This window comes from Furipterus horrens, unplaced genomic scaffold (assembly GCF_987537825.1).
Source record: "Furipterus horrens unplaced genomic scaffold, mFurHor1.1.pri manual_scaffold_17, whole genome shotgun sequence".
Classification (NCBI taxonomy): Eukaryota; Metazoa; Chordata; class Mammalia; order Chiroptera; family Furipteridae; genus Furipterus; species Furipterus horrens.
Window position 1 is genome coordinate 87,563,238 of NW_028327187.1, and position 144,179 is coordinate 87,707,416.

Below are 144,179 nucleotides of genomic sequence, written 5' to 3' on the forward strand. Positions count from 1 at the left end.
TGGTGGGGGGGTAGCAATCAAGGAAAAAGTGGGACAATGTAATTCAAAAACAAAAATAGAATTCAAAAAGATGGACTTTGTGCAATCTCTTTAATGACAAGAACGTAATCTTAAGGAGAAAAATCATGATTTGAGGAAAATCACAATGCTCAGTGGTGGACTATAAACTAGTGCAGCTGTCTTTAAACATTTGTTTTCATTTAGAAGTTAAAACTATGTTTGTAACATCACCAAAATGTTCAATCTACAGGCAAATAGGACCTCCAAATGCCACTGTTAAAATGCCACTGTTAAATATCATTCCAGCAAAGGCCCTGTGACTGAATGTCTCCACAGTCTTACTGATTCAGAGGCTAGTTTGTGGGTTATGCTGTGTTAATTAACATACTATTCTTCCTTCTGTTTGCATAGGACATAAGCCTATAATCTCATTACCTGAGTAATTGTCTGTACATATAGACCTCACTTAAGAAGCCCATCTGCATCCTTGCCTCCTGAAACTCAATGGTTTGGCTAAACTAAGTGGTTGGGTTGGTAAAGTTTTGGGCAGTCTGTGGGCTTCACTTTAAAACTGGTTTCTCTTTTTCTGTCTCATAACTTGGACAGGAAGAGCCCAGTTCTGAGAAGAGGGAAATCTTAAAATATTCCCTTCGGCCCAAACTAAGTTTAGTGCACAAAATGGCTTTGAACAGGTGTGACATGCCTTGCACACGTTCTGCCAAAGAAGCCAATTTTTTTCCTAATGTAGGACATTAAACATTAATCCCTGCCTGTTGTCATCTAGTGGTTATAGTTTTAATTATGCCTTTTAATCCTGTTGCCAAATCTGTTGCCCCCAGAATACGACAAGGATGCCAGTTAATTCAGCATTGCCAGCCCTTGGAAACTGAGCATGCTGCTGCCCAGGGACAGACAATTGACCTGGACTTTACAAAATCCTTCCCCATGTGGGAAGGCCCCCCTCCCCTCCTCACTCCCACTCTATTAGGGATTTCTAGACCCAAGGGCAGGTAGGACAATGGCCATATCCAGCTTGAAGCAGCTAGAGGAGCATGAGACCCTTATCCATTGTCCTTTATAAGATTATAAAGGGTCTTAAGTCTGAGAGGAGGGAATTGTTACAAAGGAAGGTCCCCCAAAATTCCCCAGAGCCTACAGTTGGCGGGGGGGCGGTAAGAGGAGAGCTTTCAAGATGCCTTTGTATAGCCATGGCTGGTAGCTAGTATCTTAGTTATACAAATGGCTTTGGTTCTACCAAGGCCCCAAGGATATGGGAGAAATTTTGACTATAAAATGATAATGAAAAAGAGGTCAACAGCCCCTGGTGGATCATTCAATCCTCATATATATTGATGCCACTGGGGTCCCTAAAGTAGTTCCAGATAAGTTTAAGGCTAGGAATCAAATAACAGCAGTGTTTGAGTCAGTCCTCTTCTGGTGGTCAACAATTAATAAGACTGTTGATTGGGTAAACTATATTTATTGTAAGCAGCAGAGATTTATTAATTATACCAGGGATATTACAGAAGAAATACCTAAACAGTTAGATGCCACCCGTCGAATGACCTGGGAGAATAGGATGACACTGTATATGTTGCTAGCAGAAAAAGGTGTATATGTAATGCTCGGGGGACAGTGTTGCACTTTTATCCCCAATAATACAGCTCCTACAGGACTATTTTACTAAGGCTGTACAGGGACTGACCACCCAAGCAAATGAACTAGCAGAAAACTCAGACATGGACAATCCTATAACAGGATGGCTAGAAAACTGGTTTGGAAATTGGAAAGCAATGATCACATCAGCTTTTGTCTCCCCTCCTTCATTGTAGTAGCAGGCATCCTTACTGCTTTAGGATGCTGTATTATTCTGTGCATCAGAGGTTTAGTTCAGAGATTAATTGAGACTGCACTAACTAAACACGCCAGTAATTTACCAACAGAGTAATCTCCTCCTCCTGGAGGCTGAAGAAAATCCTTGCTATGAGCCAGATAATTGAGAAATCCTCACGAGTTTTGAAGGGACAAATTAGAGGTTTGAGTAGTCAATTTTCCAAGGGACATGGGGAATTGTTAGGGATAAAGAAGCAAGCCAGTAACTCTCAAACCAGTAGGAAATAATTAACAAATTAATTGTGGAAAAGGGTTAGGGAGTGGCATTCCACAGCTCCTCACACATATCTCTGGGATCAAAAGGAGGAAGATAGGAATATTGTTATCACCAAACACAGAAATGGGAAGATGTAGCTGGATAACTTTGCGAATAAGTTGGAGATAGACCTATAACTAGATTACCCTTAGTTAATCACTCCTTAGTTAAGTAGTTAATTGCCTTAGATTGTTAACCCAGGTTAACCAGTAATGGAGAAATGGGGGAGAAGGAAAGGAGAGGGGGTGCTAATTGCATTAGTATAAAAGCAGTTTTCTTTGTCTACTTCAAGCACACATGCTCCTGGCTGACATTGCGCCTGACTCTGCAGACTCGTGAATAAATGCCTCACTTTGCTGCTGAAGCCCTGTGTCCCAGTGATTTATTATGAGCATTGCTCACAAAAGGAATATTACATTTTGGTTGACCAAAACCAACTTTCAGTTATCTTTAACATTCTGCCCCTGTTCCAGACTTTTATTAAATCTTTTTTGAAATTACTTTTGAAGTGTACTTTTATTGAGAAAGCTGCCAAGGCCTTTGCCATAGCTGAAGCACCTCAAGTACACAATTACAGTACTAGTGTGCCAAATTTCATCTCCTTTTGTTACTACTAATTGTATCTCATCTCACCTTTCCATTGGGAGAATATACACATTTCCCAGTGACTTCTCTTTGCTTTCAATTTTAGGTGTGGTCATTGACCACTCTTTTTTTTTTTTTTATTGGAGTCATAGAAGTAAAGAAACAAGTGATAGAAACAAGGGAGACATTAGGTAAATCTGACAACTCCCACTAGGTCACATTTTGGAGAAATGGGTAGCTTGAAGTTCAAATAGAGGGCATGAAAACCCTGGCTATGACACATGTGAAATAGTTCTTCACAGTGTCTTGAGGCCATTTTTTTTTTTTTTAAAGGAGAAAACCAAGATAAAGGGCTATAAAAATCTTATAATTTCTGTGAAAGCGGAGGCTATGTTTTTTGTTTCTCTCCTATGATTCATTACTAAACTAGACTATAGCAGCCCAATTCCTCAGGTCAAACCAAGAAAACTATCTTCACCTAAATAAAACTAGTGAAAGGAAACCTCATGTTCCTCATGCTTTTCCTCTTCATATTGTCTTTCAGTGATATTTGTTGACTAATTATTTCATCAAATATTTATTAAGTGTCTTCTATATGGCACTTACCATAAAGATATAAACGAGATAAACTTGATTCTTACCTCAGGGTCTAGTCAAAGTTCAAGTCCTGCTCATCGTAGCTGCTGATTGGCTTAGATAGAACAGCTTCTGCCATGTGCAAAGGGCAAACCAAGTCTTTTGATGTATTTATGGGAAATGGTATTGCTCACATGTTTGTAAATCCTCTTATGTTTTTTAAAAGAATCAAAGTTCCTTGGATAAAGAACCCAAAATTAAAGCTCTGTTCATTTTAAATGCCTCTAAATAAGATGATTTAAATTGTCAGACTAATTTCAGTATGTACAAAACCAAGAAATTCTGGGGAAATATTTCTCAGTTTCCCCTACCCCCATCTCTAAACACCATATGTTCATTATGGAAACAGGAAGAAAAAAAATGCTACAAATGGTTCCACACAAAGAACAAATGGTGTTACTAGAGATTTTTACATATTCCCCAAGTCTATAAGTCAGTGATCTGCACAATAGCATGCTATGGATAGATTGATCATGCATGCAAAAGGAAGTGTTTGCAAAAATATCAGTCACTGGTTTATAACTGCAGAGGAATTTCTTAGGTAAAACACAATCTTTATTCGTATATAAACATTTGCCTCCTTCACTCCTTAGATGATTTCAATTGAATCCATTTTCAATGAGCTGTAATTTTCAGAGGCCAAGATGCATATTAGAGGGACTATTTTAGAAAAAAAGTAATTTGAACTTTTCCTATATTATGGGAAATAGATAATGCTCTTGAATTAAGATAATTTAAGGAAGGATTAATAAAGGCACTATTTACAAAGATATGGGTGGAATATAGGTGAACCATAAAAGATTCTGCAGGGGCCACATAATTCAGTGTTGGTAATTGAAAAGATATTAGTATTGCCTGACCTGAAGGAAGATGAGAAAGTACTTACTGGAGGGACAAATGGAAGATATTCTGGTGTGCTTTCCCTATTACGTAGTTATAAACCCTTCAATTTAGGCTGTAGCCAAGAGAGATGACAAAATTATCTTTTTGTTTGAGTCATACCTCCAATTTTATAGATTTATGTATGCCTCTATTGAGGCCCTGTTTTTCACCAGGTTCTCTTTGATATGAATAAAACAGACAAAATTCTTACCCTTATTGAACCTACATTCTATCAGTAACTATCAGTATTATTTAGGAGTCATTGAGTTATAAAACAAAATCATTCAAGTTAGAAATAAAACAATATATATCTTGTTAGAAATCCTTCTCAATTGTAAATCTGTCAGGCATCTACTCTCTGAGCTCTCTATTATACCTCTCTTCTTTCTCCTCTCTCCCCTCTCCCCACTCCCCTCTCTTCTTATTTACCTAATTACTTCAATCTCAATCCCTACATCTTGCATTCACTTGAAAAGACAAATGGTTTTGATTCTCTATAAATCCTTCTGAATATGTTCTCCTCTCCTCTGTATTAGGTAGGCTTCATTTTAAGGGCTCTTAATTTTCTACTTCCCCATATTTTTAAGTTTCATGTACCTTGGTATTCACTCTTGTATTTACTCTCTTTGGGTAACAGGTACTACATTACTTATTTCATTCCAGACCAGGTTTCTTAAACTTGGAGCACTCATGAACTGTCTGCATACCTTATTAGAAACACAGAAGTGTAAATGATATCCCCACAGACAAGGATCATAAATGTATTAGTTTCCCAAGACTGCCATAACAAAGTATTTAAAACTGGGTGGCTTAAACAAGAGAAATGTATTGTCTCGTAATTTTAGAGGCTAGCAGTCTGTGATCAAGATGTTAGCAGGACCATGTTTCCTCTAGGGAGCTAGAGAAGGATCTGTTCCTCTCTCTTAACCTTTGGTGTTTCCTTAGTTTGTGGCAGCATAACTACAGTCTTCACAGAGTTCTCTCCTTGTGTATGTGTTTGTGTCCAAATGTATCCTTTTTATAAGGATACCACTCATATTGGATTATGGGACCACCATATTCTTAAGTAACTTAAGAATTATTTAACTATATCTGTGATGGCCTTATTTCCAAATAACATCACGTTCTAAGGTACTGGGAGTTGGGACTTCAACATATGAATTATGAAGGGGACAGAATTCAACCCATAACCATAGATAGATTAGCAGAAACTGACATTTTTACATGCTGCATTGGAAACCTCTTAAACTGCTGCTTATAATTTTGGCCCCATCTTGGACTCTGGTAGCCTGATGCTAACCAGTTCTAAGCAGATTTTTATTCATTTCATAAAGGTGTACCTGGAGAGCACCTCACCCCTAGTCAGCATATCATACTTCTTGCCCCTGTTTTCTCTAACACAATAGCATGCAATGTCTGCTACAGCCCACTCAACAGTCACACATAAATAACTCAGAAGTATGGAAGAATTAATACCCCATTGGTGACCCTTGACCAGTGGGAGATGAAATACAATGAATAAAAGCTTCTCCTTCTCATCTTCAGGTAAACAGGTCTGAAATTCACTCTATTAGGGTTTTTGGAGATCTCTCCAAAATCAACCACCAGTCACCAATAGCAGTGTCCAACTTGATAATTCATCCTTGTATTGTTTTTTCCTCCTTCCTTTTTATTCCTTTAAATCCCAACCCCTTCTTCCTGAGTTCACATCTCAAATAAACTACCTGTATCAAAATCTTGGCATATGGGAGACACTGAACTAAGATACAAACTTTCCAGGTGATCCTGATTTAAGCAATACATGAACCAACCTTTGAGAAATTCTCCAAAATTCCATGCATAAAAAAATGGGTTAAAACTATACTTTAATGTATTTGTTAATCATAAATATGTAAGAAAGATCCTGAAGTTAGGAGGTATATGAGCAGAAGCCCAAAACAACAGTAAATCTCAGCATGAGGAGTAAACCACCTTCTGTGATGGAAGCCAACAAGTGCCCAGATACTATGGTAGCACTGTTTGTCCTCAGAAAATAATAATTGGGTGATGGGTCAATGTGGCTTAATTCTCAAAGCCTCATTGACTCTGTATACTGAAAAAATTTAGTTTGGGACCCTGTAATTGTGGGGCATATGCTGCCACCCCCTTCAATGAGGCAAGGTCTTTTGAGGCTTCAGAGGTGGCCAAGTGGTGGGAAGGTCATCAGGCTAATAGCCTGCAGGAAGTTTGTCACTGATAACTCTATACCAGTCTTGAAGCCTCATTTGAATTAACCACCAATTTTCAATACACTTTAACTTGGTGGAACAGATATTCTAACCTGGACTTTCTGTTTCTGCTACTAGGTTGACAGGAGGTCCAGTACTCTCTGACACTGACTTGCCAATTTAAAAAGCCAAACAATTACTAACCAGAATGACCAGCTGAGCAGAAAGAATGACAACTCTGGACTCTAAATATTAGGATTTAAAATCATGCCAGAGCAATCAGACACATTTTGGGGGGGGGGGGGAATCCCTGGGGAAAAGAGAAATACAGTTGGCCCTTGAATAGCAAAGGTGTGAACTGCATGAGTCCACTTATATATGTTTTTTTTTTCCAGTAAATATATAGACAGCCCTGGCCAGTGTAGTTCTGTTGGTTAGAGTGTCATCCTGTAACCGAAGGGTTGCAGGTTTGATCCCTGGTCAGGGTGCTATGGGAGGGAGCTAATCAATGTTTCTACCTCAGATTGATGTTTCTTTCTCTCCCTTCCTCTTTCCCTTCCTTTCTCTCTAAAAACAATGAAAAAGTGTCCTTGGGTGTACGTGTGTGCATATCTATCTATCATCTATCTATCTATCATCTATCAAGTATATATCTAGTTGACCCTATATCAGCCCAAGTTTCACATCTGTGGATTTAACCAACCATGGATCAAAAACATTGTTTTCAGTTTTCAGTCTGCAGATACAGAGACTCTACTGTATACATTGTTGCATCCCCTTTTTGTATAAGGGATTTGGGCTTCTATAAATTTTGAAATTCCTTGGGGGTCCTGGAAACAATTCCTCACTGACACTGAGGGACAATTGTAGTTAAGTTTTTGGGGAGTAAAAAGTTATATGCAGATTTTTTACTGCATGGGTTTGACATTTCTAACCTTTCCACCTGTTTTTCAAGGATCAACCATAAGAAAACTGAGGAAGATAAATTAAAACATTTAATTTACATGTATATATATGTGTGTGTACATTTCTGTGTTTATAAAATGGCAGCATTGTCTTAATAAAGGATGAAATGTTTAGTTTTCAGAATACTTGTTTGTGTATGGGTGGCTCAACATGGAGGAAAAGAATGAACAAGAATTTCCCTGGCTGGTGTGACTCAGTCGATTGAGCGTCAGCCTACAAACCAATTGTCACTGGTTCAATTCCCAGGGCACATAACTAGGTTGCACATCAGGTCTCCAGTTGGGGGCGTGAGTGAGAGGCAACCACACGGTGATGTTTCTCTCCCTCTCTTTCTCCTTTCCCCTCTCTCTAAAAATAAATAAATAAACAACAACAACAACAAAACAAACAAATAAATAAAAATTTTTTTAAAAAAAGAATGAATAAGAAAACATGAGAACATTACAAGAGCTGACCAGGGATTTTGTGCCTAAGCAAAGACTCTAAATCTACTGGGAATGAGTTTTATACTACTCATGTTACACTTGAAAGGTTTGGACTTGGGAAGATTTGGGCTTATATTGTTTCTCCCTCATTTACCAGCTGACTTAACCTCTCTGAAGGGTTGTGAGAATTAAATGAGAGATTGTATAAAAGACACACAGCTTAATTCTTGACCATTCGATAAATGATGTACATTATAGCAATTTTTATAAGAAAGATATTTTTGTGAACTATAGTATACACAGGTTGAGACAACTGTATGAGAACAATAAAAGTGATTTTAAAAACACCATTTACAACAACATTAAAAAATAATACTTAGGTGTAAAAACATATTCAGATTTTGTATAAGCAACCTGAGTTCCTAAAGTTGGGGTGGGATGGATGGAGGAGGGCAAAGGGGGGGGAATTGGGACAACTGTAATAAAATAACAATAAAAATGATTTAATAAAAATACGTTATCTAGATGAATTTGTTGAAGAGAATGAAATGGATTTTTTGTTTTGGGCTATGTACTTGAACTTGGGCTTCAGTGAAGCTACAATCATTGTCCCATATCTGATTAGAACATCTATGAGTGTTCCCTTTCATTAGCCTCTCATCTGACTAGTTTAATGAAATATGAAATGTCTTCATCTGGTGTTTCCTCTCAAGAATAAGTGATACAGAACAGTTAAATTCATGCTCCAGAATTGTTCCTAAATTCTGCTATGCCTAATAGTGTTAAACAGACAAATACAATGGCCAGAAAGGAAAAGACATTGATATGTGTGTACACACACACACTCAAGCTTTTTTTGATGCCTGGTATAGGCTGTGCTCTCATTTCTCATTCTGCTTACTGATCTGAACTTCAGTGGTCTGAAGGCAAACTCAAACACTCCCTGGTGATGAACCTGCCTATGCAAGCTGATTCTTATTTAGGCACATGTGTTTCAGTTTCCCCAGGAAGCTCAGCAAATACACGTTTAAAACCTGTGATCCAGACACATCCTTTTTGGAAAGTGCTGCCCCTGTTGCCCCTTCCCACAGTACATTGAAAACTCAGAGGAAGGTAGGACTAAAAAGCCCTTTTGGTCTATTCCAGGGTTGCTGTCATATTTTCCCACTGCCATTGCCAACCTATCATGTCTCCTTCTATTTTTTCACTTACATCCAGGAAAGAAAGAAATGAAAAATATTTCAGTTGTTTCTGAAGAACAAAATTTCTTAAGCTTGTTTACAATTTCTCCTCGTGTCTGAACCAATAAACTCCACCACATAATTCCTGAATAGAAGAAGCTGTCATTTAACCCCTCTGGGCTTCAGTTTTGCTATGACATAAGGAGTTGAGAATGTATGACCCCTTCAAATTTTTAATTGCTCTTTATCTCCTTGTACACTCAGAATGTACCAGGGAATATCAATATGCATAGATATTCTATTTTAGTAAACAAATAGAGAAGCAAGATATCGAAAAATTTCCCTGATTAGATTTTGCCAATAAGGAGGAAGTGGATGCAGAGAAAGAGGTGTGTTTTTTTTTCCTCCATACGGTATTGTTTTCTGCCTTTAGGAAAATAATTTAAGCTAGTTTAAAACAAAATGGGGACACACAATCCTGTGACCACACACATGGATTCTTCTGAGAGTTATGGTAGGGCACAGGTGATAGGAAGAGAGAGAACTAGAGCAGGGAGCTATTATGGTTGACTGAATGGCCAAGGTAAGTAAGAAAATTAAGATCAGAATGGGCATGGATCAGGAGTCAAGTTGAAAGAGGTTTTATCCTCTTTTCCCATAGGAACCTTTAGAAAGTTTAAGGGAAAGCAGAAGCATTGGCACCAGAGCACACAGCCTGCTGAGAGTTTCTAGTCCCAGAATAAGGCAGACCAGACGTAAAATGGTAAAGGGATGTAATAGTATGAGCTGAGGGCATGGAAGCCAGGCTTTCAATTTTGGTTCTACAACTCACTTGCTGAGTGATTTGACCAGATCTACCCTTCAAATTTCTCACTTGTAAGATTAGAAAATTGGATTACTACTCTCTAAGACCCTATAGATTTTTTAAAAATAACTTTTATTTTTCAGTTACAGTTGACATACAATATTATATTAGTTTCAGGTGTATAACCCAGTGATTAGACATTTATATAACTTACAAAGTGATCCCCCTGATAAATCTAATATTCATCTGACACCATACATAGTTATTGACTATGTTTTCTATGCTGTACTTTACATCTCCATGTCTATCCCAGAACTACCAACTTGTACTTTTAATTTCTTCACCTTTTCCACCCATCCCCCACCCCCATCTGGCAACAGTCAAAACGCTATCTATGAGTCTACTTCCCATCTCCTTGTTCACTTATCTTTTTTTTTTTTAGATTCCACATATAATTAAAATGATATGGTATGCTTTCTCTGTCTGATCTATTTCACTCAGCACAATACCCTCTAGGTTCATCCATATTGTTCAGATGGCAAATTTTATTCTTTCTTATGGCTGAATCTTATTTCATTGTCTGTGCACCACTTCTTTATACACTCATCTATAAATAGACACTTCGGTTCCTTCTATATCTTGGCTATTATAAATTGTCGTCGTCGGCAGCAGTCCGTCTCGAGAGACGATGGTGTAGCTTCTTAAGAGTCTATCTGCACCGCCGAGAATGGCTGTGCAGTCCGACTCGGGAGTGACACGGTATCTGTCTCCTCCCGTGTTGAATCGACATCTTGCGATGACGCTGGAGTGTCCTCTCCAGTGAAGCTGAAGCTACAGAGCCTGGGCAGGGTGATATGGAGGGTCTGCTGTTGCCCATGCAGCAGACACCCCCTCTCTTCGCAGCTGAAGGGTCCAAGGGAAAGACGGAGCCAATACAGCTTGGCTTCAGGTGCGCCGCAGGAGTTGCCGGTGTTGACTACAATGTCAAACCGCCTTAGGGACTCCGGCTCCGGATTTTCTCTCGGGGTTTACTCCCTTAGCCTTTCCCCTGAAGAGGTATGCCGCAAGGCAGCGGAGGTTTTTTGGAGTCAGAGTTTTCCTTCTCTGATGGGCCCTGACTGGAGGATCGAACCAGCGACACTTAGCTCGCAGGTCGACGCTCAATCCACTGAGCCAAACCAGCCTTCAGTGGTGAAGGAATCAGTGTGTGTAAGGGCATGGGAACCGCTGTGTTCTCAGATTAAGAATTGTAAGAAATAGTCTCTTGAGGCCAGAATTAGAGAAGATTAACCTGAAAAAGAGGATACATTACCCATGAAAATGGATTGGTTCCTACCTATTCAAAGTGTACTGTTTGTGTAGCCTTTACTTGTAAGGTTATAGAAATAGTCTATCTAAAGGGTGGTTTGTACCAAAGTCCACTATAGACATCTAGAGCAATTATTTTCTTCCCTGAACTGAGCCAAAGGAGAGCTCTCAATCAGTGCACCTCTAACCCCAGGGACAACTCAAGCATTGAAATAGAACTGAAGCACTGGTAGAGAATAACTTTTCAGGACCTCCTATTGGCAGTGTGTCCTCAGTGTAGCTAAATGTGGGTAATTTCCCTATGTGCTAGCTTACAAATAGATTGACGGTGGACTTGGGGAAAATGAAGGTACATCTAAAAATGTTGCTTCATTGGAGTTTAGAGATATGGTATTGAAGAAGGACCTGTGAACCTTGTGCTAGTTGTGTCTCCAACAGCACCAAGAGCACATTTTATTAACTTCCTGTTTGTTTTTTCTCTGGTTTGAGTTTCTTTCCTTGCTGTTGTTGCCACTTTCCCCTTTTCTCTCTGCACAATGCATCCTTTTTTGTGTGCCAGAGGTTGACCAGTGGCACTCAGGGTTAAAAAGTTGTAACTCCCCTTTGCTTTGTTTTGCTTTGTATTCAGAGATACTTTAAAATTCCTTTAAGTTCCAAGGTTACATTTGTTTATTAATTTTTGTCTTATACTGAAAGAGAATCAAATTCATTCTTCCTAAGAGGGGATATTTATACATATAGATATTGGCAGTTTACCCAAAAGACAACACAGGAAGAATTGTATTTAATAGGCTCGATGGTACTAGCCTTCTTAACTAAGATACTTTACAAAATAAAGTATAGCTGTATGTATGTTTTAAAATTTGTTCATATAAAGCAGATGTTCTGTGTACTTTGTATTTGTAAACAATAACCAGGTGTGGGTGGGAAGGAGAGCGCTTTGTACAAAAGGGTTGTTTCCTGGTTCCAAAGCTTTGTTGCTGGAGATGGTAAATAAATACTGTATTGCTTTGCTGTGTTTTTAAAAAGTGGATGAAGCCCTGGCTAGTGTGGCTCAGTGGAATTGACGCCGGCCTGTGAACCGAAAGGTCGCTGGTTCAATTCCCAGTCAGGGCACATTATTATAAATAATGCTGCAATAAACATATGGATATATGTCTTCTTTTAAGCTTTTTAAAAATATATATATTTTTTAGATTATTTGTTTATTTTTAGAGAGAGGGGAAGGAAAGGAGAAAGAGAGGGAGAGAAACATTGATGAGGGCGAGAAAGTTTGCCTCTTGCATACGCCCAATGGAGGACATGGCCTGCAACTCAGGCATGTGCCCTAAGCGGGAACTGAACCCACAACCCTTTGATTTGCAAGCCGATTCTCAACCCACTGAGCCACACCAGCCAGAGCTGTCTTTTCAATTTAGTATTTTGAATTTCTTTGGATAAATACCCAGAAGTGGACTTTCTGGGTCCTTTGTTGTCTCTTGTTACAGGCTTTGTTTTAAAATCTATCTTGTCTGGTTTAAGTATTACTACCCCAGCTTTGTTTTGTTTTGTTTTATTTCCACTTTAATGAAATATATTTTTCTATCTCTACTTTCAGTCTGTGTGTAAGACCCTATCATTTTAACATTCTCATAATTCTATGAAATGGAGAAAGAAGGGTTCTTCTATATTAGTGAAAAGGTAATCATTATTTTTTATAATAATAATACCAGTTACTACTATTAACTGGATGCTATAGGCTAGGCATTGAGCTTAGTATTTTATATACTTAACAACTTGTGCATAAATCTTTATCTGTAAAAAGCACAAGTAAATATTTTAACAAAATCGTATATCTAATAAGAGACAAAGGCACAACTTGAATTCAGTCTAAACCAACAGAGTAGTTATTACCTCAAATTTAAAGAGTATGTAAGCCAATAATCCCCTTTAATATATGAGAAAATAGAAGATGGGAATCTTTGTCCCAGTACTCATTACAGGTATAAACTTGAGGAAGTCACTCCTCTTCTCCAGTTTTGTGGGTCTTTAATTCCAAGTGCAGTATCTTTTCCAATGCTGTAGGCTTCCTCGCTCAATAAAAATGTGTCAAACTGGTCTGCAGCTGTCTCTTTTAAGAAATAACTGCTTATGGTACAAGAGAAGTAACCTGAGCTCCTTGGAAAAAGGCAGCCTTTCAGACAAGCTGGATTCAGTATGTTTGAAAGGTTCTTTGCTATGTATGTGACTTTAAGGCCTGATTGAATATTATTTTTGTTCTTAAACAAAACACTGTTTTCCATAATCTTATATTGTAGCCCTAACTCCATTCAAATTAGAGTATGTAGCTCCCATTTGTAGTGAGCAAGATTTGCCAGGTTGTTACTTGAGAAGATAACCTGTCTCACCTTATGAAAGTTTATGCAAAGTGTCAGCATTGCCAGAGGGCCAAACTTATACTTTCTTATATTTTTCCAGTGCATAGGTTCTTGCCCCCAGAGAGTGTTTACTGAAGGAGTCAAAACTGATGACTTTGTTATATTGTTTAATCTTGTACTGCCTTGGACCATTTCTGGAGTGAATAGCAAAATAGTGAGAGACTAAAACAGTTATGTAGCAAGTAAAGAAGGGGTAAATATAATAAAGCTATAAAAGCTTTCTTTTTAACTTGGATTTTACCTCATCAAATGCTCTCTTTTCAAACTGCCTTTTACTTTGTGATCCCTTTTATTTTAGATCAGGATGTTAAATGATATTTTAATACTTGATGTAAAATAAATTATAATACTATAATACAAAATTATATATTATGCTCCTCTCATGCAAAAATGAGCTTTCATAATGAAAAATAACTGGAAGGAAACATTTGGAAATAAAAATAGTTTTGAATTATGGGTGCTTGTATTTCCTGCCACCATGCTTATTGTTATATGGTTTTTTAATTAAACAAGCACAGAGCTTTAAAATGCGTCCTCCAATAGAAAAATGGGAAAAGGATATGAGCAGGCAATTCATAAAAGAAACAAAAAATACCAATACACATCAAAATCGCACAATTTTATTAATGCTAAATGCACACTTTAAATTTATTTATTTATTTTTAGTGAGAAGGGAAGGGAGAGAGAAAGAGAGGGAGAGAAACACCAATGTGTGGTTGCCTCTCACAGGCCCCCAACTGGGGACCTGGTCCATAACCCAGGCATGTGCTCTGACTGGGAATCAAACCAGCAACCCTTTTGTTCGCAGGCTGGTGCTCAATCCATTGAGCCATACCAGCTGGGGTTAAAATGTGCACTTTTGAAGATTAAGTTTATATGTCACCTCAACTAGGCTACAGAGTACCCAGCCATTTGGTCAAACGTTACTGTATTCTCAATATGTATGTTGTAGTGTGTTTCTATATTAGATTAACAATTCAACCACTAGACTGAGTAAAGCAGATTGCCCTCTTTAACGTGAGTCAGCCTCATCGAATCAATTAAAGACCTGAAGAGAACAAACGAGCTCGGTAAGAGGAAACTTCTCCTGCCTGCCTATTTGAGCTAGGAAATCCATCTTTTCCACTCTTTTGGACTGGAACTGCAACACTGGTTCTTCTTGGGTCTCCAGCCTGCTTTTAAATTGGAATTCACTCTATTGGTTCTCCTGGATCTTCAGCTTGTTGGCTAGAGATCTTGGGACTTCTCTGTTTCCATAACTGTGAGCCAATTCTTTATAATAAATCTCCCTCATCTCTGTGGAGAATCCTTACTAATATAGCATTGTAATAATAATACATTATTTTATGCTGATCATATTAGTGTGAAGGGGAAATTTTAACACAGACACACAGAGGGAGAATGCCATGTGAACATGAATGTAGAGGTAAAAGTGCTTCTATAAGACAAGAAATGCCAAAGATTGTCAGCAAACCAGCAGAAGCTAAGGGAGAGGCATAGATTAGATTATTCCTTATAGCCCTCAGAAAGAACCAACCCTCTGACAGCTTGATATCAGATATCTTGTCTCTAGAACATAAGATAATAAATTTCTGTTGTTTAAGCCATTCAATTTGCAGTACTGTGTTATGGCAGCCCTAGAAAACTATTATTAATATCAAATTGGAAAAAGTTAAAAATATGGATAAAATCTAGTGCTGATGTGAGGTACAGATAAAAGTGACACTCAAACCGGTAAGAAATGATTAGCAGCAAAAGAGAATGTGGTAACCAGGTTAAGAAAACTTTCAAAAGGGGCTAGAGACACAGATAATCAGAGTTAAGGAATATTTATCACCTGGGAAATTGTGGCTGGAGACATGAGACTGGGGACATAAACAGTCCAGAAATAACCCACAGTGTGAGGGCCACCCATCATGGAATATTTATCACCTGGGAATTATGCATGGTCAGCGAGTTAAGGAAATTTATTCATGAGTTAATTGCTACCCTTAGTTGATTTAGTCAATCGCATTAGATTGTAACTCCAGAATATCCAGTAGGGAAAAACTGGAGAGGAAGGGGGTGGGAGGAAAGGGGGGGGGGTTACGTGCATTAGGATAAAAGGTGGCCTGCTTTAGCCCTGGCGCACATCCTTTGTTAAACTGTGCCCAGACTTGCAAATCCGTGAATAAACAAATGCCTCATTTACTGCTTAAGTCCTGTGTCCCATTGTTTTATTGTGAGCATTTCTCATAATTTGGGGGCTCATCTGAGATCCTCCACCTGTGTGTGGGAAGGGGCTCTGAGCTGAGGTAGACAGATGCATCCTACCCGTTCTTGGGTGGCCCATTTGACCCAGGGCCCACCTGCCTCACAGTTTCCTGAAACAACCCGAGACTTCTTGTTGGGACAGCAGTGGATTGACGCAGGGAGGAAACGAAAGTGAGCACCATGGCAACCAGGCAACCTCATGCATGGGCCAAGGTAAGAAAATTGGACTTAAGTGCTGCCTTGGTGGCTGGGCATCCTCAGAGGGTCAAGTGAATATGTGTGGCTGAGACGTATCTCAAAATACAAAGTGAGTGTGGAGTCCCGATCCGTGGTTCTGTTCTCCCGTGAGGGAAACAGCCAGAGACAAACAAAGTGGCTCGGGCTGTGTACAATGTCTCTGGTAAGAGGGTTGAGCACACAGGACTGTATAGAAGAAACTTCCAGTAAGGGGGTTTGAGTATACAGGGCATGGGCAGGAATTCTCCAGTATAGGGGGATTGAGCTCAGCGGGTCTGTGTTCAATAAATCTCTGGAAAGGAGGTTGAGAACACAACCAGGTTCAACCACAGGAGTCGACTGAGGATGTGAAGTAAAAATTCTAGGCCTAGGGAAATTAAGTGGAGCCAAGGAAGGCCCCACAGACATTCTGCCCAATAGTCCATTAGGGAGAATGTACAGGGTGTGGACAAGAAACTTCCAGTGGTGGGGGTTGAGTTCACAGGCCATGGGAGGTTGAGCTCATGGCGGGGTTAGTGGGTAGAAGATCCCTAGACCCAAAATAAGGAGAAACAGAAAATGGTAAAATATTGTTGTCTCCTTTGGCCAAAAACACCCATTAGGGGACAATCTGTTTTTTGATCTTATATGTGAGTAATCAGGCATCAGCTTTTAAGTGTGAGAGGGAATATGCTTTCTGGTGATTACCACCTACCAGCAGATCCACAGGTCTCTTGCCTGTAAAAGAAAAAGAAGATAAAGTCTGGGACCCTCTCTCCATCTGCCCCTGCCTTATAGCCCTGGACCACAGGCGGCCAACTGGGCAGAGGCACCCCGACAGACAGTACAGATGGATCAGGCCGGGGACACCTAACAGGTGCTCAACCAGCAGGGCACCAGCAGAAATTTACTCTCAATTAAGAAAGGAATTAAAGCAATATAACAGGACCTTGAGAATTTCCCCAAAGCAATTGCTTGCAGCATTTCTTTCCACCCCAGGTAACTTCTAGCAATTCAATTTGCATCTGAATACTCCCTACTAGAGCTGCAAGAGGGGCAATGTTAGGTTTGCTAGCCAGGCAGCTATCTAATCCCCTGAAAAGCTACTAGGTCCTGAGAACAATAGGATAATTAACTTGCTACAGGTTACAGAAACAGCAGGATGTCAGCCTCTCAGACACAGGGAGAGGAGGGGGAAAAAAAGTGACACTTAAAACTCAGACCACTTTTCTTCAAACTGTGATAGAAGCGGCAGTGGTAGCGGCTAGGCTACCAATTGACACCACCTCTAGGGCTGTAACTGGAGGGCTCTCAACCTCCTCACTGCCTCAGCAGGGGGACATGCCTCTATCTTAAGGAAGAGTGTTGTTACACATGGGCAAAACTATCATCATTCTAGAAATCCTCTTCAATGTGAAAGGAAGAAGAATAATCAGACAGGCTGCTATAAGAATATGGGGAAGCAAGCACGCTCCTGGTCAGGGAATTGTCCTGGCCAAACAAAAGTTTCCCAATATAGATCCTAAATGGGATAACAATAGGCTGAAGAATAGGGCCCAGAGGAGAGAACTTAGGAATCTCCTCCTCAGGGGAATCAAGAAGTTCATTTCCCTGAACACAGAATGTCTCCAAGGCATTCAAAATACAGCAAGAAAGAGATTGAACTCCATCAGCATTCCTACAGAAGCTCAGGAACCAAGTGAGAAAGTACTCTGGTCTAGATCCAGAGAACAAACGCTGTAGGGCAGGGACTCTTAAAAGTCATCTTTGTAACAAAGGCTGACAAGATATTAGTAAAAAACTGCAGAAGCTAAATAAATGGGCCATATAGAACAATTGAAAAACTTCTCAGGAAAGGTCAAAGGTGTAGGTTAGAAAAGAGAAGCAAAAACTTCAAAAAGCTGCAAAATATCTCTGTGAATCTAGAAACTTTTAGTTGCCAAATACTGAGTTTGAGTAGTCCTTCACAATGTGGAAAGAACAAGGATTGGAAGCATGTTATGGTTAAATCTAAAGAAGTAAAAGGTATTTAGAACCTTTGTAAATGTTACAGAAGATTTGTGAAAAGTTGTTACAGAAGGAACCTGGCTACAGGTTCTATTAGTTCCATCTGGGGTCGCCAAAACTGTTACAGAGCCAAAGAGGGTTCTTTCGTGTGGTGACTTGGTGTAAAACCCAACAACTAGTGTTGAGGAAAACAGGTCTTTGTTTACAGTATTCCAACCTGGGAAGGGCAGTGAGCACTTCAGCTCAGAGCCCTGTTCTCCCACAGGACCCAGCACTTCCCTTGCTCCCCAAAAGGCTAGAAGCCAAAAACATGCCCAGAAGTTCCCCATCCCTTATCTGTCAGCTGCCTCCTTCAGTATCTGGGGTACGATGTCATCAGTCTCCGTATAACAGTCCAGGAAAACATATGCCATGTTACACTGCATTACGCATGGTCCTCAAAGCCACATGGAGTACTTCCTTTCCTTTCCAAGCTGCATAAAGTTCTCTCCTTCTTGCAAACCATGTGGATCTCTCCTCCTCTTTTCCTCTCTAAAGTGGTTGCTGCCTATTTTTAAATCCCTGACTGCATCCTGTGATACAGTGGGCATGGCAACCAGTTCTGGCCATTCACAGAACCTTGTGCAGGCTCTGTATGCTCTTTCTGCACCATTCCATAGTCAAAACCCCTCCCATCTTCATGGGGCCTTGGAAGAACCAAAGCCATTTGCACAACTAAGACACTAGCTACTAGCCATAGCCATGCAAAGGTATCTTAAAAGCTGTTCCCTTTTCCCCATCCCCCAACCCGTAGGCTCTGGAGATTTTTGGAGACCTCCACTCTGTAACAAAGTAATAATAATAAAAAGGAAACAGTTATGAAAGCTTTAAACCTGGGAAAAGAAAACCTCAGCTGCCTGTGTGCTGATTTCATAAAAGTATATTTTGGTCTTTTCTGTTGTGGAATTCTCTATATCTGTTTTTGACCAATAAGATCTGGGAAAGATAGTCTGTAAACTGGTGGAGGAGAATTCCTTTTGAAGGGTCATTCAGGGCTGATGAGCGTTTCAGCCTGAGCAAGTGAAGATGTCTCTGCCAAAGGCACATCTCTCTAGGAGGCCAGTAGACATACTGGAGAGAGAAGGCCTAACTGTCTGTGTATTGAATTATTGCTCTATTTACGCTTTGAAAGGAAAAATTGAAGTTTCCCAGGGAAAGTTAAAACTTCAAATAAAAAAGGGTAAATGAGGAAAAAGGTAAGGCATGGAAATGAAGAAAGTTTGTGAGAGGTATATAAAAGTTAGAAGTTTGTAAAAGTTTTGAAAGAAAATGTATGGTTTTAGTAATGAAAAATACAATCCATGGAAATGCAGTTTTGAAGGACAAGGATTTTCCTTCACACTATTTTTCTCCCTACCTGATCCCTCCAGTATTTGGCATTCTAAAGAAGTAAGCAATGACATAAGATTTCTTTGCATAAAACTAATAAGACCAGTTGCTAATGGTGGTTTTGTCAATCGAGGCTTTGACTGGGAAGTCATGCCCAAAGGAAGCATGCCTAGGCTCTGATTGTTACCAGAAATTCCTGGGGAATAGAAATTGACTTTCAGGGTTAACAAAAGTCAAGAAGGAAAAAGCCTGACACCGTGTTTGGTTGTGTGGTTTGTGGCAATCTTTCTAGGGAAGGAACAAAGGTTGCTTTCCTGAAGCATGGCTAGGAGAATCCTTAAGGCACAATGGAAAACCTAAAAGACTTATAAAAAGCATGGGTTTTACAGGCAAGGCCAGATGGCAAGTGTGTGGCTCAGCTTCTGGGCCCAGAAGGGCAGATGAAAGTCAACCTGAATGTTCCTAGTATGAGTTCCAGCAAAGGAGACTTAAAGATAATATATATAATCAATTGCTGCTCTTGTTGAGTTTGTGCAAATAAACGGGCTAAATTAACACTGGACTTAATGCAGTCCCTTTAATAACAAGGAGGGTAATCTTAGGGAGAAAAATCATGATTTAAGGAAAACCACAATGTTCGGTAGTAGACTATAAATTAGTAAAGCTGTCTTTAAAAGTTTGTTTTCTTTTTTTTAATGTTTTTTATTGATTATATTGTTACAACAGTTCCAATTTTCTCCCCTTTGCTCCCCTCCACACAGCATCTCCCTCCCCCAGCAAACCCCACCAACTCCATACCCCTGGTTCATAAAAAATAACTATCCCCCCCCCTCTCAGATATTAGGACCCTTTGTAATCTTGTAAAGAACAATGGGCGAAGGTCTCAAGCTCCTCTAGCTGCTTCAAGCTGGACATGGTCGTCGTCCTACCTACCCTTGGGTCCAGAAAACCCTAATAAGCGTCGGGGTGTGGAGGGGAGGGTGGCCTTCCCACATGGGGAAGGATCGTGCAGACTCCAGGTCAGTTGGCTGTCTCCAGTCAACGGCGTGATTGGTTTAACAGGCTGGCATCCTTGTTGTGTTCTGGGGGCAACAGATTTGACAAAAAGGGTTAAAAGACATCCATAACTACTAGATGACAAAAGGCAGGGATTAATTTTTCAATGTTCCATATTAGGAGAAAGAAAAAAAAGGGGGGGGGCTTCTTTGGATGAAGGTGTGCTAGGCACATCTCACCTGTCCAAAACCCTTTTGCCCATTATACTTAGTTTGGGCTGAGGGAAATAGTTTAGGTTTTCCCCCTCTCAGACCTCTGGGCCCTTTCTGTCCAAGCCATTAGGATAGAAAAGAGAAACCAGTTTTAAAGTGAAGCCCACAGACCACGCCATTCTTCACCAACCCAGCCATTTAGTTCAGCCAAACCATTGAGTCTCAGGAGGCAGCACTGCAGAGAGGATTAAGTGAGGCTTATGCATACAGACAATCACTCAGGTAATGCGATCATAGGCTTATGTCCTTTGAAAACAAAAAACATGTGTTAATTTATGTAACATAACCCACAAACAAGTCTCTAAATCTGTAAGACTGTCTTATTGGGAAGACATCCAGTTGCAAGGCACTTGAAATTCTATTTGCCTGCAACTTGAATATCTTTGATGATATCATAGACATGGTTTAATTTTCAAGTGAAACCATATTTTAAATGAGAAGAAACTTTTAAGACGGTTAGTTGCCCTATTTTATACTCTACTACTGATCATTGTGATTTTCGTTGAATAATGATTTTTCTCCCTGAGGTTACCCTCCTTTTCTTTAAAGGGACTACATTAAGTCCATTTTTAATTTATCCTGTTCATTTGCATAAACATAACAAGAGCAGCAAATGATCACTTATAATCTTTAGTTCTGCTTTGCTGGAACTTACCCAAGGAATATTTGGGGTGACCCTCAGTCTGTTCTTCAGGGCACAGAAGCTGAGCCACATATCTGGAATTCATCCTTGCCTGTACACACCTGTTTTTTTCCAACTTCTTCTGATTTTTCATTGTGCCTTAAGGTCCCTTCTAACCATCTTTCAGGAAAACAACCTTCGTTCCTTCCCTGGAAAGATTGCTGTGGACGGCACAACCAACCATGGTACCAGGCCTTTTATCTCATGGGCTTTTATTACCTTTGAAAGTCATTCCCAGTTACTCAGGGCTTTTTGGTAACAAATTGAGCCCAAGTATGTTTCCTTTAGGCTTGACATTCCAGTCAAAGACTTGGTCAAAAAAAAGGAACCTCTATTAACAACTGGTCTTATTAGTTCTATGCAAAGGAACTTATGTCATTACTTACTTGTTTAGAATGCCAAACTCTGTAGAGATCAAATAGGGAGAAAAATATACAACGTGAAGGAAAATCTTTGGCCTAATATTCACTGAACTGGCATTTCCATTCTTCATATTTTCATTTTTCAACCACTAAAAAAAATTTTTTTGTTTGTTTTTCCGTTACAGTTGTCTCACTTTTTTCCCCCTCTTGCTTCCCTGCACCCTGCCCCTCCCTTCCCCCACATACAGTCTCCACTGAGTTGCCCATGTCCGTGGGTCATTCATACATGTTTTTTTTTTTTTTACTTGACCCTTCCCCTTCTTACACCCTTCCCTTCCTCCCCCCTCCCCCCTTGTTACTGTTAGTCTACTTCTTGTTTACATACCTCTGGTTCAATTTTGCTCATTTGTCTCTGTTGTTCATTAGTTTCTTGTAATAGGTGACAGCATATGGTATTTTTCTTTTGTTGCCTGGCTTATTTCACTAAGCATAATTTTCTCTAGTTCCATCCATGTTGTTGCAAATGGTAGAAGTTCCTTCTTTCTTTCTGCTACATAGAACTCCAGTGTGTAAATGTACCACAGTTTTTTGATCCACTCATCTACAGATGGGCATTTATGTTGTTTCCAGCACTTGGCTATTGTAAATAGTGCTGCTATGAACATTGGAGTGCATAGGTTCTTTTGAATTGTTGTTTCAGGTTTTTACGGATATAATCCTAGCAATGGAATTTCTGGTTCAAAAGGCAGTTCCATTTTTAGTTTTTTGAGGAAATTCCAAACTGTTTTCCACAGTGGCTGCACCAGTCTGCATTCCCACCAGCAATTCACCAGGGTTCCCGTTTCTCCACATCCTCTCCAGCACAAGTTGTTGATTTGTTGATGATGGCCATTCTGACTGGTGTGAGGTGGTATCTCATTGTGGTTTTTATTTGCATCTCTCTGATGGATAGTGATGTTGAGCATACTTTCATATGTCTATGGGCCCTCTGTATATCTTCTTTGGAGAATTGTTTGTTCAGGTCCTTTGCCCATTTTTTAATTGGGTTGTCTGTCTTCTTGGTGTTGAGTCGTATGAGTTCTTTATATATTTTGGAGATCAATCCCTTGTCTGAGATATCATTGGCGAATATATTTTCCCATATGGTTGGTTTCCTTTTCATCTTGCTGATGTTTTCTTTAGTTGAGCAGAAACTTTTTAGTTTGATGTAGTCCCATTTGTTTATTCTTTTCTTTATTTCCCTTGCCTTAGGAGATATATCAGTGAAAATGTTGCTACGTGGGATATCTGAAATTTTCCTGCCTATTGTTTCCTCTAGGACTTTTATGATATCACGACTTACATTTAAGTCTTTGATCCATTTTGAGTTTATTCTGGTGTATGGTGTGAGTTGGTGGTCTAGTTTCATTTTTTTTTGCATGTCCCTGTCCATTTCTCCCAAAACCATTTGTTGAAGAGGCTCTTTTCACTCCATTTGATGTTCTTTCCCCCTTTGTCAAATATTAGTTGACCATATGAACCTGGGCTTATTTCTGGGCTCTCTATTCTGTTCCATTGATCTATATGTCTATTTTTATGCCAGTACCAGACTGTTTTGATTACCGTGGCCCTGTAGTATAGTTTGATATCAGGTATTGTGATTCCTCCTACAGTGTTCTTCCTCAAAATTGTGTGGCTATTCGGGGTCTTTTTTGGTTCCATATAAATTTTTGAAGTATTTGTTCTAGGTCTGTAAAATATGTTGCTGGTATTTTAATAGGGATTGCATTGAATCTATAAATTGCTTTGGGTAGTATGGACATTTTAATGATGTTGATTCTTCCCATCCATGAGCATGGTATATGCTTCCATTTATTTGTATCTTCCTTAATTTCTTTCTTCAGTGTTATGTAGTTTTCTGTGTACAGGTCTTTTACCTCCTCGGTTAAGTTTATTCTTAAGTATTTTATTTTTCTTGTTGCTATGGTAAATTGAATTTTTCTTTCAGTTTCTATCTCTGAGTTTTTATTGTTGGTGTATAAAAATGCCTTCGATTTCTTAATATTGACTTTGTATCCTGGTATTTTGCCAAATTCACTTATTAGGTTGAGTAGTTTTTTTGTGGAGTCTAAAGGATTTTCTATGTACACTATCATGTCATCTGCAAATAATGACAGTTTTACTTCCTCTTTTGAATTTGGATACCTTTTATTTCTCTTTCTTGTCTGATTGCGGTGGCTAGAACTTCCAAGACTATGTTGAATAGGAGCGAAGAGAGCGGACATCCTTGTCTTGTTCCTGATCTCAGGGAGAATGCTCGCAGTTTTTGCCCATTGAGTATGATGTTGGCTTCAGGTTTCTCATATATGGCCTTTATTATCTTGAGGTATGCTCCCTCTATTCCCATTTTGCTAAGAGTTTTTATCGTAAATGGCGTTGTACTTTATCAAATGCTTTTTCCGCATCTATTGATATGATCATGTGGTTTTTGTCTTTCATTTTGTTTATGTGGTGTATCACGTTTATTGATTTGCGAATATTAAACCATCCTTGCATCCCTGGGATGAATCCTACTTGATCATGGTGTATGATCTTCCTAATGTATTGCTGGATCCGGTTTGCCAATATTTTGTTGAGGATTTTAGCATCTATGTTCATCAGCAATATTGGCCTGTAGTTTTCTTTCTTTGTTGTGTCTTGACCTGGTTTTGGAATTAGGGTTATACTGGCTTCATAGAACAAGTTTGGGAGTCTTCCCTCTTCTTGTGTCTTTTGGAATAGTCTGAGGAGGATAGGAGTTAGTTCTTTCCTAAATGTTTTGTAGAATTCACTTGTGAAGCCATCCGGTCCTGAGCTTTTGTGTGTTGGGAGTTTTTTGATTAGTGCTTCAATTTCACTAGCTGTTATTGGTCTATTCAGACTTTCTGCTTCTTCTTGATTCAGTTTGGGAAGACTATAGTTTTCCAGGAATTTGTCCATTTCCTCTAGGTTGTCAAATTTCGTGCCATACAGTAGTTCGTAATAATTTCTTATAATCCTTTGTATTTCTGTTGTATCAGTTGTGATTTCTCCTCTTTCGTTTCTAATTTTATTTATTTGGGTCCTCTCTCTTTTTTTTCTTGATGAGCCTGGTTAAAGGCTTGTCAATTTTGTTTATCTTTTCAAAGAGCCAGCTCCTACTTTTGTTGATCTTTTGAATTGTTCCTTTAGACTCTATGTCATTTAATTCTGCTCTGATCTTGATGATTTCCTTTCTTCTACTTAATCTGGGTTTTGCTTGTTGTTCTTCCTCTAGTTCTTGTAGCTGTAGGGTTAAATTTTTTATTAGAGATTCTTCTAGCTTTTTTAGGTAGGCTTGTATTGCTATGAACTTTCCTCTCAGGACTACTTTCGCTGTATCCCATAGGTTTTGGGTTGTTGTGTGTTCATTATCATTGGTTTCCAGGAACTTTTTGATTTCTTCCTTGATGTCATTGTTAATCCATTCATTATTTAATAGCATGTTATTCATTATCCATGAGTTTGAATGTTTTTTGAGTTTTTTCCTGGAGGTTGATTTCCAATTTTAAGCCATTGTGATCTGAGAAGATGCTTTATATAATTTCAATTTTCTTGAATTTATTGAGGCTTGTTTTATGTCCTACCATGTGGTCTACCTTTGAAAATGTTCCATGTGCACTTGAGAAATATGTATATTTTGCTTCTTTGGGGTGAAAACTTCTATATATATCGACTAAGTCCATTTGATCTAAAGTGTTGTTCAGTGCCTCAATATCTTTGGTGTTTCTTTGCTTTGAAGATCTGTCCATTGTTGACATTGGGGTGTTAAAGTCCCCTACAATGAGTGTGTTGCTGTCTATATCTTTCTTGGAGTCTTTCAAAATTTTCCTTATATATTTGGGTGCTCCTAAGTTGAGTGCATATATATTTAAAAGGGTTATATCTTCTTCATGGATTTTTGCCTTAAGTATTATGAAATGCCCTTCTTTGTCTCTTTTTATGGACTTTGCTGTGAAATATGTTTTGTCTGATATAAGTATTGCTATCCCGGCATTTTTTCATGTCCATTTGCTTGAAATACTTTTTTCCGTCCCTTTACTTTCAGTCTGTGTAGATCTTTTGTTCTAAGGTGTGTCTCTTGTAGACAGCATATATGTGAGTCATTCTTTCTAATCCATTCAGCTACCCTATGTCTTTTAATTGGAGTGTTTAATCCATTTACATTTAAGGTAATTACTGATAAGTACTTATTCATTGTCATTTTTCCCCTTTGTACTCGTGTTCTTCTCTGTCTCTCTCTGTTTCTTTATCTTCTTAGAGCAGACCCTTTCGCATCTCTTGCATTGCTGGTTTGGTGGAGATGTATTCTTTTAGCCTTCTTTTGTCTTGGAAGCTCCTTATTTCACCCTCCATTTTGAAAGAGAGCTTTCCTGGGTATAGTATTCTAGGTGGTCAGCCTTTGTTTTTCATTGTTTGGAATGTTTTTTGCCATTCCCTTCTGGCTTGTAGTGTTTCTGCTGAGAAATCTGATGATAGCCTTACTGGAGCTCCCTTGTATGTTATTAGTTGTTTCTCTCTTGCTGCTTTTAGGATCCTCTCTTTGTCTTTTAATGTTGACGTTTTAATTATGATGTGTCTTGAGGTAGGCCTGTTGGGGTTCATCTTCATTGGGACTCTCTGTGCTTCCTGGACTTGCGTGACTCTTTCCCTCCTCATGTGAGGGAAGTTTTCTGTCATTAGTTTTTCAAAGAGGTTTCCTATCCCATGCTCTTCTTCTTCTCCTTCTGGAATTCCTATGATATGGATATTATTATGTTTCATGCTGTCCTGCAGCTGTCTTAGAACCTCTTCAGTCTTGTTCAGTCTTTTTTCATTTTGTTACATTGTCTGTGAGTTTTTGTGTAGGTTGTCCTCCAGCTCGCTGATCCGATCTTCTGCTTCCTCTAGCCTGCTTTTAATTCCTTCTACTGTGTTCTTCAATTCAGAGATCGTATTCTTCATTTCCTCCTGGCTCTTATTGATAGCTTCTATGTCCTTTTTCATGCTCGTGTAATTCTCTGTGAGTTCCTTGTAGTTTTTCAGGAGTTCCTTGTAGTTTCCCTGGAGTTCTTTGTAGTTTCCGCTGAGCTCATTTAGCTTCTCCATAATCCATGTTTTAAATTCCGTATCTGATAGTTTGCTCCCCTCTATTTCATTTAGCACTCTCTCTGGGGATTCTACCTTTCTGTTTGATGGGGGTTGTTTCTCTGTCTCCCCATTTTTGTGATTCCTATTGTTTGTTGATGCTCTTGGAATGATCTGCTCTTCCTGGATCTGCCTCTGGTAGCGTCAGTTCATGTACCAGGCTGGCCCTAGGCAGCCTATTGGGGACTTCCAGTGATCTACTGCCTTTGTCTCTCTTCTTTAGTTGTTACTATACTCAATCTGTGATCAGCCGTCAGGCTTAAGGACCGTGGGTGTGGCAGCTTAATTCCTGTAGGCAGGGCTTTTATTTCCCCTTAGTATGACGCCACTTGGAGGGGAATGGTCTGTCTGCTGTACTGAGGCTGAATCAGCACTGGCTGGTCCTTGGAGGAGGTTAGTGTAGCTTCCACTTACTCCTCCGCCCTCCGGGATCTCCGTCTGTGTTGTCGTTGATGATATTTCTTTAATCTGTCTGGTTGTATTTCAGCTACTTTTTGGTGGATCTTTTTCTCTGGTTAGTTGATTGAGAGTCACTCTGCCCACCTTGTCTAGAGATCTTTTGTGGAGGTGCTGCTAAAACATAATCACACAACCCAGGCAAGAAACCCACACCCTCCAATATCTCCCCCAACTACAATCTCACTATAGGCTGCAAATGAGCCCGTGTTAATATACTTGTGGAGATACTGGGACTCTTATTCGTAGGAGAAACAGAAAGGAGTTGTTTTAAATGAAGGAAGGGTAATTTTTGAGCTGGAAGTTGATAGAGTATTAATATTAGCAATTGGGATCAAGGTTATGTAAGAGAGCAATTAACACACTGTATGTTTGAAAAGGAGGGGAGGGTTACAGTATGGAGTGAGAAAGTGGAAGTGTATAGTATTAGGATTATATAATCGGTATATACTATATGATTAGCGTGGGAGGTAGGGTAGACACAACAGACATCCAGGTAGACAGACAGCCTGAAATTGAAAGAGAGGGGTGGGGAGGTTAGAAGGTAGGAAACAGATTGAGAAAGAATTTTTTAAGAATAAAAATACAGAGTAGAAAATAGCAAGACAGGAATGGAGAGAGGAAAGAGAGAGAGAAAGTAGAGAAGAGAAGGGTAGGAGAGAGAACGAAAGAAGAAAGGGAGGTAGAAGAGGGGGGACTGAATTAAAATTCTTTTTTAAATTATATATTGTAAAAAATATTAGGAGATTAAAACATGATATAAAGTTGCAAGATAGAGAGAAAGGGTGAATAGAGAGAGAGAGGAATAGGAGATAGGAAAGCAAGAGGATGTGGGAGGAAAAGAGCTCAGAGGAGGGAAGGAAATCAGGAGGAAGAGGATATATCAGGGAAGGGAGGATTGAAATTGAAGAGTTGACAAAAGATAGGATGAAGGAGAGAAATACAAGAGGTAGAGAAAGAAGTGGGGGGATGGGGTAGAAAAAGAGAAGGGGTAAGAATGGGAGAGTGAAGGGAGAGGGGGATAGATTAGAATTATAATTTGAATATTAAAAGATTAGAATATAAAGTGGAATATGGAGAGAGAGAGAATATGTATAGGGAGAGAAGGAAAATAAGGACAAGGGATGAAAGAAAAACGAATGTAGACTGAAGGGGGACAAAATAAAGATAGAAACTTAATAAAATTGAAGGTGCGTAGCACAGAGGAAGGAGAGGCTGAGAAAGGGAGAAAACTTAAAATTAAAAAAAAATTAACTGAGAATAGGATGCAGGGGAGACATGCTAAGGGGAGAGAAGGGAGAGAAGAGGAGGGGAGAAAAGGAGAGAGAATAATAAGGGACTGACGGTAGGGGCAGTTAGAGAGAGAGTGAGAGATAAAAGAATGAGGATTTTAACTCAATTCAACTTTTAGGCACAGTCTCTGGGTATTTTTGGTTTGTTTGTTTTTTGGTTTTTCCTTGCTTCCTTCCTGAGTCTGCTCCTATTCAAAATTCCATGACTTACAAATCTTTTCTGGTTGGTTGGCTGGCTGTGGGAGGGTTCTGCTTGATTCTGGGATTGCTAGTCTTTTTTTCATGGGCCTACCACTGCTCTGCTGTGGACTGCGTTTAGTTTTCCCCTCCTGAGGCACCCTCAGCCCTCCTCAGGCTTGTCCAGCTACTCCTTCCCTCTGTTGGTCCAGCCTGTGCCTGCCAGCAATCCCCGCCCAGCCTCCAGTCCTGTCTCTATTCCCAGGCTACAGCTTCTGCTCTCTTCCCTGTCTATATGCCTGCGCACCCTACCTCTCTCCCTGTCTCAAGATCGTCCTTTTGTTCTGCAGGACTCTGGCACAGTCGGTGGAAAGCGCTGGGCCCAGTGGCCCTTTCCTGCCCAGGGCCTCTCCCCTAGTCTGGAGCTTTGCAGCGGCTTTCCTGCGTGTGCTCTTCTCCTTGCCCCAAAACTGTCTCTATTCCGAGCTACAGCTTCCGCTGTCTTCCCTATCTATAGGCCTGCGCGCTCTATCTTTCTTCCCGCCCCAGCACCGTCCCTTTGCTCTGTAGGATTCTAGTGTGGTCGGTCAGCGCAGCGCTCTCCTACCCTGGAGCTCTCTGCCAGTCTGGGGCTCCACAGCAGCCCTTCCCTACGGCCCCTTCTCCCCGCCCTAAAACCGTCTCCCCTCCGGAACCTCCGCTCTCTTCCCTACTTACACACCCTGCACGTCCTATTTCTCTCCTAGCTCCAAACCCGCCTTTTGTTCTGTGAGATTCTAGCACGATTGCTCAATTCTCCCCCAGTCCGGAGTTCCGCAGCAGCTTTTCTGTGCTGACATCTCCTTGCCCCAAAACTGCTCCTTTGTTCTGTAGGGCCCTAGCGCTAGTGCTGTGCTTGCCCGGAGTGCCGAGCTTTCGGTCGGAGGTTGCAGCTGAGGAGGTTTCCCTCTAGACTCAGATCACACAGTTTCTCCCAGTCCTGATTGTTCACTGTTCTCTCCCTCCTCTGGCTTTTTCGGCCAAATCCTCTCCCTAACTCCCTACAAGAATTCACTCCCGGCTAGTGAGCTCTCAGGCTTGATACTGCAAACGCACGGAGTCTCAGAATGGCTCAGCCTGCAGTTCGTGGTAAACCCCTCCACCCCCCTCCACGCTGCTCCCACGATCTCCTCCCCGTTCACGCGATCAGAGATCCACACTCACTCAGTCACTCCTCTCCGCATTCATTCCTGGAGTCTCTCCTTAACAGGAGCGAGCTGAGAACACTGTCCCTACTTCACGGCCATCTTCCCCCTCCTAAAAGTTTGTTTTCATTTAAAGGTTAAAACTAGATTTGTGATATCACCTAAAATGTTCAATCTACAGGCAACGAGGACCTGTTAAATTGCCACTGTTAAATAACATTCCAGAAAAATCTCTGTAACTGAATGTCTCCACAGGAAAAATATACATGTTAATAGTCTTCCTCCTGTTTGCATGAGACATAAGCCTATAATCTCATTACCTGAATAATTTTCTGTATGTATAAGGCCTCACTTAAGAAGTCCATCTGCATCACTGCCCCTAAGACTCTAAGATTTGGCAGAACTAAGTGGTTGGATTGGTAAAGTGTGGGGCAGTCTATGAGCTTCACTTTCAAACTTGTTTCTCTCTTTCTGTCCCATAGCTTGGACAGAAAGGGTCCAGAAGTCTGAGAAGGGGGACATCCTAAAATATTTCTCTGAGCCCAAACTAAGTTCAGTGGGCAAAGGGCTTTGAAGAGGTGTGACATGCCTTACACACCTTCTGCCAAAGAAGCCAATTTCTTTTCCTATTGGGGGATCATATGAGGCTAGAGGAAATAGGCTGGCTGATAATGCAGCAAAGCAGGCTGAATTAGAAGGAGAAAGCAAAATCCTCTGTCTAGTTGCATGTCTCCCTCCAGTGTCAATAGCTCCCACCTTTTCCTTGGAGGAAACAAGGAGATTAACTCAGGTAGGAGCATCAAAGGATGCTACCAGGAAGTGGAAACTCCCAGATGGGAGGGAGATGCTGAATAAGCAGGTCCTCAGGGAAATTATGATAACACTGCATCAAGACAGCCATTGGGGACCTCAGGCCCTCTGTGATACAGTCCTCAGACAATATGGGGGATTCGAAATTTACACTATAGCTAAGCAGGTCTGCTATGGATGTCTTATATGCCAGAAGTAAACAAAAAGGCATTACATAAGGTGCAGACTGGAGGAAGGCCACCAGGACTCAGGCCCTTCCAAAACATTCAGATTGATTTTACTGAAATACCAAAGGTAGGTAATCAAAAATTCCTCTTGGTCATAGTAGATCATTTTTTCTGGGTGGATAGAGGCCTTTCCACTTCCATCGGCCATAGCAAGTAAGGAGGTTAAAGTAATTCTTGAACAAATTATCCCCAGATTTAGCTTAGTTGAAAACATTGTCTCAGACAATGGGAGACATTTTACATCCCAAGTGTTAAGAGGGGTCATGAATTGTCTGGATATCAAATGGGATTATCATACCTCCTGGCACCCTCCTTCCTCAGGCTGAGTAGAATGCATGAACCAGACTCTAAATAAACAACTAACTAAATTAAACTTGGAGACCAAGCTACTGTGGACCAAGTGTCTTCCATTGGCACTCCTCAGGATTAGGACAGCTCCTAGGAAAGATATTGGAATATCACCCTAAGAGTTCTTATATGGATTTCCTTACCTGGGAAGGGGGACTGAGCTACCCACCCTAGAGACCAAGGATCAATTCTTAAAGAATTATATATTGGATATTTCATCTACCCTTGCCTCCCTCAAGGTGAAAGGTCTCCTGGTCCAGACCCTACCGCTCGAGTTCGTGGTTCACTGCTTCCAGCCTGGTGACGAGGTCCTGATTAAGTCCTGGAAAGAAGAGAAACTTCAGCCCACGTGGGAGGGACCATTCCAAGTGCTCCTGACCACTGAGACTGCCGTGAGAACTGCTGAAAAAGGATGGACTCATTTCACTAGGGTAAAGGGACCCCTAGAAGAAAAGGCAGAGGTTAAGTGGGAAGTAACCTTGAAGCAGGGAAGGGACCCTCTGAAATTAACTCTCAGGAAAAAGTCATGTTCCCTAGGTGGTGGAGTGGGCCCTTTATAAGGCTCTGCTGGATGACAGTCTTCTTCCATGGCACTCTGGGCTGGGTTAGGCCTATAACTCTAATTATTAATGTAACTGAAATTACAAACCCCCAAACTTTGAAGTTTTATGCATGCCAAGTTTTGTCTTGTGGGGACCTTACTTATTAATGCTGGCTCTCATCTCAGGAAACATATCTCTGTCCCTATCTGGAAAATAATGAAATTTTTATGTATTTAGGGAAAGGCCCTTGTCCTACCAGGGATGATATCTGGTGGACAACCAAACCCAAGGGGCAAATGACCACTCCCCCTGAGCAAGTAAAACTGCTCCTGCCTAAAATAACTTTAAGCAAAGGAGCTCCTCCCCCAAACTGCCAGCCTCTCCAGTGCAACCCTCTTCTTCTAACACTTAACCAGCCACAGGCCTTAAGTCAGGAACCCCATGTGGCCACCAGAGTTTATGGCCTAGAATATGATGTATCTGGCATAGATCTAGTAGGGTGGCTAAGTCTTCACTTAGTGACAACTCCTTCCTTAGAAAATCTAACTTCCCCCACCCAGACTTCAGAAACACCTCAGAGAAGACCCCAGAATGATCCAACCAAGGTAAAAGTCTTTGAGGTATTAGATCTCATACAAATTCTAGAGACAGAGACTGGGTACAGGGATGCAAATGCTTGGGTAGAATGGGTTGAATTTACTGCTAAATTCCTAAATAAAAGTAACTGTTATGCTTATGTCTCAGGGAGACCCAGGCACAGGTCGTACCGTTTCCAATAGGCTGAGACTCTGACCCCTCTGGAATGGTCTGTATGTTTGCTCTCTACCAGGATGAGAATGCATGGGGAATTGAGACTTGCAAAAGCTTGTCTCTCCTCTTACCCTCTATAAGGAATGATGAAACTCAATCCCTCCCTTCATACTCAGTGGGACCCATGAGTTACTCTTCTTGCCTCTCTAGGTGGGAAACAAATTTGGGCACCCCTGTGGGAGAACTCCTAATATGCACTCATACCAGAAATGCGAGCTACCTCAACAGTGGGGCAGGCAACTATTCTCCCCTCCGAATCCCCAGAGCGGATGTCTGGTGGTATTGTGGGCAGAGGAGCCTCTGGAAAGTCCTGCCAGAAAGGTGGAGTGGAACCTGTGCCCTGGTTCAACTGGCTATCCTATTTACCCTAGCATTTCCAAAACTGGACCAGGCTAAAAGCTGCTAGGAAAAAGAGGTCAATGGCACCTGGTGGATCATTTGACCCTCATATTTACATTGATGCTATTGGGGTCCCTAGAGGAGTTCCGGATGAGTTTAAGGCTAGAAATCAGATAACAGCAGGGTTCGATTCAATCCTCTTCTGGTGGTTGACCATTAATAAAAATGTTGATTGGATAAACTATGTTTATTATAACTAGCAGAGATTTATCAATTATACTAGAAATTCTATAGGAGGAATAGCTCAACAACTAGATGCAACCAGTCGAGTGGCCTGGGAGAACAGGATGGCACTGGATATGATGCTGGCAGAAAAGGGAGGAGTATGTGTAATGCTCAGGGGGAAGTGTTGCACCTTCATCCCTAATAATACTGCTCCTGATGGATCTATCACTAAAGCTCTTCAGGGACTGACAACCCTAGCAAATTAATTAGCGTAAAACAGGTATAGACAATCCTATAACAGGATGGTTAGAGAATTAGTTTGGCAATTGGAAAGGAATGGTTTCTTCAGTTATAGTATCTCTCATAGTGGTAGCAGGCGTCCTCACAGCTTTAGAATGTTGTATTATTCCATGCATCAGAGGTTTAGTTCAAAGGCTGATTGAAACTGCACTAACTAAACAAATGTCAGCAATGTATAATAATCTCCTCCTCCTAGAGGACAGAGGAAACCCTTGCTATGAGAAAAAGTCAAGAAATCCTCCTTAGGTTTGACAGGGTGAATAAAAAGGTTTGAGTAGTCAATTTCCCAAAAGAGAGACAGGGGGAATTGTGAGGTACAGATAAAAGTGACACTCAAACCGGTAAGAAATGATTAGCAGCAAAAGAGAATGTGGTAACCAGGTTAAGAAAACTTTCAAAAGGGGCTAGAGACACAGATAATCAGAGTTAAGGAATATTTATTACCTGGGAAATTGTGGCTGGAGACATGAGACTGGGGACATAAACAGAGATAACCCAGAGTGTGAGGGCCACCCATCATGGAATATTTATCACCTGGGAATTATACATGGTCAGCGAGTTAAGGAAAGTTATTCATGAGCTAATTGCTACCCTTAGTTGATTTAGTCAATCGCATTAGATTGTAACTCCAGAATACCCAGTAGGGAAAAACCGGAGAGGAAGGGGAGGAGGAGGAAAGGGGGGTTTACTTGCATTAGTGTAACAGAACCCTTGGGCTGCTCCGATTGAAACAGAACCCACGGGCTGTTTAGTTAGGGGCCCAATTACCCGCCACCAGAATTATAACTCTCAATACCAGAGTTTGGCAAAAAGAAAAAGAATTGTTTATTTACACATAGTCCTGCCTCCCCCTCCCAGACCTGGCCAGTCTTAGGAAAGTCAGAAACACTGTTTCCCTACTTCCTAGGCACAGTTCAGCTTTACCAGTAGCTGCCAATCACTCAGTTCTGATTGAGGAGGTCCTTTCTGTGCTGTGGTGCCCTCCAGCTCTCAATGCAGGACCGTCTGGATTCTCAGCCTCCTTGTAAACTGCCTTCTTCCTGCAAACTGCATGGATCTCCTCTCCTTCTCAAAGCAGTCTGGCAAGAGCCTCTTCTTAAAGCAGCCTGGAGACCCCTTCTCCAAGCCAGATGGAGGGAGCCCACAAGAGCCAGAGAGTGAGGGCGTGAGGGCTAGAGAGAACCCGAGAGACAGAGCTTCCTAGAGCCAGAGCCAGCCCAAAATCTCCACAGCTCCTCTCTTCCTCCCTGCCTCCTCTCTCTCCCTCACTGCGTCCTCTCACACAGTGGGTGTTGCAAACAGTCCTGACCATTCACAGAACCCTACGTAGGTTCTGTCTGCTTCTTCCTACCAGCCCACAGTCCAAGATCCCTCCCATCTTCCTGAGTCTTGGAAGTAAAGCGGATCTTTGCAACAATGTTTCCAGCCACTAGCTCCAGGCATGCAAGGGCATCCTGAAAGCTGCTTCCTGCTCCCTATCTCCCAGCCCGAACTCTGGGGTTTGTTTTTGGACTCCCCTGTTTCTGTAACATTAGGATAAAAGATGGCCTGCTTTAAGCCCTGGCACATGCCCTTTGTTAGGCTGTGCCCAGACTTGCAAATCCGTGAATAAACAAATGCCTCATTTACTGCTTAAGTCCTGTGTCCTGGTGTTTTATTGTGAGCATTTCTCACACTAACACAGCTGTGGAGAAAAGGAAAACAGTGTGAATAGGTACCTCTTTGGAAGCATTTGGGAAATAAACAGCAACATAAAATTTCATGCCTCCATTCACTCAACAAATAATTATTAGAGAATTATTTAACAGGATTATAGTTAAAGAGCTGCTGATAAGTACAAAAATTTTAAACAATCAAAAATTTATATCAATAAACAGATGCTTAAAAGTTACTTTATGTTAATATTATAAAGTTAAAGCATCTAGTAAGAAGAATGAGACATGTCTAAATGAATTGCTAGGAAGGCTGTGCTTGATATGTTGGTTAGTGACTAAAGCAATTTGAAAAAGAGCATAAACTTATGGTCTCATCATTGTAAAAATCAAAATGAAATTTTAGAATATGTCTATATGATGCATAAATAAAAGTTAGCAAAATATACATATGTAGTACAACTATTAACAGTAGTTACCTTTGGGGAGAAAGGTTAGGTGCATAAAAGTAACTCTCTTTCTGCTGTATGTTATTTCATTCTTGTTTGTTTTGCAATAAGCAGGGATTACTTAAATAACCAAAAAATAATGACCAGGAACATTGTTTCAGAAAAAAAGTTCTTCTCGTTTGAATTCCTGCCAAAAAAAATTCCTGTAAAACATCCTGCCCTAGAAATTACTGCTGCTTCTTTTATGAGATCCTGGCCCCAGAGCACTCAATACTATTGCAGTTACCCCAACACTTGGACTCACACATTCTAAGTTTGTGCTGATCAAAACAGTGGTGCTGACCACCACTGCAGACTGAGTATTGAGGCTCTAGTTGTAGGTCTCTTAACACTTTAATTCCACAACATACCACTACCCAGCTATTAATAATTCCGTATTAATTCCAAGGCTCTCTTATAGTAGCATATCTTTTATTCTTCCTAATTTTACCCTTGTTAACAGCTTTGTTTAGAGGTTAATTCATAGAATGTAGTGCTCAGCAACACTTAGGTGTCTATTTTTTTTTTTTTTTTTTTTTTTGTTCTCCAGTTCTGGTGATGACACCAGAATTTTACCAACTATATCTTTTTATATTTTAAAAACGTTTATTTTGTGATATGATTGACATACAGTAGAACATATTTACAATGTACAATTAGATAAATTTTGGTACATGTATACACTTAGGAAATTATCACCACAATTAAGGTAAGAAACTTATCCATGGCTCTAAAATTTTCTCATGCTACTTTGTAACCACTCACTCTGGCTAGTTCCCAACCCACCACTCATTTCTTTCTGTCAATAAACTTTCTAGCAATGTAAATAAATGGAATCATATGGTATGCATTTTTTCACCTGGTTTCTCTCACTTGGAATAATGATTTTGAGATTTCAACCATTTTATGTGCTGCAACAGTTAATTCCTTTTTATTACAAGATAGTATTTCATTGTATGTGTGTGACACAATTTGTTAATCCATTCATCTGTTAATGGGCATTCAGGTTGTTTTATTTTTGCCTATTACAAATACACAGAGAAGGAAAACTCTGACTCCAAAAAACCTCCACTGCCTTGTGGCATACCTCTTCAGGGGAAAGGCTAAGGGAGTAAACCCCGACAGAAAATCCGGAGCCGGAGTCCCTAAGGCGGTTTGACGTTGTAGTCAACACCGGCAACTCCTGCAGCGCACCTGAAGCCAAGCTGTATTGACTCCGTCTTTCCCTTGGACCCTTCAGCTGCGAAGAGAGGGGGGGTCTGCTGCATGGGCAACAGCAGACCCTCCATATCACCCTGCCCAGGCTCTGTAGCTTCAGCTTCACTGGAGAGGACACTCCAGCGTCATCGCAAGATGTCGATTCAACACGGGAGGAGACAGATACCGTGTCACTCCCAAGTCGGACTGCACAGCCATTCTCGGCGGTGCAGATAGACTCTTAAGAAGCTACACCATCGTCTCTCGAGACAGAAGGCTGCCGACGACGACGACGACGATTACAAATACAGCTATTATGAACACAGTGTATGTTGGGGACTCCTGAACCACAGAGATCCCCTGGTTTCGCAGATGAAATGAAGACTTCCCAGGCAGCTTGTGCTAGGGGAAAGAAGGCTGGCAAATATCTGAGAAACAAATGCCCCATTTGCTTTCCTCCAAGGTCTTTTATTAAGTGCAGTAAGCTTAAGGGCACATAGCATGCAAGTAAAGCTCATTAATCAGTGTTAAACAGTGCAGATTACAGAAAACAGATATTGTTCAGGGATAACAATTGAAGGAACATTGAGATCTCCCTCAGGTCAGGGTGTGATGGACACAAAGACTTCAGATGGCCATAAAATAGGGAGGGTGAGTTCATTTTGAGTTAAAGTTAAAACCTCTGCTGCTGGTATGATAAAGTGATCAAGCAAGATAAAAGAATGTGGCAAGCTTCAAAGGATATACAGTTTTCCCTCACTTATCATGGGTATTATGTTCTAGACCCTCCCCCCACCATAGGTGAAAATCCGCGAAGTAGGAACCTTACATTTATTTTAGTATTTATATATATTTTAAGGCTTTATAAACCCTTCCCACACACTTATAAACTGTTTCCAGTCCATTATTAACCTTTCCTACTCCCTTATTAACCTTTTCCACATCTTTATAAACACTACTTATGTTCTTAAACATATTCTACACTCTTAAACCTACGTAACTTTTGACAACATACATATACAGTACCGCAAAATCCTGCGATATAGCGAAAAATCAGTGATAAATAATCAAATATAATATTTTTTTAACTCCCGCAATACAGTGAGGCTACAATAAGTGAACCGCGGTATAGAGAAGGACTACTTTACAGCATTTCCTCATGGCCCAATTCTCACCAGTGCCCACTGGCTATAGAATCGAGGCACATATGCACCCAGCTTTCCTGGTTTTCTGGTCAGGTCTTACAGGCTTCGTTTCCTTTGCCTGGCCTGTGTGGGGTTCCAAGTCTTGATACTTTCCCAGGGGGACCCCAACAAGTATAAAGTTGTCATGAATTCATATGGTTTCATTTCTCTTGAGTAAATATCCAGGAGTGAGATATCTGGGTAATACTTTAGGTATACGTTTAATGTTTTAAGAAACTGCCAAATGTTTTCCAAAGTGAATGTGCCATTTTACATTCTCATTAAGTGTTTATGGGAATTTAACTTACTCCACATCCTTGCTAACACTTGTTAACATGAGCATTCCTAATTTTAACCTTTCTAATAGTGTATAATGGTATCTTATTTCAGATTTAATTTGAATTTCTCTAATGACTAATGAAGTTGAACATCTTTTTGTGTGCTTATTTGACACCTATATTATTTGGTGAACTGCTTGTTCAAATCATTTTTTTCATTTTTAATTGGCTTTTTTTTTTATAACTGTGACATGAGAGTTTTTTTATATATATTATGGAGACGAGTTGTTGTTTTTATTAAATATATAATTGATGAATTTTCCCCCTAGTTTGTGGCTTGCCTTTTTATTCTTCAACAGTATTTTTTGAGGACAAGTTCTTAATTTTTGTGAATCTTTGTTTATCCAGTTTTTCTTTTATAAATTGTGCCTTTTGGTGTCATACTTAAGATATCTTTGTTTGTTTAATCCAAGTCACAGAGATTTTTCTTTTATATTTTCTTCTAGAAATTTTATAGTTTTAGTTTTTTACATCTAGGTCTATGAAACATTATGATTCAATTGTTATAATGGTAGAAGTTGTGTGTGACAGGCAAGATACTAAGTTGATTTCCCAGAGCTCTATATGCATATCCTTTCACATTTAATCAATCAAACACAAATCTGGGTGCTCCTGTGAAGAGATTTTGCAGATGTAATTAAGAACCCAAATAATTTGACCTTAAGATAGGGAGATGATCTTGATTAAACAAGTTCTTGAAAAGGCCTGGTATTTTTCTGAAGTAAAAGATTTAAAGTGAGTACGAAGAGTTGGACATAAGAGAGATATTCCATTGTCAGCTTTGCAGATGAAAGAGACTATGTGACAAAAACAAAAACAGAAACAAAAAAACAGACTCCTAGTTGCTGAGGGTACCTCCTGGTTTATAGCAAGGAAACAAAAACCTCAGTTCTACAATTGAAAGAAACTGAATTCTACCACAACCACATGTGCTTGGACAAGGACTTTGGGCTCCAAATGGCAATAGCACAGCTTGTCGGACACGTTGACAGAAAGGCCTCCCCAATCAGAGTCAAATGATTGGCAGCTACCAGTAAAGCTGAACTGCGTCTAGAAAGTAGGGAAATGGTATCTCTAACTTTTCTAAAACTAGCCTGGTTTGGTAGGGGGAGGCAGAAATATGTGTTTCTGGGTGTTTTAAGGAACATAAGACTTAACAGCAGAAATCCGCAAATAATCTAAATCTAGATAACTATTAAATAAACAATTCTTTTTCTTTTCACTAAACTCTGGTATTGAGAGTTATAATTCTGGCAGCGGGCAATCGGGCCCCTAACAAAAAAGCCTGTGGGTTCTGTTTCAATTGGAGAGCTCAGGGGTTCTGTTACAATTCTAGTACTTTTTAAAAAGATAATCTAGGGTTTTCTACATGGGCAATTATATCATCTGCTAATAAAAGTAGTTTTAATTCTTCTTTTCCAATCTTCATTTCCTTCCTTCCTTCTCTCCTTATTGCACTAGCTAGAACCACGAGGCTAATGTTAAATAGAGGTGGTGAGAGTAGATTATCATTTTTTTATGATCTGAGGGAGAAAAATTTATTTTTTTTACCACAAGTATAATATTAGCTATAGACTTCTCAAAGATGTTATTTGTAAGATTGAGACAGTTTTTTTTTCTATTCCTAGTTTACTGAGAGATTTTTTTATTATGAATGGTTGTTGGAATTTTCAGATTTTTTGCAACTATTGAGATTATCATAAGAATTTTATTTTTTAATCTGTAAAACCTAAATGTTAAACCAATGTCTACTCTGGGAATAATCCCTATTTGGTCATTATACATTAGTTTTTTATATATTATTGAATTAAATTTGTAAAACCTTGTTAAGGAGTTTTGTATCTATGTTCATGAGTGATATTATTCTGTAATTTTATTTTTAAAAACATTTTGCCTGGTTTTATCATCAAAATATTTCTTATCTCATTATAAGAGTTAGGAAATATTCCCTCCTTTTTAATTTTCTGGAAGAGCTATGCAGTAGTAATCTTATTTTGTCCTTAAATATTTGGTGTAATTCACCAGTAGAGCCGTCTGGGTGTAGTGGAGGGTTTTTTTTTTGTTTGTTTTGTGGAAAGTTTTTAAATTACAAATTCAATTTTTAAATATATATAAAGTTATTCTGATTATCTATTACTATTGCGTGATCATTGGTAATTATGTCTATCAAATCATTTGTCCATTTCATCTAAACTGTCAAATGTATTGGCATAAAATTGTTTACATTTACTTATTAAATATGGTGGTTTTAAATTATGTTCACAAATACTTTGGTTCTCCTCTTTTGAAAAGATGATAACTAATTTGTTTTCCCTATGTTTGAGCTGGACTGGGTGATTTGTTTCTAACAATTAAAATGTGGCAGAATTAAAATGGTGTGATGTCCAAGATTACAATATAAAATGCATTGTGACATCTTCTTTGATCTATGTTTTGTATTGTCTGGTGAGTGGAAGTCTGTTGTCATGTTGCAGTGACACTCAAGTGACCCCAAGAACAGCCTTCGGGGCAAGGAATTGTAGCCTCCTGCCAACAGATGTGCGAGTTAGTCATCTCAGATGCAAATCCTCTAGCCTCAAGATGACTCTAGCCCTGACTGACATCTTGGCTGCAACCTCACTATTAACCTTGATCTAGAAACAACCAGATAAAGTATTCTTACATTTCAGAACTACAAAAATTTTAAGATAATATGATTTGTTTAAGCATTTAGCTTGAGGGAAATTTGTTACATAGCAATTCAAACCTATTAAAAATTTTGATACTGTGAACGGAGTGCTGCCATAACAAAAACCTAAAAAACAGGAGTGGCTTTGGAACTGAGCAGTGGAAAGAACCTGGACGGACACTAAAGAGATAGTCCTTGAGAGATTAAAGATTTTTAAAGAAATTTGATTCCTGATTCTTAGAAACTGTGAGATAATAAATATTTGCTGGTTCGAGCCACCAATTTTTATGGTAATTACTATATAGTAATAGATAACTAAGGTACTTTCCCTTTAATATCAGGATCTGTGGTTATGTGATCTTTCTTTCTGATATTGGTATTTTTGGTCTTATTTCTTTTTTTCTGATTAGTCTGACTAGAGGTTTATCATTTTATTTTTAATCTCAAAAAACCAGCTTTTGGCTCTACTAGTGTTATCTATTTTTTTAGTTCTGTATTTTATTGATTTTTGCTATTTCTTGTATTATTTTGTTTTTAATTTTCTTTTTTGATTTTATATAATTTATTAATAAATTTCAGTACTTCATCAATAGAATTCTTAAGTAAAACCAGATGATGATGTGATGATGCTGATGATGATAGTGATGATGATCATTTTATTTCAAGTGATGATGATGAAAGTAAAGAAAACAATGACAACCGGGACAATTTGGTGCCACGACCTTGATTTGTGGTATATCACTACCACTTTCAACCACAATTGCTTTTGCATTGTCAGTACAAATAATACATTGAAAAAGGCAATTAGTACATAATATAGACCTAAGAATGGAATTGTTAGGGCCTAGAATATGTAAGTGTTCAATTATACTAGAAAACACTAAATTGCTCTTCAAAAAGGTTTACTCTTTTAGACACCTACCAGCAGAATATGAGAGTTCTTATTTATCCACAACCTGGCCAACATGGAACTTGTCTTTAACTGTGTTTTGGTGTCTTGGTACAGACACTTTTAATTCTGTTTTGAACATTCTGTTCTTAACAAGGCTTGCCTTCAAGAAAAACTTACTTTATCAGAGCCTAACTGACTGGGGATTTAGCAGAGATTAACCAACCTAAAGGAAAGGAAATACCCAACTCCAGCTCTCTCTAAGCTTCCTGTCTTACCTAAGGGGAAAAAAACAAAACAAAACAGAACAAAACCAAGGGACACTTGTGAAGGTCACAGCCCAGGAGGTATAGGCTCACTAGAAGTCTGATTTTATACTTACTGAAGTATTCACATAAAATACATTCTAACACCCCCTTGACCCACATCCAAAAGGTCTCTCTTTAATAACGGGAATATAGCTAAAAGGACTGCATGTCTCAGATGTTATTTAAGAAGTCTCCACAAACATCTAAAGCAACAGGACAGACAAATTTAAAGTAAAAGTTGGGGTCATTGATTTGAGACCTCTCTTCTTTCCTAAAATAGACATTTATTGCAACCCCCAAATTTTTATGTTGTGTTTTCATTTTCATTTCATTGAAAATTTCTTTTTTTTATGTCTTCTTGGACCTGTGGGTTAATAAGATCTGTGTTATTTAGTTTCTAAATATACAGTGATTTTTCTGGATATATTTCTGTTATTGATTTCTAATTTAATCTCACTGTGGTCAGGAAGATACTTGTGTATGATTTGAATATTTTAATATGCATTGAAACATTTTTATGTTAGGAATATGGTTAATATTGGTAAATATAAACTTGGTAAAATTAGTTATAAATGTTATTCATGTCCTTTATGTCCTTACTGTTTTTTTTAATTTGTTCTATCAAATATTGAGACAATAGTGTTGAAAATTTTTCTTATCATGGTGGATTTGTCTATTTCTCGTTTCAGTTCTATCAGGTTTTGCTGCATGTATTTTGAAACTCTATTATTAGGTAAATGCTTAGAATTGTTAAGTACTTTTGATAAATTGATGCAATTATTATTGTAAATGCCCCTCTTTACCCTAAGTAATATCTTTGCTCTGAAATCTACCTTATTATTTGATATTAATATAACCATTCTAACATTTCTTTGATTAACATTACCATATGTATTTTTTCTATCTAATTACTTTAACCTATCTGTTTTTATATTTAGGATGTATTTCTTGAAAGCATCATATAGGTAGTTGGTCATTGCTTCTCAATCCAGTTTGAAAACTTCTATCTTTTAATTGAGGTGCCTAGACCATTTACATTTAACATGATTATTGATATATTTAAATCTTCTGCCCTTCTTTTTTTTCTATTTGTCTCTCTGTTATTTGTTCCATTTTTTCCATTTTTCTTCCTGCTCTTTGTTTAATTGAGCAAGAAATTTAATTTTAAAATGTTGACACTACAATATATAAAAGTGTATTCTATAGCTTCCTGGTTTAATATTTTTACTTTTAGAAAACTGTAAGTTACACTGTTGTTAAGACTTGTATCTTCACCCTTAAAACCCACATTTTACATTTTATCACATTGATGTATGGTGAGACTTAACAGCCCCAATTGTTAAGCACTTGGATCAAGTCATAACAAGTTTTATTGCAAAAGTACCTTGTGCACATTTATCTATTTCAGTATCTTAATAGCTACCTAGGAAGTCATTAACATATAGAAACATGCATAGTGAAATGCAAGAAACATCACCCATTCCTTTTGCATATTAGCAAACTGTCATTCCTGAGCAACAGTGCTCGCATTACTGAGGTCTGTGAACAGTCACTTTTTGCATTCATTCAGAGTGAAAATTGAAATGGCTTAAGTACACATGCAATGCATTATAAATAATTTTTGCAAAAAAGTCACAAATTAAACTAAAATATTTTATACAATGTAATACAAAACACCATAAAAACTGCCTTCACTTAAACTCTCTCCCTAGATGTCTTTGGGCATGATGGTGACTCTCAGCATGGATGGAACATGGATTAATATCTTTAAATAAACCCATCAGGTATGCTATACTAGCCTTCTGAAGAGCATCAGTAGTGGTATTCTGAAACCTGTCAACTCTGAGAAAAAGGATGCCTACTAAGAGGGGCTTCTGGTGGCTAATTGGGTTCAAATGTAAAAGCAGAGCCAAGGAGACATTTCTAAACAGGGGCCTCTCATGTAAGCCATACTTTGGGGAGAAGCCTGCATTAACTGCCTGCCAACACTGTGTTACTGCCATCTGAGCCAGCCCTTTAAAAAGAGTTTCTGAAATTGTATTTCAATCAACAGGACTGAGACTTACCCCATTCCATCAGAGATGCACAGCTATATCCCTATCAACATCTTCACTGACCAATTAGAGTGGCTCCTTTCTGACTAGTCAAGACAGTGCCTTTTCGACCAATAAAACTGTGAGTTCTAATTTGCATGAGGACGGACAGATAATTAGGGGCCAGGAGCGGAGACTTCTCTATATACACATCAGTTCCACTCTGGCTCTGGGAGTCTACTTTCCCTTTCCACTGAAGACTGTTTCCCTGGCTGGAGCTGAAACACCAAAGAGAAGATGAAATACCAAAAATGTCTCACCAGAGCAGAGCGGAACAGATGGGTGGAGCAGTACAGAGCATAGCAGACCTATCTATCCCCATGGCCACCTCACCCCAGAGCCACCTCACAGTCTTGCTATTCCACAGATAGGCTGCTTCATAATTGAGCTCTAACACTATGAAACTGTTCAGTGCCTAGCCATGCTGTACTCACTGCTGTGCTGTATCACAATTGAGCTGTTCGCACTGAATAAAGTTTTCTTCTTCACTGTATCTCAAATTGGGAACTTTTCTTCGCATTGAATTGATGCCAATGACTATTGTTGACAAACAAACATCAACACAGTTTCGAAATCCTGAGGGAACTCTCTCATCAAGTTCTGGAAAGGCAGCTTCTGGGTCAGAAGCTTCAGGGATTTCTGGTAAGGACAGATTTCTCAAAGTGCAATGAGGTTTTTTCACCCTGCCAGTAGAGGGGGCACTTTTCCTGGCAGCTTTAGTGGCCAGCCATTTGTGGGGCATATTTCCATCTGTGAACTGACCAGCAGTCTGTTTCATTTGGGCCTTTTTCTTTTATCCAATGCCAAAGCTTTAGGCTTCTCCTCTGACCACTACACCTCTTCTGCTGCCCAATGAAGAACCACAGTCGCCAAGCAAAGAAAAGAAGCTCCCCTAATGAATAACCAAACTGTTCTGTGCTCTAATTGAGGATTTTTAAGTCACTTCATATCTCCTCTGTTAGATCATTTGCTATAATTTTACTTTGGTTTTCTTAGTTTATTTTTTTAATATGCTTTATTTATTATGCTAATACAGTTGTCCCAATTTTTTTACTTTTGTTCCCCTCGACCCAGTGACCCTACTCCCTCCAGTTGTCCCCGCCCCCTTAGTCACGTCCATTGGTTGTGCATATAGTTCTTCTCAGCATCTTCCTATCTACTCCATTCCCTCCTACTATGCTTCTTAATTCCCGTACCATTTCCCTCCCTTTTCCCCCTTTCCCCTCCCTGCTGACCTTGCCCCAAAATGTTCTCCATACCTATAATTCTTTCCCCACTCTTGTTGCCTACTTAGTTTGCCTTTGTTTCAATTCCCTAGTTTCTGTTGTTGGTTATTGTGATACAGTTTTCATTTTATTTTTTTTCCAGCTTTACTTTATTGATTATATTGTTACAATAGTTCCAATTTTCTTCTCTTTATTCCCCTCCACACAGCATCTCCCTCTCCCAGCACCCCCCCAAAGTCCATACCCATGGTTCGTAAAAAAAAACTATCCCTCCCTCTCAGATATTAAGACCCTTTGTAATCTTGTAAAGGACAATGGGCGAAGGTCTCAAGCTCCTCTAGCTGCTTCAAGCTGGACATGGTCGTCGTCCTACCTACCCTTGGGTCCAGAAAACCCTAATAAGAGTGGGGGTGTGGAGGGGAGGGTGGCCTTCCCACATGGGGAAGGATTGTGCAGACTCAAGGTCAGTTGGCTGTCTCCGGACAACGGCGTGCTTGGTTTAACAGGCTGGCATCCTTGTTGTGTTCTGGGGGCAACAGATTTGGCGAAAAGGGTTAAAAGACATCATTCACTCCATAACTACTATATAACAAAAGGCAGGGATTAATTTTTCAATGTTCCACATTAGGGAAAAAAAAAAAAAAAGAGCTTCTTTGGAGGAAGGTGTGCTAGGCACATCTCGCCTGTCCAAAACCCTTTTGCCCATTATATTTAGTTTGGGCTGAGGGAAATAGTTTATGTTTATCCCGTCTCAGACCTCTGGGCCCTTTCTGTCCAAGCCATTAGGATAGAAAAGAGAAACCAGTTTTAAAGTGAAGCCCACTGACCACCCCATTCTTCACCAACCCAGCCATTTAGTTCAGCCAAACCGTTGAGTCTCAGGAGGCAGCGCTGCAGAGAGGATTAAGTGAGGCTTATGCGTACAGACAATCACTCAGGTAATACAGTCATAGGCTTATGCCCTTTGAAAACAGAAAACACATGTTAATTTATGTAACATAACCAACAAACAAGTCTCTAAATCTGTAAGACGGTCTTATTGGGAAGACATCCAGTTGCAAGGCACTTGACATTCTGCTTGCCTGCAACTTGAATATCTTTGGTGATATGACAGATATGGTTTAATTTTCAAGTGAAACCATATTTTAAATGAGAAGAAACTTTTAAGATAGTTAGCTGACCTACTTTACAGTCTACTACTGATCATTGTGATTTTCCTTGAATAATGATTTTTCTCCCTAAGACTACCCTCCTTGTCTTTAAAGGGACTACATTAAGTCCATTTTTAATTTATCCTGTTCATTTGCATAAACATAACAAGAGCAGCAAATGATCCCTTATGATCTTTAGTTCTGTTTTGCTGGAACTTACCCAAGGAACATTTAGGGTGACCCTCAGTCTGCTCTTCAGGGCACAGAAGCTGAGCCACATACCTGGCATTCATCCTTGCCTGTACACACCTGTCCTTTCAAGTCTTTCCAGTTTTCCATTGTGCCTTAAGGTCCCTTCTAGCCGTCTTTCAGGAAAACAACCTTCGTTCCTTCCCTGGAGAGATTGCTGTGGACCGCACAACCAACCATGGTACCAGGCCTTTTATCTCGCGTGTTTTTATTACCTTTGAAAGTCATTCCCAGTTACTCAGGGCTTTTTGGTAACAACTTGAGCCCAAGTATGTCTCCTTTAGGCTTGACATTCCAGTCAAAGACTTGGTCAAAAAAAAGGAACCTCTATTAACAACTGGTCTTATTAGTTCTATGCAAAGAAACTTAAGTCACTACTTACTTGTTTAGAATGCCAAACTCTGTAGAGATCAAATAGGGAGAAAAATATACAACGTGAAGGAAAATCTTTGGCCTAATATTCACTGAACTGGCATTTCCATTCTTCATATTTTCATTTTTCAACCACTAAAAAAATTTTTTTGGTTGTTTTTCCATTACAGTTGTCTCACTTTTTTCCCCATCTTACTTCCCTGCACCCTGCCCCTCCCTTCCCCCACATTCAGTCCCTACTCAGTTGCCCATGTCCGTGGGTCATTTATACATGTTCTTTGACTTGACACTTCCCCTTCTTACCCCCTTCTCTCCCTCCCACCTCCCCCCTTCTTACTGTTAGTCTACTTCTTGTTTACATCCCTCTGGTTCAATTTTGCTCATCTGTTTGTGTTGTTCATTAGTTTCCTGTAATAGGTGACAGCATAAGGTATTTTTCTTTCATTGCCTGGCTTGTTTCACTAAGCATAATTATCTCTAGTTCCATCCACGTTGTTGCAAATGGTAGAAGTTCCTTCTTTCTTTCTGCTACATAGAACTCCAGTGTGTAAATGTACCACAGTTTTTTGATCCACTCATCTACAGACAGGCATTTAGGTTGTTTCCAGCACTTGGCTATTGTAAATAGTGCTGCTATGAACATTGGAGTGCATAGGTTCTTTTGAATTGGTGTTTCAGGATTTTTCGGATATAATCCTAGCAATGGAATTTCTGGTTCAAAAGGCAGTTCCATTTTTAGATTTTTGAGGAAATTCCAAACTGTTTTCCATAGTGGCTACACCAGTCTGCATTCCCACCAGCAATGCACCATGGTTCCCGTTTCTCCACATCCTCTCCAGCACAAGTTGTTTGTTGATTTGTTGATTATGGCCATTCTGACTGGTGTGAAGTGGTATCTCATTGTGGTTTTTATTTGCATCTCTCTGATGGCTAGTGATGTTGAGCATACTTTCATATGTCTATGGGCCCTCTGTATGTCTTCTTTGGAGAATTGTTTGTTCAGGTCCTTTGCCCATTTTTTAATTGAGTTCTCTGTCTTCTTGGTGTTGAGTCGTATGAGTTCTTTATATATTTTGGAGATCAATCCCTTGTCTGAGATGTCATTGGCGAATATATTTTCCCATGTGGTTGGTTTCCTTTTCATCTTGCTGATGTTTTCTTTAGCTGAGCAGAAACTTTTTAGTTTGATGTAGTCCCATTTGTTTATGCTTTCCTTTATTTCCCTTGCCTTAGGAGATATATCAGTGAAAAAGTTGCTACGTGGGATATCTAAAATTTTCCTGCCTATTTTTTCCTCTAGGACTTTTATGGTATCACGGCTTACATTTAAGTCTTTGATCCATTTTGAGTTTATTCTGGAGTATGGTGTAAGTTGGTGGTCTAGTTTCATTTTTTTGCATGTCCCTGTCCAGTTCTCCCAACACCATTTGTTGAAGAGGCTCTTTTCACTCCATTTGATGTTCTTTCCCCTTTGTCAAATATTAATTGACCATACGAACCTGGGTTTATTTCTGGGCTCTCTATTCTGTTCCATTGATCTATATGTCTGTTTTTATGCCAGTATCAGACTGTTTTGATTACCGTGGCCTTGTAGTATAGTTTGATATCAGGTATTGTGATTCCTCCTACTGTGTTCTTCCTCAAAATTGCTGTGGCTATTCGGGCTCTTTTTTGGTTCCATATAAATTTTTGAAGTATTTGTTCTAGGTCTGTAAAATATGTTGCTGGTATTTTAATAGGGATTGCATTGAATCTATAAATTGCTTTGGGTAGTATGGACATTTTAATGATGTTGATTCTTCCCATGGTATATGCTTCCATTTATTTGTATCTTCCTTAATTTCTTTCTTCAGTGTTATGTAGTTTTCTGTGTACAGGTCTTTTACCTCCTTGGTTAACTTTATTTCTAGGTACTTTATTTTTCCTGTCGCTATGGTAAATGGGATTTTTCTTTTAGTTTCTATTTATGAGATTTTATTATTGGTGTACAGAAATGCCTTTGATTTCTGAATATTGACTTTGTATCCTGCTATTTTGCCGAATTCACTTATTAGGTTGAGTAATTTTTTTGTGGAGTCTATAGGGTTTTCTATGTACACTATCATGTCATCTGCAAATAATGACAGTTTTACTTCCTCTTTTCCAATTTGGATGCCTTTTATTTCTCTTTCTTGTCTGATTGCGGTGGCTAGAACTTCCAAGACTATGTTGAATAGGAGTGGAGAGAGCGGATAACCTTGTCTTGTTCCTGATCTCAGGGGGAATGCTCTCAGTTTTTGCCCATTGAGTATGATGTTGGCTTCAGGTTTCTCATATATGGCCTTTATTATCTTGAGGTATGCTCCCTCTATTCCCATTTTGCTGAGAGTTTTTATCGTAAATGGCGTTGTACTTTATCAAATGCTTTTTCTGCATCTATTGATATTAGCATGTGGTTTTTGTCTTTCATTTTGTTTATGTGGTGTATCACGTTTATTGATTTGCGAATATTAAACCATCCTTGCATCCCTGGGATGAATCCTACTTGATCGTGGTGTATGATCTTTCTAATGTGTTGCTGGATCCGGTTTGCCAATATTTTGTTGAGGATTTTAGCATCTATGTTTATCAGCGATATTGACCTGTAGTTTTCTTTCTTTGTTGTGTCTTGACCTGGTTTTGGAATTAGGGTTATACTGGCTTCATAGAACAAGTTTGGGAGTCTTCCCTCTTCTTGTATCTTCTGGGATAGTCTGAGAAGAATAGGAGTTAGTTCTGTCCTAAATGTTTTGTAGAATTCACTTGTGAAGCCATCCGGTCCAGGGCTTTTGTGTGCTGGGAGTTTTTTGATTACTGCTTCAATTTCACTAGCTGTTATTGGTCTATTCAGACTTTCTGCTTCTTCTTGATTCCGTTTGGGAAGACTATAGGTTTCCGGGAATTTGTCTATTTCCTCTAGGTTGTCAAATTTCTTGCCATACAGTTGTTCGTAATAAGTTCTTATAATCCTTTGTATTTCTGTTGTATCAGTTGTGATTTCTCCTCTTTCGTTTCTGATTTTATTTATTTGGGTCCTCTCTCTTTTTTTCTTGATGAGCCTGGCTAAAGGCTTGTCAATTTTGTTTATCTTTTCAAAGAACCAGCTCCTACTTTTGTTGATCTTTTGAATTGTTAGTTTAGACTCTATGTCATTTACTTCTGCGTTGATCTTGATGATTTCCTTCCTTCTACTTGATCTGGGCTTTGCTTGTTGTTCTTCCTCTAATTCTTGTAGCTGTAGGGTTAAATTTCTTATTAGATATTCTTCTAGCTTTTTTAGGTAGGCCTGTATTGCTATGAACTTTCCTCTTAGGACAGCTTTCGCTGTAATCCATAGGTTTTAGGTTGTTGTGTGTTCATTATCATTAGTTTCCAGAAACTTTTTGATTTCTTCCTTGATGTCATTGTTAACCCATTCATTATTTAATAGCATGTTATTCATTCTCCATGAGTTTGAATGTTTTTGAGTTTTTTCCTTGAGGTTGATTTCCAATTTTAAGCCATTGTGATCTGAGAAGATGCTTTATATAATTTCAATTTTCTTGCATTTGTTAAGGCTTGTTTTGTGTCCTACCATGTGGTCTATCTTTGAAAATGTTCCATGTGCACTTGAGAAGTATGTGTATTTTGCTTCTTTGGGATGAAAACTTCTATATATATCGACTAAGTCCATTTGATCTAGAGTGTTTTTCAGTGCCTCAATATCTTTGGTGTTTCTTTGCTTCGAAGATCTGTCCATTGTTGACAATGGGGTGTTAAAGTCCCCTACGATGAGTGTGTTGCTGTCTATATCTTTCTTGGAGTCTTTTAAAATTTTCCTTATATATTTGGGTGCTCCTAAGTTGGGTGCATATATATTTATAAGGGTTATATCTTCTTGATGGATTTTTCCCTTAAGTATTATGAAATGCCCTTCTTTGTCTCTTTTTATGGACTTTGCTGTGAAATCTGTTTTGTCTGATATAAGTATTGCTACCCCGGCTTTTTTTTTCATGTCCATTTGCTTGAAATACTTTTTTCCTTCCCTTTACTTTCAGTCTGTGTAGATCTTTTGTTCTAAGGTGGGTCTCTTGTAGACAGAATATATGTGGGTCATTCTTTCTAATCCATTCAGCTACCCTATGTCTTTTAATTGGAGCATTTAATCCATTTACGTTTAAGGTTATTATTGATAAGTACTTATTCATTGTCATTTTTCCCCTTTGTACTCGTGTTCTTCTCTCTTTCTCTGTTTCTTTATCTTCTTAGAGCAGACCCTTTCGCATCTCTTGCATTGCTGGTTTGGTGGAGATGTATTCTTTTAGCCTTCTTTTGTCTTGGAAGCTCCTTATTTCACCCTCCATTTTGAAAGAGAGCTTTCCTGGGTATAGTATTCTTGGTGGTCGGCCTTTGTTTTTCATTGCTTGGAATGTTTTTTGCCATTCCCTTCTGGCTTGTAGTGTTTCTGCTGAGAAATCTGAGGATAGCCTTATTGGAGCTCCCTTGTATGTTATTAGTTGTTTCTCTCTTGCTGCTTTTAGGATCCTCTCTTTGTCTTTGAATGTTGCCATTTTAATTATGATGTGTCTTTAGGTGGACCTGTTAGGGTTCATCTTCATTAGGACCCTCTGTGCTTCCTGGACTTGCGTGACTCTTTCTCTCCTCATGTGAGGGAAGCTTTCTGTCATTAATTTTTCAAAGAGGTTTTCTATCCCTTGCTCTTCTTCTTCTCCTTCTGGAATTCCTATGATACGGATATTATTACGTTTGATGTTGTCCTGCAGCTGTCTTAGAACCTCTTCAGTCTTGTTCAGTCTTTTTTCATTTTGTTGCACTGTCTGTGAGTTTTTGTCTACATTGTCTTCCAGCTCGCTGATCCGATCTTCTGCTTCCTCTAGCCTGCTTTTAATTCCTTCTACTGTGTTCTTCAATTCAGAGATCGTATTCTTCATTTCCTCCTGGCTCTTATTGATAGCTTCTATGTCCTTTTTCATGCTCGTGTAATTCTCTATGAGTTCCTTGTAGTTTTTCTGGAGTTCCTTGTAGTTTCCCTGGAGTTCTTTGTCGTTTCCGCTAAGCTCATTCAGCTTCTCCATAATCCATGTTTTGAATTCCATATCTGATAGTTCGCTCCCCTCTATTTCATTTAGCACTCTTTCTGGGGATTCTACCTTTCCTTTTGACGGGAGGTTGTTTCTCTGTCTCCCCATTTTTGTGACTTCTATTGTTTGTTGGTGCTTCTTAGAACGATCTGCACTTCCTGGATCTGCGTCTGGTGGTGTCAGATCATGTACCAGTCTGACCCTAGGCAGCCTGTTGGAGACTTCCAGGGATCTACTGCTGTTGTCTGTCTTCTTTAATTGTTAATCTATTCAATCTGTGAGTAGCCGTCAGGCTTAACGACCGTGGGTGTGGCAGCTTAATTCCTATAGGCAGGGCTTTTGCTTCCCCTCAGGCTGACGCCACTTGGAGGGGAATGGTCTGCCTGCAGTGTGGGGATGAGTCAGCACTGGGACCCAGTTGGCTGCTCCTCCAGTTCTCCCCTCAAAGCCACCGTGCCAAACTCTCCCCAAGTGTCTCCAGTCCTCTCTGCCTTCCCTCTGCTTGAGCCCAGGGTAAGTGGTGGCCAAAATATTTTCGTATGTGATCCACTTAACAGTTCTTTTTCTCCTGCTGTTTCTCTCCGGCTAGCAAGAAACCCTGTGACTTTTCATTTTTCACAGCTGGATACTATTTTACTTTCCACTCTGTTGCTGTAGGCTGGGAAGCTCAGCTGGGGGTTTAGACCCTGCCCTTCTCAGGGGGAATCCCCGGCTGCTGAGCTGTTTTTCAGTCCCTTCAGCAGCCACCCGTGTGAGCCCAGCCAGCCCTTCCGCGTCTCCGCACTCCCTACCTGTCACATTGTGATGTAGCGGCCTTTTCTGTCTCTCCGTAGTTATAAGACTTCTCTCCAGCTAGTGTTCGGTTGGTTATTCCAGATGATTTCTCCAAAATTAAGTTGTAAATCCAGACTGGTCCTGGGAGGAAGTTAGTGTAGCTTCCACTTACTCCTCCGCCATCTTGGATCTCTCTCCTTCTTTGTCTCTTTTTATGGACTTTGCTGTGAAATCTGTTTTTTCTGATATAAGTATTGCTACCCCAACTTTTTTTTTCATGTCCATTTGCTTGAAATACTTTTTTCCATCCCTTTACTTTCAGTCTGTGTAGATCTTTTGTTCTAAGGTGGGTCTCTTGTAGACAGCATATATGTGGGTCATTCTTTCTAATCCATTCAGCTAACCTATGTCTTTTAATTGGAGTGTTTAATCCATTTACATTTAAGGTTATTACCGATAAGTACTTATTCATTGTCATTTTTCCCCTTTGTACTCGTGTTCTTCTCTGTCTCTCTCTGTTTCTTTATCTTCTTAGAGCAGACCCTTTCACATCTCTTGCATTGCTGGTTTGGTGGAGATGTATTCTTTTAGCCTTCTTTTGTCTTGGAAGCTCCTTATTTCACCCTCCATTTTGAATGAGAGCTTTGCCGGGTATAGTATTCTAGGTGGTCGGCCTTTGTTTTTCATTGCTTGGAATATTTTTTGCCATTCCCTTCTGGCTTGTAGTGTTTCTGCTGAGAAATCTGATGATAGCCTTATTGGAGCTCCCTTGTATGTTATTAGTTGTTTCTCTCTTGCTGCTTTTAGGATCCTCTCTTTGTCTTTGAATGTTGCCATTTTAATTATGATGTGTCTTGGAGTGGGCCTGTTGGGGTTCATCTTCATTGGGACCCTCTGTGCTTCCTGGACTTGCGTGACTCTTTCCCTCCTCATGTGAGGGAAGTTTTCTGTCATTAGTTTTTCAAAGAGGTTTTCTATCCCTTGCTCTTCTTCTTCTCCTTCTGGAATTCCTATGATACGGATATTATTACATTTCATGTTGTCCTGCAGCTGTCTTAGAACCTCTTCAGTCTTGTTCAGTCTTTTTTCATTTTGTTGCATTGTCTGTGAGTTTTTGTGTACGTTGTCCTCCAGCTCGCTGATCCGATCTTCTGCTTCCTCTAGCCTGCTTTTAATTCCTTCTACTGTGTTCTTCAATTCAGAGATCGTATTCTTCATTTCCTCCTGGCTCTTATTGATAGCTTCTATGTCCTTTTTCATGCTCGTGTAATTCTCTGTGAGTTCCTTGTAGTTTTTCTGGAGTTCCTTGTAGTTTCCCTGGAGTTCTTTGTCGTTTCCGCTAAGCTCATTCAGCTTCTCCATAATCCATGTTTTGAATTCCATATCTGATAGTTCGCTCCCCTCTATTTCATTTAGCACTCTTTCTGGGGATTCTACCTTTCCTTTTGATGGGAGGTTGTTTCTCTGTCTCCCCATTTTTGTGACTCCTGTTATTTGTTCCAGTTTTCATTTTAATGTTCATGGTTTTGATCCTCTTTCTCCTAAACAAGTCCCTTTAACATTTCATATAACAGTGGTTTGGGTCTGATGAACTCCTTCAGTTTTACTTTGTCCTGGAAGCACTTTCTCTGCCCTTCTATTCTGAATGACAGCTTCGCTGGACAGAGTAATCGTGGTTGTAGAATTTTGCTTTTCATTACTTTGAATATTTTTTGGCAGTCCCTTCTTGCCTGCAGAATTTCTTTTGAGAAATTAGCTGATAGTCTTATTGGGACCCCTTTGTATGTAATTCTCTTCTTCTCTCTTGCTGCTTTTAAGACTCTCTCCTTATCCTTATTTTTGACATTTTGATTTTAATGTGTCTTGGTGTAGTTCTCCCTGGGTCCAGTTTTTTTTTTTTTTTTTTGGAACGTTCTGTGCTTCCTGGACCTGTAAGTCTATTTCCTTCCCCAAGTTAGGGAAGTTCTGCTTCATTATTTTTTTCACATAATTTTTCCATTTCTAGTTCTTGTTCACCTTCTGGCAACCCTATGATTCGGATTTTGGCCTGCTTATAGCTGTCCCATAGGTTTCTGAGCCTCTCCTCACTTTCCTCACTTTTCATTTCTTCTTTCTGCACTGGTTGACTATTCCTTCCCTATGTTCCAATTTGTTGATTTGATCCCTGGTGTTCTTTTCCTCACTACTTGTTTCATATGTGTTTTTGTTCATTTCAGTAGGACTAGCCTTCATTCCTTCCCCATCTTGTTTAAGATCTTCTGTTAGGTTTGTAAGCATTCATATAAGCAAAGCTCTGAACTGTGCCTCAGAAAGATTTTCTATCTGCTGAGCCGTTAGATATTTGCTGTCTGGTTAGCTGCATGAATGGGATCTCTATCATGATCTGTGCCATCCTGACAGTTCTGTGTTTACCCTTGCTTCCTGGGCAGGGCTGTCACACCTCCTATGCTATAGGGTATGGAGCTCCATGCACTCGTCACAACTGGGCAACTTTTCTCACCACACTTTGGTGTTTTGTGTGGGGGCAGGGGTCCAAAATGGATTCCTGCTGTTCACTCTCCGCTAGGAGACCGGGAGCCTCCTCCTCCGTCACCATGTCCTCTGGCCCTCACAGTCCGAGGCAACAGGGTCTGCCTTCCCCAGTGTTGGAATCATGAGCTGATGGGTTTGGTCTGCATCCTGGGGCGCTCCCCAGGTGCTTCTCACCTCTTTTTAAATACAGGTTTCTGTGCTTATTGCCATCCCACCACCGTTGCCGCAGCTGCCACCGCCAGCACAGCTTGACCTCTCTGCTCCATCTTCACCCCTCCTACCCACCCGGATGAGCACCATTTCTTTATAACTTCATATGTTGGACCTCCATGTAGCTTTATTTTCTGGAACTTCTGGTTATTTCTGGTTTCGTGGTAGTTTTATTCCTTCTTAGCTGTGGAGGGAGACAGAACGTGTCAGTCTAGGCCTCCATCTTGGCTGAAATGGTTTTCTTAGTTTATATATGGAACTTTAATTTATTGAATTAATTATTTTCACGTGATAATATATTGCTTCCCATACAGTGTAAAAACCTTACAATACTGTGTTTCTATCTTCCTTCCCTAGCTTTTGAGACATAAGCTCACAATACATTGTTATTTTTGTTTTTACTAGTCAGTTATATTTCAATAAATTTACAATGACAAAAGATATTTTACATTTACTCACAAATTTACCACATCTGGTGCATTTTTAATTCCTTGTTTAGATTTTTTTCTTCTTCCTGAGGTCTTTCTTTAATACTTCTTGTAGTGCAGCTCTGCTAATAACAAATTCTTTCAGACTTTGTACGTATGAAAACCTTTCCCCTATTTTCAAAGGTATTTTCACTAGGTATAGAATTCTATTTGAGAGGTTTTTTCATTTCTTTCAATACTTTCAGGATGTCGTTCCACTGTCTTGGTCTTCACTATCTGTAATGAAAATGCTAACATCCTTATCTTTGTTACTCTACATAATGTTTCTTTTTTTCTGGTTAGTTTTCATATTTCTTTTTATCACTAGCTTAGTAATTTGAGCATGATCTGTCTGATGTGCTTTTCTTCATATTTCTTGTGGTTAAAAATCATTGAGCCTTTTGGAAATGAGTTTGTAGTTTTCATCAAATTAGAAAAAAATCAGCCATTATTTCATCAAATATTTTTTTCCCTTATTTGTGTATTCCAAATACATGTACAGTATACCAGGTCACTTGAAGTTGTTCTAGAGCTCACTTATACTGTTAATTTTTAAGACTTTTTATTTGTATATTTCAGTTTTGATAACTCCCATTGATATGACTCTTCTCTAGTGTCTAATTTGTCAGTGACCCTATCCAGTGTATTTTTCATCTTGGACTTTGTCGTTTTTAATCTCTAAAATGTCTCTTTCTAACATGCTCAATTTTTTCTTTCTTCTTAAACATATGAAATATAGTTATGTCTGTTTTAATGTTCTTGTATACTAATTCTAACATGTGTGTCACTTTTTTTTCTTTTTTTTTACTGATTGACTTTATCCTCATTTTCAGGTATGTTTTCCTGTTTCTTTGCACATCTTGATTAAATGCCAGGCATTGTGAATTTAAGGGGGTGATGGCTTTCTTTATGTTTAATTTTAATTTTTCAATTATAATTTATCTTCAATATTATTTTGTATTTGTTTCAGGTGTACAGCACAGTGGTTAGACAATCATATACTTCACATAGTATTCTACCCTCCTAATATTTCTAGTACACAATTGGCACCATACATAGTTATCACAAGTGTTGTAAATATGCAGATGATATTAGATTAGTTGGAAATAGTTTATTTTTTTAAGGTTTGTTTTTAAGCTATGTTAGGTTGGACCATATTTGTCTTTAATCTAGAACTAATTTATTTTCTACTACAGAGGCTATACTTTTCTGAGAGCTTTGAGTACTTAGTTTATGCAGCTCTATCTTTTCTGTTACTCTGCCCTATAAACTTTAGCCACCTTGGACTCCTGAGATCTCTGATTCCATCTTTTTAACTCAGGGAATCTGTTGGATTCTACTTGGGTTCACCCTGCCCGTGTGGTGGCTTAGAAACTCTGTTTTGACAGTAAGCTGGGGTGATGATAGGGCCTACCTCCTCTACTTCCCTTTTTACAGAAATCATTGTCCAATGCCTGCTATTTAATACCTGAAAACCTTTAGAGTATATATTTTGGTTATGATCTTAATTGTTTCAGGTGACAAGGTAAATATAGTCCCTATTATTCCATCTTGAGCAGAAGCAGGTATCTCCTCACAACCACATTTAATTAACACCCCCTATCTAAATTCCATAGTAGTTTTTTTAACTCACCTTCCTGCTTCTAATATTGACCTCTACTGATTCTCTCTGTTTTCCAGATTAAACTTTCTAAAACACTTCCCTAAAAAAATCAAGTTATCTCTTTTCTTTAAACTCTTTAATGATCATATTATATCCAAACTCCCTTTCTGATGTTTAAGGTCTCCTGGTAGACGGAAAGCCATTCCATCCTTTTGTTCTTCCTTCCATTGAACAGACAGAAGGTTAAGAGAGAGAATTTACTTAGATACCTTTCTTCTTTCCCTTTAAGGACTCTGTCTCTGTAACAGTAGCACTTTTGTGAGTAGTCTAGTATCCTAGCTGAGACTGAAGGTGAGGCAGTGGAGAAGTAAGTAGCTGACAGTCAAAAAGTCTGTGATGATAGATAGAATTGTGTCTTATTTACTTGAATCCTTAGTGTGTAAGGTATCTGGTATTTACTTAATAAATATACATTCTGTATAAATCGTAATACCTGGAAAAAAGTATTTACATAATAGTTCTACAAAAATATTTCTTGGTTTTGTAAATAATAAATTTTAGACCTTAAAAATGCATAAAAACATGAATCACATCTTTTCTCTCTTCATCAATCAATTAGGTCTTATTATTACTGGTATTTTCTATTGCAGATCAAACCTTAACTGGCTCAGACTGGGAAAGCTGTTGTTGACTTAACATTGTTTTTCAGTCTCAAAGAAGGAGATTCAATATAAAATATTTGGGAGGAAGAATTGGAAGGAAAAACAAAACCATGCTTGGGGAAATGTTACTTGCTGTGTCCAATCTCAATAAAGAATATAAGGAGGTGATTTTCCTAGCATTTCAGCTGTCACTTTTATTTGTCAATAAATGTTTTTGAATTTTTCAAGGTTAAGAAACAACCACCAGCAGCAGTGGGAATAGTTGAGGCATAAGCTGCTTGGCTGATTTTCTCAGTACCGACCTATAAGCAGCCCCCTCTGGGGTTAAATGCAATTGAGTCTCCCTATTAGCTCCAGTCCTGAGCAGCTCCCCAGCAGCCTCGGTTATCAGGCTCAGAACACATTGAGTTAAATAGAAAGGCACATGGTGGGTAATAGTTTTGTGACACAGATGACTATCAGCAAGAGACTAAGCTGAAAATGACTTATCTGGGCTTCTGAGGATGGGAAATGAGGGTGAAAGTTGAGGTTGATATTTTCAGCACTGTCTCCACATTGATTATATTGCTTTATATTTTACAGGAGAAAAAAAACCTTCAACACTTAATTTTTCTTAAGATTGCCTTGATTTTCATTTATGTATATAAGCAGATGGTCCCTTCTGTGTGATGAGAAATAGGTTTAACATCTGACATGCCATGACCTCAGGACTCTGGTGAAGATTGTATGGTGTGGAATCCAAGCCTCACCCCTTACTGTGTGACCCTGGGAAAACTATTTCACCTCTCAGTGCTCCAGTATCTTCATCTGTAAAACTGGATAATAAAATGACAACCCTCAAATGCTTGTTATGTTGCCTAGCAAGGGCCCCCTGCCCAATGCACATAGGAGTGAAAACTATGACACAAACCTTTGAGAAAAGGAAGAGATACTCATTTAATGCTGATTCAACTCACAGGGGACAGGATGCACTGCCTTCTTGCTCCAGGGTTTGGGGATGACAGGTTGGTATGTGGAAGTGCTGGTGAAGTAGATTATGATCGAAGAGCTTTGGAACTTGACCATTTATGCTAAGATTTGGTAAGGTAATGCAGCACCAGATTCTCCTGGGTGATGGACCCTTCCATTCTGAAATGGTTCTGGTGTTCTTGGTTCCAGGTGGAGATGGAGGTCAAAGTTCTCTCCTCTGCCCAAGGTTCCACTGCATGACTTGTGGTTTTGGTCTGTTGCCTCTGGAAAGCAACTCAGTATCTTGTTAGAAATAGGATAGAACCATTTTGAGCTGGTTCTGCGGTTATAGTTCTAGTTCTAAATAAGTTAATAAATATAAAACTATTCTATAGTGTTCAGCACATTCTATACATTATTTCTAAGTTTTAGTCATTAATATTATCACAAATGACAAAAGAATAACAGTGTACCTGTCTATATGTAAAGCTTAGAATTCAAGATGGTGTTACCTTTTCATTCTTGACCTCAGGCCTACTTTTGAAAGGTTTTCCCTTGTATTTGGTTATGTATACATGTAATTTTTCTCTTAGGTTTATAATTGTGCTTCCTTAGCTGATTAGGAGCTCTTCAAGGGAAGATTCCATTTTCCCTTTCATTTGCTCTCTAAATAAGGAGCAGCTAGCACAAGCAACGTATATTTGTAAACATTACATTTAGCAAGTCTATTTTTCACTAAAAGCACTGGTTCTATATGTTATCTTTACACCTTGTTGCTATGAATGTAGAGTTGCATGTATTAGCCTCATACAACTCTCATAAAAGGCCTTGCATGACCACTCCCTTAAGCATTAAGCCCACAGGACAATAATGACCTGCATTAAATATGTATTTGTTATGTAACCCTATAGATGATAGCCACTCAATAAATGATAGCTAGTATCTTTTCAGACATGCAATCCAAAAAATATAGACTATTTAAGGAGCTAGTACATGCAGCTCTACAGGTCCCCAGTTGGGGACACGTGAGAGACAACCCCACACTGATGTTTCTTTCCTTCTCTTTCTCCCTTCCTTCCCTTCTCTCAAAAAATAAATAAATAAAATCTTTTTTAAAGTAAGGGGGTTTAAACCACATGACCAGAAACATGGTAGGAGAGGAAAAGTAACCCTGGTAATGAGGTCTCTCCCTGCAGTTATTGTCCATTGCTAGGCACCTGGGGCTTTCTGCCCTGGTGAACTTCCATATCTGGCCTATCATTCCTACTCTGCTCATGTCTGTCTAACTGCCTACTACATAATGAGTTATACTGATTAGATTTTCTATATATTTTAATGGCTAGCTGTAATTCACTTTTCTATTGCCTAAATATAAATAATTATGGTTGCAAATAAACTATAACCCACATCTTCTCCCATTTAAAACTCAGGTGGCAGTTAAAAGTACTTGTTTAATCCGAAAAAGCAACCAGTTGAAACCAACTATTAAAATTTCAATCTACCCACTAACTATATATATTATTAAATGAAGAAGAAATAACATTTGCCTCCCTTCTCCTCTTCTCTTTTCATCTCTTCCATATATCCCAATGCAGACAAAGCTGTAAATTTAATGTATGTTCCCCAAATTTGATAGCAAAGAAAAAAAACCTTTGTTCACTCTCTTTCTTTCAGGGAATTGGCATTTTCCTTAACTAGTACATTTTTTTTCACAGGCAAAGGCACAGAAAATGGTCAAAAAATCCTCTGGAAGGCTAGAGACTTTTGTGAGAAAAACATTGATTGTGCTGAAGTCCATGGCTACGCTGATCTGTCTTTTACAAGATTATTACATTAGCAGCAATACTAGGCTCACAGGCACAAAAAATGCATTTAATACAGTACTGAATTCTTTAACCTTCCTGTAAAAGAGAATGAAAAATAAACAAATGGTGATTTCTACTTGAACTCCTTCATGCAATTCAATTTTTGCTTATGCTATTCAGTTTTTCCTGTTTCTAATGGTTCATTTAAAATAGTATGCTTGGCTTATTTTAAAAAGAGTCATTATGTATTTCTTCTGCTCTGAACCTTTATTAGGTCACCTTGCCACTAATTGAGACCACAAGACAATTCCCTTCTTAATTGTTTCTTTGTTTCTGTTGTAATTCTACATCACTTCTTTTCTTATTTTTAATTATTGGGTTGAGAGGTAACAGATATTCATTGGTTTGTATTAAATAGGTCAGGTGTAATAATATGATCTTTTAATATTTTTGTTTGCTAAGTATTGATTTCTTCTTGCAGGTGTTCTCATTCTCCTCTCTCTCCTCTGCCTCTCTTTTGTACACAGATCCTCATTCTTCCTTAGGTGCCAGAATTCACCCTACCCCTCAAAATAATTTCTCTGGTCTCATATTTTTACTTTTTTGGTTTTCTTTATAAGGAGTGAGCATTTGAAGACAGAATTAGATGCTCTACTATGACTCATTCTTTGTTCTCATTAAAACCTTGATGACATCAGGGAGAAGACACACCAATGTCACAAGGATTCCAGTGTAAATGAGTGTTACAAATGACTCTTAATTGTAGTTTAAATTTTTCCTATGCTAAAAACAACTGCAGGCTTCAGCAATGGAAGTGGTGAATAGAATTTTACTTTCTAAAGTCTGTGTACACCGTGCAAGTCTCAGCTTTCACTTTTATCTTGTCCTTTTCTGTCAGAATACATTCACATAACACTACACTCACCTGTAACTTGGTAGTCAATCCATCTATAGTTGGCTTTTATAATATATTTAGCATGCCATTGAGACAAACAGAGTATGACAATTCTATGGTACATTTCTAGGACTTATTCCTGGGAAACAAACAAACAAACAGAAAAACCCTTGTCTGCTTCTGTGAAGCTAAAGTCAGCTGAGCCAAAAATCATTTCCAAATCTCCCATGGAGCTGAAGTGTTGTGCTATTTTTTTTTTTTTTTTTTTTGGTCACAGCCCAAGACTCCTTTAAAATAAGGTGTTTCCACCTTCAAGGACTTTATCTGTTTGAATGTCTTATCGAAAAGTCTTTACTTAAGCTTGCCCTAATTATAACAAGTCCTTTGGCATCTACCACTCCCTTACTGAAGCTCCTTTTCCCAACCAAATTAGTCACACTGTCATCATTCTCCAAAGGCTGTAGTTAACCACTGGTACTCACAGATTTCCATAGTAGAGATGAGCTCCTCTTAGCATACAAGAGGATCTGCTAATAATCTTTGATATTTTGCTTCATTTATCTGGTCCAAAATTTCCCATCATAGATCTCCACACTGCTGGTCTAAATGCGCTTTTGTTTGAACCCAGGCTAATTTAAGACACTCCTAGAACCAGCTTCCACTGAGTTTCTCAGCTCTTCTGTTCTTGTCTTAGGCTTTTGCGTGAGGTTCAAGGAGTGTTAACTGGATGGAGCCCCTACTACATCATTCCTTGTACACGTCCTTTACTCTCATCTGCACTGACACATAGATGGGAACAATAGATATAATCATATTCTGTTTTCTGAGTTGCACACATCACAGATCAAGTGATATAAAATAAGTTTTCAGCATCTTTGTACTCCTGTATTGTGAAACACTAACTACTTTGCATGGGAGAATTTCATTTTCAGCTGCATGTATTCCTTAGCTGCCAGGAATAAGCAGGGATAGGAAACCCACAAAGCACAGGCTGCTGTTTGTTTGAGTCAGATGTGCATACTCTGAAGTACTAATGAAAGAATTAATCCCGAATTTCGGCAATTGATGGTGGATGTCTATTAAGCTCAAATCGCAGTGTTAAGCAAAGTGTATGACACCCAAGGCCTCTCTAAAGGTAAAGACCCAAGGAGATAAGGCATGGATGCAAAATCTGCTTGAAATATATCTTTAGAGAAGGCTACATCATCCAAGTTGAGTATAGTTCATTTTATCTATGTAGTTGTGAAAAGTGATCACATAGATGTTTCACTGAGTCACTTATGACAAAGATGTACTTGTTTACCTTTTCAGGCAGAAGAATGAATAATATGGCAATCACTCTTTCACATTAAGACCACAGATTTACATGATTGGTGAGGAAGGCATGATAGCATTTAAAATTTAAATGGTTAAAAGAGAATGAATAAAGATAATCACGTTATTTCTATTAAATGGTCCACTAACATAATTAAAGGGCATGTCTATTCAAAGGCAAGTAAAAAAATAAGTTGCTATGTCAGAGTATCTTATGATGCATTGCTCCTACAGTTGACTATTTCTCATCCAGCTACATTTGTCAAGGTCACCAAGTAACTAACTACATGAACATGACTTAGTCTTGTAGTAAACAGGGTTGGTTCCCTAGCCACAATCCCATGACCTAGCCCTGATTTCAAACACAGCTATGTTGAACAGTTTCCATGTGTATTGTTAATATCTTACTTCAAATACTTGCTTTATTGCTCTAGCTTTTTTCTACCTCAGAGCTTTCTCCAAAGCTATAGAAGCTTATTCAGTCCTCTTGGAGGACAGCCAATATTAAGTGGAAGTTAACACCCTCAGCTTCAGCTAGCAGTAAGGGTGCCAAGCTTCCCACTGCAGTTACCAGCACAACAACACAAACCTTTATTAGAGTTTTCTCCTTAATTCTCTCACTTTTCCTGCTCTTTCATGCCTGACCTGGCATCAACTCCCAAATAAGCTAGTGCACTCAAATTTGTAAACACATTCTGTGTCCATAGAGAAACTTTTGAGAAGAAAAACACCAAACTGTTGAAGTGGTTACCCATGTGGATTGGAATTGATGGGTATGTGGGTAGGAACTGTAGAAGATGCTGTTGTTGTCCTACTCATATCTCCTTGGCACTCATTGTTCCTGTACCTACCTACAGTTACTTTCTGCAATCACATACAACTCTCTATAGGAGGGCTTCCTATGAGCACAGGAGGGCGCTTGGCTTATCTACAGAGCCAAACAGAAGGGGTGAGGTGTTAGCATTCCAAGGGAAGGTCTAAGCCAATGAGGAAAGAATGGAGGTAAATAAATACTTCAGTTTTCTCACCCTCAGATGGGACAACTTTGAGACATGTTTTATACCATGGACTGAGGTTTTTTTTAAAAAAAAATTATTTATTGTTTTTCTATTACAGTTGTCCCATTTTTTTCCACAGTGCTCCCTCCCCCACCCAGCCCACCCCTTCTCCCACAGTCAATCCCCACCCCATTGTTCATGTCCTAGGGTCATTTATACTAGTTCCTTGACTAGACCCTTCCCTTACTTCCCCCCTCCCCTTCCACTTCCTCCCTGGTAACTGTTAGTCTGCTCCTTGTTTATATGCCTCTGGTTCAATTTTGCTCATTTGTTTGTGTTCATTAGTTTCCTATATTAGGTGATATTATATGGCATTTGTCTTTTGTTGCCTGGCTTATTTCACGAAACATAATTCTCTCTAGTTCCATCCATATTGTCACAAATGGCAGGAGTTCCTACTTTCTTTCTGCTGCATAGTATTCCATTGTGCGAATGTACCACAGTTTTTTTGATCCACTCATCTATAGATGGGCACTTAGGCTGTTTCCAGCAGTTGGCTATTGTAAATAGTGCTGCTATAAACACAGGGGTGCATAAGATTTTTGAATTGGGTTTTCAAGATTCTCTGGGTATAGTCCTAGCAATGGAATTGCTAAGTCAAAAGGCAGTTCATTTTTAGTTTTTTGAGGAAATTCCATACTGTTTTCCGTAGTGGCTGCCCCAGTCGACGTTCCCAGCAACAGTGAACTAGGGTTCCCTTTTCTCCACACCCTCGCCAGCACTTATTGTTTGTTGATTTGTTAATGATGGCCACTCTGACTGGTGTGAAGTGGTATCTCATTGTGGTTTTTACTTGTGTCTCTCTGATGGCTAGTGATGTTGAGCATTCTTTCATATGCCTATGGATACTCTATATGTCCTCTTTGAAGAAGTTTTTGTTCAGGTTCCTTTGCCCATTTTTAATTGGGTTGTCTCTCTTCTTGGTGTTGAGTCATATAAGTTCTTTAAGTATTTTGGAGATCAATCCCTTGTCTGAGGTATCATGGGCAAATTTATGTTTTCCCATGATTGGTTTTATTTGTATGACCAGATAGTAAATAGTTTAGTCTTTGAGGGTGATATTGTCATAATTATTCAACTCATAGAAAATGTGTAAATGAAAAGAGAATGTGACTATTTCATTAAAACTTTCCGTATAAAAATAGCCAGATGGCCAGCTTCTCTTTTACACATCTATTAGAGGTTTGCAGGGGAATAGGCCTCAGTTGCACCCAGTGAAAACGTGCTCATTGACACACCCTTTTTGATGTTCTTTTTCTCTTCTGTGTTTCTTCACAGTGCTCCTTGACTTTATAGATAAACTACGTTTCCCAAATCCTAATCTTAGGGCATGTTTTGGGAGAATTCAGTCTAAGAGAGGAACTTCAGGTTTTACTTCTGTCCAATTTTAACTTTACAAGAATATATTATTTTTAAATCCTTTAAAAGAAAAGTTTAATAAATGACATGTGGAGAATAAGCCCTGGTTCCTAGACCCTGAATCAGCTACTTTCAGAATAATCTTAATAGAGGAAAGCAATTGTGACACTGGGGAAGTAAGCCTATCATTCTCTTGAGGAACATTGGTCTTGACAATGGTTTATGTAACAAATTTACCTTGATCTGTGCCAAAAGTTTCTGAAAACCTAATAATGAATCAGAGCTTAATAATCTACTCTCATGTTCTTTGTTTTCATAATTTATAACTTTACATGTTATTTTGATTTTGCATGCACTTAGAATTAGTTGGGGCCCTCTTACCACTTTACCTTCACTTTCTGTCCTTCAACTTCATTGTGACCCATTAGTAAGAACTTAAGATTGAAAGATACACTGTACTCGAAGGATTCACTAACAATATTAATGACCACCCAAATTCAATTTTGGTTTAACCTATTTCCTTGAACAATTCAAGTGTCACCTAGAGAAACATAATGATACAATTAAAATAGTGGTTACTTTTTTGGGGGAAAGGAGCCAGTATTTGTAGTGGGGGCACATGAGAGGCCTTTGGGATGCTGGCAATATTCCATTTATCTTAATGGTGGTTATATGGATGCTCATTTTGTGATAAATTCTTGAGTTGCACATGTTTACTTTGTGAAATTTTTATTGTGTGTTATACTTCAAAATTTAAAGAGTAAAAAACACCAGTAGTAATTAGTATCCAGAAGGAAGGAAGACCGTTTTTTAAGACAATTTGCCACTTAGGAAAAGTTCTTAACTATTCTGCAATGTCTTTCTTTGGCAATCATGGATCTGTGCCACTCAGACCTCACTTCAAAAGTGAACTTCTCATTCAGTAGCAGCACCTTCAGGACCCACTTCAGCTTGTAAGCAGAGTCTATACTCTTTCTATAAGCCCCCAACCAGAGACTGAGCAGGATTGGGCTTGCTAGGGCCTGACCATTTCTATCCAATTTTAGGCTTCTCTAGTGGGAAATATTTGCTCTGGAGCTCTCTGATGGGTTGGCCAAGGCTTTGTTAGGTCTGCCTTGCCAACTGAAGTGCTCAATGCCCAGTCCTACTTCCTGTCCTTTTATCTTTCAGGAAATTATTTCCCCACTTTCTTTTTATTGAAGTATAGTTAATATGCAATATTATATTAGTTTTAGGTGTACAACATCATGATTCAAAATTTATATACCTTACAAAATGGTCATCACAATACGCCCAGTAATTATGTCACCATGCACAGTTATAATATTATCAACTATATTCCCTGTGTTGTACATTATATTCCCCTGACTTATTTATTATATAACTGGAAGTTTGCACTTCTTTTTTTGCATTCAAATAACTATTTTTAAATAATTTATTGTTGTTCTATTACAGTTCTCCCATTTTTCCCCCATAACAAATGGGACTACATCAAACTAAAAAGTCTCTGCTCAGCTAAAGAAAACATCAGCAAAATGAAAAAGGAAACAACCATATGGGAAAATGTATTGGCCAATGATACCTCAGATAAGGATTTGATCTCCAAAATATATAAAGAACTTATAGAACTCAACACCAGGAAGACAGACAATTCAATTAAAAAGTGTACAAAGGACCTGAACAGACACTGTTCCAAGGAGGACATCCAGAGGGTCCATGTAGAAGTTTGTACTTCTTAATCCCCTTTACTGTCTTGCCCATCTCCCCACGTCCCCTCATCTCTGGAAATCATCAGTTTCTTCTCTACATCTGTGAATCCATTTTTGTTTTTCTTTTATCTGTTTGTTTGTTTTGTTTCTTTAGATTCCACATATAAGTGAAATCATATGGTATTTGTCTTTTCCTGTCTGACTTATTTCATTTAGCATAATACCATCTAAGTTGTAACTTTGAACCATCTGTCTGGAGGGCAGAGCCTGTTGGAAAGCAGGGGGTAGTGGGAAGCCCTGGAGTCAGGGAAAGTTCTGGATGCTCAGGGGTGGACAGTGCCAGCCCCTCATCACCACTATTCCCCTTGCAGTGGAGAAGAGAGCCAGAGTGGATATTATTTTTTATTAAATACATTATATGTTAATAAAAATTGTATCAAAAATAATATATATATTTATATATATCATACCTTCATTCATTTATCAATGAACACTTAGGCTGTTTTCATATCTTGGCTATTGTTGTAATGAACATAGGACTACACATATTTTTTCAAAATAGTGTTTTCCTTTTCTTTGGAAAAATACTCAGAAGTGGAATAGCTGGATCATATAGCACATTTACTCTTAATTTTTGCAGAAATCTCCATATTGTTTTCCATAGTGGCTGCACCAATTAAAATTCCCAAAAACAGTGTACGAGGGTTTCCTTTCCTCCACATCTTTGCCAACACTTGCTATTTGTTGTCCTTTTGATAATAGCCATTCTGAGATGTGTGAGGTGATATCTCATTGAGGTTTTGTTTTGCATTTCCCTAATGATTAGTGATGTTGGGAATCTTTTCATGCGGTGTTGGCCATCTGTATATCTTCTTTGTAAAAATGTTTATTCATGTTCTTCACCCAGGTTTTGATATTTTTTTAATATTGAGTTGTGTGAGTCTTTTTATGAATTATGGATATTAACCCCTTATCAGATATATTATTTGGAAATATTTTTTCTTGTTTAGTAGATTGCCTTTCCATTTTGTTGGTGATTTACTTTCCTGTGCAAAAGCTTTTCTGTTTGATGTACTACCATTTGTTTATTTTTGCTTTTGTTGTCTTTGAGGAATCAAACACAAAAAATTTTTGCTGAGACAGATGTCAAAGATTTTACCACCCGTTTTCTTCTGGGAGTTTTATAGTTTCAGGTCTTACATTTAAGTCTTTAATCTATTTTGAATTTGTTTTTGTATATGGTAAAAGAAAATGGTCAAGGAACATGTATAAATGACCCATGGACATGGACAACAGGTTGGGGATTGACTGTGGGAATGGGGTAGGGGTGGGAAGGGCAAGGGAGAGCAATGGGGGGAAAATTGGGACAACTGTAAAAGAACAACAATAAAAAAGGCAAAAAAATTTTTTAAGAAACTGGTCAAGTTTCATTCTTTTGCTTATAGCTGCCCAGTTTTCCCAACACCATTTATTGAAAAGACTATCTTTTTCCCATTGTATATTTTAGTCTCCTATGACATAGATTAATTGACCATATAAATGAGGGTTTGCTTGTGTGTTCTCCATTCTATTCCATTGACCTATGCTTGCTTTTGTGCCTGTTGCACACTGTTTTGATTAATACAGCTTTGTTTCATAGTTTGAAATCAGGAAGAGTGATACCTCCAACTTTATTCTTACTCAAGTTTGCTTTGACTATTTGGGGCCTTTTGTAGCTTCACACAAATTTTAAGATTATTTGTTCTAGTTCTGTGAAAAATGCCATTGGTATTTTTAATAGAGATTTATTGAATTCGTTGATTGCTTTATTTCCCCTACTTATGCTCCTAACTTAGTCTCAATATCTGCTTGCTGACAGACCCAACTGTCATACTCTTAAGACTGAGAACAGCATGGTCAGCAGTAGTTCAAATTGTGGGCCTTCTTGATATTAATCACACTGATCAGCTTGTGACTGTCAGAAAATAAGGAGACTAATTAGAAGAAATGCTTGCTTCTGTTAAAAATATTGCCCTGACATCTCTTTTTTTAAAAAAAGATTTTGTTAATTTGTTTTTAGAGAGAAGGGAATGGAGAGAGGGAGAGAAACATCATTGTGTGGTTTGCTCTTGCATGTCCTCAACTGGGGACCTGGTGTGCAACCCAGGCATGTGCCCTGACTGGGAATTGAACCAGTGACACTTGGTTCACAGGCTGGCACTCAATCCACTGCCAGAGCAGCCAGGGCCCTCCCTGACATCTCTTGATATTCTGTTCTTTCACTTTGCTGGGCACCACGAAGTGGACCCCACCTACTTCTTAGAGCACTATGTTTTCTCATCAAGGAAGCACAGAGAATATTCCATGCATCCTCCTTACCATGTGAATGGACATAAAGTCAAAGCCTCAGAAGTCCAGGCTCAGTCCTACTTTCTCAAGGATATTGTGAGCTGTCAATAACAGGATAGAGGTAAAGATATTAAACACTTTAAATGAACTGGCATTGAATTAATGTGCATATTAACACTCTTGAATGCCAGGGGCTTACAGTGTACACACTCTTGTACTACTACACCCAACACTGTGCCTGAAATTATCAAAGGAAAATTGCACTGAATAAGTTAAACTGGCAGGGAAGACTTTATTTAAGACTGTTGTGGTAGGGGAGAGAATCTGAACTCAACACTGAATACAACATGGGAAGCTGTGCGTTTGTAGCCATTGGGGAGGGTGAGGAGGTCAGTGAATGAAAAATTATTAAGAACTCCATTTGGTGTCACAGAAGGGATATATTCCTACTGAAATGGCTTGACAGGATTTTTTGCCGAATTGGGTTTGGCAGGCCAGGGACAGCAGACTGTAGGTGAGGAAAAACTTTTCCTCTACTCTGTTAAGTTTAGTCCCTGGTACCCTGGGAGTTAAGCTGAAAAAATTATCAGGAGAAAAGGTATATTGTGTATACACATGGAGGTGTTCATAGAAAATCATTGAAGATCCAAAGAAGTTAGATGAGATTTCATCTATCATTTTAACAAAGAGTAATAATTTGTGGAGAAGTAACAAAGGAAAAGGGATTTGGGCTTCTTGGTGTGGTAAATTGTGGGAAAGTTAATATATTGGGCATACTAATGGAAGATAAGGGTTATTTTTATAAGGTTTGACATGTAGACTCAATTTCATGCAGTCTTGGATGGCAATAGTGTCTCTAATGATAAAGAATCATTCTCTTCTTCCTTGTACGGGAGATGGTAGAGGGTATGCCTTCACAAAAGCAAATTAATATTCTACCTTTAGGAAACAAGGGGGAGGATAGAGAGTTTTTCCTGTGTCTGCTATTTCCAAATTGCCTTTAGCTCAAAATAATTTTTATGCAATAGTGGCATATTTTGGGGTGGCATAGTTTAATCCCCTTCAAGGACAAGGATGACAGGCCAAAAATGAGGGCTAATCTAGAAAAGGCTCAGAGAAGCCTGGTTAAAGTTTGGTCAAGGAAGGAATCCTTGTCAGTACTTAGTATGCCTTCTAGGGCTTGAATTGTGTAATACCTGTTAAGATCTCATTCCACCCCAGCAACATAATTTTTCTTTTACCTAGGATGTCAAATATGCAAAACACATTTTTGGTGTTACCCAGAGAATACCAAACCCACATTCAGAATAATATTTTGAAAACAATGGTTTATTTTAAATATTTACTATTTTATAGGTATCTAAAATTGAACACTACATAAATATTCCTCTTAAAAGATATTCTGGTATTTAATCAGTTTTATGCTAAATGGTTGGGAAATCTGTGAAAATACAGGTTTGCTCATGCCAGCAATAAAATATCAATACAGACTGTCTACTTGGATACAAAGGTCCCTTTATGAGGGCTTAGGTTTTGTTCTTTGCATTTATTTCAGTAGGATTCTCTCTGCAGTGTTCCCTTAAATTGGGACCCAATTCAACTTTGGAAAATGTTAAGGATAAAATGTCTTCACCCAAATTAAGATGCAAAAATAGGTGCTTTAGATTCATTACGCTGTGTTGTGTCACAGACTGTGGTTCTATAATATGCTCTGTTCTGTCTGAATAGGTTCAACTTTTTGGAATGAGAATTACCTGATACTTAGAGAAGTGAAATTCCAGGGAAATGGCTCTTTGAGGGAGATGATTACCTCTTAATGGGCCTCATTGTTTGATAAATAAGAATCTGCTTAAAAAGAGGACTAGAGGTACATGTTGGGACTCTTGCAAGATTTCTCTATGGTACCAAGTTAACTACTCTTCCAGTTCTTATTTCCTTTCAACCATTCAGCAAATGACCCAGATTCTGTTTCTAAAATTCACATTTTTTTTCTTCTTGCCAGCTACAATTGTCCTCTTTGGCAGTGGGATAAACTCCAACCCTTTTAGTATTCTTACAAGAGTAGCATTCAGACTGGGGAATTTTTACTTTCAAGGATATATGAAGTCTTTATAAGTGGATCACAGGAATAGATGGTTTTAAGGAAATCACTGTATAACTTCTAAACTTTCATATTTACACTTTTCTATATTTTTTGTGTGAAAATGCACTTGGGTCAAGGCCTCAAGCTGAACTTCTACATTCCCCTTATATTTCACATTCTTTTTATTCTACTTAAAAAATAAAATCATATTTATAACTCAATCAGAATCTTGCTATGAAGCTTTTCTGTGAGCATTACATTCCTGGATAACAAAGAGAGGGACAATTCCAAATGTTGCTGCCAAAAGACCTCCTTAAGGCAAAAATAACTGTTATTGTTCTCATTGAAATGTGTTTTTCCAATAAATAATTACTACTTAGGTTTGACAATTTTCAAATTTTTATGATAGTCATTTTAGATTAAATGTTAATTACTAATAAAATTTATTCTGAATTGAAATCTAATTATAATTAACACTTAAGCCTTAAAGTCATGAATGATTTAAAAAATTAAGGCTTCAATTTATACAGACATTCTTATTTCAGGGAGGTATGTTACAGCAATCAATGGGATTTTAAATCATAAAATATATCTCAATAGGATTAAATTATATAAAGTAAGTAATTTTGAAATATGTGTTCAGGGAGAATAAGGAATAATTTACTATTTCTGGTGTTAGAAGATCTTATTTATGTACTTTTTTTTTTACTTTTTAAGTATATTTTATTGATTATATTGTTACAATAGTTCCAAATTTTTCTCCTTTGCTCCCCTCCATCCAGTACCCCCCTCCCCCAGCAATCCCCCCCCAAGTCCATGCCCATGGGTTGTACATACAAGTTCTCCCACTTCACCCTTTAATATATTCTTCTTCTTTTTTTAGATAAATAAATGATTAATTAATTATTTAACAATAAAAAATAACAATCCCTCCCTCTCAGACTTAAGACCCTTTATAATCTTATAAAGGACAATAGGTGAAGGTCTCAAGCTCCTCTAGCTGCTTCAAGCTGGACATGGTCGTCGTCCTACGTACCCTCGGGTCCAGAAATCCCTAATAAGAGTGGAGGTGTGGAAGGGAGGGTGGCCTTCCCACATGGGGAAGGATCATGCAGACTCCAGGTCGGTTGGCTGTCCCTGGACAATGGCGTGCTTGGTTTAACAGGCTGGCATCCTTGTTGTATTCTGGAGGCAACAGATTTGGCAACAGGGTTAAAAGACATCATTCAATCCATAACCACTAGATGACAAAAGGCAGGGATTAATTTTTCAATGTCTCACATTAGGGAAAAAAGGGGCTTCTTTGGAGGAAGGTGTGCCAGGCACATCTCACCTGTCCAAAACCCTTTTGCCCATTATACTTAGTTTGGGCTGAGGGAAATATTTCAGGTTTCCTCCCTCTCAGACCTCTGAGCCCTTTCTGTCCAAGTCATTAGGATAGAAAAGAGAAACCAGTTTTAAAGTGAAGCCCACAGACCACCCCATACTTCACCAATCCAGCCACTTAGTTCAGCCAAACTGTTGAGTCTCAGGAGGCAGCACTGCAGAAAGCATTAAGTGAGGCATATATGTACAGACAATCACTCAGGTAATGAGCTCAAAGGCTTATGCCCTTTGAAAACAGAAAACACATGTTAATTTATGTAACATAACCCACAAGCAAGTCTCTAAATCTGTAAAACTGTCTTATTGGAAAGATATGCAGTTGCAAGGCATTTGACATTCTTCTTGCCTGTAAATTAAACATCTTTGATAATACCACAGACATAGTTTAACTTTCAAATGAAAACATTTTAAATGAAAAGAAACTTTAAAGATGGTTAGTTGCACTACTTTATAGTCTACCACTGATCATTGTGATTTACCTTGAATAATGATTTTTCTCCCTTAGATTACCCTCCTTGTCATTAAAGGGACTGCATTAAGTCAATTTACAATTTATCCTGTTCATTTGCATAAACACAACAAAAGCAGCAAATGATCACTGATGATCTTTAGTTCTGCTTTGCTGGAACTTACACAAGAAACATTTAGGGTGACCTTCAGTCTGCCCTTCAGGGCACAGAAGCTGAGCCACATACCTGGCATTCAGCCTTGCCTGTACACACCCGTCTTTTCCAAGTCCTTCAGGTTTTCCATTGTGCCTTAATGTCCCTTCTAGCCATCTTTCAGGAAAACAACCCTCATTCCTTCCCTGGAAAGATTGCTGTGGACCACACAACCAATCACGGTACCAGGCCTTTCATCTCGTGGTCTTTTATTACCTTCAAAAGTCAATCCCAGTTCCTCAGGGCTTTTTGGTAATTACCAGAACCCAAGCATGCCTCCTTTAGGCATGACATTCCAGTCAACGTCTTGGTCAAAAAAACCTCTATTAACAACCGGTCTTATTAGATTTATGCAAAGAAACTTATGTCTTTACTTACTTCTTTAGAATGCCAAACTCTGGAGGGATCAGATAGGGAGAAAAATATACAGTGTGAAGGAAAATCCATGTCCTTCTAATATTCACTGAACTCGCATTTCCATTCTTCATATTTTAATTTTTCCCCCATTAAAAAATATTTTTTTCCATTACAGTTGTCCCACTTTTTCCCCCTCTTCCTTCCCTGCACCCTGTCCCCTCCTTCTCCCACATTCAGTCCCCAGTCAGTTGTCCATGTCCGTGGGTCATTTATACATCTTCTTTGACTAGACCCTTCCCCTTCTTACCCCCTTCTTTCCCTCCCACCTCCCCCCTTGTTACTGTTAGTCTACTCCTTGTTTACATACCTCTGGTTCAATTTTGCTCATTTGTTTCTGTTGTCCATTAGTTTCCTGTAATAGATGATAGCATAAGGTATTTTTCTTTCATTGCCTGGCTTATTTCGCTAAGCATAATTCTCTCTAGTTCCATCGATATTGTTGCAAATGGTAGAAGTTCCTTCTCTCTTTCTGCTACATAGTACTCCATTGTGTAAACATACCACAGTTTTTTGATCCACTCATCTACAGATGGGCACTTAGGATGCATTCAGCACTAGGCTATTGTAAATAGTGCTGCTATGAGCATAGGGATGCATAGGTTATTTGAATTGGTGTTTCAGGATTTTTCTGATATAATCCTAGCAATGGAATTGCTGGTTCAAAAGGCAGTTCCATTTTTAGTTTTTTGAGGAAATTCCAAACTGTTTTCCATAGTGGCTGCACTAATCTGCATTCCCACCAACAGTGCACCAGGTTCCCATTTCTCTGCATCCTTGCCAGCACAAGTTGTTTGTTGATTTGCTGATGATGGCCATTCTGACCGGTGTGAGGTGGTATCACATGGTGGTTTTTATTTGCATCTCTCTGATGGCTAGTGATGTTGAGCATTATTTCATATGTCCAAGGACCCTCTGTATGTCCTCTGTGCAGAAGTGTTTGTTCAGGTCCTTTGCCCATTTTTTAATTGGGTTGTCTGTCTTCTTGGTGTTGAGTTGTATGAGTTCCTTATATATTTTGGAGATCACTCCCTTGTCTGAGATATTATTGGCAAATATATTTTCCCATATGGTTGGTTTCCTTTTCATCTTGCTGATATTTTCTTTAGCTGAACAGAAACTTTTTAATTTGATGTAGTTCCATTTGTTTATTCTTGTTTTTTATTTCCCTTGACTTAGGAGATATATAAGTGCAAATGTTGCTACGTGGGATATCTGAAATTTTCCTGCCTGTCTTTTCCTCTAGGACTTTTATAGTACCACAGATTACATTTAAGTCTTTGATCCATTTTGAGTTTATTCTGGTGTATGGTGTAAGTTGGTGGTCTAGTTTCATTTTTTTGCATCTCCCTGTCTAGTTCTCCCAGCACCATTTGTTGATGAGGTTCTTCTCACTGCATTTGATGTTCCTTCCCCTTTTGTTAAATATTAGTTGACCATATAGACCTGCGTTTATTTCTGGGCTCTCTATTCTGTTCCATTGATCTATATGTCTGTTCTTATGCCAGTAGCAGACTGTTTTGATTACAGTGGCCTTGTAGTATAGTTTGATATCAGGTATTGTGATTCCTCCTACTGTTCTTCTTCCTCAAAATTGTTGTGGCTACTCGGGCTCTTTTTTGATTCCATATAAATTTTTGAAGTATTTGTTCTAGGTCTGTGAAAAATGTCATTGGTATTTTAATAGGGATTGCATTGAATCTATAAATTGCTCTGGGTAGTATGGACATTTTAATGATGTTGATTCTTCCCATCCATGAGCATGGTATATGCTTCCATTTATTTGTATCTTCCTTAATTTCTTTCTTCAGTGTTATGTAGTTTTCTGAGTACAGGTCTTTTACCTCCTTGGTTAACTTTATTTCTAGGTACTTTATTTTTCCTGTCGCTATGGTAAATGGGATTTTTCTTTTAGTTTCTATTTATGAGATTTTATTATTGGTGTACAGAAATGCCTTCGATTTCTGAATATTGACTTTGTACCCTGCTATTTTGTCAAATTCACTTATTAGGTTGAGTAGTGTTTTTGTGGAGTCTATAGGGTTTTATATGTACACTATCATGTCATGTGCAAATAATGACAGTTTTACTTCCTCTTTTCCAATTTGGATGCCTTTTATTTCTCTTTCTTGCCTGAGTGCTGTAGCTAGAACTTCCAAGACTATGTTGAATAGGAGTGGAGATATTAGACATCCTTGTCTTGTTCCTTACCTCAGGGGGAATGCTCTCAGTTTTTGCCCATTGAGTATAATGTTGACTTCAAGTTTCTCATATATGGCCTTTATTATGTTGAGGTATGCTCCCTCTATTCCCATTTTGCTGAGAGTTTTCATCATAAATGGGTGTTGAATTTTACAATATGCTTTTTCTGCATTTATTGATATGATCATGTCATTTTTGTTTTTCATTTTGTTTATGTGGTGTATTATGTTTATTGATTTGCAAATATTAAACCATCCTTGCATCCCTGGGATAAATCCCACTTGATTGTGTTGTATGATCTTTCTTTTTTTTTTTTTTTAAACAAATTTTCTTTTTAATTTTTCAATTACAGTTGAAGTACAACCTTATATTATTTTCAGGTTTACAACATATTTATTAGATATTTATATACTTTACAAAGTGATAAGCTCAGTCCCCACCTGGCACCATACACAGTTATTACAACATTATTTATTATATTCCCTATGCTGCACTTTACATCCCTGTGAGCATTTTTATAACTGGCAATTTGTACATCTTAATCCTTCCATCTTGTTCACCTACTTCCCCAACTGCCTCCCAACTGGCAAGCTCAGTCTGTCCTTTGTTTTGTCTGTTCATTTATTTTGTGTTTTAGTTTTTTAGATTCTACATATAAGTAACATCATATGATACCAAAGTGATTATTTTTATTAGAGGTCATGTCTTTCCTCTTTTTAAAACCATCCAAAGGCTTCCATATTGTTCAAAATGAAATCCAAAGATGGAAACAACCTCATGTCTGTCAGGAGGACACTTTCATTGTGCAAAAGTTACCACTTCTCTTTGAGTTGTTTCTTCTTGCAGTTATTTCTGCACTTTCAAATGATATTCTTATTAATTCTAAATATTATCAATGGACTTCTGATAATATTACACAAAGTTATAAATTACCCTCTCCCCTCCTCCCGTATCCCCATTATACTTATATAACTTTTTTGTTCTTCTCTTGGTTAGTGATTCCTTTCAATAGGTCATGACTTGAAATCCATGGCTTCTACTATCTCCGCCCACTTAGCCTCAGCCAGGGGGTACAAACAGAGCAGAGTGGGGCAGGAGCGGGGAGTTCCCACAGTAGCACCACTCAAGCCTACTAATTGGAGAAATGTTTGGTTTATTAAATAACTGTTAGATCACTCTCTTGAGGTGGTCACTTGTCAACTTTTTAAATTAAGATAGGAAACAAAATCTTCACGAAAGTCTTTCTTCCCTTTTCTTTAACCCCCCTGTAGTTCCCCTAAGCTGTCCCAGGCAATTGCAATTTATTATGAACCAGCAGTCAAAAATGCTTTTCTGGGATGTATTATGGCCGTGGGTGGTGGGAAAAGATATTTTTTTAATGCAGGCAATAATATTTCAGTCTGTACATGGCAAGAACTGCTTGCCCTGAGAGTGGTGGCAACCAGAGGTCCTTTGTGTGTGACTAATCACATGACTCAGTCATGGCCATACTATCCAAAGCAATTTACAGATTCAATGCAATCCCTATTAAAATACCAATGTCATATTACACTGACCTAGAACAAATACTCCAAAAATTCATATGGAACCAAAAAAGACCCCGAATAGCAAAAGCAATCTTGAAACAGAAGAACACAGCAGGAGGAATCACGATACCAGACATCAACAATACTACAGAGCTACTGTGATCAAAACAGTCTGGTACTGGCATAGAAACAGACATCTAGATCAGTGGAACAGAATAGAGAGCCCAGAAATAAACCCAGGCTTCTATGGTCAACTAATATTTGATAAAAGAGGAAGGAACATAAAATGGAGTGAGAAGAGCCTCTCTAACAAATGGTGCTGGGAGAACTGGACAAGGACGTGCAAAAAAATGAAACTAGACCACCAACTTACACCACACACAAGAATAAACTCAAGAAATTAAGGAAGATACAAATAAATGGAAGCAAATACCATGTTCTTGGATGGGAAGAATCAACATCATCAAAATGGCCATACTACCCAAAGCAATTTACAGATTCAATGCAATCCCTATTAAAATGTCAATGACATATTTCACTGACCTAGAACAAATACTCCAAAAATTCATATGGAAACAAAAAAGACCCTGAATAGCAAAAGCAATCTTGAAACAGAACACAGCATGGAAGAATCAGAATACCAGACATCAAACAATACTACAAAGCCACTGTGATCAAAACAGTCTGCTACTGGCATAAGAACAGACATATAGATCAGTGGAACAGAATAGAGAGCCCAGACATAAACCCAGGCCTCTATGGTCAACTAATCTTTGATAAAGGAAGAAGGAACATAAAATCGAGTGAGAAGAGCCTCTTTAACAAATGGTGCTGGGAGAACTGGACAGGGACGTGCAAAAAAATGAAACTAGATCACCAACTTACACCACACACAAGAATAAACTCAAGATGGATTAAAGACTAAAATGTAAGCCATGACACCATGAAAGTCCTAGAGGAAAACATAGGTAAGAACATATCAGATATCCCACGTAACAATATTTTCACGGATACATCTAAGGCAAGAGAAATAAAGGAAAAAATAAACAAACGGGACTACATCAAACTAAAAAGTTTCTGCTCATCAAAAGAAAACATCAGCAAGATGAAAAGGAAACCAACTATATGGGAAAACATATTTGCCAAAGGTATCACAGACAGGGGACTGATCTCCAAAATATATAAAGAGCTTATACGACTCAACATTAAAAAAACAAACAATCCAATTAAGAAATGGGCAAAGGACCTGAACAAACACTTCTCCGAAGAGGACATACAGAAGGTCCATAGGCACATGAAAAAATGCTCAACATCATTGGCCATCAGAGAGATGCAAGTAAAAACCACAATGAGATACCACTTTACACCTGTCAAAATGGCCATCATCAACAAATCAATAAACAACAAGTGCTGGTGAGGATGTGGAGAAACGGGAACCCTAGTGCACTATTGGTGGGAATGCAGACTGGTGCAGCCTCTGTGGAAAACAGTATGGAATTACCTCAAAAAACTAAAAGTGGAACTCCTTTTGAACCAGCGATTCCACTGCTAGGATTATACCTGAAAAATCCTAAAACCCTAATTCAAAAAAACTTATGCACCCCTATGTTCATAGCAACCCTGTTTACAATAGCTAAGTGCTGGAAACAGCCTAAGTGCCCATCTGTAGATGACTGGATCAAAAAACTGTGGTACATCTACACAATGGAATACTATGTAGCAGAAAGAAAGAAGGAACTCCTGCCGTTTGCGACAACATGGGTGGAACTAGAGAGAATTATGCTTAGTGAAATAAGCCAGGCAAAGAAAGCAAAATGCCATATGATATCACCTAATACAGGAAACTAAAGAACAACACAAACAAACGAACTAAATAGGCAAAGACTAGTATAGTAATTAGTAGGGGGGAGGGAGAGAAGGGGGATAAGTAAGGGAAGGGTCTAGTGAAGGAACGTGTATGAATGACTCATGGACATGGATAATGGGGAGGGATATGATTGTGGGAGAAGGGATGGGATGGATTGGGGGGAGCAATGGGGGGAAAATGGGACAACTGTAATTGAAAAAACAAAAAATAAAAGAAAAATAAATAAATACTAAAGACTTAAAAAAAAAAAAAGAATAAACTCAAGATGGATTGAAGACTTAAATGTAAGCTGTGACACCATAAAAGTCCTAGAGGAAAACATAGTCAGGAAAATTTCAGATATGCCACGTAACAATATCTTCACGGATACATCTCCTAAGGCAAGAGAAATAAAGGAAAAAATAAACAAATGGGACTACATCAAACTAAAGAGTTTCTGCTCAGCAAAAGAAAACTCAGCAAGATGTATGATCTTTCTAATGTGTTGCTGGATCCGGTTTGCCAATATTTTGTTGAGGATTTTAGCATCTATGTTCATCAGTGATATTGGCCTGTAGTTTTCTTTCTTTGTTCTGTCTTGACCTGATTTTGGATTTAGGGTAATACTGGCTTCATAGAACAAGTTTGGGAGTCTTCCCTCTTCTTGGATCTTTTGGAATAGCCTGAGGAGGATAGGAGTTAATTCTTTCCGAAATGTTTTGTAGAATTCACCTGTGAAACCATCTGGTCCAGGGCTTTTGTGTGTCGGGAGTTTTTTTATTACTGCTTCAATTTCACTAGTTGTTATTTGTCTGTTCAGGCTTTCTACTTCTTGATTCAGTTTTGGAAGACTATATGTTTCCAGGAATTTGTCCATTTCCTCTTGGTCATCAAATTACTTGCCAACAGTTTTTCGTAATAATTTCTTACAAGCCTTTATATTTCTGTGGTATAGGTTGTGATTTCTCCTCTTTCATTTCTGATTTTATTTATTTGGGTCCTCTCTCTTTTTTTCTTGATGAGCCTGGTTAAAGGCTTGTCAATTTTGTTTATCTTTTCAAATAACCAGCTCCTACTTATGTTGATCTTTTGAATTGTTAGTTTAGTCTCTATGTCATTTAATTCTGCTCTGATCTTGATGATTTTCTCCCTTCTACTTGATATGGGCTTTGCTTATTGTTCTTTCTCTAATTCTTGTAGCTGTAGGGTTAAATGTTTGGTTAGAGATTCTTTTAGCTTTTTTAGGTAGGTCTGTATTGCTATGAACTTTCCTCTCAGGACTGCTTTCGCTGTATCCCGTAGGTTTGGGATTGTTGTGTGTTCATTATCATTAGTTTCCAAAAACTTTTTGATTTCTTCCTTGATGTCACTGCTAACCCATTCATTATTTAATAGCATGTTATTCATTCTCCATGAGTTTGGATGCTGTTTGAGTTTTTTCCTTGAGGTTGATTTCCAATTTTAAGCCATCGTGATCTAAGAAGATGCTTGATATAATTTCAATTTTCTTGAATTTGTTGAGGCTTGTTTTGTGTCCTACCATGTGGTCTACCTTGAAAATGTTCCATGTGCCCTTCAGAAGAATTTATATTTTGCTTCTTTGGGGTGAAAAGTTCTATATATATCAACTAAGTCCATTTGATCTAGAGTATTGTTCAATGCCTCAGTATCTTTGGTGTTTCTTTGCTTCGAAGATATGTCCATTGTTGGCAATGGGGTGTTGAAGTCCCCTACTATGAGTGTGTTGCTGTCTATATCTTTCTTGGAGTCTTTCAAAATTTTCCTTATATATTTGGGTGCTCCTAAGTTGGGTGCATATATAGTTATAATGGTTATATCTTCCTGATGAATTTTTCTTTTAAGTATTATGAAATGTCCCTCTTTGTCTCTTTTTATGGCCTTTGCTGTGAAATCTGTTTTGTCTGATATAAGTATTGCTACCCCAGCTTTTTCTTCATGTCCATTTGCTTGAAATACTTCTTTCCAACCCTTCACTTTTAGTCTGTGTAGATATTTTTTTTCTAAGGTGGGTCTCTTGTAGAGAGCATATATGTGGGTCATGCATTCTAATCCATTCAGCTACCCCATTTTTTTTTATTGGAGCATTTAATCCATGTACATTTAAGGTTCTTACCTATAAGTACTTATTCTTTGTCATTTTCCCCCTTTGTATTCATGTTTCTCTTTCTCTCTCTCTCTCTCTGTTTCTTCATCTTCTTAAAGCAGACTCTTTAGCATCTCTTGCAATGCTGGTTTGGTGGAGATGTATTCTTTTAGCCTTCTTTTGTCTTGGAAACTCCTTATTTCACCTTCCGTTTTGAATGAGAGCCTTGCTGGGTAGAGTATTCTTGGTTGTAGGCCTTTGTTTTTCATTGCTTGGAATATTTTTTGCCACTCCCATCTGGCTTGTAGTGTTTCTGCTGAGAAATCTCATGATAGCCTTATTGGAGCTCTCTTGTATGTTATTAGTTGTTTCTCCCTTACTGTATTTATAATTCTCTCTTTGTCTTGGAATGTTGCCATTTTAATTATGACGTGTCTTGAAGTGGGCCTGTTGGGGTTCATCTTCATTGGGACCCTCTGTGCTTCCTGGACTTGTGTGACTCTTTCTCTCCTCATATCATTAGTTTTTCAAACTGGTTTTCTATCCCATGTTCTTCTTCTCCTTCTGGAATTTCTATGATATGAATCTTATTACATTTCATGTTGTCCTGCAGCTGTCTTAGAACCTCTTCAGTCTTGTTCAGTCTTTTTTCATTTTGTTGCATTGTCTGGGAGTTTTTGTGTAGGTTGTCCTCCAGCTCGCTGATCCGATCTTCTGCTTCCTCTAGCCTGCTTTTAATTCCTTCTACTGTGTTCTTCAATTCAGAGATTGTGGTTTTCATTTCCTCCTGGCTCCTATTGATAGCTTTTATGTCCTTTTCGATACTGGTGTAATTCTCAGTAAGTTCCTTGTAGTTTTTCTGGAGTTCCTTGTAGTTTCCCTGGAGTTCTTTGTATTTTTGGCTCAGCTCATTGAGCTTCTCCATAATCCATGTTTTGAATTCCATATCTGATATTTTCCTCTCCTCTATTTCATTTAGCACTTTTTCTGGGGATTCTATCTTTCCTTTCGATGGGTGGTTGTTTCTCTGTCTCCCCATTTTTGTGACTGCTATTGTTTGTTGGTGCTTCTTTGATTGATCCGCACTTCCTGGATCTGCCCCTGTTGGGGTCAGATCATGTACCAGTCTGGCCCTAGGCAGCCTGTTGGAGACTTCCAGGGGTCTACTGCCTTTGTCTGTCTCCTTTAGTTGTTAATCTGTTCAATCTGTGATTAGCCATCAGGCTTAAGGACCGAGGGTGTGGCAGCTTAATTCCTGTAGGCAGAGCTTTTGCTTCCCCTCAGGCTGACACCACTTTGAGGGGAATGGTCTGCTTGCAGTATTCGGGATGAGTCAGCACTGGGACCCAGTCGGCTGCTTCGCCTCAAAGCCACCGTGTCATACTCTCCCCAAATGTCTCAAGTCCTATTTGCCTTCCCTCTGCTTGAGCCCAGGTTAAATCGGGGCCAAAGTATTTTCATATGTGATTCACTTAAGAGCTCTTTTTCTCCCACTGCTTCTCTCCGGCTAGCAAGAAACCTTGTGGCTTTTCACTTTTCACAGCTGGATACTATTTTACTTTCCACTCTGTTGCTGTAGGCTGGGAAGCCCAGCTGGGGGTTTAGACCCTGCCCTTCTCAGGGGGAACCCCCGGCTGCTGAGCTGTTTCTCAGTCCCTTCAGCTGCCACCCGTGTGACGCCAGCCAGCCCCTTCCGCGTCTCCGCACTCCCTACCTGTCATGTTGTGATGTAGCGGCCTTTTCTGTCTCTCCGTGGTTTAAGACTTCTCTCCAGGTAGTTTTCGGTTGGTTATTCCAGATGATTTCACCAAAATTAAGTTGTGAATCCAGACAAGTCCTGGGAGGAGGTTAGTATAGCTTCCACTTACTCCTCTGCCATCTTTGATCTCGTTATTTATGTACTTTTTAAAATTGAAGTTCTTTGTTCAATTCGCTTTGTTATTTATAGTATAAAATGTATTTAAAAGAGTGATATGACATTTTTAATGTAAAATAATAATATTTACAATATGTTGAAGATTATAGCTTTTTAAAATATTTAAAGTTATGATAAAAAGTCTATTTAATATTTTATTTATTTATTTATTATTATACAGAGGAGAAGGGAATGAGAAAGAGAGGGAGAGAAACATCAATGTGTGGTTGCCTCTTGTGCACCCCCAACTGGGGATCTGGCCCACAACCGAGGCCTGTGCCCTGAGTGGGAATTGAACCAGTGACCCTTTGGTTAACAGGCCAGCACTCAATCCACTGAGCCACATCAGCCAGGGCTGTGATGAAAAGGTTTAGATATCAATTTAAAAGTACCTGAGAAGATATATATTTTTAAATAAACTTTTAAATTTTAAGCACTTTTAAATGTATAGAAGCCACTGAGATAGTACAGAGAGTTTTTGTTTGCCCTTCACTTAGTTTCCTAAAAGGTTATCTTATGTAACCATGACACATTTTTCAAAACTAAAAATTTAACATTAACCAAAATAATAACTAAACTCTATACTTCGTTCAGATTTTCTTAGACTTTACTTTTCTTTCTTCTTTTTTTTAAATTTTAGTGTTTCTTTTTCTATTCCAGTATTGTTACAGGGGTCTCCAAAAATCCCTAGAGCCTGCAGTTCAGTTGATGGGGAAAAGGGAGGAAACAGCTTTTTAGGTTCCTTTGCATGACTTTGGCTAGTAGCTAATGTCTTAGTTATGCAAATGGCTTTGGTTCTTCCAAGGCTCCAAGAAGATGGGAGGGGTTTTGACCATGGAATGGTGCAGAAAGAGCATACAGAACCTGCACAAGTTTCTGTGACTGGTCAGAACTGGTTACCACACCCACTGTGTAACAGGACTCAGTCAGGCTTTTAAAAATAGGCAGCAAACATTTTAGAGAGGAGGAGAGGTCCACACGGTTTGCAGGAAGGAGAGAACTCCATGAAGCTTGGAAAGGAAAGGAAGAACTCCATGCAGCTTTGAAAAGGGCAAAGAGAGAACCATGCATGATCTATTGCGACATGGCACATGTTTTCCTGGACTGTTATATGGAGGCTGATGACATCATACCCCAGATACTGAAGGAGACAGCTGACAGACAAGGGATGGGGAACTTCTGGGCATGTTTTTGGCTTCTAGCCTTTTGGGGAGCGAGGAAAGTGCTGAGTTCCATGGGAGAACAAGGCTCTGAGCTGAAGTGCTCACTGCCCTCCCCAGGTTGGAATACTGTAAATGAAGACCTGTTTTTCTCACCACTAGTTGTTGGATTTTACACCAAGGTGCCACATGAAAGACCCCCCCCCCTTACACTCTGTAACAGTTTTGGCGACCCCAGATGGAACTAATAGAACCTGTAGCCAGGTTCCCTCTGTAACAGTAGCCCATCCAGGAATCCATATTACATTTAGTCATTATGTCTACTTAATCTCCTGTGATCTGTGACAGTTCCTCCATCTTTTTTTTTCTTTCTTTTTACAACCTTGATAGTTTTAGAGTGTTGGTCATAGTTTTAGGGACTATCGGACAGGTATTTTGGAGAATGTCTCTCAGTTTGGGTTTTTCTGATGTTTTCTTATGACTAGATTGGGGTTATGGGTTTGAAGAAGACCACAGAAGTGAAGTACCCTTCTCGTCACATCATATTAGGAGGTACATGTTATCAATACAACTTATGGCTTGTGATGTTAACCTAAATCATCTGGGCAAAGTAGCGCTTACCTAGTTTCTTCACCATAAAGGTATTGTGTTTCCATTTCTGCATTGATTAGAAGCAAGTCACTAAATCCAGTCTACATTTAACAGGGAAAAAATTAACCTTCACACCATTGAGGAGAGATTACATATATGTGTTTTATAAGGAAGATTTGTCCTTTCTGTCCCATGTATTTATTTCTGCAATTATTTAGTTATGTAGTTTGGGTGTGTGTAAATTGAGAAACTGAATATACAAATGGAAAATAGCTCGACCATATATAAAACAGTACTTGTTACAGAGCAGGGTCCCCCCCAAATCCCTAGAACTTGTGGGTTGGGGATTGGGGGGAAAGGGGCAGCTTTTAAGATGCCTTTGCATAACTATGATTGATAGTTACTGTCTTAGTTATTCAAATGGTTTTGGTTCTCCCAAGGCCCCAAGGAGATGGGAGGGGTTTTGACTATGGAATACTGAGGAAAGAGCATACAGAGCTTGCACAAGGTTCTGTGAATGGTCAGAACTGGTTACCATGCCCACTGCATCACAGGCCATGGTCAGGTATTTGGAAATAAGGTGGCAATCATTTTAGGGAGAGGAGAGGAGATTCACGTGTTTTGGGAGAGAGTAGGGAGTACCACGCAGTTTGCAAGGAGGCCGGGAAGGGATCCATGCAACTTTGAAAGAGCAGAGAGAGAACTATGCATGATCCGGTGCAGCACGGCACATGTTTTCCTAGACTGTTATATCGAAGCTGATGACATTGTACCTCAGATCCTGAAGGAGAGAACTGACAGAGAAGGAATAGGGAACTTCTGGGCATGTTTTTGGCTTCTAGCCTTTTGGGGAGCAAGGGAAGTGCTGGGTCCCATGGGAGAACAGGGCTCTGAGCTGAAGTGCTCACTGCCCTCCCCAGGTTGGAATACTGTAAATAAAGATCTGTTTTCCTCAACACTAGTTGTTGGGTTTTACACCAAGGTGCCAAGTTAAAGAACCCCCTTTCACTCTGTAACACTCTGACCCAGAATACGCAGCAACTAACCCAGGAAACCAACTGATTATCTCTAGTAACCAGCCCAGAAAGCAAGCCTGTTATCTATAAGTCAGATTTGTAGGAAATCAGGTTGCTATCTCCAACAATAATACAGGAAGCCCAATAATAATTCCTGTATAATCAGCCTCAAATGGCCAGTACTTGATTAATAACTGACAGCTTTCTTAATTTTTATCTCTATTTACAACCTATGGCCAATCGGAGAAAGCCAAATATATACCCCTAACCAATTCCATAGCATGCCCTGTTTCTAATTAGCCCACCTCAAGCTCCTCCATGCCTGCAGCCTCCAATCAAAGCAAACCAAAATCCTTCTTTTCTTCTACTGTAAAGCTTTTCCAGTCATCTGCCTCCCTTTGAGGCTCTGCCACAATATCTGATGATGGCTGACTCCCTTGCTATAATAAGCGCTGAATAAATTGTCTTTGCTTGCTCTTATTTGGTTGGTCTTCATTTGTTTCCACAATATTTCCTTTATACTTGGGTTATAATCCAGTATTATTTTATATATGTTCATGCTCAAATTCTTCCAGCTTTGGTCATTGGGAGCTTTTATAGTTTGGCTCTTGTTTCCCTTTAACATGTCTTAACCTTTTGTTTGAATACTTCCTTTCTTTCTGGAGATACAAAAATCCTCTAGAGTTGTCCTGTATTATGTTCTGTCTCAGTCCCAGAATAAACTATTTCTCCAAGGAGCCTTTGCTTATTTTATTAAAGAATGGTATTTTTAAAAAGTTGGGCACTGACTGTGCCTTGTTGTTACTGGGGTATCACTACTTCTAGACTCTCCCCCGCCCTGGGAGAAAGAGTTAGGGAATAAACATATGTATGTATACTGATCAATGTGTACACACATATCTATCATTATTTATATATTTATGTATTTGTATATATATTAGGCTAAACATGAAATTATGCTAATGTCTCCAACTCTAATCCAGCATCACAAGGTTCATTCTAGTCTTCCTCTCCTTTATTTTTAATTTTTTCTCCCTGGTGATGAGCAACACAATACTAAGATCTATCATTTATTTACTTATATATTCAATTATATATGTAAAGTTTTCAGACTTTTTAACTCATATCCCTTGAGAAAAAAAATGTACCCACTCAAAGCACTGTTTATGTACAGTCTTTTTGTCTTTAGCCTTACATTTTCTAGTCAAAACATCATTTACATAGTTACTTAGGTTACTCTCTTTTCCCTCATACCCTTCACTGATTATATAGTATATTATTATACAGTTAAAATAATTTTTTATAATATATATTACACCTGTAGATGTCTTGACATTCTGGTCAATTTTTAATTTGCATACTTTAAAATTCACTCTTGTGATGTACTTAGGGTTTTGACAAATGCACAGAGTGATATATCCACCAGCTTAGTACTACACAGAATGGTTTCATCACACTAAAAGTACCCCTGTGCATCTCCTTTGTAGTCAGCCATTTATCTTTTTATAAATACTGGCAACTGTTGATCTGTTTTTCATTCCTACTACTTTTAACTTTTTTCACTATGTCATATAAATGTAATTATATGAATTTTACTTCCTTCATCTAGAAAAATGTATTTATGACTCATCTATGTTGTTGTGTAAATAAATAATTCATTTATTTTCATCACTGAATAGTATTCCACTCTATGGATTGTACTGCAGTTTGCTTATCCATTCATCTATTACAGAGTATTTTGTTGTTAACAGTTTTTGGAGATTATGAAAAGCTGCTAAAACATTTGTATGTAGGTTTTTGTGAGAACATAAATTTTCAGTTCACTTGGAGCCTTACCTATGTGTTCAATAGCTAGGGCATATTATATATCTGTCTGACTTTATAAGCAACTGCTAAACTGTTTTCCAATGTCACTGTACTGTTTTGATTTCCACCAGTGATTAATAAGAGTGCATGTTACTCTTCATCATTGTCAGCATCTTGTCATTTTTTAAAAAATTTCAGCCATTTTAATAGATGTATACTAATCTCATTGTTATTTTAATGCTCATTTCTGTAATGAAAAATACTGAACATTTTTTCATATGCTTACATGCCATCCTATACCTTCTTTGATGAAATATTTGTTCAGTTCTTTGTTTTTATTTAGATTGTTTTTCTTATTGTTAATTAAGAGTATTTTATATGTTTTAGAGATAAATCCTTTATCAGACATATGATTTGCAAGTATTTTCTCCTAGTCTGTAGTTTGCTTTATCTTCTAATTCTCATAACAGTATCCTTTAAAAAGTAAAAAAAACATATAATTTATTAAAGATGAGTTTGTTAATTTTGTATTGATAATGTTTTTGGTGTAGTTTCTAAAAATGTATTGCCAATCCCAATGTCACACAGATTTTCTCTTACATTTTTCTTCTGAAATTTTATAGGTTTACAATCAGTTCTGTGGTTCATTTTGAGTTAAATTTTGTATTTTTGTAAGTTATGTATTGGGGTTCATATTTTTGCATATAGACATCCAATTTTTTCAGCACCATCTGTTGAAAAGTTTATTCTTTCTCCATTGAATTGTCTTTGCATCTTTGCCAAATATAAGTTCACTATATTTGTATGGGCCTATTTCTGGGCTCATCATTTTATTCCATTGATCTCTATATCTATCTTTTTGCCAATACCACACTTTCACGATTATTGTAGCTTTATAGTAAGTATTCAAATCAGGTAATATGTGCCCTCTAACTTTGTTCTTTTTCAGTTTTTAACTATTATGGTGTCTTCTTCTTTCAACATAAATGTTAGACTTAGCTTTTTAGTGTCAAAAATATTTCTGAAAAAATTTATAAAAATTAAAAAAGGCTTTCTGTGGACTTCTGGTCAAGATGGTGGTGTGAAGGTAAATGTGGTATCTGTTCCTTCTCACAACCACATAAAAATTATAATTAAACTACAGGACAAGCATCATTTATAACCACCTGAAATCTGGCTGAATGGAAGTTCTGCATCTTGGGAATTTAGGAAGGAGCCACATTTAGACTGGTAGGAGGGGAGGAGATATGGAACAAGCTAGTCCCACACCCACATATAATGGAATAAAATTGGGAAGAATATCTCAGCTGCAGAGGTCCCCTATTAGGAGTGAGGGGCCCAATCCCCACACTAGGTCCCCTGGACCAAGGTTCCAGTGCCAGGTAGAGAAGTCCCCATAACTCCTGGCTGTAAAAACCAGCGGGAGAGGAGGGTTTCTGGAATCCCAGGAAGTTCCTCTTAAAGGGCCCATGCACAGACTAACTTGGACCCACTCCCTCTGAGCTCCAGTTCTGGGACAGCAGCTTGAAAGTCACCAGAGACATATGGGGAGGAACTGAATAGTTTGGTATCAGGGCGAGAGCTGGCAGTGGGCAGCTTTCTCTCAGAAGTGTTGGTATAGGTCCTTGTTCCTTTTCTGAGCCTTTCTCCAACAGAGCTAGTAGGCAGTTGCTATATCTGAGACTCCATCAACCTAGCTAACACTATTTGCCCTGCCCAGGTGACCACTTGAGACCATACCCCATCGAACATTCAGGTTCACCCAAGCTGTTTTTAGTGTTTTCCATATGAAAGCCTGTCTTGGCTAATGCTTTAGACTTTCCTAAAATCTCTCATCTGGCTTTCTGGGCTTAGCATGCCCTATACCTCTTGCTAGTGGCCCCAGGCCGGGCACTAGAAGTAGCTGGACTTGGGTCACAGTTTGGCCTTTCCTAGGCACTTCCAAATGCATTATAATTAGCAGTCATTTGCAGATCACTTTGTAGCTCATGCTTGGTGGCTCCAAGCAGAACACAGGTGGTGGATGACTTCATTCTGCACCTTCCAGGAGGCCCCATAGACAGTGCACCTAGCAGGCAGCTTCAGATCACATCAAAGAACCACCACCCAACCACATTCACAGGTGACAAACTCCAGAGGAAGACTCATCAGGCAGCATAGCCCCACTGAAGTAAGTTCTGCTCTGTGGGATGCCTTTCACAGCTGATCCTCTACAGTGGTCAGAGGTCAATGCTCAGTGATCACAGCCAGTCCTTGCACTGATTGGCCCAGGAGAAAATCCCTCCTATTGACATGCCAAAAACAAGACTCAACTATAAGAGTGGAGTGTACACAGCACACATTGAGAGGTGCACGTGGACTTCCCAGCTTGGGTGATTGGGGAGGCTGTGCCACTGGACCTTAAAAGACAACTACTACATTAGTCTACCAAGCCTGGGAGACATAGCAGTTATACATAGAAACAAACTTGGGGAGGCTGCCAAAATGAAGAGACAGAGAAACATGTCAAAATGAAAGAACAGAACACAACTACAGAAAAATAACTAAACAAAATGAAGATAAACAATCTATTAGATGCAGAGTTTAAAACACTTGTTATAAGGATGCTCAATGGACTTAAAACTTCAACAGCATAAAAAAGGACCAGTAAGAAATGAGGCATACACTAAATGAAATGAAGAAAAATTTATAGGTAATCAACAGTAAAGTATACAAAGCCAAAATCAAATCAGTGATTTGGAATGTAAGGAAGCAAAAAATACCAAATCAGAACAGTACAAAGGAAAAAAATTAATTAAAAAAATGAGAATAGTGTAAAGAACCTCTGGGACAACTTCAAGCCTACCAACAATCATATCATGTGTGGTCAGAAAGAGAAGAGAGAAAGTGAGAAATTCAAAACCTATTTGAAAAAATAATGATGAAAATCTTCCCTATCTTAGAGAATATAATAGATATACAAGTCCAGGAAATGAAAGAGTTCAAACAAGATGAACACAAAGAGGCCTACACCAAGACAAATCATAATTAAAATGGCAAATGTTAAAGACAGAGAATCTTAAAACCAGGAAGGGAGACACAGTTAGTTACTTACAAGGGAACTCCCATAAAGCTGTCAGCCGATTCTGAACAGAAACATTTCAGGCCAGAAGAAATGAAATATTCAAAGTGATGAAAAGCAATGACCTACAACCAAGACTACTTAAACCAGCAAGATAAGACAAAGGGTTTTCCAGTCCCACCGCCCCCCCCAAATAAAAAGCTAAAGGAGTTCATTACCACCAAACCAGCATTACATCGAAATGTTAAAGGGCCTGCATTATGAAGAACAAAAAGAAAAAGAAATAGAGATCTAGAGGAACATAGATATAAAGAATGAATTGGCAATAAATAAGTACTTATAAATAATAAGCTTAAATGTAAATGAATTATAAACTACAATCAAAAGACATATGGTACCTGAATGGATAAAAAAACATGACACATATATATACTGTCTACAAGGGGCCCACCTCAAAACAAAAGATGCAAACAGACTGAAAATGAAGAGATGGAAAAAAAAGTTTCATACAGGTGGAGATAAAAAAAAACAAAAACACGGCAACATGGCAACAAGAAAAATAAAGTACTTAGAAATAAACTTAACCAAGGAGGTAAAAGACCTGTACTTGGAAAACTACAGAAAACTGAAGAAAGAAATTAAGGAAGATACAAATAAGTGGAAGCATATACCATGTTCATGGATGGGAAGAATCAACATCATTAAAATGTCCATACTACCCAAAGCAACTTATAGATTCAACACAATCCCTATTAAAATATCAATGACATATTTCACAGACCTAGAACAAATACTTCAAAAATTTATATGAAACCACAAAAGACCCTGAATAGCCTCAGAAATCTTGAGGAAGAAGAACACAGTAGGAGGACTGACAATACCTGATATTAATCTATACTACAAGGCCACTGTAATCAAAACAGTTTGGTACTGGCATAAGAACAGATATGTAGATCAATGGAACAGAATAGAGAGCTCAGAAATAAACCCAGGTCTATATGGTCAACTAATATTTGACAAAGGGGGAAGGAAAATAAAATCGAGTGAAACAGTCTCTTCACAAATGGTGCTCAGAGAACTGGGCGGGGGCATGCAAAAAATGAAACTATACCACCAACTTACACTATAAACCAAAATAAACTCAAGATGGATCAAAGACTTAAATGTAAGCCAAGGCACCATAACAGTCCTAGAGGAAAACATAGGCAGGAAAATTTCAAATATCTCACATAGCAGTATTTTTGCTGATATATCTCTTAGGGCAAGAGAAATAAAGGAAAGAATAAACAAATGGGACTACATCAAACTAAGGAGTTTCTGCTCAGCAAAAGAAAACATCAGCAAGATGAAAAGGGAACCAACCATATGGGAAGACATATTTGCCAATGATACCTCAGACAAAGGTTTGATCTTCAAAATACATAAAGAACTTATATGACTCAATGCCAAGAAGAGAGACAACCCAATTAAAAAATGGACAAAGAACTTGAAAAAATACCTCACCAAAGAGGATATACAGAGGGTCCCTAGGCATATGAAAGAATATTCAACATCACTAGCCATCAGAGAGATGCAAATTAAGAACACAATGAGATACCACCTCACACCGGTCAGAATGGCCATCAGCAACAAATCAACGAACAACAAGTGCTGGCAAGGATGTGGAGAAATGGGAACCCTAGTGCACTGTTGGTGGGAATGCAGACTGGTGCAGCCACTATGGAAAATAGTATGGAATTTCCTCAAACAACTAAGAATGGAACTGCCTTTTAATCCAGTAATTCCATTGCTAGGATTATATCCTAATAATCCAGAAACACCATTTCAATAGAACCTATGAACCACTATGTTCATAGCAGTGCTATTTACAATAGGGAAGGGCTGCAAACAGCCTAAGTGCCCATCTGTAGATGAGTGGATAAAAAAGTGTGGTGTATTTACACAGTGGAATACTATGCAGCAGAAAGAAAGTTGGAACTCCTGCCATTTGCAAGAACATGAGTGGAACTGGAGAGAATTATTCTTAGTGATGTAAGCTGGGCAATGAAAGACAAATACCATATGATATCACCTAATACAGGAAACTAATGGACAGTGCAAACAAATGAGCAAAATAGAACTAGAGGCAAGTAAACAAGGAGCAGACTGACAGTCAGCAGGGAGGAGGGGGAAAAGGGGGGAAAGAAGGGGAAGGGTCTAGTCAAGAAACTAGTATGAATGACCCGCGGACATGGACAACTAAATGGGGATGAACTGTGGGAGAAGGGGTAGATGGGCAGAGCAGGGGAGAACAAAGGGAGAAAAATGGGACAACTGTAATAGAAACACAATTTAAAAAAAGGAAATGGATCAATGTTTCTTTGTAATAGTACAGGATAGGTAGGTAGCTTGCATTAAAGCTATGTTATGGTAAAAAGTAATTGGTGTTCCTTTAAGTAGTAGATCCTCATTCATGTGGAAGAAAGCTTTCAAAGGAGATGCACCTGCTGCTGATGCTCAAATGTATTTCCCTGAAAAGTAGGATTATTCTTTGCATTTTTGCTCTGTATTTTAGACTTGAGATAAACACCTAATCCCAATTAATCCTTTTGGCAAGGGAAGATTTATAGAAAAATGAGAAGCAAATGCTTGGAAACTGTTTAAGAGATGTAGCAGTGCACATGTATCCATATTGCAAGATGGCAAATTTTGAAAATAAAAGCTTGAATATTCTGGCAAAAGAAACAAACAATTTTCTTAGATTGTATTGTGACAGCTGCCATATCAGCATGCATTTAAAAAGAACTTATCAGAATTGGTAAATTTTGTGTATCCATTTTAATATTGATGATGGAAGAAAATAAGTGACATTTTCAGCATATTATACTTTATTATTTCAAGAAAGGTAAAAAAGGCAACTGAAATGCAAAAACTTTTGTGCAATGTATGGAGAGGGTGCTGCGATTGATCACAGATGTCAAAATGGTTTGCAAAGTTTTGTGCTGGAGATTTCTCACTGGAGGATACTCCACAGTTGGGTAGACCAGCTGAAGTTGATAGTGATCAACAATCAAGACATTAACGGAGCAAAATCAACGTTATACTGTGCAGGAGATAGCTAACATACTCAAAATATCTAAATCAATAATGTTATTGTTGAAAATAAAAAAAATATGTCTTTTGTTTTATATTTTAAAAATATAGACTTTTTGGCCAACCCAATATTAAATACTTATGGTACATAAAACATTCTACCAAGGTACTGCAGTTGTGAGTGGCACACAAAATGTAAAATGTAGTTTTAATGTATTGCTAAGAGCTCTTCTTTATTTCTTCATATGCTTTCTACCATTTATCAACATGAATCTGCTCAAATACCTGGCATTTTAAATTAATCAATACATTTATAAGTTAGCATGACTCTATATGAATATCTTATTCAAAAAGGTGTTAAACAGAACTGAATAACCGTGTGCTGACAGAACTAAGAATTTGATTTCTGAAAACTCAGAGTTTCAGATAAAACCAAGTTTTTGTAGTGTTTTCTTTCCAAATACTGTCTTTAACTATCTTAGTATTTATCTTTATTAAATTTAGTAGAGAAAGCTGCCACTATCTTATTAACTACAAAGAGAGTCAACCTAGCCTTAATCATAGGACAAGATGATCTGATTAAGACATCTAAAACCTAATGTAGGATTGATACTTTAATTATGGACAAAGTGCCAAAGGTAGGTCACTTCCTTTTTATTTTATTTATTTATTTATTTATTTTAATTAGTTTTTCAATTACAGTTGTCCCATTTTCCCTCCATTGCTCCCCCACCCACCCAGCCCACCCCTTCTCCCACAGTCATATCCCACCCCGTTGTCCATGTCTATGAGTCATTTATACATGTTCTTTGACTAGACCCTTCCCTTATTTATCCCCCTTCTCTCTCTTCACCCTCCGCCCTGATAACTATTATTCTGTTCTTTGTTCTATTTTGTTCATTTCTTTGTGTTGTTCATTAGTCTCCTCTATTAGGTGATATCATATGGTATTTTTCTTTCATTGTTTTGCTTATTTCACTAAGCATAATTCTCTCTAGTTCCATCCATGTGGTCGCAAATGGTAGGAGTTCCATCTTTCTGCTGCATAGTACTCCGTTGTGTAAATGTACACAGTTTTTTAATCCACTCATCTACAGATGGACACTTAGGCTGTTTCCAGCACTTACCTATTGTAAACAGTGCTGCTATGAAAATAGGGGTGCATATGTTCTTTTGAACTGGGGTTTCAATATTCTTTGGGTGTAATCCTAGCAGTGGAATTGCTGGTTCAAAAGGCAGTTTCATTTTTAGTTTTTTGAGGTAATTCCATACTGTTTTCCATAGTGGCTTCACCAGTCTGCATTCCCACCAACAGTTCACTAGGGTTCCTGTTTCTCCACATCATTGCCAGCACTTGTTGTTAGTTGATTTGGTAATGATGGCCATTCTGACTGGGGTAAAGTGGTATTTCATTGTAATTTTTATTTGCATCTCTCTGGTGGTTAGTGGTGTTGAGCATTTTTTCATGTGTCTATGACCCTCTGTGTATCCTCCTTGGAGAAGTGTTTGTTCAGGTCTTTTACCCATTTTTTTTTAATTGGGCTGTCTTCTTGGTGTTGAGACATGTAAGTTCTTAATATACTTTGGAGATCAATCCCTTGTCTGAGGTATCATTGACAAATATGTTTTCCCATATGATTGGTTTCTTTTTCATCTTGCTAATGTTTTCTTTTGCTGAGCAGAAACTCTTTAGTTTGATGTAGTCCCATTTCTTTATTTTTTCCTTTATTTCCCTTGCCTTAGGAGATATATCAGTGAAAATATTGCTATGTGGGATATCTGAAATTTTCTTGCCTATGTTTTCCTCTAGGACTTTTATAGTGTCACGGCTTACATTTAAGTCTTTGATCCACCTTGAGTTTATTCTGCTGTGTGGTGTAAGTTGGTGTTCTAGTTTCAGGTTTTTGCACATCCCTATCCAGTTCTCAGAGCACCATTCATTAAAGAGGCTCTTCTCACTCCATTTTATGCTCCTTCCCTTTTTATCAAATATTAGTTGACCATATAGGCCTCCGTTTATCTCTGAGCTCTCTATTCTGTTCCATTGATTTATATGTCTGTTCTTATGCCAGTACCAGACTGTATTAGTCACAGTGACTTTGTAGTATAATTTGCTCTCTGGTATTGTGATTCCTCCTGCTGTGTTCTTCTGTCTCAAGATTGCTTTGGCAATTCAGGGTCTTTTGCGGTTTCATATAAATTTTTGAAGTATTTGTTCTAGGTCTGTGAAATATGTCATTGGTATTTTAATAGGGTTTGTGTTGAATCTGTAAATTGCTTTGGTTAGTATGGATATTTTAATGATGTTGATTCTTCCCATCCATGAACATGGTATTTGATTCCATTTATTTGTATCTCCCTTAATTTCTTTCTTCAGTGTTTTGTAGTTTTTTGAGTACCGGTCTTCTATCTATTTCGTTAAGTTTATTCCGAGGTACTTTATTTTCCTTGTTGCTATAGTAAAGGGAATTTTTTGTTTTTAGTTTCTGTCTTTCATATTTTATTGTTGGTTTACAGAAGTGCCTTAGATGTTTGTATATTTACTTTGTATCCTTCTTTTTTGCCAAAGTCGCTTATTATATCAAGTAGTTTTTTACTGGAGTCTATATATAGGGTTTTCTATGTATACTAGCATGTCATCTGCAAATAATGACCATTTTACTTCCTCTTTTTCAATTTGGATGCCCTTTTTCTTTTTCTTGTCAGATTGCTGTGGCTAGAACTTCCAACAATATGTTGAATAGGAGTGGAGAGAGCGGACATCCTTGTCTTGTTACTGATCTCAGGGGGAATGCTTTCAGTTTTTTTCCATTGAGTATGATGTTGGCTTCAGGTTTCTCAGATATGGCCTTTATTATGTTGAGGTATGCTCCCTGTATTCCAATTTTGTTGTGAGTTTTCATCATAAATGAGTGTTGTACTTTATCAAGTGCTTTTTCTGCATCTATTGATATGATCATGTCATTTTTGTCTTTCATTTTGTTTAGGTGGTGTATTATATTGATTGATTTGCGAATATTAAACCATCCTTGCATCCCTGGGATGAATCCCACTTGACTGTGGTGTATGATTTTTTTAATGTGTTGCTGTATCCTGTCTGCCAATATTTTGTTGACGATTTTATCATCTATGTTCATCAGTGATATTGGCCTGTAGTTTTCTTTCTTTGCTGTGTCTTCACCTGGTTTTAGAATTAGGGTAATATCGGCTTCATAGAAAGAGTGTGGGAGTGTTCCCTCTTCTTGAATTTTTTGGAATAGTTTGAGAAGGGTAGGAGTAAGTTCTTTCCTAAACGTTTTGTAAAATTCGCCCATGAAGCCATCCAGTTCAAGACTTTTGTGTGCTGGGAGATTTTGGATTACTGTTTCAATGTCACTCTTTGTTATTGGTCTGTTCAGGCTCTCTACTTATTGATTCAGTTTTGGAAGATTATGTTTCTAGAAATTTGTCCATTTCTTCTAGGTTGTCAAGTCTCTTGCCATACAGTTGTTTATAGTAGTTTCTTACAATCTTTTGTATTTTGTGATATCAGTTGTGATTCTGTTACAGAACCCCTGGGCTGCTCCAACTGAAAACAAACCCATGGGCTCTTTAGTTAGGGGTCCAATTGCCCGCCGCCAAAATTACAACTCTGAATATTATATCTGAGTGAAAATAAAAATTATTTAACAGTTACACATATCCTTGCCTCCCCTCTACCAAACCTAACCAGTTTTAGGGGGGGGGTCAGAAACACCGGTTCCCTACTTCCTAGGCACAGTCCAGCTTTACCTGCAGCTGCCAATCACTCAATCTGATTGGCAAGGTCCTTTCTGTGCTGTGGTGTCCTCCAGCTCTCAATACAAAACCGCCGGGATTCTCGGCCTCCTTGCAAACTGTCTTCTTTCTGTAAACCACATGGATCTCCTCTCCTTCTCCAGAGCACCTCTGTGAACACTCACCAGCAAGGGAGACAGCCCCAGAGCATGCCCCCCCTAAAGTGTTTGCGACTGCCTATATATCCCTGACTGCGTCCTCTGACGCAGTGGGTGTTGCCAATAGTTCTGACCATTCACAGAACCCCACGTAGGCTCTGTGTGCTTTCCATATCATCACCTGCTTCAAGACTCCTCCCATCCACCTGAGGCTTTGGATGCATTAAAGCAATTTACATAATGAAAGACACCGGCCATCAGCCTCAGGCATGTGTAGGCATTCTGAAAGCTGCTTCCTTCTCCCCATCCCCCAGCCACAAACTCCGGGAACTTTTGGGCTCTCCTGTTTCTGTAACAATTCCTCCTCTTTCATTTCTGATTTTGTTTATTTGGGTCCTCTCTCTTTTTTTCTTGATGAGCTTGGCTAAAGGCTTGTCGATTTTTTAATTTTTTTCAAAGAACCATCTCCTACTTTTGTTGATCTTTTGAATTGTTTGTTTAGTCTTTATGTCATTTAATTCTGCTCTGTTCTTGATGATTTCCTTCCCTCTACTCACTCTGAGCTTTGTTTGTTGTTGTTCCTCTAGTTCTTGTAGCTGTAGGATTAGATTTTTTATTTAGGATTCCTTTATCCTTTTTAGGTAGGCCTGTATTGTTATTAATTTTCCTCTCAAGAATGCTTTTGCTGTGTCTCATAGGTTTTGGGCTGTTGTGTGTTCATTATCATTTGTTTCTAGACCCAGGAATTCCATTGCTAGGATATACCCTAAGAGTCTTGAAACACCAATTCAAAAAAACCTATGCACCCCTATGTTCAAGCAGCGCTATTTACAATAGCCAAGTGCTGGAAACAGCCTAAGTACCCATCTGTAGATAAGAGGATCAAAAAACTGTGTACATTTATACAATGGAATACTATGCAGCAGAAAGAAAGAAGGAACTCCTACTATTTGTAGCAACATGGATGGAACTAGAGAGAATCATGCTTAGCAAAATAAACCAGGCAATTTAAAACAAATACCATATGTTATCACCTAATACAGGAAAAAAATGAACAACACAAACAAAAGAACAAAATTGAACCAGAGGCATGTAAACAAGGAGCAGACTAACAGTGACCTGGGGTGAGGGAGGATGAAGAGACAGGGATAAGTAAGGAAAGTATCTAGTCAAGGAGCTCGTATAAATGATCCATGGACATGGACACTGGGGTGGGGATTGACTGGAAGAAGGGGTGGGCTGGTTGGGGTGTGGCAATAGGGGAAAAAGTGGGACAACTGTAATAGAAAAACAAAATAAATAACTAAATAATAAAATTGCATTATTTGTGTAAAAAAAATGTAGCTATTGCCCTTTATACTGAAATTAAAGACTTTCGTTGGACTGTCCCATCAAAACAGGAAGTATCAAAAATCTGGTTTGATTAATATCAAGCCTCAGCAAGAATCTATCCCTAGCTATTGGTACTTTTATATTTCAGTTCTTTTCCGGTCTTTAGCAAGACGGTTTTCATTGTTCTGTCCATTATTCTGTTTATAGTTTATATATCTATATATCAGTCTCCATAACAATGATAATAGTAAAAATAATAAAGGAAATCTTTCATAATCCCCTATTTTACAAATAATATATCTTTTAAATGTATATCCTTTTTAAAGTATATTTTCTTGATTATGTTGTTATAGTAGTTCCAATTTTTTCCCCTTTGCTCCTCCCTGCCTAGTAACCCCCTTCCCTCCAGCAATCTCACCCCCCTTAGCTCATGTCCATGGGTCATGTATATAAGTTCTTTGGCCTCACCCTTTCCTATATTTTTCTTAACTTCCCCTGTCTATTTTGTACTAATCGATTATGCTTCTTAATCCCTGCACCATATCCCCATTTCTCTGCCTGCCCCCTCCCAACTGATAACCCTCCAAATGGTCCCCCATACCTATGGTTTTGTTCTTATTCTGGTTTGCTTAGTTAAATTTTGTTTTTATTTTTTAGATTCAGTTGTTGATAGTTGTGAGTTTGTTGTCATTTTAGTGTTCATAGTTTTGATCTTCTTTTTCTTAAGCAACTCCCTTTGACATTTCATATAATAATGGTTTGGTGATGATGAACTCCTTCAGCTTTACCTTGCCCGGAAAGCACTTCATGTGCCCTTCCATTCCAAATGATATCCTTACTGGATAGAGTAATCCTGGTTGCAGGTTGCCTTCATCACATTGAATACCACTAGCCAGTCCCTTCCTGCCTTCAAAGTGTCCTCTGAGAAATCAGCTGATAGTCCTATAGGCACCGCCCTGTAGGCAACTCTCTGATCTGCCCCCAGGACTCTCTTTTTACCTTTCACCTATGGTATCTCAATCATGATGCATTCTCATGTGGTCCCCTCTGGGTCCAGCTCGCCTAGGACCCTCTGTGCTTCCCAGACCTGTATGTCCATCTCCTTCACAAAATTTGGGAAGTTGTCCTCATTTTTTTCAATTCTTGCTTCCTCATTCTGCACTGGTTGACCATTTTTTTCTTCCTTTTGTTCCAAATCATTGATTTGAACCCTGGTTTTCTTCCCTTCACCATTGGTTTTGTGTGGCTTTTCCTTCATTTCACTCAGCATAGCCTTCACTTCTTCTCTCTTGCGTTTGCCATACTCAAGCATATGTGAGCATCTTAATCACCATTATTTAGAATTCTGCATCTGTTAGGTTGTCTATCTCCTCATTGCTTAGTTCTCCCACTGGATCCTTAATCCGTTCCCCCTTTTGGGCCATACTTCTCTGTCTCCTCATTCTGACAGGCTCCTGTGTTTGTTTTCCTCCGCGTCCCAGGTAGAGCTGTCGCTCCTGTTACATTAAAGGGGAGGAACCTTAGGGATTCATCAGTACAGGGTGACCTGTTTCACCACGTTGTGGCACTATATGTGAGGGAGGGGCCTGAGAGGGAAGAATGCCACCTGCCCAGCATTCGCCCCTTTTTCAGGCACTTCTCCCACTTCTGCACTAGACTGAAGACCTTCTAGCTGCTGCTGTGGCTATCATTCTCAGAGTGGGTGGGTCTGCAGAGGTTCTAGGCCCATGGGGGCCCTTTAAACAAGCAGACTCTGCTGAGAGACCGGCACTTTCTGCCTCCACCCCAGCCCCCACTGGTTTGCACAGTCAGAAGCAATGAGGCTTTATTTTCCCCAGTGCTGGAACCATGAACTGCTAGGTCTGGTGAGGAGCTGGGAATGCTCCACAGGTGTCCCTCCTGACTTTAAAACATGTGGCTGCACTTCCTGCTGGTCTGCTGCTTCTGCCGCTGCTGCCACCGCCATCATCCCTCCTCCTCTCCACCCTGGCTATACCCCTCCTACTAGTCTGGATGAGTATTTCTTCTTTATATCTTTATTTGCTGGACTTCCATGCAGTTTGATTTTCTGGAACTTCTGGTTGTCTTTAGCTTTGTGGTAGTTGTATTTCTTCTTAGTTGTGGAGGGAGATGCAGTGTGTCTGTCTAGGCTACCATCTTGGCCAGAAGTCTAAATGTGTGTCTTTTTAAGCTTCTTTTTCTATATGTAGTTTTTTAGGTCTATCAAGTGGAGATTATATTTTATTCTATTGTTTCAATCAACATGTTAAAAGTAAAAAAGTGTCTTCATTTTGTTTAAATAGCCTACTATCTGTCAGTTTAAACCCTTCCCTTCTGTTGAGGTAAAGATTGTCGCTTTTATTTTTTCTTATTTTTAAAATGATTGTATTGAATTTATTTGGGTGATGATGGTTAATAACATTATATAGGTTTCAAGTGTACAATTCTATAATACATAATAAAAATACAAATATTATATGAATTTCATTTACATGTGAAATCTAATGAACAAAATAAACAAAATAGAAATTCTCACTGATACACAGAACCAACTGACAGCTGCCAGAGGGAAGGCTGTTTGGGGGGTTGGATGAAAAAGGTAAAGAAATTAAGCAGCAACCAAAAAAGCAGAGATATTTTTATAGCTATAGTTTTAACACACATGTGCTCTAAAATTTGCTTACTTACAAATATTGTAAGCATATTTCAACATAGATACCTAGGTGTTAGGACTTTTTAAAATGTCTACCTAATATTCTATTACATGGTAATACTATAATTTACTGTCTATTCCCTTATTGTTAAAAACGTAGGCTGTTCCTAAATTTGCTAAAGTGAATATTTATAAATATAATAAGTCTCCAAGTCACTCCTAGAGTTAAAGAAATTCATTGCAAATTTGAAAAACTTTAAAATATAAGAATTTCCAATTGTATCTATATATGAATAAAAAACGAAGAAAGAAAGCTCTACCATTATTTATTATGAAGTACCCTTATTTGTTCCATAAGTCTAGAGTCATGGAGCACTCATAGTACCTCCCATGATGAGTTCCATAATGCAGAATGTTACAGTGTATTATATTTACATAATTTTGAAATTTCAGTTTGACATTATAATGCAGTGAATCAAAACCTAGCTCCAGATTTAGTTCATTTGTGTCTGTTTTTAATGACTGTTATAGTTGAAGTTCTCCAATACAAATGCTATGACATTTTAGAGAGGTTTATTGTTAATAATACTAGATATAAATCTAAATTTAAGTAGTCTTTTTGTTAATTACACAAGTTTGGTGTAATCTTATGCTCAAATCTCATTAAATCATCAGTTTTTGTAAATCTCATTTTCTGTCTAATGCAGAGTTCATACTGGAAGTAGATAGAAGTTTTAGCCTTGCCTTTTTACGTTTTGTTTGCTTGAATGTATACACATGTTACCATTAGTCATGCTGTCTCTTGCTCTCTCTCTCTCTGTCCCACCCTCCCCATCTATCTGTCAGAAATAATTTCTAGCTCCTTAATAACTTTATGAGGGTTAGTTTAATGATATGACCCATTCATCTTCTTAACAGTGTGGATATAAACAGCAATACATTGTAACATTCCGCATTATGGAACCCATCATGGGAGACATGAATTTTATGAGTGGTCTATGACTCTAGACTTATGGATGAAATAAAGGGTACCTCATAATAAATAGTGGTAGAGCTTTCTTTCTTTGTTATTCATACATAGATACAACTAGAAATTCTTATATTTCTTCCCCCCTCTTTTCTGCCAAAGTCTTTTTCCTGTTCCAGAATCCAATTTAGAATCCCATTTTGGATTGTCTTTCATCCTCCTTGAGTGTGAGCTTCCACTTTGGAGACCACTGCTCCAAAAGAGATCCCTCATCTTTATACTTTAACAAAATTCTGCTGTTTTATGTTCTATAGTAATTCTTTGGTACTGGTGGGGGAAAGATAGTTCTTTCCACAGAGTAAGCATAAACTTTGCATAATAAGAAAGCATTACTAAATGTAATTTTTCAGAGATTTAAAAAACAGTAGTAATCTAATCATCACTATGTACAAATGGATAACACCACTGACCATGCACATGTAGTATTGCTTATTGGGAATCACTGATATGTAACCAAGCTATTTATATAACTAAGAACCAATGTTTTTAAGTATATGTAGGCTGTGAACTTGGTATAGTTACTAGACCTTACTTAAGAGCTTGACCATTTTTCTTTGCTTTCCAGTTTTTCTCTTACAATTATTCATTGACTTATCCATTCATTCAACTAATTTTAAATAGTTCCTTCAATAATAATAAATAGAAGCTTATATTTATTGATTTGGTGCTTTGTTACAGTCCCTGTTCTAAGCACTTTAAATATATTAACTCCTTTAATTCTCACAATAATCCTAAGAGATATTTTCAGAGGCTTCATATATAATCCCTATTTGTTACAGATAAGTGAATCTAGGGAGTTACTGGCACAATCTCATTACCTGGAGCAGGAGCTATGGGAGCCATTAACTGGTAGGAACACAAATAAAATTTCTGATGAATTACTAGAGGGGTGCAGATTATCATGAGAGTAAGAAGCACCTGGGGACCTCATTTCTAGGGAAAGGCACACTTTCCTGGATTTTACCTCCAGAACCCCCACTAAATTCTCATGATGGAAAGCAGTGGAGGATATTCTTTTGGCTCTGGCAAGAAGAGGAGGAAGAACCATTGTGAAACATGCTCAGAGCATTCTTGGTAATACAGAGCTCCTCTCCAGGGGTAAAGACTTTACCAGGAATTATCAGTTTGAGAATTTAAAATAACTATTATTAATTAATATGTTAAGGAATCTAATGGAAAAAGTAGACAACATGCAAGAATAGTGGAGTAAAACAAGAAGAGAGATGGCATATGTATGAAAAAATTTTTTAAAATGCTAGATATTGAAAACTGTAACAGAAATGAAGAATGCTTTTGATGGGTTCATTGTTAGATTAGTTGAAAAAATAATCAGTTAGCTTGAGGATACATAAATAGAAATGTTAACCAATAAAGATCTGAAGCTATAAAACAAATTAAAAGTTTATTTAGGGTCTTAAAGAATTTGAATCCAAAAGACAGAGTCAGGTAGCAACCCAAACTGCACTCCAGAAAGAACAAAGAAAAGCAGGGTTTGTAAAGGCAAAACGTACACAATTTGTAACAAAAATCTTTCTTATTTGCTGTCTCATCTGCTGTGATGACTAGTTAAAAAAGGATTGGTCAGGTCAGGGTGGTGAGACTCTGAAGTAAGCAAATTCTAGGATGTGCTTCTACAGAAAGCAGAAAAGTCTAAGAAGTCAAACCTCATTTTGCTCCTCTATGCAAATGAAGGACACTGGCAGGTGAAGCAGAATGACTCCTTTCAAGATTAAGAGAACATGACTTTGGGTGGTGAAAACACAATACAAGATACATATGAGGTGTTATAGAATTTTGCACTTGAAACCTATATAATCTTATTAACCGATGTCACTTCAATAAATTCAAAAAAAAATTTTTAAAGAAGAAGAGGACAGATAGTCTGATTGCCTTGGTGAGGAGGAAATAAAAAGTTCAGGATGTGGTCTCACAATTTCAAAAGACCATAGGTGAGCTCTCAATTCTGTTCCATTGGTTTGCATGTCTGTTTTTCTGCCAATACCATGTTGTTTTGATTATTGTCACTTTGTAGTATAATTTGAAGTCAGGGAGTATAATATCTCTAACTTCATTCTTTTTTATCAAAATTGCTTTGGCTGTTTGAGCCTCAAAACAACCCACATGTATATGAGCAAATTATTTTGGACAAAGAAGCCAGAAACATATAATAGAGAGAAGAAAGCCTCTTCAGTAAATGGTCCTGGTAAAATTGGAAGGCCACATGCAAAATAATGACACTACATTACCATTTCTCCCCATATACAAAAATTAACTCAAAATAGATCAAATATCTAAATAAGGGACCTTAAACAATAAATAGCATAGAAGAACACATAGGTACTAAACTTATGGACCTTGATGATCTTAGAGAGGATTTTATGAATTTGACCCCAAAACAAGGGAAGTAAAGGCAAAAATAAATGAATGGGACTTTATCAAACTGAAAAGCTTCTGCACAGCAGAAGAAACCACCAACAAAACAAAAAGACAACAAACAAATGAATGAACACATGGGCAAACAACAACTCTGACAAGGGGTTAATACCCAAAATGTATAAGAACTCATACAACTCAACACCAAACAAACAATCCAATTTAAAAATTGACACTTTTCCTCAGAAAACATACAAGTGGCCAACAGATATATGAAAAGATGCTCAACTTCACTAGCTATTAGGGAAACACAAATAAAAAACTGCAAGGAGATACCATCTCACACCTGTTAGAATGGCTGTAAGACAAGTAATAACAAGTGTTGGAGAGATTATAGAGAAAAAAGAACCCTCATTCACTGCTGGTGGGAATGTAAACTGGTACAGTCACTATGGAAAACAGTAAGGAGGCTCCTCAAAAAATTAAGGATAGAGTTACCATATGACCCAGCAACTCTCCTTCTGGTTATTTACTGTACAAACTTGAAAACATTTATTCACAAAGATATATGCACCCCTATGTTCATTGCAGCATTATTCACAGTGGCCAGGATATGGAAACAACCAAGGTGTCCTTCAATAAATGTTTGGATAAAGAAGACATATACAATATAATACTACTCAGCCATAAGAAAAGATGAAATACTGCCATTTGCAACAACATTGATGGACCTTGAGATCATGCTAAACAAAATAAGTCAGACATAAAAAGTTAAGAACCATATGATTTCACTCATATGTATTCTATAAACTGAAGGCAGTAAGTGAACAAACAAGAAAAGCAAATAAAAAAAACCTCATAGACACAGATGACACTATTATGTTTAACAGAGGAAGAAGGGGTTGGGAAGAGATAGAAAAGGATAAAGGGTGATAAATGGTGTCAGAAGAATATTTGACTTTGGGTGGTGGGCACACAATGTAATAAATATGCAGGTGATATATCATAAAGTTGTACATTTAAAACTTATATAATCTTATTAACCAGTGTCACCTGGATAAATCTAATTAAAAAAAAAGTTCATAGGTGGCATGAGCATAAGGCAACATCTTTGTGAATTTCCAGTTTCGTTTTTTTTACGTCCTTTGACATAAGTGACTCCATCATGGCAATTTCCATTCACAGCAACTTCCCAAACTGGAATGCAAAGAAAAATAAATAAATTTTTAAAAACTATACACAACAGAACATGTAGGAAATTTGGTACAATTTAAAAAGATGTTATATATTAAATTATTATACAAAAAGAAGAAAAAAGAGCTCAGAAGAAGAAATAATAAAGTAATGTCTAAGAACTTTTAAAAATTAATAACAGGCATGAAGCTCAGAGAATAACAAGAAGTAAAATATCAACAAAGCCCACACGTAGGCATATCATATTTAGACTATAGAAAAGCAAAGACAAGGAGAAAAATCTTGAATGAATCCAGAGGGAAAAATACACCTGACCTATAAGAAAAATAAGGATCAGCACTATAGTGGCATTCTCATAAAAAACAAACAAACAAACAAAAAACAAACAGGCAGGCAAAAAGAGAGTGGAGTGAAATACATAAAACGGTAACAGAAAAAAAAATAGAGCAATGTAGAATTCTATATACACTTAATATTTTTTCAGAGTGAAAGAGAAATAAAGGCTTTTTCAGGCAAGCAAACCCTGAGGGAAGTCATTACCAGCAGACTTACCCTGCAAGAAAGATTAAAATAAGTTTTCAAGCTGAAAAAAAGTGATATAACTCAGAAATTAGTATCTACATAAAAGAGAACACTAAAGAGGAAATAAATTAAGAATATTTAATTTTGTAACTGATAGAAAAGATAACTTAAAGTAATCATAAGAGTATATTGGGTTATTATACTACATGATAGTGATGTCACACAGGAGGAAGAATAATGAAACTGCATTACACATGAAGCGTTACAGTGTTATTTGAAGGTGGACTTCAATTTTTAAAAAATGAATATTGCAAACCTTAGAATGGTGACTAAAATATTTTTAAAATAAGGTAATTGATATACAAAGAAAGGAGAGAAAATAGAATCATAAAATGCTCAAAGTTAGATAAGACAGAAAAAGAAGGGGAGAACAAAGAAGAAGAAGAACAATTATGAAACTGTTACAAATGTAGTAGATATCAATCCAACTATATCAATAATGATTTAAAATTAAAATGATCTCAATATGCCAATCAAAGGAAAGAAATTGTCAGAGTGGATAAAAAAATAAGACCCAACTCTACGCTGTCTACAAAAAAAACCATTTTAAGTATGTAGAATAAGACATATTAAAAGTAAATAGATAGATAATATAATATGATGTCACTAAGAAGGCTGGAGTAGCTATATTAATCTCAGACAAAACATTCAGAACAAGAAAAATTATCAATGATAAAGAGAGAAATTACATGATAAATGGATCAATTCTCCTAAAAGATATAATAATCTTTAATGTATATGAACCTAACAAAAAAGTGCCAAAATATGTCAGGTAAAAAATGATCAAAGTAAAAGGAATGATAAAGGTTACTATTAATATTCTAATTTCAGTAATTGATTAATCAAGAGGCACAAAAATCACTAAAGATATAGATCAGTAAGGATAATGCTGATAGTCCTATCAATTAATTTGAACTGTCTGGCATTTATAGAGGAGGCAGCCGTCTGTCTCGAGAGACGATGGTGTAGCTTCTTAAGAGTCTATCTCGAGAGACGATGGTGTAGCTTCTTAAGAGTCTATCTGCACCGCCGAGAATGGCTGTGCAGTCCGACTCGGGAGTGACACGGTATCTGTCTCCTCCCGTGTTGAATCGACATCTTGCGATGACGCTGGAGTGTCCTCTCCAGTGAAGCTGAAGCTACAGAGCCTGGGCAGGGTGATATGGAGGGTCTGCTGTTGCCCATGCAGCAGACCCCCCCTCTCTTCGCAGCTGAAGGGTCCCAGGGAAAGACGGAGTCAATACAGCTTGGCTTCAGGTGCGCCGCAGGAGTTGCCGGTGTTGACTACAACGTCAAACCGCCTTAGGGACTCCGGCTCCGGATTTTCTGTCGGGGTTTACTCCCTTAGCCTTTCCCCTGAAGAGGTATGCCGCAAGGCAGCGGAGGTTTTTTGGAATCAGAGTTTTCCTTCTCTGATGTGCCCTGACTGGAAGATCGAACCAGCGACACTTAGCTCGCAGGCCGATGCTCAATCCACTGAGCCAAACCAGCCAGGGCTCTGACACATGGTAGGTACTTGAGAAGTATTCATAGAATAGAAGAATGATTGGATGAAGTGAGTCCTTTTATTATTCCATTTTACAGATGAGGAAATTAGGGCACAGAGGGGGTCAGTCACCTGCAAAGACAGTCAAACTCAAGCAATCTGACTTCTGAGCCCACACTCTTAACCACAAGACAGTTGCCACTCTGCTAAGCACAGACTGACTTCCTACTTTGTTCTCTCAGACCTGCTTTCCCCTTGTAGCAATGAATGTATTCTCCCATGGCTAGAAATTCTCATACTCCCAAAAAGAGGGTGGAGATCCATTCATTCCTGTAGCCCCAGGGTGCACCCTGGGGCATTTATAGAACACATCATAAAACACACTTGATCAAATTGAAAATGGTAGAAATCATAAAATGTATATCTTAGATGACAGTGAAATTAAACTGGAAGTTAATAACAGAAGGAGAGCTGGATAATTCCAAAATATTTGAAAATAAACCCCACATTCCCAATAACACGAGTTAAATTTTTAACTAAATGAGATTAAAATACAACTTACCAAAGTGTATGAGATATGGTAAAAAGAGTGTTTGAAAGGAAATGGATAGCATTAAATACATATATTATAAAAGAAGCTCTAAACTCTGCAACGTAAGATTTCCCCTTACAAAACTAGAGACAGAAGAGCAAAGTAAGCCTAAAACAAGCAGGAGAAAAATAAACAATGAAAACTATAGCAGAAACCAATGAAACTAGAAACAGGAAAACAACAGAGAAAATCAACAAAATCAAAAGCTACTTCTTTAGAAAATCAATAAAATTGATAAACCTCTAGCCAGGCTATCCAAGAAAAAAAGAGAGAGAACACAAATACCAATACGAGTAATGGAAGGGGGTCATCAGTACTATTCCCATGGATATAACAGGGATAATGAAGGAACTACAATGAACAACTTTAGGCCCACAATTTGATAACTTACATTATATATGGAACAATTCCTTGAAAGATCAAAACTATCAAAATACACACAAGAAGAAATAGGTGTCTATTAAATAACTTGAATTAATAAATTAGCTCTGTAAAAAATAAAGAGCCAGACCCAGAAGATTACTGGCATTTAAGGTTAAGGAAGAAATCATACCCATTCTCCACAATCTCTTCCAGAAGATAAAAGCAAATGATACACTTCCAAAATTCTTGTATGAGGACATTACACTAATACTAAAACCAGATAAAAACATTATAAGAAAAGAAAACTACACACCAATATCTCCTATGATTACAGATTCAAAAAACAAAGTACTAAAAGAGTATACACAATGAGCAAGTTGAATTTATTTCAGGTATACAAGTCTGGTTCAACATTTGAAAATCAATGAATGCAATCCACTATATCAATGGGATAAAAATAAAATATAACATGATTTTATCAACTGATGCAGATAAGTATCTGACAAAACATAACACATTCCTTAACAAAACCCTCAGCAGACTAGGATAGAGGGAAACTCCTTCAATTTGATAAAGAACATCCTACAGCTAACATCATGTTTAATAGTGAGAATGTAGACACTTTTCCTCTAAGATCAGGAGCAAAGTAGGAATGTCTTCTCTCATCACTCCTATTCAATGTCATATAGAAGTTCAAGCTTGAGCAATAAGACAGAAAAAATAAAATAAAAAATGTCATGGGGGTGCTGGGAGGGAGAGGGGGACAGAGGAAAATAAAAGGTATATAGATTTGGAAAGAAAAAATAAAGCAGTCTTCATTTACAAATGACTATTGTCTATGTAAAATATCCACATTCCTTACCCTCCTCAAAAATATTCTAGAACTAATAATAGAGGATACCAAGGTCACAGGACACAAGGTAAATATCTAAAAGTCTATTGCTTTCCTGTACATCAACAAGGAACATTTGGAATTAGAAATTAAAATAATAACACCAATTACAATAGCATCCCTAAAATTAAATACCGAGTTGGCCAAAAAGTTCATTTGTGTTTTTTTCCATAAGAAAGCTCTCTCTAGTATACTGCCGAGACTTTGTCCACCCACCAGCACAGGTCTCTTGCATTCGCCACTCTTCCACTTTTGCCAGTCTACTCCACCTCCAGCTCACCATGGATGATGATATCGCTGCGCTCGTGGTCCATAATGGCTCCAGCATGTGCAAGGCCGGCTTCATGGATGATGATGCCCCCGTGGCCGTCTTCCCCTCCATCATGGGGCGACCCCGGCACCAGGGCGTGATGGCGGGCATGGGCCAGAAGGACTCCTACGTGGGCAATGAGGCCCAGAGCAAGAGGGGCATCCTGACCCTGAAGTACCCCATCAAACACGGCATTGTCAACAACTGGAATGACATGGAGAAGATCTGGCATCACACCTTTTACAATGAGCTGTGTGTGGCCCCTGAGAAGCACCCTGTCCTACTCACCGAGGCCCCCCTGAACCCCAAGGCCAACTGTGAGAAGACGACCCAGATCATCTTCGAGACCTTCAACACCCCAGCCGTGTACGTGGCCATCCAGGCTGTGCTGTCCCTGTATGTCTCTGTCTGCACCACTGGCATTGTGATGAACTCCGGTGATGGGGTGACCCACACTGTGCCTATCTACAAGGGGTACACCCTCCCCCACGCCATCTTGCCTCTGGACCTGGCTGGCCGGGACCTGACAGACTACCTCATGAAGATCCTTACGGAGCGTGGCTACAGCTTCACCACCATAGCTGAGCGGGAAATCATGTGTGACATCAAGAAGAAGCTGTGCTACGTGGCCCTGGACTTTGAGCAGGAGATGGCCACCGCTGCATCCTCCTCCTCCCTGGAGAAGAGGTACGACCTGCCTGACGGCCAGGTCATCACCATCGGCAACGAGCGGTTCCGCTGCCCTGAGGGCCTCTTCCAGCTCTCCTTCCTGGACATGGAATCCTGTGGCATCCACGAAACTACCTTCAACTCCATCATGAAGTGTGACGTTGACATCCGTAAGGACCTCTATGCCAACACGGTGCTATCTGGTCGGACCACCATGTACCCAGGCATCGCCGACAGGATGCAGAAGGGGATCGCGGCCCTGGCGCCCAGCACGATGAAGATCAAGATCATTGTGCCCCCTGAGCGCAAGTACTCTGTGTGGATCCGCGGCTCCATCCTGGCTTCCCTGTCCACCTTCCAGAAGATGTGGATCAGCAAGTAGGAGTACGATGAGTCCGGCCCCTCCATCGTCCACTGCAAATGTTTCTAGGAGGACTGTTACTTAGTTGGTTACACCCTTTCTTGACAAAACCTAACTTGTGCAGAAAACGAGATGAGATTGGCGTGGCTTTATTTGTTTTTTTGTTTTGTTTTCTTTTGTTTTTTTAAAAAAAAATTGTGCTTGATTCAGGATTTAAAAACTGGAATGGTGAAGGTGACAGCAGTCTGTTGGAGTGAGCATCCCCAAAGTTTTGCAATGTGGCCGAGGACTTTGATTGTACATTGTTCATTTTTTTAATAGTCATTCCAAATACCATGAGATGCATTGTTACAGGAAGTCCCCTGCCTGCCTCAAAGCCACCCATTTCTCCCTAAGAAGGGCCAGTCCTTGTGGGGGACTGGCGATAACAGCATTGCTTTTGTGTAAATTACATAATCCAAATTTTTAAATCTTCACCTTGATACTTGTTTTTTGTTTTATTTTGAATGACCAGCCATCATGGCCCCCCTTTGTGTCCCCAACTTGAGATGTGTGAAGGCTTTTTGGTCCCCCTGGGAATGGGTTGAGATGTGGAGGCAGCCAGGGCTTTACCTGTACACTGACTTAAGACCAGTTCAATAAAGTGCACACCTTAAAGAAAAAAAAGAAAGAAAGAAAGAAAGCTCTAGTAGTGCTTAGTTGTCTTTAACTTCACACAAAACAATTTTGTTAGATTTTATTGTGACAGCTGTCATATCAGCATGTATTAAAAATAACATCGAAATTGGTGATTTTTTTGTGTAGCCATTTTAATATTAAAGATGGAAGAAAATATGCAACATTTTCAGTATATTATGCTTTATTATTTCAAGAAAGGTAGAAACACAACTGAAACACACACAAAAATTTGTGCAGTGTATGGAGAAGGTGCTATGACTGATCAAACATGTTGAAAGTGACTTCTGAAGTTTCATGCTGGAGACTTCCCATTGGACAACGCTCCACAGTTGGGTAGACCAGTTAAAGTTGATAGCGATCAAATTAAGACATTAATTGAGAACAATCAATGTTATACCACACAAGAGATAGCCAACATACTCAAAATATCCAAATCAATAAAGTCATTGGTGAAAATGAAAAATGTCTTTTATTTTATGGATAAAAAACCATACCGATTTCTTGGCTAACCCAACACTTAGTTATAAATATTTATATCCATACTGGTTTAATAAATGATTGAATAAATAAATAAGTAGATGGGAGAGAATAGGCAAATCTGTGCAAAAGAAGTCCAAATAATTTGTGTGGTTACTCTTCTTTTAATGAGGTAGAACATAACTCCCCACACCTTCAGTGTGGGCTGTGTGTATTTACTTTCAGAATTTCAGTATGGAAACAGGGGAATAAAAGTGTAACTTTACAGTGGAGAAAGCTGACAAACTCTACCTCAGCCACTTGACCAAGATCGATATCAACATTGATCAGTTATGTTGATAGTATGTACCTTTTACATGAGAAACTACACACCAGTATATCTCCTATGATCATAGATTCAAAAATCATAAAATATTAACAAATCAAAACTAAAAATGTATTTAAAAGAGTATACACAATGAACAAGTGGCATTTATTTCAGGTACACAAGGCTGGTTCAACATTTGAAAATCAATCAATGCAATCTACTATATTGGTGGGATAAAAGAAAATAACACAATTATATCAATTGATCCAGATAAGTATTTGACAAATGGCACTTTATCTTTGTGGCCTTCTCAAAATACTACAACCCAAATCTAATCATGAAAAACATTAGACAAACTCCAACTGAGAGGCAGTCTACAAAACACGTGGCCAGTATTCCTTCAAACCATGAAGGTTATTGGAAACAAGAAAAGTCTGAAGAAATATAACAGCCAAGGAGAGCCTAAGGAGATACAATGATTAAATGTAATATGGTGTCCTGGATGGTGGAGTAAACAAACAAACCAAAAAGACACTAGGTAAAAACTAAGGAAATCTGAATAAAGTATTAACTTCAGTTAGTAATAATGTATCAATACTGGTTCATTAGTTGTGACAAATGTATCATAGCAATGTAAAGTGTTAATAATAAGAGATATTGGGTACAGGGTATATAGAAACTGTGTGCTATCTTCACATTTCTTCCTTTATATCTAAAGCTGTTCTAAAAGTTTAGTTTATTTATAAAACAAGAAAACAATGAATTAGGGTCTAGCTTGAAGTTCCTTTTTAAGAAAAAATAAAAGCATAACCAGAAGGGTCACCAAAGCATTGAATGAGCCTCATCTATCTATAAAGCATCAAAGATTTTTTGGTTATTGTTGGCAAAGAAATTTTGTAAGTATATCATCTGCTTTAAAAAGTGAAGTTTTCACAAGAACTCACAAAAGACAAAATTTTCTTTGGTGGTATCATCAGGAGCTTCCTGCACTGAAGCATACCAGTGGTTTTAATAAAGCTGCATGCTGTTGAGATGTAGCATAACTGCCAATTATTCTATAATATTACCTACTTTTTAATATAACAAAAGATGTCAGTAGTTCTGAAGTCAATAACAGTGTTTGATGGAGACACTTATTCCTGAATTCTTCTTTCTACTCAACATTACGTATCAGTTTGATCAGTCCCAGAGCATAAGAGTTTACCAAAATCTTCCTAAATTGAGTATGGTATCTTTTGAAAATGTACATATTCAGTCTTTAACCAGCTCAACGTTTTCTCTTGCTTATATTGGATATCTTCTACTTTCTCTTCTCAATCTATTTTCTACCCTCTGTACCCTACTCTCTGCCATGGAGAGCTGAACTCTGTAAGATATGTTAAAGTGCTCATTTGTTCTCTGGCTTTCTTTTGGGTTTAGACATATGGGAGCCACAACAGGAGAATAAACAGGAAGGAGAAAGGTTGGAGTATTTATTCTCCAGACTCCCTACCTGGAGGGTGACTGAGTACTGGCTGCATCCTTAAGAAAGGTTTCATTCCCTCTCACAGCTGTTTCCACAGTCCTACAGAGCCCCTGTGTTTTTCCTTACCTTGCCAATCATAGGAGTTATAAAAAGTCCAGCAGATTTTAGCCTGGGGTTACTGCATTAACCTTTCTGTTTTTCCTACCTATATACTTTATAAATAGTTCCTGCGAGGTTCCCTGTCCCACAGATCCTTCAGCGTGGATTAAAGAACTGACTCAGAAATGAATTGTCTGAGGAGAGAGAAGAGTGAGTGTCTCTCATAGGAGATCACCAACCACTCTTTTCTCAGTCAGGGGTTTTTATTGAGTTTGCTACATACAGAAATGCCCTGGGTAAGCATGCAGACCTCCACCAAATGGTTGGGAGTAACAACAAAGGGAAACAAATCAGCATAGGGAGATAGGTAGCAAGACTGTGAGGCACCAAGGCATATCATAGAAGTTCAGATGTCTCTTTTTACTTAAACATTTTGTTTTCACATTCTACTGATAAGAATTTGGGGCTACACAGAGCAAGCAGGCTTCATTAGCTTCAAAGAGTACATTGCATTCCTATTCTACTTCTAAACCCCCAGGAATGTGGAACTGGCAGCATGGTATGTTGGGCACATTTGCTAGCTGTTTAAGACGTATGGACCCGTATTCCAGTCCTGGCTCCACACAGTGGCTACAGCCCTCTGTATCATACACACCAGTCTTCCACATCTTCACCTTTTTTGTTAATTATCTGAGATATAGTGGTAAGGCTAATGAAATCTGCTACTTGCTTTTCCGTATTTTGTCATAAGCAAACAATTTACAAAGGCATTTTGAAAGTTGTTTTTTTTCTATCCCCCAACCGCAGGCTTTGGGGAATTTGGGGGGACTTTTCTCTGTAACAATTCCTCCTCTCAGACTTAAGACCCTTTATAATCTTACAGAGGACAATGGGCGAAGGTCTCGTGCTCCTCTAGCTGCTTCAAGCTGGACATGGCCATCATTCTATTCACCCTTGGATCTAGAAATCCCTAATAGAGTGGGAGTGGGGAGGGGACAGTGGCCTTCCCACATGAGGAAGGGTTTTGTAAAGTCCAGGTTAGGTCAGTTGGCTGTCCCCAGGCAGCAGCATGCTTGGTTTTCAAGGGCTGGCATTGCTGAATAAACTGGCATCCTTGTCGTTTTCTTTGAGTCTCAGGAGGCGGTGACACAGATGGGCTTTTTAAGTGAGCCCTATACATGCAGACAATTACTCAGGTAATGAGATTATTCGCACAACATAACCCACAAACCAGTTTTTGAATCTGTAAAACTGTGGAGACATCCAGTTACAGGGTCTTTCCTGGAATGATATTTAACAGTGGTAACTTGACAGATCTTCCTTGCCTGCATATTGAACATTTTTGATGCTGTTACAAACCTAGTTTTAACTTTTAAGTGAAAACAAACTTTTAAAGACAGTTAGCTGTACTGGTTTATAGTTTACCACCGAGCATTGTGATTTTCCTCAAATCATGATTTTTCCCCTTAAGATTACCCTGCTTGTTATTAAAAGGACTGCATTAAATCCAGTTTAAATTTAGCCCATTCATTTGCATAAACACAAGAGTAGCAATTGATTACATATCATCTTTAGGTCTGCTTTTCTGGAACTCATGTTAGGAATCTTTAGGTTGACTTTCAGTCTGTCGCTTTGGGCACAGAAGTTGAGCCACACACCTGTCATCTGGCCTTGCCTCTAAAACCCACGTCTTTCATAAGTCCTTTAAGTTTTCCATTGTGCCTTAAGGTTTCTCTAGCAATCTTTCTAGGAAAGTAACCTTTGTTCCTTTCCTAGAAAGATTGCCATGAACTGCAAAACCAACCAGGGTATCAGGCTTTTTGCTCCTTGGCTTTCACTAGCCTTGAAAGTCAACTTCCGTTTTCCAGGGCTTCCTGGTAACAACCAGAGCCTAGCCATGTCTCCTTTAGGCATGACATTCCAATCAAAGCCTCTGTTGACAAAACCATTATTAGCAACTGGTCTTATTAGTTTTATGCCAAGAAATCTTTTGTTATTGCTTACTTCTTTAGAATGTCAAATATTGGAGGGATCAGGTAGGGATAAAAACATAAAAGTGTGAAGAAAAACCCTTGTCCTTCAAAACTATATTTCTGTGCATTATATCTTTCATTATTAAAACCATGTAATTTCTTTTTAAAACTCTTATAAACTTTTAACTCCCCTTTTTTATTTTTACACCTTATACTTTTTTGTTCCCTTTCTTTCATGTGAAGTTTTAACTTCTCCCGGGAAATCTCAATTTTTCCTTTTAGAGCATAACCAGAGTAATAATCCCAAAACACAGACAGCTAGGCCCTCTCTCACCAGTGTATCCACTGGCCTCTTAGAGACATGCCCTTGGCAGAGACATACTCACTTGACTAGGCTGGAACACTTATCAGCCATGAATGACCCTTCCTGTGTCCCAGATGGCAAAAGGCATTTTCCTTGACCAGTTTACAGATGGCCTTTCTTAGGTTTTATTGGTCAAAAACAGATACAGAGAATTTCACAACAGAACAGACCAAAATACACTTTTATAAAATCAGAACACAAGAAGCTGAGATTTTCTTTTCTTAGGTATAAAACTTTTATATCTGTTTTCTTTTTATTATTATTACTTTTTATAGACCTTCTGCAATATTCATAAACATTATAAATAGCCTTTACTTTTTTTAGATTTAACCATAACATGCTTTCAATTCTTGTTCTTTTCCATACTGTGAATGACTATACTCAAACTCAGTATCTGGCAGCTAAAAGTTTTTAGATTTGCAGAGATATTCTGCAGCTTTTTGAAGTTTTGCTTTTCCTCCTCTTTTTTAACATACATTTTTTGAGTTGTTTTTTATTTCTTTTTGGAGGAATTTTTTAAGTTGTTCTGTCTGGCCTATTTACCTACTTTTTGCAATTTCTTACAAATATTTGACCAGCTTCTGTTACAAAGGTAACATTTAAGAGTTTCTGCCCTAGAATGGCCACCCCACTCCTGCCCTGCTCTCCCAGGGCAGGGGCTGGAGAAAAAGGGCTGAGATAACAGGCTGTAGTTGAAAAACAGCTGAGGTTTAAAAGTGTCACCTTTTATTTCTTTCTGTTGGAGAGGCAGGCATTCTGCTATTTCTTATATGGGTTGGAATAGCAGGTTAATTACCCTATTGTTTTTAGGTCTTAGTAGTTTCTAGGTTTAGAATTTAGTTACTCTTTTAAAGACTTATATGCTTACTTTTCCTTATTGTTTCTTTTTCACTTTCGATGTTTTTCTTTCCCATGCCACACATGGATGTGGTATGTGTCTTTTTCTTTATTTCTTAATTTCTTGCTTTCACCTTCCTTTTTTTCACTTTTTAATTTACACAGACTATTTATGATTTACATGCTTAGATGCTTTGTAATATATGCAATCTACAATATTACATTTTAAAATAATTATTAGAATTATAAATAATTAGAATTTTGCAGACTTTTGGAGATTTTTGTAAAATTTTCTTATTTGACAAAGCTTTCCAAGTATTTTAAAATGTATTAAGTCCGATTGGTCTAGAATTTTCTTCTTTGTAAGAAAAAAATAATAAATTCTTGAGATATTTCAAGGGCTCTTTGATATATCCCAAAGCTATAAGGAAGTCTTCTAAATTTTAAATCTTAGAAATTTTGTCAACTAAGGAATATATACTATGAAATGATATTTGACTATTTAAAGTGATAATAAAAGGCACATAACATTAATATAGGCTGACAAGAATTCAGTTCTCAGCATTGAGAGACATGAATTTTTGAATACTAGTTAAGTATTTGAGTAATATACCACAACACATAATTATCTTACTAAACAGAACCTTAGCTTTTAGGCAAATATAGGAAAAACATTTTCACAACTTTAAAGGCTTGGGTTAGGTTGGCAATGAATAGTGTCACCTCTTGCTAAGTGATTAGGTGGCTGCTTGGCTGGAAAACAAACACAGCAATTACTTTGTAAAGCAGATAGAAATGGGGGTGGTAGATACATAAATGGAGTGGTCTGAGAAAAAAGAAAGAGACTTTTGAGCAGGGCAATTTGAAAAAGAAGGCTTAGTTAAAAGACTAGTTCTTGGAAAAGCTAGGGCTTTTTGTTGCAGGCTTGGATCTTGCTTTCTCTCTTAAGAACTATCTTGACCTATGCCCATAAAATGTGGCAATTTTTTGAGGGGAGAGAGAGTAAAACTGAAAATGAATATACAGACATGGACCAAATAGCTAAGAAGTTTTAGAAAAGACAGAACTCTTCCTGGTAACTGGTGGCTTTACCAATGAAGACGGTGCCACTGTCCCTTCCCCCAGGATGAATGTGGCCAATGCTCCCCTCTGTCTAGACATGTTGTCTGCATCCTTGGCTTGTAGCCAGAAGCACTCCAGTGAGCCCTTCTTGCTGGTCCCTGTTCCAGTATGCTACTTGCGAGGTTCCCTGTCCCGCAGATCCCTTGGCGCTGATGAAAGAACTGACTCAGAAACAAATTGTCTGAGGAGGGAGAAGGGTGAGTGTCTCTCATAGATCACTGATCACTCTTTTCTCAGTCGGGGGTTTTATTGAGTTTTCTACATGAAGAAATGCATGGGGTAAGCATGCAGATCCCCACCAAGTGGTTGGGAATAATAATAAAGGGAAACATAAGTCAGCAAAGGGAGATAGGTAGCAAGACTGTGAGGCACCAAGGCGTATCATAGAAGTTCAGATGTCTCTTTTTACTTAAACATTTTGTTTTCACATTCTACTGATAAGATTTTGGGACTACACATAGCAAGCAGGCTTCATTAGCTTCAAAGAGTACATTGCATTCCTATTCTACTTCTAAACCCCCCAGAATGTGGGACTGGCAGCATCGTACTTATGGGCTCATATTCCAATCCTGGCTCCACACAGCGGCTACAGCCCTCTATATCATACATACAGATCTTTCTTAGATCCTTTGTTATACTTCTCCTAAAGTTAACATAATTTGACTGTGCCATCTGTTTTCCTCCAGAACCTCAATGAATACACACCTCAAATTTATCTCTCTTACCATAAAATGAAAGTCTTGGCCATGGCCCACAAGGCCCTGCAAGCTCTTTCCTTAGGTACCTCCCAGGTCTCAGCTCCTATAACTCTATCTTTCATCCTCTCTGCTCCATCCACAATTGCCTTCTTGCTATCCCTCTAGCAGACAAAACACACTCCTGCTTCAGGGACTTTTCACTTACCATTCCCTCTCCTGAATCATTTTTTTCCTAATATCCATATACCTCACTTCTTCACTTCCTCACTTCCTTTAGATCTCTGCTTAGATGTGCCTTAATAGGCAAGACTGTCCTCAATTATCCCATATGAAAGAGCTTGACTGCTATGAATCTATTATCCATCTCTCTTACCTCATTTATTTTTCTTCATTGTATTTATCACCAGACATGTATTTATTATTGTTTTTCTTCCTAACCTGAATATAAGGCAGTAGTTTTGACCCTTTGATTCACTGCTGTCTCTCAGTGTCTAGAATAGTTCCTAAAACATAATGGGCATTCCACAAATATTTATTAAATGAGTGAATGCACATATATGATAACTGATATGATAATATGCTTTAAGATAAAGTACACAGCTCACACTTAAGGAGTGGGGAGTTATTAGAAGGTTTAGACTAAAACTTTCTTATTAAAAATGTCCATAGAGTGCAGACTATTTCCAGAAAGGAGAAAAACAATGTGCTTTAGTAGTTTATGGGGCTTTCTGCATTCATTGACATGAATATCTGTACCAGGTCTCTTTGTTCCATAATATTTTAAAGAAAGGTCAAGACAAGACAATAAGATTGTCATATTTTCCTTAAGAAAATCTTCCACTTTAGCTTGGCCCATTGTATACAAATATAGATGCAATAAATTATAATTGCAAGATATGTTTCCTAAATTCCTAGGAAGTATTCTACTTGACATGTTATTATGAAGACAGTGAAGATTGTACATTACCTGACTCAGTAAGGTAGCATTTATTGCATTTTACTGCTCTGGAGAGTTAGAATGTTTCAATGTATCGGTTGACATAAAATCAAGGTTTTCTCTAAGAAAATCTTTGCAGCTTATTCATGAACTTCCCATCTGTCCCTACCTTCTCTCCCAAACTTAATCCATTCATATGCCCTGGTCTGTGTCTGCTCTGGATTTTCTAAATATTACTTTAGAGTCATACTGTAATATTATCAGAGCTGGAGATTTGGATGGCTTTACTCAGTGCCAAATAGCCATTCAGTAAAGAAACTGCTTTTACAGAATGACATGATACTTGAGCACTAGGCCACTTACTGAGCCTGAAGGAATTGGCAGAAACCAAATGAAACTCATTGTCATATCTTACCATAAAGCATGGTCAGAAACTTCATGCCCTGCTTCCCACAGTAGCCTCTCTATCAGGACCCATAGAAAAAACTGCTCTCAGATTTATATATCACAAACAAACAAGCTGCCTAGGAAACACTTCAGCTTTTCTATCTTATGGGTACTGTGAGTCATGTTCATTATCATGTTTACTTTTTGTTTATCCACTAGAAAGCAAACAGCCAAGTTGCTGTAACTTTATAGGACCCTCTGCCCTGGAATTCCAATGTTATTTCTGTCTGGTTTTTCCTATCATACCAACCCTGTCAAGTATTTATTTGTTTTCTTTTGTGTAGCATGTCTTTTTGAAAGCAACCTTAAATCCTTTGTGGGACAATCTGAGATTTAAATAAAAAAATTGTGGTGTGGTTTATGTTGTTTTTGTTCACTTCATTTGTTTTCCACTGTGCTGCATCATTAATTGTGTATGAATCTGTACTGAGCTGGAGGAAGAAATCAGCATATGTCTGAACTTGTATTTCTAAACCTGACAGTTTACTGAATATGTTTAAAAATGTATAAACTCAAAGTCATTTTCTGCCATGGATCACTGATGATCATGTGTTTTCAGAAAATTCTAGAGTTGTTTACATTGTCATCTCATTGCCACATAATTATAATTAGTTTTAAATTTATGTTTTGGCTTTGTTTTACACCTACAGTCAAGTTATATGTTAATGAAAGAAGATGGAAAATATTAATAATTGGTAAATCTAGGTGAAATATATGTAGCTCTTTTTGTATTAATCTTTTGACTCTTGTCAAAATAAAAAATGTAATGCTAGCAAAGAATCCTGTGGCCGTACTCCAACTTGAAATGCTTTAGGCTGAATAGAATTTTAAAAATCACCAATGTTATATAAATCTTGAAGCAATTATACTATTATGCTAATGGATGGACACCTATGTTTCTCTCCCTGGAGATGGGTGATGATTTGTGCTAAACAAAATCAAAAGTGTGAACATTACTGCAAGTTAAATACTATTATCTTGTGCCATTGAACTATGTGTGTCAGAACCTTTTTAAATCTGTTGTGTCTGATATTTACTTTGTTGGTATTCCCTGATAAATATTCTCTGGAAATTGTTTCCTCATTTTTTAATAGCTATGGTTCTTAAATATGATTCACATATTTGGGAACAAATAGTGTATGTATCACTTAAGGCCCTCCTGGATCTTTTCTGACTTTATAAGTTTGGTATCTTTTTGTACTCATCCTCATCCAGATGGAAAAACTTTATGCCATCTGGCTGTGATTCTGAGTTGTTTCACATACTATAGAATATAATGAATACTTCACTCTTTCTAATGATACAAGCTTATCCTCTATCATCTGCCTTACCAAAGTTGTCAAATAGAACTCAAACCCTTAAACTCAAGGGAGAATTCCAGATCCACTTATGCTCTAGATGATTTTTTCCCAGGAGTAAAAGGTAGCGTCTTGTGGTTTGTTATCTGTGAGACAATCAACTTGGTATATATTGAGCACTTACTAGGTACACTGACCATGTTCTGGATGAAATAAAGAAATTATTTGTGTTTTGAAGGTTAGCCAGTTTTTTATAGACAGAGATGGAAGAAAGGTGTACTACATGGGAAAGACATGAAAAAACAAAGAATATATTTAGGGATTAGAAACAATTTTAATTAGATTAATGTTGGTTGAGTAGCAGGGAATATTGAGAGATGAACCTTGAATACCATGCCAAATAGTTAATGTTCACCTACTTTCACCGCTTTATACTGACAAAATTTTTTTGGGGGGGTGGATGTAACTTTCCTTTATCCTTTGGAAATAAAAACATTTCCTACATTCCTCTGTTCACTTTGAAATCTGACAAAATTTTTAGTGCAAGAGAGTAATAGATTGTTCTGGCAATAGTGAGTATGATAAAGTCCAAGAGGGAAGAGTATATACAAGGAGATGATTTTAAGGACAAATATAATAGATTATGCACAAAGTCATACAAACTTGTACTATTGTTTCAGGAGTGGAAAAGGTAATAATGAGAAATATGAAAAGGAAATTCAGAGATGAGAATAACAGTATTTAGCAAGTGATTGTTAGGGTTGGAGAAAAAGGAGAGACAGGATGAGAAATAAAAAGTTCCTGAGGTTTTGATCTTAGAAGTACTGAAAAGACAGTAAAGGCATTAAAAGAAATATGAAATATAAAAATATTTGCATTGGGGAATTTTAATGTGCTTACTTTAAAAATAGTTTTATAATATACATATAGTTAAATGCACTAATTTTTAGTGCTTGATGACTTTCACGACATGAACACACCTGTGTCACCAACAATTATATCAACATATATAATAAAACTTTATCAGTCTCTAAAAATCCTCCACAATTCCTTATCAAAGCTATTACTCTCCCCCATAAGTAATCACTACTGTGAATTATCACACTGTAGAAGAGTGTACCTGTTTGAGGGTAATACATTGGTATACTAGTAAGTATCTAACAACCAGGTCTTATGGGTGGGGAAAGGAGGAGCCCTAATTTGAAAAATCTTTAAATTTCTGTGGTATAAATACTCCCACTATGGCTAATTTTAAGCTATCAAGAAGACTATCATTAAACATGAAGTTAAAAAGAAATGCACACAATCACTCTTACAAGGTGATAAAACTGTTCTTATCACACATCTGGAGCAATATAATATACAAGTATAGCCTTTAGTGTTGACTCAGTATTATGTTTGTAAGATTCATGGTGTAGTAGTGATTCATTCTGTCTTACACTGTATCCCTGTATTATAATTCATTTACTCAATCTACAGTTTATGGATATTTGGGTTCTTTTCAATTTTTAGCTATTACATATATGCCACTATGGCATCTTATACATGACTTTTGATATACATATGTGCACATTTCTATGAGCATATACTTAGGAGTTCAGTTACTAAGTGTGTGGGTGTTTAGTTTTAGTAGATACTGCCAAACAGCTTTTCAAAGAGGTTGTGGCAATTTATACTCCCACAGGCACTATGTGAGAGTTTCAATTTCTCCATAACCTTGCCAGAACTTGGTATTGTCAGTCTATTGATTTAGCTCTTCAAGTGATTATGTAGTAGTACCTAATTGTGGTTTTAGTTTGTATTTCCGTCATGCACCATGAGGTTGCTTATTGGCCTTTTGGATATCAAGTTTTGCAAAGTGACTTTGTAGCCTTTTGCTCATTTATTTTTAATTGGGCTATCTGCATTTTCTTATTATTTGTGAAATTCTTTATATGTTCTCAATAAGAATAATTTGTCGACTAGATAAATCTCCTGTGGCTTGATTTTTCATCTCTTTGTGGTGCCTTTTGTTGGCAGAGGTTCTTAATTTCAATAAAGTCCAATTTATTAAAATTTTATGGCTTGTGCTCCTTTAGTATCCCATTAAAAATATTTTTCTATCTCAAAGGCATTGAAGATACTCTCTTTCGTCTTTCTAATTTTTACATTTTAATGTAAGATCTATAAGAAATTAAATTTTATCTATGCTTTGAAGTAGGGGACCAGAGTTGTTAACCATATTAGTATACAATCGATTTAAATGATTTTTTTCCTAAGTGCACTACAAGGGCAGACTCTTGTTTTCTATGAATAACAAAAATTTTGTTTCTTCTTTTATAACCCTGCTAATTCTTTACTTTTAAATTAGCCTCATTTCACTAATGAGAATCTGTAGTACATATTAGAATTAGTCTTAGTGGGTAAACTCGCCTCATTCTTTTTTAAATGATTTTAAAAATTTTAATCTTTATTGTATTTTTTATTACAATTTAGTCTCCTTATTCCCCCCATATGCAGCAATCACCACACTATTGTCCATGTGTTCTTTTTTCTTTTTGCTCTATCCCTCCACTCCTTATCATCCTCTTCACTATCTGTAATTTGCTCTCCATCTGTGAGTCTGTCTCTGCTTTGCTCATTAGTGCAGTTTGTTCATTAGATTACTCATATGAGTGAAATCACATGGTATTTGTCTTTCTCTGACTGGCTTATCTCACTTATCATAATGTTCTGCAGGTCCATACATGCTGTTGTAAAGGGTAAACTGTTATTTACAGCAGAGTAGAATTTCATTGTGTAAATGTCACAGTTGTATTATTCACTCATCTATTGATAGAGACTTGGGCTGCTTCCATATCTTGGTGACTGTAAATAATGCTGCAATGAACATAGGGGTGCTTATGTTCTTCTGAGTTATTGTTTTGGGTTCCTTTGAGCATATTGCCAGAAGTGGGATCACTGGATCAAAAGGCAGATCCATTGAAAATTTGTTTTATGTATCTTCATACTGCTTTACACAGTGGCTACATCAGTCTGTATTTTCACCAACACTGGACTAGAGTTCCCTTTCTCCATATCCTTGCTAGCACATGTTGTTGGCTGATTTACTGATGATAGCCATTCTGAGAGGTGTGAGATAGTATTTCATTGTGGTTCTAATTTGCATCTTTCTGATGATTAGTGACTTTGAATATCTTTTCATATGTCTGTTGGTCATCTGTATGTCCTCAACTGAGCAGTGTCTGTCTATTCAGGTCTTTTCCTCACTTTTAATTGGGTTGTTTATTTATTTGGTGTTGAGTTTTGTAAGTACTTTATAAATTTTGGATATTAATCCCTTATAAGATGTTTGGGCAAATGTGGTCGCCCATTCTGTGGGCCATCTTTATTTTGTTGATGATTTCCTTTGCTGTGCCAAAACTGTTTAATTTATTGTAGTTTCATTTGTCTATTTTTTCTTTTGTTTTCCTTGACTGGGGAGATATATCCAATAAAAATTCCTACAAGCAATACCTGATATTTTGCTGCCTACATTTTCTTCTAGGATTTTTAAGGCTTCAGGTCTAACATTTAAGTCTTTTATCCATTTTGAATTTATTCTTGTGTGTGGTGTAAGAAGGTGGCCTGGTTTCATTTTTTTGCCTGTATTTGTTCAATTTTTCAAAAACCATTTATTGAATAGACTATCTTTAGTCTATTGAATGTACTTTCTTCCTCTGTCAAATATTAATTGACTATAACAACATGGATTTAGAGACTTCCAGCCAAGATGGAAGCCTAGACTGACACACTCCATCTTCCTCCCCAACTAAGAAGGACTCATCATCGGCAGCCGTCCATCTCGAGAGACGATGGCGTAGCTTCTTGAGAGTCTATCTGCAACGCCGAGAATGGCTGTGCAGTCCGACTCGGGAGTGACAATCCCTGCCGCACTTGTTACAGGTGAAGGCAGATGGCTGTTGTTGCTGCTGTTGACGCTGCTTCCGCCTCGATCTTTTCTGGACCGCCTCCTCGTGGCGCGCAGCCTCTGCGCGTGACGTACCTTGCCTGACCGCGAGCCTCCAGGCTAGGCGGCCATCTGCTTGAACTTCCCATGTGTTGAGATTGATGGAGCATTGTGTCATGTCCTTTTTGCAGATGTCTTTGAACCGCAGTTTTGGGCGCCCTGTCATCCTCTGGCCTTCTGCTAGCTCGCCGTAGAGGAGGTCTTTGGGAATACGGCCTGCATCCATTCTTTTGACATGGCCGAGCCACCTGAGGCGTCTCTCACTAAGAACTGCATGCAAACTGCTCATGTTGGCTCGCTTCAGCACCTCGGTGTTGGGGACCTTATCCTGCCAGGCGACATGCAGGACGCGTCGCAGGCACTTCATGTGGAAGCTGTTGAGTTTCCTTTCGTGCCTTGCGTAGGTGGTCCACGTCTCGCTGCCATAGAGGAGAGTGCTGAGTACGCAGGCTTGGTAGATGCGCAGTCTGGTTTTCTCAGTGAGGCTGGAATTGTTCCACGCTCGCCGGTTCAGTCTGGCCATAACTGTGGCTGCCCTGGCGATTCTCCGGTTGACCTCCAAGTCAACTGACAGAGAGCTCGAGATGGTGGACCCGAGGTAAGTGAAGTCGTTGACAACCTCCAGGGTGTATCCGTCGATGGTGATGCATGGGGGTGTCCCCATGCCTTGAGCCATAACGTTCGTCTTCGTCAGGCTGATGGCTAGTCCGAACTCCTTGCATGCGTGGGAAAGGCAAGTGACTAGCTGCTGGAGTCCCTCTTCGGAGTGTGATGTCAAAGCTGCGTCGTCGGCGAAGAGCATCTCACGGATGAGCACCTCTTTGACTTTGGTCTTGGCTCGTAGACGGGCCAGGTTGTAGAGCTTGCCATCGGATCTGGTGTGAATGAAGACACCCTCGCTGCAGTCCTTAAAGGCGTATTGGAGGAGCATGGAGAAGAAGATTCCGAACAGCGTAGGCGCGAGGACACAGCCCTGCTTTACTCCGCTGCTGACTGGGAAGGCCTCAGAGGTTGCGCCGTTGTAGGACACCGTGCTGTGCATGTTGTCGTGAAAGGACATGACCACAGCAAGCAGATGTGGTGGACAGCCAATCTTCTGTAGCAAGCTGAAGAGTCCGCTTCGACTGACCAGATCAAACGCCATCGTGAGGTCGATAAAGGCGAGGTAGAGTGGTTTATGCTGCTCGTGACACTTCTCCTGCAGCTGGCGTAGGGAGAAGATCATGTCCACTGTTGATCGGCCAGCTTTGAAGCCACACTGGGACTCTGGGTAGACGCGGGAAGCAAGGGTCTGCAGGCGGGCAAGAGCGACCCGGGCGAATACTTTGCCGACGACGCTGAGGAGAGAGATGTCCCGGTAGTTGTTGCAGTCGCTGCAGTCTCCTTTGTTCTTGTACATGGTGATAATGTTGGCGTCTCTCATATCCTGGGGGATGTAACCCTCTTTCCAGCAGAGACAGAGTAGATGGTGGAGCGGCTGTAGCAGGACTGGTTTCCCGCTCTTTAGGATTTCTGGAGGGATTCCGTCGCTTCCTGGTGCTTTCCCGCAAGCGAGGCGGTCGATGGCTTTGCCGAGCTCTGCCGCAGTAGGTGGGGTGTCTAGCTCCTCCATGACTGGTAGGTCTGGGATGGCGTTAAGAGCAGTGTCTGTTATGGTGTTCCTCGTCGCGTACAGCTCGAGGTAGTGCTCGGTCCACCGCTGCATTTGCTGTTCCTGGTCAGTGATGACCTCACCTGTCTTGGACTTAAGGGGGGCGATCTTGGAGGGGATTGGGCCTGTTGCCTTCTTGATACCCTCATACATTCCTCGTGCGTTGCCTATATCGGCGGCTTCCTGGATGGTTCTGCACAGGTTTAGCCAATAGGTGTTGCCACAGTGGCGGGCGGTCTTCTGGACTTTGTTCCTGGCAGCCCGTAGAGCTTGAAGTGTACTGGGAGTGGGCGTGGCCTTGTAAGCCAGTAGGGCCTTCCTCTTAGCCTCGATCACGGGTTCCATTTCTTCCCAGTGAGCCTCGTACCAGTCAGCGTTCTTCCGCTCTTTCTTCCCGTAAGCAATAATGGCGGAGTTGTATATGGCGTCGCGGAGACGTGGCCAATTGGATTCGATAATGTCATCTGCCGCCATTCCCTCGCCGAGTGCATCTTCCATCCTGTTGATGAATTGCTGGGTCTTAACTGGGTTGCTGGCACAACTGGTGTTGATGCGTGGGCAACCCTTCATCTTGGAGTGGTGCAACCTCTTCGGCATTATGCGCACCTTGCTTACCACGAGGGCATGGTCCGTGTCTCAGTCTGCACTGTGGTAGCTGCGGGTGAGGAGGGTGCTGCCAATATCCGTTCTTCTGGTGATGACGAGGTCAAGCTGGTGCCAGTGGTGGGAGCGGGGGTGCCTCCATGACACCTGGTGGATCTCTTTGCACTTGAAGAATGTGTTTGTCATGCACAGGCCGTGGTGACACAAAAGCTCAAGCAGTCGCTGACCATTCTCATTGATCTTTCCTCTCCCAAAGTTTCCGAGGCAGGTGGGCCAGGCCATGTGGTCGGCTCCTACTCTTGCGTTGAAGTCTCCAAGGAGATAAAGAGCGTTACTTCTGGGGATCTTGGATAACGCTTCGTCCAGTGCATGGTAGAACTGTTCTTTCTCTTCGATGGTGGCGCAGAGGGTTGGGGCATACGCGCTAAGAATGCTGACTGGGCCGAAAGTTGTTGACAATTGGAGGGTAAGTAATCTCTCTGTGCCTCCTGTGGGTGGCTCTATGGAGTTAACAAGCGTGTTCTTCACAGTGAACCCAACACCGTGCTGTCTTGGTTGGTCCGGAGACTTCCCTTGCCAGTAGAAGGTGTAGTTGGTTTCTCTGATAGTTCCGTTGTCGGCCAACCGGGTCTCCTGTAGAGCCGCAATGTTGATGTTTAGTCGTGCCAGTTCCCTGTCGATGATGGCAGTTTTCCTGGCACCATTGATCCACGGAAGGTCTGCAGTAAGTCCGGGACACATGGTCCTGATGTTCCAGCTAGCGAGGCGAAGAGCTGGAGGCTTCTTTCTTGTTGTTTGCTTGGAATTGCCTGGTGCGAGTGTTTTGTGGCCCACTTTTCAAGAGACGCCTCTCTGATCCCCACGCACCCAGTGGGGCAGGTGAGCCATGGCGAGACGGCACCTAATTGGCTGGGGGCTGCCCAGCTTGAGGCGGGCGGTAGCTGTCCAGTGAGGTGCGATGACCTCTCCCACCGTCAGAGGAGACCCCTGGCGCTCGTTTCCTTCGCCAATCGGATGAGCTTATAACCGGTAACTGTCTCCTCCCGTGTTAAGTCGACATCTTGCGATGACGCTGGAGTGTCCTCTCCAGTGAAGCTACAAAGCCTGGGCAGGGTGATATGGAGGACCAGCTGTTGCCCATGCAGCAGACTCCCCCTCTCTTCGCAGCTGAAGGATCCAAGGGGAAAGACAGTGTCAATACAGCTTGGCTTCAGGTGCGCCGCAGGAGTTGCCGGTGTTGACTACAACGTCAAACCACCTTAGGGACTCCGGCTCCGGATTTTCTGTCAGGGTTTACTCCCTTAGCCTTTCCCCTGAGGAGGTATGCCGCAAGGCAGCGGAGGTTTGGAGTCAGAGTTTCCCTTCTCCTTAGCCTTTCCCCTGAAGAGGTATGCTGCAAGGCAGCGGAGGTTTTTTGGAATCAGAGTTTTCCTTCTCTGATGTGCCCTGACTGGAAGATCGAACCAGCGACACTTAGCTCGCAGGCCGACGCTCAATCCACTGATCCAAACCAGCCAGGGGGGTAAATTTCTTTACAATTTGAAAATAATATAGAAATATAGGAACAACCAATAAATGTGAGACAATATGCTCCCTTTTCTTAGGTTCAAGTAAGGAAGTGGATGAATTGGAAATACTGTTAAGAGACTAACATAAATATACTAATGTATAAAAACTTACACATAAAAACTTCGAAAATCCCTAAGCAGTCTTTAACTTCTTGAAACACAGGCTTTTTGGTACCATTCCTTGGTAATACAGCCTGGAGTATTGCTCGTGAAATGCCTCACTCCAGACTGCTTCCACACCACTCTTCCCATAGGCACATGTTGTGTTTGCAATGGCCTGGGCAATCTGATCCTTGACGATCACAGCATGCCCAGATGACAAGCAGCGAACCCCATGAGAAGAGGCTACTGAAGGCTCTTGTAATGTTGAGAAATCCTGTGATGTGGAGTTGGTGGAGGATTTCATTTGAGGAATCTTAATGCCCTTCTTCCCGCTCCTCTACTTCCTGCTCAAATCTCCAGTTATCTTTCTGAATGTAATGCTTAAGTTCAGTAGTTAAGGCTTCCAATTCTCCTAGCATCTGATCTGATTCACTTGGGGCTGCCTCTGCACTGAAGTTGAGTAACTTGTCAGACAGTAAGCACTAACATATCTCAGGCCTCCATAGGAATCCCAAGTTCTTCCCAGGGAGAGTTGCTAACAGTGATGTCATGTACTTGAACCAGAGACAGAATCATGGATGTGAAGAACATTTTGATGGTTGCCAGATGGGGGATGGGGTGGGGAGAATGGCTGAAAGGTGAGGGGATTAAGAAGCACAAACAGGTAGTTACAGAAAAACCATGGGGATATAAAGTAGAGTATAGGAAATGGAGCAGCCAAAGAACTTATACGCATGTCCCATGGACATGAGCAATGGTGTGGGGATTCCCTGAGGGCATGGGGGGTGCTGGGTGAAGGGGAGCAAAGGGGGAAAAATTGGGACAACTGTAATAGCATAATCAATAAAATATAACTTAAAAAATAAATAAATAATAAATAAACATTATTTATATCTGAAACTAGAAAATATTGTTTTTTCAATATTTTCTAAACAACTTCTACAACTCAATAATAAGAAGTCAAGAGGAGAGGTAAGATGGCGGAGGAGTGAGGAGAGGTTGCGGTTTTAGGCTCCGGAGACCCGTCTACAGTTTGGTCTAATTGCAGACAGAACATCTCAGTGAGCAGCTGGACATTGGCGGGAGTTGAGCCAAGGCACTGCTGGATTAGAGAAAATCCATCTGGGAACAACCTGTTTAGTGAGGATAGCGGAGAAAAAGGGGACGAAACGGGATTCCTGACTGGGGCGGCTGCCCGAGCTGTGGCGGGAAGCACACAAAGGATTTTTGGCGACCACAGGCTACCCCAGAGAGGAGTCAGGCGGAGAGCGGATCTCTGCCCGCTGGCAGAGACGGGACTCGACCAAGTGGCATTGACGCTGAAGTACAGGAGACAGCGTGCTGCCGGGCAAGTGAGAACATAATTCTCCTTTATATTTTTCTCTAGTGGATGGTGGAGACGGGAGGAAAGTTTGGGTGTGGTAGGCCGTTCTGGAGGAGCCCAGGCGCAGGGGCGTGCTAATCCACTCCTCAACCCTACCATTGGGTCGCGGGGGCGCACATAGGGAAGTGCTCTCATTCACTGGCCCAGGTGCGCGGGGCCGTGAGTCCAGGCGTCCCTCGGACATTCCCCAACGGACATAAGATCAGTGCCCCAACGGGCACAGGGAGGGCCCACTGAACACGCAGAGAACTGTGCACAGACACCCCTAGACAGCTCCCGTGGGCGCAGGGCCCCAGGCCGGAAAGCAGACCACTAGCGCAGGCTCTGTTTGTGCCCGCCCAGACGGGTGAGGGAAGGCGGGTGGCTGCAGCACGGGAACAGCGAGAGGCGGCGACCCACGGACGCTCAATTCCACTGAGCGCAAGTGTCCCTGGCCCTGCCCTAAGAGGCGAGAGACCAACTCCCGGAGCTCGGCTCAGTGGGACTGAGGGCACGGGGCAGCGTGCGAGCGTGAAAGCACCTCAGCCCGGGGTCAGTGGGAGCTCTCGGGCCGCCTGTGCGGGCAGGGTCACCTTGGCGCAAACGGGGAACCGCCGCGGCCCAGCGAAAGCAGCAGCCAATCCCGGGGAAAGCGCTCGGGCTGTCCGCGCGGGCAGGGTCACCTCGGCGCGAACGGGGAACTGCCGCGCCCCAGCGAAAGAAGGAGCCAATCCCGGGGAAAGCGCTCGGGCCGTCCGCGCGGGCAGGGTCACCTCGGTGCGAACGGGGAACTGCCGCGCCCCAGCGAAAGAAGGAGCCAATCCCGGGGAAAGCGCTCGGGCCGCCCGCACGGACAGAGACACCTTGGCACGAACGGGGAACCACCGCGGCCCGGCAGCAGTGGGCTCCAACCGCGGGGCAAACTCTCGGGCCGTCAGAGCGCGCAGGGGCTTGCGCGCAAGGGCACCTCAACTGGCTACAGCGGGCAGCAAGGTAGCGCGCCGTGCCGGCAACCGCGGGCGCGCACCATAGCGGCAACCGGGTGCGCACACCAGTCCGGCAAAAGAACAAGAACCTCTGACCTGCCACACTAGACCAGCTGCAGACCCAGAAAAAGAAGGCAACACACCAAGGCTAAAATGGAGTAAAAACATCGTTTTTTGTTTTTTTTTTTTTCTCCAAATTTTTTCTCCCAAATTTTTTCTCCCTTGCTCTTTCTTTCTTCTTAATAATTTCTTTTCTTTCCTTCTTTCTTTATTCTTTTCCTGGGGTTTTTTTTGGGGGGGGGTTTTGGGGGGTATATATATATATATATTTTTTTTTTTGGTTCAATTTTTTTTTTCTCTCTCTTTTTTCTTTCTTCTGTATTCTTTCTTTTCTATCTTTCTTTGTTCCTTTCTTGCTAACCTTTTGGGGTTTTTTGGGGGGGTTGTGGTAAATTTTTTATTTTCTTCTCTTTCTCTCTTTCTTCTTTTCTTTCTTCTATTTTCTTGGGGATTTTTTGGGGGAGTGTTTTTCCTCCACCTCTTCCAATAATAACAAACTTTATCTCTAACGTGTTGCATATAACCTCTCCTTCTCATCCTTTCTCTTTAATAGTGGTTTATTCGTTTGTGTGTCTAGCTTAGCCCCCCTATTACTTTAAATAATACAATATAATTACTATATAAACCCAAATACAATACAATCCCACTTTCTTACTATACTAAGTATTTTTCTATCCTTTTCTTCTATTTTTCTTAACATACAATGTAAATATTACTAACTGGCTTGCACAGTCTCAACTATTATTAATCTATCAACCCCTCTATCAAAAATTATATTTTTCCTCCCCAAAAACAACTCGTATCTATTCTTCTTATAGTATAAAAGCTCAAATCTCTTTACATTTATATTAATACGGGCTAGTTGGCTAACGATAGCAGGATAGAGTGGGGGATACTTTCTGAGGGTGTGGGTCTCCTGCCTGGGCTGTGTGTTTATGTCTTTAACAGCATATCCACAAAAGAACTCAAGACAAAGCAGATAGAGTGACTCTCAACCAAGTAGCCAGAAGGAAGATCCTATCAAAGAACATCTGAAATATAACCGAACAGCACAAACAAACGACATAAAGGGTAACTCAAGACCATCAGGCTCAGGATATCAAAGAGACTGCACCACTGAAACTCCCAGACCTTCGATAAAGAATATTACACCACAAAGGAGGGAAGTCAAAGCAAACTACCCCCCCCAATAAATAAATAAATAAATAAATAAATAAATAAATAAACAAAAACAAAAAGAATCCAACATGGTAAGACGCAAAAATAACCCCTCAATGAAAAGAAAAGAGGAATCCTCAGAAAGAGAGATAGACGAAATAGACATAGCCCAAATGTCAGACATGGAATTCAAAACAATGGTGGTAAAGAAGCTCAATATACTCGACATCCTTAAAATCAACTATGACAACCTTCAAGGAAGTTACCAGCAGCTCCAAGAAAATTACAGGGAACTGGCAGAGAACTACACCAGCATAAAAAAAGACATAGAAATCGTTAACAAGAACCAGGAAGAACTTAAGAATACAATCTCTGAACTGAAAAACACAGTAGAATCAGCCAAAAGCAGACTAAACGAAGCAGAAGATCGGATTAGTGAGTTAGAAGATAATGTAGAGAAAAACTCCCAGACAATACAGCAAAATGAAAAACGAATGAAAAAATATGAACAAGATGTAAGGGAATTACAGGATAGCATTAGGAAAAATAATTTAAGGATCATCGGAATACGAGAGGAAGAAGAAAAGGAACATGGAATTGAAAATCTGATAGGAGAAATAGTGACAGAAAATTTTCCAAACCTGATGAGAGGAAAAGCTATGCAAGTCCAAGAATCACTGAGAGTTCCAATCAAGAGGAACCCCCAAAAACCCACTCCAAGGCACATCATAGTTAAAATGGCAACATTCCAAGACAAAGAGAGAATCCTAAAAGCAGCAAGAGAAAAGCAGCAAATAACATACAAGGGAGCTCCGATAAGGCTATCAACTGATTTCTCAACAGAAACATTACAAGCCAGAAGGGAATGGTCAAAAATATTTCAAGCAATGAAAAACAAAGGCCTACAACCAAGAATACTCTACCCAGCAAGGCTCTCATTCAAAATAGAAGGTGAAATAAGGAGTTTCTCAGACAAAGGAAGACTGAAAGAATACATCTCCACCAAACCAGCATTGCAAGAGATGCTAAAGGGACTGTTCTAGGAAAAAACAAGAGAGGAGAGGAACAGAGGTACAAAGGGAAATGAATAAATACACGTCAATAATAACCTTAAATGTAAATGGATTAAATGCTCCAATTAAAAGACATAGGGTAACGGAATGGATAAGAAAACAGGACCCACATATTTGCTGTCTACAAGAAACACACCTCAAAACAAAAGATTTACACAGACTGAAAGTAAAGGGATATAAAAAAATATTCCAAGCAAACGGACCGGAAAAAAAAGCCGGGGTAGCAGTTCTCATATCAGACAAAATGGATTTCAAAGCAAGGACAATAAAAAGAGACAAAGAAGGACATTTCATAATACTTAAAGGAACAATCCATCAAGAAGATATGACTTTGATAAACATATATGCACCCAACATAGGAGCACCCAAATACATAAAGCAAATACTAGAAGACCACAAAAAGGATATCAACAACAACACACTCATAGTAGGGGACTTCAACACTCCATTATCAACAATAGACAGATCATCAAAGCAAAGAAACACCAAGGATATACAGGCATTGAACAACACACTAAACCACATGGATCTAACTGATATATATAGAACTTTTCACCCCAAAGAAGCAAAATATACATTCTTTTCAAGTGCACATGGGACATTTTCAAAGATAGACCACATGATAGGTCACAAAACAAGCCTCAACAAATTCAAGAAAATTGAAATCATATCAAGCATCTTTTCAGATCACAATGCCTTGAAACTAGAAATCAACCTCAGAGGAAAAAATCAAAGACACCCAAACTCATGGAGATTGAATAACATGCTATTAAATAATGAATGGGTTAACAATGACATCAAAGAAGCAATCAAGAAATTTCTAGAAACTAATGATAATGAGCACACAACAACCCAAAACCTGTGGGACACAGCAAAAGCAGTCCTGAGAGGGAAGTTTATAGCAATACAGGCATATCTGAAAAGGCTAGAAGAATCTCAAATAAAAAACCTAACCACAATGCTACAAGAACTAGAACAACAACAACAAACAAAGCCTAGGGCAAGAAGAAGGAATGAAATCATCAAGATCAGAGCAGAACTAAATGACATAGAGACTAAACAAACAATCCAAAAGATCAACGAAACTAGGAGCTGGTTCTTCGAAAAAATCAACAAAATCGACAAGCCTCTAGCGAGTCTAATCAAGAAAAAAAGAGAGAAGACACAAATAAACAAAATCAGAAATGAAAGAGGAGAAATCACGACTGATACCTCAGAAATACAAATGATAGTTAGAAATTACTTCAGACAACTGTATGACAAGAAATTTGACAATCTAGAAGAAATGGACAAATTTCTAGAAACATACAACCTTCCAAAACTGAATCAAGAAGAAGTGGAAAGTCTCAACAGACCAATAACAAAGAAGGAAATTGAAACAGTAATCCAAAATCTCCCGGCACACAAAAGCCCTGGACCGGATGGCTTCACAGGCGAATTCTACAAAACATTCAGGGAAGAACTAACTCCTATCCTCCTCAAACTGTTCCAAAAAATCCAAGAAGAGGGGAAAATCCCAAACTCTTTCTATGAAGCCAGTATTATCCTAATCCCCAAACAAGGTCAAGACACAACAAAGAAAGAAAACTACAGGCCAATATCACTGATGAACATCGATGCTAAAATCCTCAATAAAATATTGGCAAACAGGATCCAGCAACACATCAAAAAGATCATACATCATGATCAAGTGGGCTTCATTCCAGGGATGCAAGGATGGTTTAATATTCGCAAATCAATAAATATAATACATCACCTAAACAGAATGAAAGACAAAAATCACATGATCATATCAATAGATGCAGAAAAAGCATTTGATAAAGTTCAACACCCATTTATGATGAAAACACTCAGCAAAATGGTAATAAAGGGAGCATATCTTAACATAATTAAGGCTATATATGAGAAGCCTGAGGCCAACATCATACTCAATGGACAAAAACTGAAAGCATTCCCCCTGAACTCAGGAACGAGACAAGGTTGTCCACTCTCTCCACTCCTTTTCAACATAGTGTTGGAAGTCCTAGCCACAGCAATCAGACAAGAAAAAGAAATAAAAGGAATCCAAATTGGGAAAGAGGAAGTGAAACTTTCATTATATGCAGATGATATGATAGTATACCTAGAAAATCCTATAAACTCCACTAAAAGACTACTCAATATAATAAGTGAATTTGGCAAAATCGCAGGGTACAAAATAAATATACAGAAATCCAAGGCATTTCTGTACACCAACAATAAAATAGCAGAGACAGAGACAAAAAAGAAAATACCATTTACTATAGCAACAAGAAAAATAAAGTACCTAGGAATAAACTTAACCAAAGAGATAAAAGACCTGTACTCTGAAAATTACATAACATTGAAGAAAGAAATTAAGGAAGAAACAAATAAATGGAAGCAAATACCATGTTCTTGGATGGGAAGAATCAACATCATCAAAATGGCCATACTACCCAAAGCAATTTACAAATTCAATGCAATCCCTATTAAAATACCAATGACATATTTCACAGACCTAGAACAAATACTCCATAAATTCATATGGAACCAAAAAAGACCCCGAATAGCAAAAGCAATCTTGAGACAGAAGAACACAACAGGAGGAATCACAACACCAGATATCAAACAATACTACAAAGCCACTGTAATCAAAACAGTATGGTACTGGCATAAGAACAGACATATAGATCAGTGGAACAGAATAGAGAGTCCAGAAATAAACCCAGGCCTCTATGGTCAACTAATCTTTGATAAAGGAGGAAGGAACATAAAATGGAGTGAGAAGAGCCTCTTTAACAAATGGTGCTGGGAGAACTGGATAGGGACCTGCAAAAAAATGAAACTAGACCACCAACTTACACCACACACGAGAATAAACTCAAGATGGATCAAAGACTTAAATGTAAGCCGTGACACCATAAAAGTCCTAGAGGAAAACATAGGCAAGAAAATATCAGATATCTCACGTAACAATCTCTTCATGGATACATCTCCTAAAGCAAGAGAAATAAAGGAAAAAATAAATAAATGGGATTACATCAAACTGAAGAGTTTCTGCTCAGCAAAAGAAAACAACAGCAAATTGAAAAGGAAACCAACCATATGGGAAAACATATTTGCCAATGACATCACAGACAGGGGACTGATTTCCAAAATATATAAAGAGCTGATACGACTCAACATCAAGAAAACAAACAATCCAATTAAAAAATGGGCAAGGGACCTGAACAAACACTTCTCCGAAGAGGACATACAGAAGGTCCATAGACACATGAAAAAATGCTCAACATCATTAGCCATCAGGGAGATGCAAATAAAAACCACAATGAGATACCACCTTACACCAGTCAGAATGGCCATCATCAACAAATCAACAAGCAACAAGTGCTGGCGAGGATGTGGAGAAACGGGAACCCTACTGCACTGTTGGTGGGAATGCAGACTGGTGCAGCCACTATGGAGAACAGTATGGAATTACCTCAAAAGATTAAAAATGGAACTGCCGTTTGAACCAGCGACTCCACTACTAGGATTATACCCGAAGAATCTTGAAACACCAATTCAAAAGAACTTATGCAGCCCTATGTTCATAGCAGCACTGTTTACAATAGCTAAGTGCTGGGAACAACCTAAGTGCCCATCTGTAGATGAGTGGATCAAAAAACTGTGGTACATTTACACAATGGAATACTATGTAGCAGAAAGAAAGAAGGAACTCCTACCATTTGCAACAACATGGATGGAACTAGAGAGAATTATGCTTAGTGAAATAAGCCAGGCAAAGAAAGAACAATACCATATGATATCACCTAATACAGGAAACTAAAGAACAACACAAACAAAGGAACTAAATAGAACAAAGAGCAGAATAGCAGTCAATAGGGGGGAAGGGAGAGGGAGAGAAGGGGGATAAGTAAGGGAAGGGTTTAATTAAAGAGCCTGTATAAAAGACTCATGGACATAGACAACAGGGAGGGATATGATTGCGGGAGAGGGGGTGGGCTGGGTGGGGGAGAGAAATTGGGGGAAAAGGGGACAACTGTAATTGAAAAACCAAAATTAAAAAAAAAATTATTTATAGATAATATTTTCATTGCATATAACTATACAGTAATTGTAATATATGACCACAAGAGTGATACACCTGGCTAATATATTAAGTTCTAACTCTTTCTTGATGATTATAATTAATAGAATTATAAAGGAAGGTTAGTATCACTTGAAATGAAATAAAGGGGAAAGTTGCTGATATCAATCAAGTGTGCAGAAGTATGGATAAAAGACATAGAACATTAACCTATAGTAGACATATGATTATTACATGGTTTATATGTGAGAAAATACACTTAATTTTTAAAAAAATAAAAAAAAAAAAAGAAGTCAAAAAAAAACCCCAACCCAGTTAAAAAAATCAGAAACAGATTTGAACAAATACTTGACCAAATGAAAAATTAGCACATAAAAATATTGTTAGCCATGCAAATTTAAACCACAATGAGATAATTCCACATACTCATTAAAATAGCAAAATTTGAAAAGCTTAAGAATTGCAAATGTTATCAAGTACTATGTGAAGAAAGGAGAGCACTCATACATTGCTGATAGTAATGCAAAATAGTAAAGCCACTTTGCAACATATTTTGGCAGTTTCTAATAAAGTTAAAGATGCATTTACCATATGACCCAATAAGTTTACTCCTTGCATTTACTTAAGTGATATGAAAATATTTGACCATACAAACACTTCAGTGCAAATTTTCATGGTGGTTTTATACATAGTATTCTTAATAGCTTCAAACTAAAAAATATCCAAATGTCTATCTACTGGTGACTGGATAAACAAATGTAATGATTCTATATAATGGAATATTACTCAGCGATACAAGAAACAAACTATGGGTGGCATTTAACAACTTGAATCAATCTCAAAAATATTATGCTAAGTGAAAGAAGCCAGACGACATAAGACTACATACTGTATGATTTCATTTTTATGATGTTTTGGAAAAGGCACCATTGTAGTGAAGGAGAGCAGATTCATAGTTACCACAGTTTTGGGGTGACAGGAGGGGACTGATACGAAGAGTCTACACAGAACTCTTTGCAACACAGACTCTAAGAAAGTATGGAGGAAAAGATGATAAAAGTGCATGTTTCCTTGTTAGGTTATAATTTATGTATCAAATAATATTATAAAGTAAACTTTAGTAAACTTTATATAAATTCTTTAACATTCCAGCCATAGGAATTTTTCTATAATTAATAGCTTTGTCCAATAATTTCTTTCACTGTTTACTGTCCAACTAATTTCATTCATTAAAGATATGGACTTTTGTATGGCATAAGAAAGAGAATCTGGATTATTTGCACTTCAGTTTTCTGATGATCAAAAGATTACTTCATAATTACTTCAAAGAGGAAACACTCATTTTTTCCTATGCATTATGAACTAAGGAATATACTCTCACACAATTCCCCTTAATTTAAAAATATTTCTGAGTATAGTTTATGTCATTTGTTAATCCTAAATGTGTACAAGTAATTTTAATCTAAAGATTCATATTTTAGAATGGGAGGCATCCAAATATGCATTCAGGAGTCACAGTGGAATTAAGATTTTCCCATCCATAAATTTTGTTTTAATTGTATTTAATTTACTCTGAAATTAAAGAAGGACTACAACTACCGCAAAATGAGAAATAACCACAAGTTCCAGAAAATAAAGTTACACTGAATTCCAACATATGAAGTTATAAACAAGTGGTGCTCATCCAGATGGGTAGGAGGGGTGAAGCTGGGGCAGAGAGGTCAAGCTGTGCTGGCGGCAGCAGCAGCAACTGGAGGCGGAACAGTGGTAAGTACAGACACCTGTATTTAAGGGGAGGTGAGAAGCACCTGGGGAGCACCCCTAGCTTCAGACCAAACCTGTCAGCTCATGATTCCAATGCCGGGGAAGGCAGACCCCCATGGCCTTGGAATTTGAGGCCCAGAGGGCATAGGGATGGAGTAGGAGGCTCCCAGTCTCTCAGCAGAGAGAGAATGGCAGGAATCCATCTTGGATCCCCGCCCCAACACAAAGTGACACAGTGTGGTGAGAAGGGTCACCCGGTAGTGACGAGTGTGTGGGGCTCTGCCCCCTATAGCATAGGAGGTGCAACAGCCCCACCCAGGAAGCAAAAATTGCCAGGATGGCGGGGATAATGATAGAGATCCCAATCACGCCACTGACCAGAAAGCAAACACATGAATTAATGGACAGATAGATAATCTTTCTGAGGCTCAGTTCAGAGCTATAGTTATAAGACAGCTTACAGAAATAACAGTGAGACTTAATCAAGAGGGGGAAGGAATGAAGACTAGTCCTGCTGAAATGAACAAAAACACATATGAAACAAGGGGTGAGGGAAGATAAACCAGGGATCAAATGAACAAATCAGAACATAAGGAAGGAACAAACAGTCAACCAGTGCAGAAAGAGAAAACAAAAAGTGAAGAAAATGAGGAGAGGCTCAGAAACCTCTGGGACAGCTATACGAGAGCAAACATCCGAATTATAGGGTTGCCAGAAGGTGAAGAAAAAGAACTAGAAATTGAAAAAGTATGTCAAAAAAATAATGAAGCAGAACTTTGCTAACTTGGGGAAGAAAATAAGCTTACATGTCCAGGAAGCAGAGAGAGTTCCAGAAAAACTGGACCCAGGGAGAACCACACCAAGACACATTATAATAAAAATGTCAAAAATTAAAGATAAAGAGAGGATCTTAAAAGCAGCAAGAGAGAAGAAGAGAATTATGTGTAAAGGGGTCACAATTGGACTATTAGCTGATTTCTCAAAGGAGACCCTGCAGGCAAGAAGGGACTGGCAAGAAATATTCAAAGTAATGAAAATAATAAACCTACAGCCATGATTACTCTATCCAGCAAAGCTGTCATTCAGAACAGAAGGGCCGAGAAAGTGCTTCCAGGACAAAGTAAAACTGAAGGAGTTCATCAGATCCAAACCACTGTTATATGAAATGTTAAAGGGACTTGTTTAGGAGAAGGAGGATCAAAACTATGAACATTAAAATGAAAACTGCATCACAGCAACCAACAACAGAGGCTAGGGAATCAAAATAAAGGAAAACTAAGTAGGCAACGGAAGTGGAAAAAGAATTATAGGTATGGGGAACATATAAGGAGGAGGTCAGCATGGAGGAGGAAAGGGAGGGAAATGATGCAGGAATTCAGAAGCATAGTAGGAGGGAGTGGAGTAGACAGGAAAATGTTGAGAAGAACTATATGCACAACCAATGGGCATGGACTAAGCGGGGGCGGGGTGGCAAATGGAGGGAGGGGAGTCGCTGGGTGGAGGGGAGCAGAGGGAAAAGAAATTGGAACAACTGTAATAGCATAACCAATAAAACATTTTTTAAAAAACCATGGGTTTATTTCTGGGCTCTCTGTTCTCGTCTGTTGATCTATTTGTCTGTTTTTATGCCAGTACCAGGCTGTGTTGATTACCGTGGCCTTATAGTATAGTTTGATATTAGGTAGCTTGATCTATCCAACATCTTCTTTCTCAGATAAACTGTTGCTATGCAAGGTCTTTTGTGGTTCAATATAAGTTTTTAAAATATTTGCTCTAGTTCTGTGAACTATATCATTGGAATCTTGATAAGAATTGCATTAAATCTATAGATTGCTTTGGGTAGTGTGGACATTTTGACGTTAATACTTCCTATCTATGAACCCAGTATATGCTTCTACTTATTTATATCTTTAATATTTTTCTTCAGTGTCATATAATTTTCCATGTACAGTCTTTTACATATTTGGTTAGGTATAATCCTAGGTGTTTTATTCTCTTTGTTGCAATTGTGAATGGGATAATTTTTTAAATTTCCCTTTCTGTTAGTTCATTATTGGCATATAAAAATACAATTTATTTCTGGATTAAATTTGGTATGCTGCTATTTTCCTGAGTTCATTTATCAGTTCTAGGAGTTTCTTGCTGTAATCTTTGGGGTTTTCTAGGTACAGTATCATATCATCTGCAAATAAAAACAGTTTTATTTCTTACTTTCTAATTTGGATGCCTTTTATTTTTTCTTCTGGTCTGATTGTTGTGGAAAGGACTTCCAGGACTATGTTGAATAAGAGAGGTGAAAGCGGACATGCCT

The 144,179-nt window shown here is 38.8% G+C and overlaps 1 pseudogene; it reads left to right on the plus strand.

Moving 5' to 3' along the window:
- The first annotated feature begins 111,698 nt into the window (after nucleotides 1-111,698).
- On the plus strand, nucleotides 111,699-112,829 carry LOC149991545 (actin, cytoplasmic 1 pseudogene; annotated as a pseudogene).
- The last annotated feature ends 31,350 nt before the right edge of the window (nucleotides 112,830-144,179 follow it).